Raw genomic sequence first — 120479 nt, forward strand, 5'->3', positions numbered from 1 at the left:
ATATTGTCATAGTCCAGTAACCAATCTTTCGTAAATACACAAATACCAATACCATTAGCTACTTCCAAACAAAACAGCTGTTACAACACCACTTGCGACGTTGCCACTTCGAAGGCCGCGGCCTGGAGTTAAAGGTGGCCGTGGCCAGACTGTAAAATGTTAAAGTTTGAGTATTCTACCCATATATTGCGACAAATATTTCTTTTACTGTAACTTGTGTAACTACGTCAAATAGCCCACCTACCACCACCTACCTACCTGTTGTTAGTGTATAGTGTTATTCGCTTAAAAAAGTCTGATACAGGAGGTCAGTCTGTGGCACCAGTTCAGAATAAAGTATTAAAGTACAAATTGCCCTATAGGGAAGTAGCTATTACAGTTGGTGGTACGGTACCCTGAACATGGGACCGATATGTTTTTTTTTTTTATTTTGATGTCCCTAGCGGAAAACCTAAGTAATTTTTGCCCGATTTTGATGAAATTGGGCTTTAAGACGTAAGGTGGGATAGACTTGAATGACTTCGCGAACCAGCATGATCGGACCACAGGAACGGGGTTTTATTGGGTAAAAATTGGATTTTATAATTTTTGTCCCCCAAACACGAAATTTCCCAAATTCTCTTCCAACCATTTTAAAGAGCTAAAAAACAAATAATTTAGTATATTTAATATTTTTGTGCGGCTCTCGCTTACGTACATGTATGGTAGAAGCTTCCACCATGGGTTAAGTAGAAAATTATAAAAATTATCAATTAAACAAATCTTGAAATTCCCATGTTATTCTTATGGAGAATAAATAAAACAACTATTGTAGTTTGCTTATTTATGGACATATGTTGATCAAACATGACCAATTTTTGTATTATTTATACTTAGCAATTAATATTTTACTACAAACAAATTGGATTAACCCCCCCCATGGTGGAAGGAAAAAACATAGGTGTGCTATTCCCACATATTCTGACGTCACTCGGATTGCAAACATAAGATCACCTGATTGTAACTGTCAAATTAGTATGTATTTGTTTTGATTTGATTGTTATTGTTTTTATAATATTAAAAACAATAACAACCAAATCAAAACAAATACATATACTAATTTGACAGTTACAACATGTGATCTTTTGTTTGCAATCCGAGTGACGTCAGAATATGTGGGAATAGCACACCTATGTTTTTTCCTTCCACCATGAACCCCCCCCCCCCCCAATCAACGTTAGCAGCAAACCTGCAAACCTAGTTACTCGTTAAACCCAATGCTATTTAAAGTAAGTAATAAGTAAGCATCAAATCAAGCAAATAAAATTCGTTTAGTCTGCAGGTTTTCTGTGTGCTAAGGTAATTACTTAGCATTGTACAATTGAATGTTTTTAAATACTTTCCAAATGTAATACAGCACACAGTTCCCCAGTTACCTACCCTTAAAGCATTAGAGCAAGAGCACAGACTAATAATTAATTGTTAGTGATTGATAAGAGCCTAGAGCTACCAATGTAGATGTTGTTGCCGTTGATGGTTTTATTTTTAATTTCCACCTTTGTTCATCAATACGACCATTGACTATATAACGCAACATGATTATAGTTCGGCCGCTTAGAAAGCGGCCTCCTCCAGCATTGGTTTAGCATTAGCGCCCAGGCACGGCCACCTTTAACTACAGGCCGCGGCCTGGTAGAATTGGCAACATCGCAAGTGGTGTTGTTCAATGACAGACGTCCCATAAGATAACATGGCAGACAGGTGACATCAGCTCATTAATTCACACTTTATTGATTTAATTTTTAATTTACGAACATAAACTTATTAAAATATTGAAAATAAAACATACAGAATTGAAAATTGAAACAATAAGAATTAAAATCTATATCTGTACATTTTTAAGTGGAGTCAATATTGTCATAGTCCAGTAATCAATCTTTCGTAAATACACAAATACCATTAGTTGCTTCCAAAAAATCAGCTGTTACAACACCACTTGCGACGTTGCCAGTTCGAAGGCCGCGGCCTGGTGTTAAAGGCGGCCGTGGCCCAGGTCGTTTTCTAAGCGGCCGAACTATAGTAATTCTATTGGCACACGAATACGTCATCTTCGTGTTTTATGTTTTCGACATATTTAATTATATAAGTAACTAGCTGTAACCCACGGGCTTTGTCCCGTTTAACTTCTTAATTTTCAAGATTATCTCGTTCGCATGGCTCAATCACGTCCTGGTTGAAGTTTGTTCGTTACGCTCACTCACCTTTAGGTTGGAGCTCGTTCGCTGCGCTCACTTGCCTTCAGGTTAGCTCGTTCGCTACGCTAACTCGCCTCCAGGTTGAAGTTCGTTCGCTACGCTCACTCACCTTTTGGTTGCAAATTAGCTGTTGTCATAAATGTAAAAGAAATAATAGTGCTGCACCCTGTTGGTAATCCTTGTAACTTTAATATATAAGTAATAAGTAATGGTAGGAACGTCAGGCTGGGAGAGAATCTTGAATTTTGTTATTGGTCTATCTTTTGTGTCAGCTGTTTTTTACTTCTCCATAGTAACCAGTCAACCAACCAGTGTAATCAATGGCTACTAATCAACATGTATTATAGCAGAACAGATTAGAAGAAACAGAAAGTGAAGTAATAAAGACAACTCAACCTTATTGATTTAACAACAAATTGAACGTTCATACATTAATTATTTGTGCCTACATTACCGGTTGGTTTTAGCTAGACACACAGACCGGTACCAATTTCAGTCAGCTCAGCAGTACCTTCTTAAATATGGTGAGAAATTGTAGTTTATATTTGTAATGGTGAGACCTAATACTAAGTTGTACTTCCAAGTAAATTCATTGTGTCCTAGGCCCTATTCAATTCGTAGATGAAACGGGTTTCACAAAAACATTTTTCCAATTCATTCAATACGTAATTTTTACTGTTTTTTACTTTGGGGAACTGTCATGTCAAACAAAGGAGTTGAACCCTTAATCTCGAAGTTCACTTCACTAGCTCAGAAAGTTATTTATTTAGGCTATTATCACAGTATGAAATATTTGTGAAACACTTATAGGCTAGATCGCTTTCCTGACCAAGCAGAGTCTGTATTAATGGAGCTTAAATAACTAAGATAAAAAAAAACGGCTGCAGTTTACTTGACGTCCTACACTCATTCAAATGAAAATATTGATCGATATATCGATTAATCGATTGCTTCATTCGATATATCGTTTGGTTAGTTAGGTAAGGTTAACCTAACCTAACTAACCAAACGATATATCGAATGAAAATATCGAATCGAAAAAAACAATCAAATGAGTGTAGGACGTCAAGTAAAGTGCAGCCAAAAAAACTTATTTAGTTTGTACGTAAAATAAGATAAATTGGGCTTTCCATTTGTTACACTTCTCAATTTTAAGGATTTTTTTATGTTAGGTCTACGCTTCCACGATCAAAGTAGAGATTGTTGATTCATATTCTACGGAAAATTGCCACATCGTTGAAATAGCAATGCCAGTGGAAGACGTTTTACATGCATTGTAGAAATCCATATTCAGAGCAAAGGTTCGGCAGAGAACCTGTGATATATCATCGGATGAATAACAGTATATAAGTAGGCTACGGTATATCAATCAGAGAGCACAGAATTGAAATAGAGAGGGAATCGAGTGAGAGAGGTGAAGCCACCCGAAAATCGGCGTTTCCCGTATGAGTGGTGGGGAGAGCAATGAGTAATCCTGTAGTTCCGTGCGTCTCAGTCGTTGTACTATGCAAAATGCATTTGACAGATGCATGTAAGTTAACTGGAGTCAGGAACTGTACAAAACAACATTTTTAGAATAGGCTAGTAAAAGTGTTTATTTATTTATTTATTCTCTCAACGGTAACACCATTTTTACATTTGAATATACATTAAATAGGATTAAATCACTTTATAAACATAGCATAATTAGACGTAATAAATATGAGCAATAATAAGAATAAATTAGAAAGCAGACATGACATGCAAAAGACATAACCAGTATAAAAGACAAACAAAAATACATTCATAGGTTCATTTCAAGTGTAAGGCATACAAAAACATAGCAAAATTAGGTACAGGCTACTAAAATAGTGCAAATAAATAAGAATGAAAATGAGAAGCAGGCATAAGATGCAAAAGACATAATAGGATGTCTTATAGGATGACTATAAGTGTTGGAAACCAAGCATTTTATTTTTGAAATTATTTATGTGAATGTGTTTATGTTGTAAAATTACTTGTAAAATATATAATTTGCCGTGGTTAATAGATTTTCTTAATGTGTAGGCCTAATTGTTTCATTGCCATCTTAACACAATTTTTAATTTGATTGAGTAGGCCTACAACAAAAAAAACATTCAAAAGTAGGCCTATTCCGTTTATTTATATTCTCATACATGTTTTATATTTTAAATATAGCCTAACAAAAATATTTAAAAAAAAATCATTTATGTACCGGTAGGTGATTATTTTATGAACTAATAAGTTTACTATCTGGGACCGATAGAATTACTCGTAGAAATTGTTAGGCCTATCATAGAAAGTTCATTAATGGTTATATTTTAAAACATATAGAACTAAGGTCATATTGCTACGCACCAATCGTGATTTAGTTAAATTTCTGGATTGGATTTTGTTGTTTATAGTGATTAAATACACGTAACAATAATAACACGGATAAAATAGCTATAGCATGAAATAAAAATATTACTTATATAAAAAATTTATAAATTAGAGTGAATATAGAACGCATACAAACAAATATATGGTCATAAAAGTGTGTAGGCATACAGTGAGCGACATGTAGTATAGTAAGGCAGCGCCCGAGTGTCGGCCATACGCAAATTTTGCTTTTTCTTTCACCTGACTTATTTCCAAAACCACTCATCATAACATTTCGATCAATTTTAAACTATGATTCAACTCAAGCTCTCAAACTTTGAGTGGTGGGGGATTGGCTTCGGCTTCACTGCCCGCAATGCTTGCTGGATATACGTAGAACTCAAGCTCTCAAACTTTGCCGCTGACGAAACTTTCCTGACCAAAAAATACAAAACTGTCTAGATCACTTACTTTTTCATGTTCTAATAGGTACTTACTCAATTCAATTGTTTCTTTAAGTTTTAAAATATATTTATTTATTGCAATCTTACTGTCAGTGAAGAGCACTAGTTTAAAGCAGGTGTGCCAAATTTGGTATTTTAAGTCTACTCTAAGTGTGTCTAATCATCCTATATCCGAAAAATTTGTTCTACCGCTATATGCAGCAGTCACCACTTGCCTGTATGAGTGGTGGGGGATTGGCTTCGGCTTCACCCCGCAATGCCCGCAATGCTTGCTGGATATACGTAGCCCCTCTATTTATATTCTGTGCTCGCTGATATCAATACCTATGTGATTCTATATTAATATTGCATCGATCAATTTAAACCATATTGATAAATAAATCAATACCGGTAACTAAAACATAAAAGAAGCTTTTTGTGTTTATTTTATCCATAATTAATTATATCCTAAGTAATTACGATTAAAAATTAGAGGAAACAATTAATCTTATAATCCTATGTAGTTGGTTTTATAAAAGAACAATGTTTGATCCCGTTAAAAGCAAAATCATATGCTTTAGTTGGTTCATGTTTTGTGGTTTTAGTTGTCGTTGTCATTAAATACTAGCTGGCCCGACAGACGTCGTCCTGTCCTAATGTGGTTTAATGTCAATTGCTCGTTCATTTTCAAGATGAGCTTGTTCGCAGCGCTCAATTACGTCCTGGTTGAAGTTTATTTGCTACGCTTACTCACCTTCAGGTTTAGCTCATTCGCTACGCTAACTCGCCTCCAGGTTGAAGTTTGTTCGCTACGCTCACTCACCTTTTGGTTGCAAATTAGCTGTTGTCATAAATAAAAAAAAATAATATTGCTGCACCCTGTTGGTAAACATATTAACTTTTTTAATACTTTTGAACATCACAGAATCAAATTGTTTAGTTGAACCAGCTGTTAAGATTCTTTAATTCCATTTAAATATAAGTACTGATAAGTTTAACATGGGAAACTCCAGAGCCACTGGGGCGAAGCCCTTTTGACGGATCTGCACCAAACTTCACACAAACCATCTCTGAATAATGCTTAATAATACCTGAGAGTTTCATTACAATCTGTCGAGCGGTTTCGGAGTCCATAACGTTCAAATATATATATATATATATATATACGGTATATATAAACTTCCTCTTTTATAAATATAGATTATTTGTTTTTTGTAACAAATTATTATTTTTAATTTTTATTGATTAATCAACTCAATTTGATGCAAACAGATACATGCATAATTTGATTTGTTTTGCATACAGTAGCCTAGTAAAAAAAAAAACATAGGAACGATATATTGAATCAGATTTATCAATATATAACGTTATTCATCCGATAATATATCACACGTTCTCTGCGTAACTATACCCAGTGCAAAATACAATTCGACCCAGACGATATATTGGCCACTAGCTTGCAAATTCAAAGACGTGGTCATCTCCTGAAGATTTAAGAATTAATAATTGAAGGCATTTTGTTACGTAAGGAATTTGAGACCCTACCTCAAAGTTCACCTTCTTAATTCAGGAAGACAATTATTATAACTTTTTAACAAATAGCCTATAGGTATTAGGTAGGGCCTACATTATTGTGGTGAAAAACTACTTCATCAAGTTGTTCGTAATAGGCTATAGGCTGTATGATGTTGTACTTCAGCTGTTACTTCCTGGGCTGATTCAGTCCTTTTTTTTAAATTTAGGACCTTATTTTGATGTTTGTCATTATGGACTGCCCTTATCAAAGTGGGCTAGTTTTTATTCCTGGGCCAATTTTAAGTTTAAGAATGAGGTACATAACACACATTTTAGAATATTAAGAATAGTAATTGAGTAGAGTTAGTCTCTCAGGTTTCTCAAATTTTTGAAAATTACTTAGGATATTAGATGTAGGTTAGCCAGTCAAAACTGTCAATATTTATTCAGATTGATTGGTAAAAGGAAAAATGCATACGTGGCGTTGAGGGTTAGTTAAATTAACTACCAATGAACTTCTTTTTTTATTCAAGGCAACATCATTGCGAAAACCCACAGCAACCGGAGCAAGAAAGAAGTCTTCAGGGCCAAAATACGAGTTATCAGAGGAACAGAAGGCAGATATCAAGGAAGCGTTTGATCTTTTTGATAAAGAAGGAAACGGAAAAATTGAAACCAAAGAGCTTAAGGTATGAGTTAATAAATTTTTGTTACCTTGAGGGGGGAGTGTGTTTTGCTATGTTAGGCCTAATAGCTTTTTTTAGCTTAAAAAATAGAAATTATTGTAAAGCAAAACATTTCAACTCAGTTACCTTGAGTTAGTTAATGGTGATTGACAGATACTTGGATAGTGTTCGCTTTTATTTCAAAGGTGTCCAGTTTCTGACAACATAAAACAAAACACGACTATAATGAGACCAATAACAGTTATGACAATTGGTACAGTAATTTTCTTTTTTAGAAAAAAAATTGATTAAGTTATATATAAAAATTTGTATTTCAGATTGCGATACGTGCCCTTGGATTTGAACCCAAGAAGGAAGAAATTAAGAAAATGCTCAGTGAAATAGACAAAGAAGAATCAGGTACAGTTTGGGAAATACAGTAGACTCCCTCTTATCCGGACTCCTCGGGACCGAGGCCAGTTTGGATAGTGGTTTTTCCGGTTAAACCGACGTCCCCAAAAACTAGTTAAAACGGACCGTTTAAGAGCATACTGTAGACAGTATTTGACTTAAATTTAGGAGAGCGTTTACATTATCACTGGTCTCAAATCTTTCCTATGAGAACAGTCGTTTTAGTACCGCCCACTTCCTTCCAATCTTGTCCGGTTAAACCGATGTGCTGATAAAAATTTTCTGGTTAAAGAGATGTAATTTCCGCCGAGTGTAGTCCGGTTAAACAGATGTCCGGTTAAAAGGTGTCCGGATAAGAGGGAGTCTACTGTAGCAGAATGTGTTAGCCGAAATAATTTACATATCCCTAGATGCAGTGCTAGATTTGTAAAAAATGAGGTACTGGAACTGTAACCTATTTACAGTAATGTGAATAGTATCTTTTTATGTACGGTACCTATTTATGCCAATATTTGATCTTTGCGAAAAAGAAGTACCGGATAGCCGTTCTGCCGGAAATTGAGCACTGCCTAGATGGAAATCTGCAAGTTTATTACTTTTCTGTTTCATTTACTATTATATCAATTTATGTCAGGGAATTAAATCAACAGCGCTGTGTCACTAGTCATATATATAATAGGTATATATATAAAATTGCTGCTGATCTTTTGATGGAATTAATTTTTACTACAATCTTTAACAAATTGAGGTTTTTTATGTTTGTAAAGTTTCTAAACCAGACAATCTTCTACTGCACATTTGCTTACCTACTTAAGTGTTAAATTTTACTATTTTTTTCTACAGTTCTTCATCTTATATCACATACATTCTTTAACAAATACTATTTTGGCTGTAATATAGTGTTTGTAAATAAAAAACACTTTTCATAACACCAATATTTTGAATTGTTCCAAAGGTATGATATCTTACGAGGAGTTTCTATATTTGATGACACAAAAAATGACCGAAAAGGATTCCAAAGAAGAAATTATGAAAGCATTTAGACTGTTTGATGATGATGAGACTGGGAAGATTTCATTTAAAAATCTGAAACGAGTGGCAAAAGAACTGGGTGAAAACCTAACTGATGAAGAATTGAGAGTGAGTACAGTAATTAGACGATCAATACAAAAGCACCATTATGAACAAAACATACAATTCATATTTGACTTTCTAAGGTTGACTGAAACTAGACAAAACAGAGATAGGTAGCCCTAGTTTATGCATTACACACCTCATGTTGAGAATAACTTAAACATTTGTTCATTAACTGTAATCCAATAAAAATGTTTAACGTTATGAACAACTTGGCGTCTTAAGGCTGAGTTAGTGATACTGTAATTGCTTGAATAATTGCATGTTTAAGCCAAAAAAGACCTCTATAAATTGTTCTTTGATGTTCTCATATACAGTAATTATGTTGTTATGTAGTTAGTCTATAATATTATTAAAGTGATACAATCAAATTTTATATAAACGGTTAAGGCCATTTACCAAATAAATATATAGGCATATGTGACATCAAAATGTAGCTTAGAGTGTGCAGATTTGCCGAAAAGTATTGATATGGACGAATTTCCTAAGGGCTCTGCCCCACAGGCTGATTTCCAATGGGCTACCCCTGGCATGCTTCCAAAGTTTACATGATTTATTTAATTTAGTTAATGAAACAGCTGGTCAGTACAATGAACTGGTGTTTGTTTATTTACTCGAAAAAGATGTTTGTGGCGCTTTATGTAGATTTAGGAGGGTTATGTTTGGTTTAAAAGAAAGGTTGTATACGTTTTGTAAAGTATTGCTCAAAGTTTCATTTTATAATTAATATAGTAAGCTACATGAAAAAAGGCTTTACTAAAGTTGAAGAATTATGGTAAAACATGTCATTCGTGAAGCATCAAATTGAAGCAATTGATGCTGTTGCTACACTAAGGTATGGTTGTCGTTGTCATATACTTTTGGATCTATTAACATAAAAAGTAGGAGTTTGAAAGTAAGTAGGTTTACACTTTTAAATCAGTTTATATTTTCAAACTAAACCATAAACTTGCCGTATTAAAACACACATCAGAATTACTTTAATAGCTCTCTAGGTCACATTTTACCCCGTTGCAAAGCACGGGTGTAGCAGCTTGTATTTTATCATAATAACAATATACATGTTATTATTTCTACCTCCTTGGGATGGAACTTTATTATTATTCCATTTAAGGATTATAATTGTATTAACCTTAGAATCTGGGGTTATGCTGCTTTAAATTGCAAATAAAAATATGAAATCCAATTTATTCCCGTTGACTAAAAATTTATTACCGGAAAGTAAACATTCTACAATCTTCATCCTTATGGCTATGTGTTCAATATATAACAAAATCAAGTCATATAACAATGCTTTCAACTGTTTGGGCTTGTTCAAAAACTCGTTTCCTGGCTAACAGACCTTAACATAAATGTATTATAAATATAAATTGCTCCCAAAAATATAAGTTCAGATTCATCTGGTACCTCTACACTCTACTAAGAATAAGACAATGAGAAGGTGACTTTCAGGAGGAGAGCAACCTCCACTTGACTTTTCAAGGAATAAAATAAAATAAAATAATCTTCCTGGACTCTTTTTTCAAAAACTTTGCTTAATACAAGACACATCTATTTAATTCTTCATGATTTACCGTGGACATTTTATCCGTATCTGTATTGTAGGTTCATATAACCTAGTATCATTTCTCAATCTTGTATTGTTAACAGGAAATGATCGAAGAGGCAGACCGAGACGGTGACGGAGAAATCAGCCAAGATGAATTCCTCAGGATCATGAAGAAAACCAGTCTTTATTAATCTAAGAGAACCATTTAACTACGGATTTGTTTAGCACCCTCTGAGTGATTTGTACGCACTTGTGTTCATTAAGTTTTATTTATTTGTATTTATTGTTATACATAAGCTAATTTATTCTTTTGTTTAATGATATGTATATATTGTGTTCAGTCCTGTAAATTTTATGGAATGTTAATTGAAGTTTTCTTGAAAAAGTGTTTTTCTTTCAAATTTAAGGTGGTTTTATAATTGAATAATCTCGTAATGAAAAAAAGGAATGCTTTTTATAGACTGTTAGAGTATCCCTTGTCTAATGAAACATATTATACTGTATTGCTAGCTCGGTAGTTAGGGCCTCAAACTTCAGATATGACGAGTTCGATGGTCGGTAAACCCCCACAAATTTGTGTTGTTTGGACTGCATTATGTTTAAAGCCTTTGATGTTTTCCAATTAAATTTTAATTCTTAAAAAGATTGAATAATGCATTCGGCATTCAAACATGCATACATTAGACGTTGTATAACATTTTTGTTAAGAGTCGTCAGCTATTTTTGGCTGACAGTAACCATTGCAACGGCCTTACTTCATTGGTTGCGCTTAGACACTCAGTAACGATCACATCATGCACACTAAAATAATTGACAGCAACACATTCATAACTTAACTGCATACAATTTTTATAAGACGCTTGTAAGTTGCTGTCCAGATTAGGCAGAGTCTATATTAATGAGGGTTTACTGTAGTGGGTTTGTGTAAAAGGAAATAGGCCTTCCATTTGTTACGAAACTCGTTATATCTTTTGATCCAAATAAAAGCCAATAATTGAAACCAGACTTAAAACCACCCTGCAGCGTAACTTCAAACTATGAAGGTCTGAATACCATTTAGTTATCTAGCTACTACATTAGTTACTGTTCAGTATTAAAATCCCTACCCAGCTTTTGACTGATCTTATCTGTCTATTGACATTGCTCCTGGTAGTAAGTAGCTAGTTGTTCTAGATAACTGTTTAGATAACAGTGTTGCGACTTGTCCTGTATTACATAGATACATTCCCAATCTACCTCTTCCAAAATATCTGCACTCGCACCATCAAGTCTGTACCTGAAAATATAAATTAGTTTTCTACCATTGATACATGTGGTGTTGGTCAAATTGTTGGTTTTAATTTTATCGTAAAGTACTTGTATGTTGGCTCTATTTTAATGAGAATATTTGTATTACTTGAATATATCTATGTCGTTGGTAGTTTTTAAACATTTTAATTATTACATTACAGTAGAACCTCTTTAATCCGAACTAATTGGGACCAGGGGTAGTCCGGACTATTGAATAGTTCGGATTACAGAACATATTGTTGTTTTTACATAACAATAGCTAAAACATGGCTAAAATTCAGGAACATTATTTTGGGAAAAGTGAAAAAATGTTTTATAAAGTACTAGCTGAACCTGGCAGACGTTGTCTTGCCTTTGACTATTTATAATTTAAGTACCGTAACGTTTAATTGTCTTATTGTATATGAAGTGCTTATAACTAAATTAAAATACGTACGACATCTAATGAAACACATATAGTACAAAGGATAACCGATTCTTTATTATTGCTCTTATATTAATGCTAGGTTATGCTAGCTTAATTTTTAATGGTTATTTTCATTCATGGTTATTAATGACAGTATTTTCAAGATGATCTCATTCGCATGGCTCAATCACGTCCTGGTTGAAATTAAATATTAAATTAAATTAAATACAGTATTCAATAAAGAACTGCTGTATTGTGAGTAGAGTACAGCAATCAGGGGTTCGGATTAAAGAGGTTCTACTGTATTTGTTTGGTTCTTTTAAATAATTTTGATTTTGAGAAATATCAGTTATAAAAATTAAAATGTATCTTTGGCTTTAGTTTCTAAAATTTATGAGCACTTTTAAGTAAAAATTTTAAATTACCTATTTTTCAACACCACAAAAAAGCAAAACACGGTGTTTCAGTGTATGCATGATAAAGTACTGTATGGAATCAGAAAACTCAATAGTTAGGTACTGATAAAATATCTTATCTGAAGATTTTTACAGGAAGTAGCATTTATTTGTGAATATTATAATACTACCCTTGTCTTTGTCAATTACCAGAATATACTTTCTTGATAAGACTGTATGTACCGTAATGTAAAAATGCATTGCTAACATCATAAGTATGTTCTATATTCTAAACTATTTTATATGTTGTGTATTTAGAGCACAATTAATTTGTATCTTAACTTTTACTTTTATAAAAATGTTGTTATTATTCTTCAATCACTAAATTACAATTTGGATTGTAAAGCTTTGGTTTTACATTTAGGTAATTAGGTAATATATGTAACAATAAGTTTTCAACTCAACACAACATTATTGTGCAGAGTAATATTTAGTGTTGTCTCTGAAGATTATTGAACTTTATAATTTTAATTACTATTTTTTTAGAAAAAAACTTTACCACTAACAATCTATGTCCCTCACTGCCAAAACATGTTCCAGAGTGGGGAAACTTTGTTATAGTCTGTGTTATAATATAAATCAACTATTTTTACTAAAGTCATTCAAGTTATTGATCACTGAAGTATTTTGTTAAATACTAATAGCCAGGCTTTGATGATAGCTTGGCATAGTCTCAAATGATATGTTGGATTATTTGTCACACAAATATCACATATATGCTTAGCTGATGAAAATCAGCATAGTATTTTAAAGTTAAATCAATTAATTTTGATTCAACTAGGCCTAAAATATATTTTCACCACACTATGCTGTTTTGGCTGTATTACATACGTTAATTGGTGGCTGAAAGTTACGTTTTGCTGGCCATGCCAGCTGTCATCGTAATTTGGGGACCGAGCAGGTTTTTACAGCCCGGGGCCACAAAATCAGCTGTCCGCTTACTTACTTAAAACATGAATGCATTTTAAATACACAATCAAAATCCATAGCATTGCAATAGAATTGTGTTATTGTCACCGTTGCCTAGCAACTATTTATTTTTATTTTTGCTGATTCCTCAAATTATTTCTTCACATAACCTTAAAGTTGTAGTTGTGTTGACTATCAGTGTGCATTATTATAGTGGTGAATAGTGGTAATAGGGTATAGTGTGGTGAAAAATAGCGTTCGTACCACGGACCGAAATGGTTTTGCAGCTCTCGATCGATTTAAGTTCTCGACTTCGTCTCGAACTTAAAAACTATCTCGAGCCGGCAATACCTCATTTTCGGCCCTAGGTACGAAATATACTATTAAAACATATTTCACAGAATATTTTTGTGGAAACATTACCTAATCTTTGACTATTAATAGTTAATGCTATTATTTAATTACCATAATGGTTCTTAACTCCTCTGAAAATGTGAAGAAAATTATAACTTAAAACTCGCCTTGAAAACCTCTTTTAGTCAAACATTTCAATTAGGGATGCTCATTAGTCAAGATTTAGGTTATTAGCATTAGTTAGTTCTTTTAGAAATACAGTATTGATTATCTGACACATGATTAGGCCTACTGTGGTAATTATAACTGTATTTGTCTCAATACAAAACAGTGCCGTATTTCAATTCACCAGAAGAAAATCATTTTGTACAATACATTTGCTTATTCTTCACAAGTGTCCCTGTCATAGGTACAACTATTTTTTGAACATATTGAAGGTTACAGAGGAAAAAGAAATAGGCTAATAAAATGAATTTAATGTTAACAAAATTACATAGGTCAAGGCAAATCAATAAATTAAATTTAAAAATTATAAATATGATAGAAGAGATTGTAAAATTATTTTATGGTCATCTTAAGAGTAAGTTTTTTTAACTACATTGCTCAAAGAGAAAACTCAGTATTTTTGTTGTACATGTACTGTAATTTTATTTGTATTAATAAACTATCTAATATTTACGGTACTGAATTAAAGCGCTATTAACACCCACATCCACTATTTATTGTGAGTACAATTTTCTTCAATTGATATTGAATTGATTGATTACCATATGAACAAGACATATTAATTTTTTTAATAACATTAAATAATAAATGTAACATAATAAAACCCTACAACTTAAAGTCTAATTACTTTAGTGCTTAGGTTTGCTAAAACTGGGAAGGTAAATACCCCTTCCCAATGCCTTTTAAGCAAATTTCCATTTTGCCTGAATTGATTTTCAATTAAATATATTTAATTAACATTAGGTTTTATGAGTACCTAGGCTTGCTGCTACAGGGAAACGAATAATATGTGTTTTTATATTAAAATATTAATAGCTTACTATAAAATACCCCCGCCGCAGCAAACCTGCAGACTTAGCGAATTTCCATTTGTCTGATTGGATTTACATTAAAATGCCTCCTTAAAAATATCACATTTATTCCCTATAAACAGAATTAGTTTAATGAGTAGGCCTACTTCGGTTTGCTGCATCAGGGAGGGTGAAAAATTTGTTTAATGTAAAATGTTAAAAGGTACTGTAGTTTAGTAAGAAATAAATGTATTTTCCAAATTTGATCAAAATATGTTCATAAACAAGCAAACTAGAACAGTTGACTTATTCTCCATAAGAATAACATGGGAATATTTTCTCCGTAACAATTAGGCGCATAATAACGCTTCAATATACAGTACTAAATTATTTGTTTTTTTTTAAGCTCTACAAAATGGTTTAGAAAGAAATTGTTAAATTTTGCGTTTTTAGGGTCAAAAATGGGAAAAACCCATTTTTACCCCATAAAACCCCGTTAACATAGTCCGATCATGCTGGTTCGCGAACTCATTCAAGTTTTTCCCGGCTTTACACCTTCAAACCAAATTTTTCAAAATTGGTCAAAAATTACTCAAGTTATCGTGCGGATGGACACACACACACATATATATATATATATATATATAGATATATAAAAATTTTAACGAATGGTGTTTTTGGCCTCTGGGGACATCAAAATGAAAAAGTGAATCGGTCCTAAGCCTAGGTCTTACCATGAGACCTACGGTAATAGCTACTTCCCTATAGGGAAATTCGCTAATAAATAAATTCACCAAGTTTGATAAAAAATATATCTATAAACAAGCAAACTACAACGTTTTACAATATTCTCTATTAACATGGACATTTTTAATTATACATTTTTTAAATTTTCTCCGGTGTACAAAAACACATTGATATACTAAACTCTTTGTTTTTTAAGCTCTTTAAAAAAAGGCCTAGAGAAAACCCCCGTTAAACCCTGTTCCCATGGTCTGATCTGGTTCATGAACTCATTCAAGTTCATCCCGCCTTACCTACACCTTTAAACCAAATTTAATCAAAATCGGATGAAAATTACTCGATTTTTGGCGTCTGGGGATATGAAAATGTAAAAGTAAATCGGCCCCGGGCCGATGTCTTACCGTGCCACCTACGGTTATATACTTCCCTATGTAGGGAAACTCGCTAAATAAAAGGGGTTTACAAATAAAAAGGTTAAATACTGATAATAGGTTGATAAGTCTGCGACTAAGACCAAGGTCTTTAAGGATTTTTTTCTATACCCTTGGTCCAGGACTGAAAAAATGTTTAATCACGTCATTGGGGGAGCGAGCTGGTCTAGTGGTTATAGCACGGGACTTCGGTGCCTGAGGTCCTGGGTTCAACTCCCGCCAGAACACTAATGGATTTTATCTAAGTGATAATGCCTCAATCCCTAGATCTAGCCTGAAGCCCTGAAGTAATAATCCCGGGCTCGTGCCTAGCCTTCTAGGACAAAAAGATCAAAAACGGGAAAACCTATTTTTACCCCGTAAACCCCCGTTCCCAAGGTCCGATCATGCTGGTTCGCGAAATCGTCAAATAAATGTAGGTTTACACGTTTATACCAAATTTAATAAAAAATTGGATAATTTTTGCTCGATTTATCGTGCTAACGGACATATATATTATAATGAATCTGAATATGAACGGACGGTGTTTTTTTGCCTCTAGTGACTTCAAAACTAAAAAGTAAATCAGTTCCGGGGCCAGGAACTAGGTTCTAGTAATCGTGGTAATAGCTAATGTAATAGCTAATTCCCTACATGGGAAATTTGCCAACAGAAACATAATATAATTTAACGAACACCACTTCATAAGACAGCAAATTAATATAAATTTATCTTTGTTTAAATGAGGGGATACGGGCATTGACCATATACGGGTCAGGGACCTAGATATTCAACTTCGAGGTTGCATAGAAAAAAAGCCTGCCAACTATTAAGGTAAGAAAAACTGTTCACAGAAAGAAGTCAAAACCATTGACTATATTAAAAAATATATATATATATATACTGTATATACAGGGTGGCTGAAATGTAACTTGCACCCCCCCTTAACTTTTCAACCATTTGAGATATTTTAAATCGGTTTGCGGCAACCTTCTTAGATATGAGGGGCTACAATAATTATGGTCAATTTTTAAACTTTTGACCTTAGGGGTAGCGGGGGTAGGGGGTAGCTCAAAATTTTTAAATGACAAGTATAGTCGAGTTTGGTATCATTTTACAGGTCTTGACGAAACATAAACATTGACATAAAGAAAACCAAAATCGGTCCACTAATAACAAAATGGCGCCCAAAAACGTTTCAAATCGAAATAACCATGAGGGTGGCAAAAAATTAACTTGCACCCTCTTTCACTTTTTGACTATTTGAGATATTTGAAATCGGTTTGCGGCAACTTGTTTGGATATAAAGGGCTACAATAATTATGGTCAGTTTTGAAAATTTTGCCCTTAGGGGTATCGGAGGTAGGGGGTAGCTCAAAATGTTCAAATAGCAAGTATAGTCGAGTTTGGTATCATTTTGTAGGTCTTGACGAAACATAACAATTAACATAAAGAAAATAGAAATCGGACAATTAATAACAAAATGGCAGTTAAAAATTACTTTAAAAAACCATTGTCTCAATCATTTTTAGCTGCCATTTTGTTATTAATGCTCCGATTTTTATTTTCTTTATGTTAATTGTTATGTTTCGTCAAGACCTACAAAATGATACCAAACTCGACTATACTTGCAATTTGAACATTTTGAACTACCCCCTACCACCGATACCCCTAAGGGAAAAATTTTCAAAATTGACCATAATTATTGTAGCCCTTCATATCCAAACAAGTTGCCGCAAACCGATTTCAAATATCTAAAATAGTTTAAAAAGTTAAAGAGGGTGCAAGTTAATTTTTTTCCACCCTCATGGTTATTTGGATTTGAAACGTTTTAGGGCGCCATTTTGTTATTAGTGGACCGATTTTGGTTTTCTTTATGTCAATGTTTATGTTTCGTCAAGACCTGTAAAATGATACCAAACTCGACTATACTTGTCATTTAAAAATTTTGAGCTACCGCCTACCCCCGCTACCCCTAAGGGCAAAATTTTCAAAATTGACCATAATTATTGTAGCCCCTCATATCTAAGAAGGTTGCCGCAAACCGATTTAAAATATCTCAAATGGTTGAAAAGTTAAGGGGGGGGGGGGTGCAAGTTACTTTTCAGCCACCCTGTAAATATATTCATTTATTCAATGGTCTGGTCAAAAACGCTTGCCTAGCCCTAGCCTGCACGCAACCAGCAGACAGCTTTGCCTAAAGTCATTTTCATCTTTTATGAAAAATGTAACCTAACTAACCAAATAACTTAATACAACATCAACCAACAAGTTATTTACCAAAAAGCGTGTTGCCAAAAAGCGGGTAATTACCCGAAAAGCGGGTAATTTAGTTACCTGGGGGTAATGCTGCGGGTAATGGCAAATAGGCGGGTAAAAAGCGGGTAAATGACAACTGATCAAATATTATTTTTGTTTTTCGTATTATTACTTATATTTCACTAGAAGAAAAATATTTCCCTGTGTTTTTTTCCATTAAAGTTATTTACTTATTTCACAGACTTTTTATTGTTTTACACTACTTCTCTTAATCTTCATCAGTTTGGTTCAGTTCTCACTCAGTCACTACATAGTAGTGTAGATATAAAGTCAATGCGAGTAGGCTACAGCGTTCAGTCGGTTCGGTTCAGTTTCAGTCAGTACGGTTGTTTGTAGTCTTTTCTTTTGGATTGGAGTGGAAAAACTTTTGGTTGCCTGGCCTTAAATGCCTGATCCGTGATCCTGATCTCACTCTCACTTCACTTCTCACTATACTACAGTCAACGCTGATACCATGGTGGAAGGAAAATACCGTACTAGTCTACTTCTAAAGAAGATGAATAACATAAAACAGGGGAATAATAATGTTGATCGGTTATAATAACTATTTTCTTCCTAAAACTAATAAAAAATAAAATTTTTAACAGTACTTACTCATTATTAAACAAGTATATGACATAGGCTATCATAAAAAAAACCAAATCATTGTAAGACTAATGAAATTATTTTTGTAAGGTCAGTAAGATTGAAAATTTCATTATGAAGGTTAATTACAAGTCTCAAGTCCTATATTTAGTTCTTTACTACATCTTAATTTGTGGGATTACTCAAAACTAATTTATCAGGGTTTTTATTCGTTACTTTTAGAGACAGGCAAGAGTGTTTAAAGGGAATTTTTGGTTTGTTGAGGGTAATTTTTAGAAAAAGCGGGTAATTCTTTGCTTTGGAGGGGGTAATTGGGCCATAGTGGATTGGCAACACTGTTTACCACAGTGCACAGTGGCACAGTAATACAACTGAAACAAGGGTTGAAGGGTTTATTAAGACACTAATTTTCTCAATAAGTTTTGTTAGCGATTTATTGTTTTAAAATGGCAGCAAAACAATTACCAGAGGTGGTAAGTAAGCCCTTATCTACCCTAAATTAACCCTTAACTTATTCAAAAAAGCTAACGTGAGACTAAAATTTAACGTAAGCAGTTTATTCTTTCATAAATATCATAGTCCTATCTAGTGTTAAGTGCTTTCCCTTGCCATAGGGTAAGTTAAACAGTAACTTGGATGGGTTAGGTTTAAGGCTAATCAAACGGCATCCTGCAAAGTTTAACCTATACAATCGGAGCCTTAGTCCACAAAGTGTTACAATTCAAATTCCTTCTATGGCAAATATGTTTTTAGCGAATTTCCTATTTAGGGAATAAGCTTTTACCGTATTACTCATGGTAAGAACTGGACCCGGGACCAATTTACTTTTTCGTTTTGTGGTCCCTAGATGGCAAAAACACCATCCGTTCAAATTCATATATTTGTGTCCGTTAGCACGATAACTCGAGCAAAAATTATCTGATTGTGATGAAATTTAGTATAAACGTGTAAGTTAAACCTACATTTATTCTTACGAGTTCGCGAACCAGCATGACGATTCCCAATCCAACTATGGGAACGGGGGTTTATGGGGGGTTTTATGGGGTTAAAATAGGTTTTACCCATTTTTTTACCCTAAAAACACAAAATTTCACAATTTCTTTCCAAACCATTATGTAGAGCTTAAAAACAAATAATTTAGTATATTGAACCGTTATTGTGTGTTTTTAATGGTTAGGAAGAAAATTCCAAAATTTGTAAATTTAAAATTCTCATGTTACTGTATTCTTATGGGGAATAAGTCAACTGTTGTAGTTTGCTTGTTTATGAACATTGTATGATAGAATATGTAAAGTACATTAATTTTTTTACTAAACTAGGCTATTAACATTGTACAACAAAAAATACCTTTTTACCCTCCCTGTTGCAGTTAACCTAAGTAAGTTACTCGTTAAACTAATTCTATTTAAATAGGGAATAAATGTGATATTTTTCAGGAGGCATTTTAAGTGTAAATCTAATCAGGCAAATGGAAATTCGCTTAGTCTGCAGGTTTGCTGCGGGGTGGGTATTTTACAGTTAGGTAGTAACACTTGGTTAACTTAGGCCTACATAACTTATATCAGTCAGATAAATAATTTTTGGGTTTTCAGGCTTTGAAACTATACAGTATGCCTAAACCAAACATATTTAGCAGAGGGGTTCCAGCTCGCCTGCCTGAAGTTTACAAGAAGTTTTACGAAGAATGGAATACACCTTCAACCGTCCCAGTACACTACATACCCGAAGAGGGGAAGTGGAAGAGAAACCCCGTAACTGGTGAAGTGTAAGTTTAACACTTATATATATAGTTTAAGTTTAAACCTATAACTGATTCTAAAAATAGGCTAGGTACTGGTAGTAAAAATACAAAATGTTACAAACTTATGTCTAGGCCTAATTTACTATCAATTTATTTATGTGGTTAACCCTTAATTGCGCATGTAGAGGTAGGCTATGACATATCCCCACATACAATTTTGTCATAATTTTACAATATGGTGGCAAACCTGGTGAGCATACCAGTAGCTACCTAAAATGAATGCCTATTAGATGCGCCAGTGGCTCAGTCGGTAGCGTCTCGGACTTCGAGCCCAAGGCAGCGATGTCGTGGGTTTGGATCCTGGTCACTGCTGCAAACATTTTATCAGTACAGATCACTTTCGTACTGTACCGGCTCACCCCTTGCTTTGCTGGATACAATCTACGCACGGGCAGTTAGTCTATGTGGACGGGCAAATGCAAAGTTAAAAGAGGCCGCCAACTTCTTGAAAAAAAATAGCATATGCCATCATCTGGCCGCAGGGTGGTTAGTCTTGCAAGTCATTGACCTGTTAAGACCACCATGGGTTTGGCATGCTTCCACCCACATGCTTGTATTACCGGTAAGTTTACTGTGTTCATTTGGGGGTCTAGTGTACCCCCGTGCGCGTAGTAGTGCCTCAGTTTTATCATAATAGTTAGTATTAATAACTTAACTTTATTATTTTAAATTTTAATACATATAGTATTGAAAGTTTGCAAAAAAAAAAAAAAAACTTAATTTGCCTATATCTGTAAACCAATTGTATAAAAATGTCCGACTTTAGAATCCACTGATCCAGCTTTACAGTGCAAAGGCGTGGTGCACCGTCTGCCCACGACAAAAAGACACCAAGACTAAATTTAAGTGTAAAAAACCTTAAAAAAACCTAAGTGCCAGGGACAAATGACAAATGTAATATATTTGTGAAGTGTGTTTAAAAGGACTTCTAAACCAACCACAGGACGTGGATGTTTAAAGAAAAACATACATTATCAAAGAAAGTTATTCTATTCTTTTTTTGTATTTCTTGTACAGTATTTTCTATAAACCGGGAAATGTATTAATTCATGGCATATTTACTGCTTCCATGGTTTTTTACAAATATTATACTTTTGTAAAGCTGAAAATACTTGTTTGCAATAAAAACTTGTTTAACTAAGATTTCCCCCTCTTTAACGTCATTATTACATTTCATAATGAAAAGTGTGTTTAAAGCTATTATTTTCAAATTAATAAAAGGACATGGTAGGATCTTTAAATGTACATAACAATATGAAAATTTGAATATAGATATTACATCTAAAGTTTAAAGAGTTAAAAATATCAAAAACCTTTTTTTATACCTTTTTTTATTTGTATTGTGTGCGCTTGAGGGTTAAGATTTAAGTTAGTTTCTTTTACTTTCTGTTTTTATTTACTGTACCCTCTTAACCAACTCAAAATTCAAAAGGTCGTTTAAACCGGACAATCCCTAAACACTTTATAAAATTAAGTGCTATTGGATTGATATAATTACCATTCCTATGTCGTGCATGCGTTATTTAAAAAATAAACTGTTAGATTAGAAAAGAAAAGTTTAGGTTATCAAGGAAGTCGGTAATTTTTAATAGCTCCAGACTGTTTTTGTACAACGGTAACTTAATGAAACTGTGGGTTAAACACTACAAGTAACAGTTAAAAAAATGCTTGCAAGCAAACAGGCACACATGAATTACTAATTGAATTTTAGAATGTTTTCTAAGATGTGGTTGATTGGAATTTGAAAGATCAAATATGTATTGAATTTTTACATCTCATACCATTTTTACTTTTTCAGAACCCCAATACAGAATGTTCCCATCCCTTTGAAGTATCCGGCAGAGTGTAATCAGGGCCTATGGGGAGGGGAGGCTGTTATTTGTGGATACAAAAAACAAAGACAGTTTGTCCAAAAATCAACCCGATGGTTTGTGCCAGTTTTACATAGATCTATTGTCGTCAGCGAAATATTAGACGTAAAGCTGTCTACAATTGTCACAAAACGAACCATCAGTTTAATAGTCGACCACAAGGGTTTGGACAACTATCTACTTCAGGTTAGTTAGAAATTATATTTGACTATTAGGCCTAACATTTTTCATAACAATAAAATATCAATCTTAAAATATTTTGGGTTATTGAAAACACTGTATACTTGACTTGTTAAAAAAATTGTATTTGAGAGAATTAAGGATCATACTTTTAATTGTCTTTCAAATAACATCATTATGTCAGGTGAAGATACATTGCACAAAACTGGAAGCTTTGCCATTAGATATCTGTTTATTTTTTCCTATGTCCCTATTTGGTTAGACATCGATGTTATGAGCAAAATCACTATTTAGCCTTCTGCAGTATTCAGCAACTAAAAAAAACCAGGAACAAAGTTAGTTGCACTCAGAACTTGAGGGTCGGCTACCATGAAGATCTAAAATATTCCAAGATCATCTACCATATCTATATATTAATAGGCAAGCACGTTTCTTTAAAACCTTTTTTCTCAGCTCGTGTGCATCGCAGGGAAAATCTACGCATACTGTTAGAAAGCTATTTTCCTGTAGGTGTGCAGAATCCCTTTAAAAATTAAAATAGGCTCAAAAATAAGCACAAGAAATGAATTAGAAATTAAAAAAAAATTAACATGGGTCTTATGGGTTGCCATGCTGGTGACGAAATGACAACGGAATATAAACATAAAATCAAAATAAAAGGAAGCAATTCCAATCACATGTTTTATTTACAGCTTTGGGTGAAAATAGAGAAACCTGTACCATTCCATCCCCATGTTAAAGTTGTCACCAGTTTTTAAATTAAATTTGTCGTAGTTTATGTAAGCCACCAACAGATTGCGCTGATCAAAATTACTAATTTCTGTTGAATAAACAATGTTTTTTTACCAAGTTAACTTTTGAAATGACTTATTATGAGCTATAGCAACTGTTAAGACCCATCAACTGTGTCAGCAACAAAAAAAATGTAGAAAATAGAATATAGAATTTTACACATGCATTCTGTATGGCTCGCACAATTACAGTAGACTCTCTGTAATGAAATGAAATGAAATGAAATGAAATGTGTTTATTGTCTTGTGAATTTATACAAATTATTGACAATGTCCGAAAAACTGCTAAAACTAGCATAGTCAATATACTAACTAAACTATAAACTAGCATGAATACAATATACAATATTTACAAGAATACTACACACAAGGAGACATGTTACAATACATACTTTAATATTACAACCAAATAATCTTATTGTTCAGAAAAATGCAAGGCATTTAGAATAATGAAAGTTATTAAACCCCATAACCAACTAAATCCAACAGTAATTTGATAAATTTGCTAGCTCCTACTTAAAAATTAATAAAAGGCATTTCAAAAAAATCTTTTAGAGAATAAAAAGGGTTGTTCAAAAGCCATTTGTAGAATTTAGATTTAAAAGTTTTATTAGGATATTTTGTTATTAAATGTATTAGCTTGTTGTATATTTTTAGTGAGATTACAATATGACTTTTAAGAGTTTTAGACAGTCTAAAAAAATCTATGGTAGCAACGTTTTTATTCCTTGTATTATGAACATGAGAATTTTGTTTGATAAGGTTGGGATTTTTTAGAATATATGATACAGAGTCAAATATATAAATGTTAATTACTGTTGGAATTTGTAGCTGAATGAACAGGGGTTTACAGTGTTCCTGTTGGGGTTCACAAGATATGATTCTAACTAACTTCTTTTGTAAGACTAAAATTTCCTCTATCCTACTGCAATTTCCGTAAAAGATAATATTGTATCTGAAAATGGATTGGAAATAAGCAAAGTAGGCTGTTTTAATATAATTTTGATCTATACAATGTATTAGTTTAGTTATAAGACAAATTACCCTTGAAAGCTTAGAACTTATGTAATCTATATGATCTCCCCAAGAAAGGGTCTTATCCAGATAAATACCAAGAAATTTAACATTGTCTACATAACCATCCAACATATTTGATTCACAGGGTCTAAGGCTAAAAACAATTTTTTGAGTTTTATCTTTGTTTAAGAGGAAGCCGTTTGATTCAAACCAAATAGAAGCTTCATTGATTGAGTTTTGAGCTAACTCTTGAAGTTGTTTAAGATCGGGATTAATATTTAAAAATGTTGTATCATCTGCATACAAATAAGTTTTACTGGTTATACATTCTGGGAGGTCGTTAATACAAATTAAAAATAATAGAGGACCTAGAACAGATCCCTGAGGCACGCCATATTTCATTTTTAATTCTTGGGACCATTCTCCATCAATATTGACTTTTTGTATTCTATTGTTTAAGTATGATTTGAAAAAAGAAAGTGGAGATCCGTTGATACCATAAAAACTTAATTTCATTATTAGGTCATCATGGTCAACACAATCGAAAGCCCTACTCAGGTCGCAAAAAGTGGCCTGAGCAAGTGACTTCCTCTCAAAGACCATTAGTACCTCATTAATCAATTTATCTATTGCGTCTGATGTACACTTGCCCTTTCTAAATCCAAATTGTGATACACTTAAAAAGTTGTTTCTTTCAAAAAAAGAATTCAGCTGGTCAAAAACCATGATTTCAAACAATTTTGATACTACAGGAATGATTGATATTGGGCGATAACTTTCTGGAATATCTTTTTTACCTTTTTTAAAAATGGGACAGACTCTGGTGACCTTTAATTCATCTGGAAAGACACCCTCAAGGAGACAGAGATTAAAGCAGTAAGATAGAGGTTCAGCTAGATTACCAATAATCTGTTTAAGCAAACTATTAGACATGAGATAAACATCATTACTGCTAGAGTTTTTTAGTTTTTTTGTGGCTTTTATTAGATCATTAGGTGTGATAAAATTCCAGAAAAAAGGTACAGGAGTAATGGAAGAATTATTAACTAAATCTTTTGAACTGTAAGCATTACTAACAATTTTCATTTTTATGTTTTCAATTGATTCAATGAAAAATGTATTGAAAACATCAGGAGATATTTTGGGTTTTTTTGTATTGAATAAAGAATTGCTACTGGTTTTAATGATTTGCCAGGCAGTTTTACATTTGTTATTACTTTTTTCTATGAGATTTGTGTTATATTCTATTTTGGCCTTCTTAATTGAATGCTTATATTGATTTTTTAACCCATAATATGCTTGTTTTGTTTCATTTGAAACGCTTTGACTATTTTTTACTATTTTATCTAGAAAAATTAATCTTTCTTTCATAACTCTTAACTCACTATTATACCAAGCATTACAATTATTTTTTTTCGAATTTTCAGTTTGAATTTTTATTACTTTAGAAAAATAAGAAATGTTATCTTTTAAAACTTTGAAAAAAACTCTGAACGTATCTTCTGCTGTTGAATTTATACAATTAAACACTTGTATCCAATCATAAGTGCCAAGCTTTTCTACTAATAAACCAACCGAATCTTTTGGCAAAATTACTTTAGAAAAAGAGTTTAAAGCAGCATATTGATTAACACAATCCTTATCCAAATTCAAAGTCAAATTAATTAGAAGACCATTATGGTCAGAGAAGGGGAAATCAAATACTTTACAGCTTATATTTGCGTTTTTACTACAATTTGTTAATACATTGTCCAGGCAATTGTTGCCTCGAGTGGGGGAGTGATTTAAGAAGTGAAAATTGTGCTGGCGTAGTATATTAAGAAATTGTTTAGAGAGGTAGTTGTTCTGAGTCAAGTCAAAACTTTTATTAAAGTCTCCTCCGATGATTGAAACATAATTAGTCCAACGAGAGAGATGAGTTAATAATTTATCAAAATTTTCAAGAAAAACCACAGGGTTGCCCGAAGGTGAGTGGTAGACAGAGACGAAAATTAATTTAAAATCCTCGATAAAGACCGCTGCTGCTTCTAAACTCATTTCAGAACAAAACTGATCCAAATCACACATTTTAACCTGCAAAGAATTTTTAGTGAAAACTAAAGAGCCCCCCCTTATATGATCAGTTCTGCAGTAAGCACTACCACAACAAAAACCATCAGGATAAGCTAAAGCAACCTCTTCTGTTTTTAACCAATGTTCAGTTAGACCAATAGCGGAGATATTATTCCTAAGTACAAATGACTCTAAAATCGATGTTTTATTTTTTAAGCCTTGGATATTTAGAAACAAGAGTGAAGGATTTACATTTAAAATTGATGGTTCTTTTTGTGGTTCTTGCTTGGCAGTCTTATTAAGGCTAAACATTATTCTTAGGCCTATTTGGATCCACGGGAGCAAATGACACACTGGCAGCGCGGTCAACACTACACTTCTGGGGAATAACTTCACTCTCACTTAGATTGGACACTTCAATGGCTGACTGGTTTAGAGATTCATTAGAGGAGTTGTCAACATCAACCTCTCGTAGGGTAGGGTTGCTGACCTCAACCTCAGGTGGTGTGGTGGGCGTGGTGACCTCAACCTCGGGTGGTGTGGTGGGCGTGGGGACCTCAACCTCAGGTGGTGTGGTGGGCGTGTTGACCTCAACCTCGGGTGGTGTAGTGGGCGTGTTGACCTCAACCTCGGGCGGTGTGGTGGGCGTGTTGACGTCAACCTCGTGAGTCCCACAAGGAGTGTAGATGTTAGCATCAGTTCCCGATTGTGGAGTGGGGGTGATGGTAACTGTATCATCAGCTGAGTTCTTCAAACTGTATTCCTTTATCAGAACATCTAGTTTCAATTGGAATTCGCCATGTGATAGTCCCCGTCTTAGCTCTCTTTGTGATCTTTGATTGTAGCTCACGATGAACACTGCAGCCCCTGTTTCTTGACGAAAATCCATAATTTTTTTGATAAAGTGTTCTGGTGCAATAAGATCCCTCACACAACCCATGGGGGAGCAGATTAATGTTTTTAGTCCTTTTGCTTTAAAATCCCGTGTGAGTTGAGAAAAGGCTTCATTGTAGTCGTCTTTTTTTGGTTTCCCACTATACATCGGTTTGGTAACCATGCTGTAAACAAAAGCGCCTTGATTTACATTCTGACAGGTGAGTTTGTCTGCAATAAAATCGCAGGGACGTGGTCTACCAAACTTGTTTTTGAAGACAACAGCAACACCAGCTGTCATATTTCTGGCATGGTCAAGGTCGCTCGATATAGTGTGAGCAAAACCTACAGAAGAGTCATGTTTGTAGCGGTCTATAACTTGGCTCATGTGTTCTTCAACTAACTCGATACCTTGATCTACCACCACTGCTTTAGAGTTAAAAGAGTGCTTTGAGGGTTCATTTTGCTTCTTCCTAATTAGCAGTTTTGCAACCATGTCTGCAACTTTAGCTTTACCTTTCCTATTGAAGTGCATCCCATGAGTGGTGTATAAATGTCGGGGAAGTAAGTGGAGGGGAAGAATTTGTATTTTGTTTTCATTGGCTGTGTTTTCTATTTCAGAGTTAAAATGTGAAATTTTCAAGTCCAACTGCGGCTGGTCATGTCTCATAGGCAGTGTTGCAAGAATCAAATTGGTGTGGGTAGAGTTGTGGATTAATCTATTTACATCCTCCATAAGTTGCATTTCTCCAGCACTGTCAACATTATTTGTACCAGCTATTACCAGTAGATAGTCATCTTTAGACAAGTCTCCAGAAAGTTGTTTGACCTCTTCAGTAACTCTGTCAAACTTTGCCCCAGATCTGACATATGAACAAACATTAGCAGTTGTCCGTTGGTGTACTAAATTACTTAAATTCTTTCCATGACTGTCAGCAAGTATGACAAGTTTTAATGGATGAATTACAACAGACGGTAATTTTACTGAGGTGTATCTATTTGAACTAGGCCTAGGCTTCTGTTTCTTATTGGTGATGTTACTTGTGTAATTTTTTTTCTTACTAGGTAGAAGATCCCCATTGGATTGTTCATCATTGAAAGTGTCAGAAGATAAAATTTCAAAAGAATTTTCACAAGGTATAATAAAATTGTGAGCTGGTGATGATATTAAGTTATTACCGTTGACAAAAATACTCTCTTGAGGCTCAGACGGATTGTTGGTTAGTAAGTTTTTTGTTGATCTAGTTGGAGTTACTCGCTGTCGTGTTTTAGCAGAAGGTGATGTTTCTAGGAACGTAGGAGTGCCAAGAGGTGGAAAACAACGTAAACATGGAGATTTTTGTGATTCTATTTGACTTAACTTATCAGTTTTAGCTTTATTTTCTTTTTCAAGACATTTAATTATAGTTTCTAATGTCCTCATGGATTCCAGCATATAGGAATCGTTAGCCTAATCCGGCAGATATAGGACCGTGATACTGACGGATTAGTGAAAATGCCGGATTACTGGAACGTTATCAATAAAAACACTTCAAGGCAAATAAAACACGTCTCCGAAGATCACGCGATCGGGCATGACGACGATGACGTTTCCGTGTTCGCGGGAGTAGACAATGATGTTTACACGGCCGCCGGAGATGATAAAATCTATGCCACGACCGCGGAAGACAACGATAATGTCTACATGACCGCGGAAGATGTTCATGATTTTGCCACAATCACGCAAGACGATGATGACGTTTCCGTAATCGCGGGAGTCGATGATAACGTCGATACGTCCGCAGGGGATCCGGGGGGTTCATGATTTTGCCGCGATCGCGCATGGCGACGATGAATTTTCCGTGACCGCCTGAGTTGCTCATTATATTGCCGCTTTTGCGCATGACGACGATGAATTTTCTGTGACCACCGGAGATGCTCATGATTTTGCCATGATCGCGCAAGACTACGATGACGCTTTCATGACCGCGGAAGAGAATGATGATTTCTACACGGCCGCGGGAGATAATCAGAGTTTTGCCGCGACTGCGGAAGACCTCCCGCCGGATTACTGGAGTGCCGAAGTGGTACAGTGCCGATTATATAGGCTCTTCTGTACAATGTTTTATAATAAAAAAATGACGGCAGCTGGTAGTACATATAGATGGGCTAAAATTTCAGTATCCAATAGTCAATGCGTGTACTTGGTTGAGTTTTCGACCACTGGACGACCACTAGTTTAAAATATTAGTCATGCAAACCAATACAAAGAATATTAATAATATTATTAATAATAATAATAATCATGTATATATTTCTAATCTACTTGATGAATAAAGATAATTTGAATTGAATTAATAATATTATATTCTTTAATAACTAGGGTTGCTTTCAGAGAGGTGAAAGCCAGTTGAGCGGAACAAACGTGATTTGATATTTTTGTATAAGTAACTAAATGTAAAAAAGTCAATATAGATGTACTAATGCTGGTTTTATTGATTAAAATTATAATAATTCAGATTTGTTTTTACTACATCTTGTTATTCAGATACCTCTTCCAAAAGTGCATTATGGTAGTTTTGACCAGGAAAATATTACAGTAGTTAGAATCTGGTATTAACATCCAAAAAGGGCATTAAAGTATAAAAAAGAGAAAGGAAATTTAACATTCAAATTCAACTGTAGCCTACAACAAAAACATTGGACTTCATTTTTCACCCTTACAATCGGTTAAAGTAGGCTATATTAAAGTATAAAAAAAAACAGTAACTATTAAAAAAACGAGTATTAAAGTATTACAGCAGGAGGGGAAATTTGATATTTAAATTCAACTGTGCAACATAAACATTGGTCTTCATTTCAACCCCTGCAATTGGTTAAACTCAGCTTTCTTTGCTAGAGATAATTTATTATTGTTAATACCAAGTATTCTTGATGGAGGATGTGATTGTAATGTAACTGGAATTTAGGTCTTCTACCATTATTTAGGACGATTTAGAGACGGCATTTTAATACTGTCCTTAATAATACCATTGGCCATTGGATACAGAAGATTTTGATGAAAAAGCTGGTTACAAATTTAACATGGGGATGGAATGTCTGTTTATTGTTTAACATGCTTTCTTATTATTTACTTAGAAACATTTTTGATGATATCATCGTGTTGGCAACACACTTGTATTGATCAGTTGTATTGATAGTCAAAGATAAAACATAGGCCTACGAAAAATGTAGGGCTATTTTAATGTAAGACTCAAATGTAAAACACCTAGAATAAATGTAAAGACTAAAATGAACTGAATTATCAATCATGTATTTCAATGTGTAAAAACTGCAAAAAGACTTACTTATTGAACAATAAAATAAGATGGCTGAAATGTAGGTCTAAACATAAGTAATAAGTAAACATCGCATATTCAGCTGATTTAAGTGAAAACAGAATTAAGAAGGGAAGTCATGCCTTAAAAATAAAATGTAGATAATATAATTAGAAATTAGAAGCCTACTTCTGGACCGGCCTAGACGATTATCCATACCTTGGTTAAAAGTGTACTTCTATAAGTATAGGTAATTAATTGTTTACTTATTACGGTTGTAACTGGACGTATGTATAGTCCGTGGCTTGGCAATCAAATAACAGTACTTATATAGGATAGGCTACTGTTGTCAACATTTGAAATTACTGAATTGTTACCAAATTACTGTTTCACAAAACGCAGATTTCATTTTCAGCCGAGCCATTAAAATGAGGATTTGCCGAACAATTATTAATATTACAGAATAGTATTTAATGATATACAACTTTTCACATTTCATAAATTATATGTTAGTTTTGCTATGGTCAAAGGTCCAAATCCAAATGTTCTTTTCATTTGGTTTTTATGTAGTAATTTGCTAGAATTATTTACTTTATATAAAGTCAATGCTAGAATACAGTAGATGGTTTGTTAAGACCATATGCAAACATTTTTGAAATCGTTTCCCCGTTTAACACACTATTCCAAAAGATAAAAATTATATGGTGCAACACAAATAAACAACTCGATCACCTACCTATAACTACCTCCCTAATCTAACCTTACTTCAAAACACTTAATGTAGTTACGAATACTCATAAACCCCGACCTACCTTCCCCACATGCCTAAATTAGATCAGTGTTCAATCTGCGTTTTATTAATAAGTGTAATAACTTACTGCACCGTCGATGTAATTCAACATAATATAACCTGTGATGTATTATCGGATTAGATATCGATTTCGATGCGGTTCGATATATCGCTTATTAAATCCTGATTTCTAACATTGGCTGTTTCTAATCAGCTGGCAACACAAATAGGTTTTCAAGAAAGTAGTCACTGGTCCGTATCCCTCCGCTCCTTGTTTATGCTCCGTGCATTGAGAAAGTAGTTCCGTATATTTTCTCGATTTTAAGTGAATCCTGCGCCTTAAAAAAATGTTTTAACGGCATTTTCTTGTTTATTAAAATCATATGAATGGTTTAAAAACGTTTAAAAGAAAAGTCTAGAAAGTTCAGAAATACCTTATGATTCTCTTGTTTACATTTTTCTTGTAAACAAAAAACCGTCATATGGCTACTTTAGTCCCATAAGCCTAATGTTAAAATTTGGAAATTTTAAGTTGGTTTTAAATTGCATTAGCATTATCTAATTGAAATTTGTTTGTTTATTAACCATCTCACTATTAGTCTAAGTAATCTTGTTAAGTTTAGCTGAAATGTATTCTGCCGTTATTGAGTGATGTTGCTTTATTTGTTGCATTGAAGTTGATCCCAAAGAGCTACGCTCGCTTCGCTCGCTCCGCTCAATAAAGAATATTAACAATATTAAGAAAGGGACCTTTTCTCTATATTCATATTCATTTAAGTAGCTTTGAATATTCACTCTCCTCTGCATTCTCGAAGCTCTGGTAAAGATACAACAGTATATGCACTCGTGTGTAACCCATTAAAAAGTCAATAGGGGGTCTTCAGACTTTTTAACCTGTATATAAATACAACAAACATAAAACCATGTATAATCAATATAATTTTATATTAAATCAATATAAACCTCACTTGATATACTTATTAAAATATACAATACAAACAAAAAACAACACAGTGTTTTTTAACAACGTCCAACGGTGACACATGGAAGCGGGCTCTGTGCTACATGACTCTCTGGGCTTCAACTCTTTAATAGGGGTGTATATGGGAGAGAGAGGAGGGCGAACTGATCGTTCATTGGTTCCTAGAAAGAGGTTTGTAAAGTATGATTCCTCTTGAAACTGCCGGCCATTAATAAAGCATATTTTTGTATAAAAATAAATGCCTGGAGAAAGGTTCTGTTGTGAGACCTATAAAAGGTTTAAAGCAAAATATTAGCCAGAGTAGCAAATCATTGATGTTTTTTTTTATTGTAACTTGTAACATTTTTCTTATTTTCATACTGACTATTATCAATTTGAAATGTAGGCCTATCTTCATCATTTTACGAGAAATATTTTTGAATATCTACTCGTAATTGTTCTAAGTGATATTTAAACAGGATTGGTTTTTTTTTTTACTGTGGCACTAAATGCATTTTCTGTTAGATTTGATTAAACAAATACTTTTCTACTGACTTACAGACTCCCGACCGGGACTTGAAAAGTTTGTTGGGGATGAAATTAAAGAAGAAGATGCTGTATGCTTTGTTTGACAAGACTTTGTACCCGGACAACCCTGAGAAAAGAGAACTGGTCTACGATAAATACAAACATCATTTGGAGAAGGTAAACAATAACATTGTACTGTATGACTATTCCGAGTATATTTCTATCCAAAAGTACAATTTTAGAAATAGCATACTTAGCAATGTTAAGACCTAGATTATCCTATATAATAAAAAATATTGGTCATTTAGTTCACGCAGATTGCGAGACAACCACTTGACGGATTTGGATTTTTTTTGTTTGAAGGTCATTTTGTGTAGAAGGATTAAAAATATTGGTAATTTAATTCACGCAGATTGCAAAACACCCGCTTGACGGATTTTGATGATTCTTTTTTTTATTTGTAGGTCATTTTGTGTAGAAGGTCGTGACGGAGCCAGAATTTTAATTTAGACCTCAGAGCTCTGACCACGGGACTTCCAAGTTCCCATGTTATTCGTATGAAGAAGATTTTTATTTTTTATTTATGGTTTATCAATAGCATATACCACCTGTTAGAACATTTTATTTCAAACATCTGTCTCAAATCAAAATCTTTGTTTTTGTCTATTATTTTTATTAAGATTAAAATATTTCTAGGTTAAGCTGTTTTGGAAAACCATTAACTTCTAAGGGTTGTGTGCTTGGCTACTATGGTTATTACTATTTCTATTTGACACCACACAGCTTATTTGTGTGTGTAATTTTCTATTTTCTTTCTTTTAGAAATATGTATCTTATCTTGGATTTTAATTTATTAATTTACAATGTTATTAATTTAATTTTTTTGTAGTACTATATAACTATTTTTCCTGTATTATAGTTAGCTTTGAATAGTCACCTCCTACTACCTACTATTAATTCTACACTCTAGTATCTCTATTGGTAAAGATACTACAGTATCCAACCTCAATAACAAGAATCAACTTGCATGGGGATTGTTAAATAAAACTTGTTATCGAGGTTCCACTGTACTTAGTCACTAAACCTCTGTGGCCACTGAAATCTTAACTTAGGTTTTTCTAGTCTTGGATTTGTCTATACATTTTTCAACATACGCTATTCTTAAACACAATTATTAACACTTTGGATTCTATAGTTTGTACTTAGGTTTCTGAACCATAAAGTAAGACTCGAATAATTATTGAGTGGTACCTATAAATTTACTTAAGATTCTCTAGTTACGATTGTAATTTATTAATTTATTTAAATTTTTAAAGAGACCAATCTGCTCTCGATGCCAGGACTAATCACAGAGAATACAAGCTAATGGGACAACTGTGTGTGTAGCTGTGTTTTAGCTCTGGTATGGTGGGGCTGAAATGTACTTGTACCAAACAAGGAAGGGCCCGAACGGCGATAACCACATAGTTTTTTTGTACAGCAGTTGTAGCGCACAGGGTCTTCCTACTGTGTGGTGAGCGCTGTAGTACGTAACGGCGAGGGGGGAAAGAAGAGCGGAAAGGGACCAATAGAATTTTCTTTACACACCACTTAAGTGTACTATTGAATTTATCATCTGTATCTTACTTCTCTGTGGACTAATAAATTGTTGATTTCACTTTCACGTTCTCTATTGTCTCTAGAAGTAAACTCATTTGAAATCAATTCTATTTTTTTCTTCGTAAACTTAGAGACTATAGTATTTTCTCCTTAAGCAAACTTCTATAAAGATGCTAGTATTTGTACTTAAGTGGCCACTCGTACCCTAATCGCCTAATCGGTACTTGGCCTCATCAACGCAACCGCAAGTACCTGGTGGGTCTTCAGTAGGTTTTGGTCTGCACTGCAGCAACCTCCTCATATCCCTCTCAACCTGGTCTCACCATCTTGGGTAAGGCCTTCTGCATTCAGGAAACATAGTATGTTTTTCAATATTCAGTTTTTTCTTCTTCCATCAATGTGTCCAGTCCAATGTAGACATTAAAAATACTAAACTCACACAAATTTTGATTGGTGTATCTGATTGCAGTACAACAGGGAAGACTTGGAGTGGTATGCTCTAAGTCTCGGGGAGGCTGTGAAGAAGCTGATGGACGAAGAAGATGCTGTGGAGCCAGTGCCTCTCAAGCACCAGTTCCGAGCGCAACTCATAGAGGAACTCCATAGCTTGGCCATGAATGATCAGTTGGATCAGGTTGTTAGGAATGAAAGGTAGGATACTTTTTGTGTTTCTAATCTTTAGTTTAGGTTACTAAAGTTTATCACAATCACCGTTGGCTGTCACATGAGTCACCTGTTAGGGGACGTTTTAAAAACACCTTACTTCCTGAAATGTACTATTCTGTTCCAGTTATTCTCTGGTCAGTGTTAATTAGTAGGTCTCTACATTGATCTCTTATCCCTTCACCATCTACTCACTCCTCTCCACATCCCTATCACCTCATCTATCAACCTTCCTCTCAATCTCCGTCTCCTTATCACCATAAACTCCATCCTCGTATGAATTCATTCTCACATTCTTCACTTGCACAAGCCATTCGCATTCCGTCTTGTGATGTCTCCTGTCTCTCACAAAGAGTAAACCTATGAATTTTGTTATGGTAAATTATTAGGCTATATCCTAGTCCTTAATCATTTTGCAGTTTTTGTAAAGGGTAGTATACTTCAAAATGGAAAAAAAACCTTTAAGAATTTGTGGGAATTTTAAAACTTTACTCTCAAGATAACAGATAAGACATCTCTGCAGAAATTCGAGCTTCTTTATCAGGCTTAGCTTGTTGATGACTGTAAATTTAACCATACCTATTCAACACATCAGAACAAATTGAAATTTCATTGGCAAATGCTTTTAATTCAATTCTGAAATACATAGCAGTAAAAGTTGTTAATAAATTATACCGCATTTCACTAATAGATAACTCCAGTAACTTAGCCCTCAAATCTTTTCACAAACTTCTTTTGCAAAAGCCATACTACAGTATAGAAGAGTCATTTAAAGATACTTTTTTTATAGTAATACGCTGAATCATAAGCAAGGTCTTTTCTGGTTATTTTATAAGGTATTTTACTTCTTTTAACTTTATTAGTTTCAGTTTTTATTGTGACGACACTCCAGTCTTTGTACTTGTGCATTATATGATGTGATGAGTGAATAATGAATTTGAATTTAAAATTAGAATTCATGGGCCTATTACAAATAACAGTGCTACAAACGTTTGTCTGTTTTCAAAATAGTTAGTATTGTTAGTTTTTTTAGATAAAAACTTTGTCAGTTTATGATACTTTATTGCTTATTTCTTATTTCAGTGATGAGTCTAAGTCATGGCTAACCAAGATCAATCCCTGGTCAAAGAAGAGTTAGGCTATCTTGTCTGTTTGTTGTAAATATTAGATAGTAAAATGTTAAAAGTGATTTTACAGCACAGATTTTCTACAAACCTTCTCTTTAGCAATTATAAATAATGTAATTTAGTTATGTATAAATGTTTTAACAACTCATGTGGCATCGTAAATCAACAGTAGGCCTACTGTAAGATGCGTGTTTGCATTGGGCAAATACATTAGCATAAAAGGATATTAATTAAGAATATACTAATATGTAAACTCTATATTTATTTGGTAAAATGAGTATACAAACTTTTTTTAATAATCACAGGTACAGCTATTATTTAAACTTTGTGTTCATTAAACAAGCATTGGTAAAACTCTCTTCAACTTCTAACATGTAAAATTTAAAAACATCCGTGATGTAATAGTATATTTCATGACAAGAGTAGAAAGTGAGTCATTACATATTTGAGATCATGTTTGAAGTGCAAGATTTACCGAGCACTTTAAAAGGTCGAGAATATGTATAGACCCACTTTCACTCGTGTTTTGAACATTAATTTTTGCTACACTACAAAGAATAATTATTTTCTTCATTACAAAACTCATAGCATTTTTTAGGTTATGCCTTCAATTTAAAGTTAATACTTCAAACTCAAGTTGTAAAAAATTAAAAAAGTTGATAAAACAATAAAAAATATTTGTTTGTTTACGTCGGCAAAATTAAAAAATGATAGTAAACATTACTTTTGCATGGTAAACATTCTTTTGCCGTAGTTAACAATGTAATGATAGATTTTTGCAGGTGATAACATGCAACGAAAACAGGTCATTTCACAGTAGTATGGCGAAAAAATACATCGACTCTATCATCATATGGCACTTTGTGAATAGGGTAAACTACTACGGTACTTTGAACAGTACTTACCTTATTTTATCTACAGTAAAGTAAAATTAGCTTATTCCAAATAGGAAATTCGCTAAAAAAGAAATGAAAACAAGAAATTAGTTGCATTCCTGCCAGCTTACTAGTGACCAATCCTTTTTGCAAAGCACAGATTAGTGACAGTGAACATCTAAACATAGTGTAAGAGCTAATGTCATCTAGTTAGGGCACTTGACATTGTTAACGCTTGTAAAATCAACTCAAATCAAAGCTATCAATTCCTGACTAATAGCAGTGATATTAAAGGAAGCCAAATTTACTATATACTTGATATCTTATTCAAATTGTTGGATAGTTTGAAATATTTTACTGGTCCCTTGGTGTTCGAATTATCCAAGTTGCACTGTATTGTTTGGTATTTTAACATTGAGGTAAAAATTTAAAATCTTACAGACTAAATTGTATAGTATACTTGGGAAACAATTAAGATTGTTGAAAGTGGTGTGGCAGTTTAAACATAACATCGCTCACAGTATGCAATTTAGTACCTAGTTTGCCCTTCATTTCCTAGACCCCTAACGTCACTACCGGCTAGAAAGCTTCACGAGACATTGCATTCTATCTCGCCTTCTTTGGGCAGACAGTCTAGAATGGTGGCAGCTGCTCTCATGATGTAAGTCATAGTTCCAAAGCTGCCACTAGGAGCGCTGTCATAGAAGTGTTGACAGATGTAGGCTGCGCCTCCACACAGCAGGCCTCCCGTTGACGTCGTCTCCCGAGCTTCTTTTGGTTTTGCGCAGCACAGCGTGGCATCACCATCAACCTCCATCTGACAAAAAAGTGATATGACCGAGTCTAGTAGTAACTGACGTTGGAGACGTTTCTCATAACAATCTCAAGTGATGCTAAATCAAAATTAACATTTTTCAATTCTGCCAAAATAATTGCAAAAGTGTAGTGTATTAATTTGAAATCCAACCAAAACTTTAAATTCATATCTGTGTGCATATTATTTTGTTCTTTGCCTTGTTAATCTATGTATACTTGACGAACTAAAAAAAGCTAACAAAAGAAAGAAACTTTTTTTTCTTTTAATTACTGGTAATGGCACATGAACCTTTGGCTGAAACATTATTGATAACTGACCTTGAGAATCAAGTTTGGTAAACTGAATAAGTGAAGCTGTAGATGATATATGTTAAAACAAACCATTTGACATCAAAACGGGTGACATAAATGTTATTTTCAAAAGAATCAGTCATCAGTTGGACGAATGACATCCTGTACGTACACTTTACAGTTTTGTGAGAAAACTTTCTCTAGGATACAAAAATATGAGAGAAGTACTGAAAAACTATAGAACATTAGTAAATCTAGCTCCCCAAGCATTACACAAGTAATAGCAGTCGAGACAAGAGCTGACCTGATCCTGCAGGAAGATCTGGTTGGCCTTGTGGACCAGGTTCTCTACTGCGATGACTCCTCCCAGGTGCTTGACTACGTTGTGTTCAGTGACTAAGGTGAGAACCATGAGAGCTTCCACGACCAGCTGACGATACTCCGGCTGAGGGATGGTGTTCAGCACTGTCTCTACAGCCAGAGCAAACTTGAGCTCTCCTGACGTCATCTGTTGACAAAAAGTAATGATGTCTGAAATCATATATAATATTATAATGTTTGGCAAGGTTAAGTAACCAAACTAATTAGGATGTAATCGATTGTACTTTAAATTATTTACATAAAATGCAATAGCCATAATAAGCTTTTATCTTGAATGCAGAATACAAGTTAGAGTAGCCAATGAATGGGTAAATACCCAAAAGTGTGAGTATTCCTCACAAGCACAGTATTTTGCATAGTTGATTGGATTTGTCATGTCAAAAATGAGTTAAAAATATTATGGTCATTGGTTGGTTGGAGGGTATAATTGGTGACATATGGTGAATTAAAAATTAATGAAGCTCACAAAAAATACCAGTAAGCTAAAAAGTGGGTGTTTATGATTTTACAGTTGTAGGTTACTATCAGTTCCAATGGATTCTGTGGAGAACCAATAATATAGCAAACAACAATAATGTTTAGTGCAAAAGTTATAGTCTTTATAGAAAACGTTTTAAATGTTAACAAAAGATTGCATAATCTATAATTATATATCCAATGTTCCTCGATACAATATTCTAAATTATTTAACTAACTTATTCACATGTAAACTATTTTTGTGGTAAGTGAATTTACTTGGATTATATAATAAGGAATATAAAAAAGTCAAAACAAAGAAACATAATCTAGGCAACACTTGGAAGACCTAATACAGATATATTTTCTTTAAAGCCTAAACCATGTGTGAACAATGTTACTGTCAACAGATTTACTAAAGGCAACTTACAGGTTCGTACTCGAGATTGAAATTAAATTAATACATGGAAAATATCATCATTTATTTCAATAATAGTTATTTGTGCAACTAGTAGGCAAAGTAAGCAATTAAGTCACTCGAGAGAAATCCTTACTTAGGAATGGTTTCTCGAGTGAGGCAATTGTACTTTGCACTCGAGTTGCACATTATATTTTTCCTACAGTTACCATAAAACAAATACATTGGTGAAGAAACGTAACATATTTTTACACAGAAGTGACTTTTAATACAACATTTAATGTGAAGTGACAAATACAAAGCTGACCAGCTGATTTACAGCTAGTGCTGCCAACGTATTTCGCGCACATACAACCTTGTCTGCATGTTACGCGCTCACTATTTCGTGCGTTCACGTTGCAAATCTGGAGTGAGACAATGTTAACATTGTCTCACTGATGAGCGAATTGGCCACCTTGCTTTCTCAAATCAGTGAGAGAACATGTACATTGTTAGGTAACTGCAGGAAAAATAAATATCCTAGTATTTTACATATCTAGATAAGATAGTTAAATAAACTGTAAGAGGGGACCAGTACACAAATTGCACAGTTTAATTAAGGTCCAAAGGTTGTTTCTGAGGTAAAATTAATCGAGTTGATCCTCATTTACATTTTCAAGAATATCTTTGTTTAGAATAGTCATTAGGTGAATAAAACTACTAATTTACAATGCATTTGTTGATTTTAGATCCATAAAGAGTGATTTACCTACCTTAATCAGGGCAAAGTAGTTGTCAAAAAAGTTGTCTATTCAAAATATATTTTTGTGAACTGTTTGCAATCTGAATATGGTTAAACATTAAACTGAAGGAACAACTGTTGAATTGCACTTCACATTTAAGCTGTAAAGATAGTTGGCCAGCATAACTGGATCTTTGAAAATGGACTCTAGAAATACATTGAATGTGACAGGGGCGAAGCCCTAAAGGAAATTATGTTTCAATTACCATTCACAGTTGCGCTAGATCATAAGCTTTAAAATGACACCTCAATCGTAAAAATCAGTTAGAGGACGGCTGGGAAAGGGATGAAACAGAAAAAGTCCTTACTGTTAAGTACAGTATAGATTATCTTTCTAAAACACTTACCTCCTGAGTAAGATTCTGTGGTAAAAGACGCCCTTCAATAGCCAAGCCTTCACACTACAACAACAACAACTTGTATTATTCTACGATCTTTAAATATTCCCAAAAGTGTACTGCTCTGGTTCAGAAGAAAACTCTAACAAAGAAAAGATTAACAATGTATACTAGGCTACATGAGAAAAACATAAACTCTCACGTTATAGTTGTTTTTAGTCGGGTTGGGTAGCAGGAAAATATTTCAGTTCTGGCCGAGAGGCTGCAACTTTAGGTAGTTATAGTATACAAGTTTCTGAACCTAAAACCGCCCAGACCCCAATTTTTAAGGACCTCGGTCGTCCGTAATGACGTCATCAAAATGGCGGCCGTAAGAGGATGCTGGGTCCCCATGAATTGGCTATAACGACCGAATGCCTGAACCGATTTTTATGAAATTTGGCACAAAAGTGCTTGAATACATTATGTCGGCCTGGGTTGAAAATGGTCAAGTTTCATCAAGTCATTTCAAAATGGCGGCCATTCAAAACTAAAAAAATTATGAGGAAAATAATTGTGAATTGTTTTATACAGGATGAGTTTTAAATGTGTTCCCCCCTACTTTTTTATACATTTCTTAAGATATCAACTCCGAACCACGTCAGATAATTGTAGAGTAGCGATTACTTCATTTCGACTAGTTTTTATTTTATCCGTTTTTTGTTATCAAGCTTTCTTGATAAAATATAACAATTATTTTGATTTAAAATGTCAATATTTCAAAAACCAAACATGACAATGAACAACGGAATGCGGCATTGAATTCAACATAAAAAAGTAGTTCAAAATGATGGGTCACAACACCACCTTCATATTTAAAATAATTTATCACATTTCAAAATAGCGGATCCAAGATGGCGGCTGAAAAAAATACATCCGTCATAACCGAGTGAAAATAGGTCAACAATGAATGGTGGTGTCCACTTATCTTTATCTAGCACTATTTTGAGATTATGGCCTTAGTTTGTAAATACACAATGTTATAATGGACTAAAAATAAAGTTATAAAAAGTTCTCATAACTTTAGAATGGATCAACATTTTTTTAAACGGATTGCAGCATCGTATTCAGCGTAAAGGTTTTGTTTGAAACGGTGGGTCACAACCCTATCTTTACATTTGAAAAAATAACTTTGTAGCCTACGGTATCCAAAATGGCGGATCCAAGATGGCGGCCAAAAATGTAAACCCAGTCAAAATGAAGTACTTGCTACTCTACAATGATCTGACATGGTTCAAAGTTGATATCTTAAGAAATGTATAAAAAAGTAGGGGGGGAACTCTTTTAAAACTCACCCTGTATAAAACAATCCACAATTGTTTTCCTCATAATTTTTTTTAGTTTTGAACAGCCGCCATTTTGAAATGACTTGATGAAACTTGACCATTTTCAACCCAGGCCGAGATAATGTATTCAAGCACTTGTGTGCCAAATTTCATGAAAATCGGTTCAGGCATTCGGTCGTTATAGCCAATTCATGGGGACCCAGCATCCTCTTACGGCCGCCATTTTGATGACGTCATTACGGACGACCGAGGTCCTTAAAAATTGGGGTCTGGGCGGTTTTAGGTTCAGAAACTTGTATACTATAACCACCTAAAATTGCAGCCTCTCTGCCAGAACTGAAATATTCTGCCACTATATGCAGCTATACGACCCCACTATTTCGTAAAATATTACGAATAAACTAAAAACATCCAAGTGAGTGTTTTTACTTTGGTTGTTTGTTGAACTACATTTTATATTATCTGTCCTTAAAATCATATTTATAAGGATTTCCCTTATCAAATTTGATTTATAATTTAGTTCCAGTTTACTTTACTGTAGGCCTACTTTCTTTCCTTAAACTCTTAAAATATACTTTAAGGTTTGTATGTACGGCTTTTTTAACATGATGATTTCATAAGTGATGTTCTCATTAATTAAGTTAGGTTACAGTTTTCTAACCTCAAAAAAGTAAAAACAAAAAGTTGTAAGCGTTTTTTTTATTGTTTAGGTTTACAAAATTTACTGGGTATTTTGTTTTTTCCTTACGTAAGAAGAAACTGGAGATATTAATCTCACAATCACACACCTTTTCAAGTATACTCCAGACCCGAGGGTAGAAGTCTCGGGGAACTCTGTTGAGAGCTCCGTCCAATCTCCGTCTCCGTAGCCACTGACCTTGTCTGTCCCCCTCCACCTCTTCCCCTCCGTCGCCACAGTCCAGACCCAGCATGCCTCCTATCTGACTCTTCTACGGAACACAAGACATACAGGAAACGTCAGAAGAGATATATTGAGTTAAGAAAAGTAAAAGTAAGAACTCCCTGATGTTAGTTGGCAGGCAGGTTACTTGCTTCAGGTAAATACATAATGGCATGTAACCTGCCTGCTCTACTAGGCTCGTGTAAACGTGCCTTTAAAGAAATATAGTTTCCATCACTAAGTAAGTAATAAAGATAAGTAAAACAGAAGATTCAGAAATTTTTTTGGATCTGAATTCTGACATAGTCTTGAGGTGGGAACAAACCTCAACAGTTGATCAGAGTTCAACAAACACAGACATTAGGGAAAATACTTGAGAAAGAATGTTGCAAGACAAACACAAAATTTCCCTAAGATATTGAGTATCTAGCCAGACTTCCGAGGTCTATCTTAGGTTGGACCACAGGTTTACATAACAATAATTGTAACTTTAACTTATATTCATTCCTTATTAATTATTATTAGCATTATGTAGCCTTCTTTAACCTTACAAAAGAAGATAATGAAGCCAATGAAGACTTAATGTTAAGAGTCACACATACAAAAATAACCCCGACCCAGCAAACCTGCAGACAAAGAAAATTTCTGTTTGCCTGACTGTTTTTTTATTCCCCATTTAAAAACACTATGTTTAGTGAGTACTTAGGGTTTGCTGCTACAATTAAGGTCATTATAAAATAAATAAATTTACAAAATTTACCAAATTTAATCACAATATAATATATCATCAATAAACAAGTAGACTACAATCAATTAAATATTTTTCATAAGATTAAAATGGAAATTCTAAATTGATAGTTTTCTGGGATTTTTCCACAACCAATTAGATGTACAATGGCGCTTCAATATACTAAATTATTTGTGTGTTTTTTTTTTAGCTCAACAAAATGATCTGGAAGTTAACTTTGAAATCTTATATTTTGAAGTGAAAAAATTGGGAGAACCAATTTTCACCCAACCACCCAATAGGTTTACACGTTTTTACTTAATTTTATCAAAATCAGATTGTTTTAACCCGAGTCATCGTGCTGACGGACGCATGCATATATAAATATATTTTAGAAAGGTTACATTTTTGGCATCTGGGGGATATCAAAACGAAAAGTAAATTGGTCCCAGGTCTAGGTCTTAACATGAGACCAATAGTAAAAGCTTATTCCCTATTTGGGAAATTCACTAAAACCAAGGGTAAATTGTATCATGAGGATTCTATACAAAAATACCCCCGCCGCAGCAAACCTGCCGACTAAGCGAATTTCCATTTGTCTGAATTGATTTTCAGTTAAATATATTTTAATAACATTAGGTTTAACGAGTACCTAGGTTTGCTGCTACAAGGAAACTAATAAAGTGTGTTTTTGAGTAAAATATTGATAGCTTAGTACAAAATAAATAAATTTGCCAAGTTTGATCAAAATATATTCATAAACAAGCAAACTACAACATTTGACAATTTTCTCCATAAGAATAACATGGGAATTTTAAATTTACAATTTTTTTAATATTCTCCGTTACTAATATTCGAACAAAAATACTTTTATATACTAAATTATTTGTTTTTTTAAGCTCTTTAAAAAGGTCTAAAGAGAAATTGGGAAAATTTGTGTTTTGAGGGTCAAAAGTGAGAAAAACCAATTTTTACCCCATAAAACCCCCCGTAAAGCCCCGTTCCCATGGTCCGATCGTGCTGGTTCGCGAACTCATTCAAGTTTATCCCGCTTTACACCTTTAAACCAAATTTCATCAAAATCGGACAAAAATTACTCAAGTTATCGCGTTCACGGACGTATATATATATATATATATATATATATATATGTCTATATATATATATATACATATATAAAAATTTGAACGAATAGTGTTTTTGGCCTCTGGGGACATCAAAATGAAAAAGTAAATCGGTCCCGGGTCTAGGTCTTACCGTGCCACCTACGGTAATAGCTACTTCCCTATAGGGAAATTCGCTAAAACTGATAAAATAACAGAAATGTAGGGATGAGTCAGTCCCACCTTGCTCACTTTTCCAGACTTGCAACTGATTACAGAAAAGTTTCCTCCTCCAACTGAAACAGAGAAGTAGACATGTTTAGGCTGAGTTTTTAAAGTGCAGACTGAAGGCCTTAATATCACTCATTGGGCATAACGCCTTTGGCTCATTATTCCCATGGACATAAACTGCACTTTGTCCAATAAATTTGCTCACCTGTCTCCTCTATCTGGCTATTCCCATAGGCAAAACTCTTCAGTCTCCTTCTTCCCATGGGCATTACACCACCGGCTCTCTGCTCCAATGGGCATAATATCTAGGTCCTAAGTTTTTACGTTTATTTTGTTCATATTCAGGAATCAAAGAAAACAAAATAGCAAAAAATGACTTTTACACCAAAATAAATCACAGAAAACTCTGTTATTTTAGTTTATATAGAAATTTCTAAGCCCTCAGAAATCCAATTCTAGAACTGAAATTGGCGTACCCAGTACAGTAGACTCCCTATTATCCGGACTACACTCGGCAGAAATGACATCTCTTTAACCGGACAATTTTTATCAGCACAACAGTTTAACCGTACTAGATCAGCAGGAAGTGAGCGATACTGAAACAATGTTCTCGTGAGAATGATTTGAGACCAGCGATCATGTGTCTAAATACAATGCTCTCCTTAATTTAAGTCAAGGTATGCATTTAAACGGTCCGTTTTAATAACGAGTTTTTGGGGACATCAGTTTGACCGGAACAACCGTTATCTGGACTGGCCTCGGTCCCGAGGAGTCGGAATAAGAGGGAGTCTACTGTAAATAAATATTGTACACCAGAAGAAACTAACTACATTTACATTTTCAAAATATTCAAATAACTTTTTTACTTTATGATTACAAATGGAAAACTGACCACTGCTAATGGCAAACTCTTTCCCACTCATGATGTGGTGCAGCAAATTCTTCATCTCAAACGGAGAAAGATTGAGAAGGTGTTCTGAGGCTTCCTCGCCAGAACAGATGAGTGTACGAGATAGCTCTGTGGCCATTACCTGCATCATACGTTAGTTGTAATGAATGGAGTTATCAAACATTAGAGTTATCAAACATAAATTAAATATGTAAAAAACTTACACACTCCCAACTTTTTTAATTAAAATAAAAATATACTTAGGATAGGAGTTTGGTAATCTCAAATTCTTTTTGCTCATTGGGCTTTAAATGGCGCTGTGGTTCTCTTTGATGAGGTGTAGTAATCTATACTTTGAGTAATATGTAGTTCACCCTTTTTCTGGCATGACGAAGAGATGTACCTGGATTGTACGTGCATTATGTCAATAATCTGAAGAAGCACTCTAGCTATATGAAGGCTAGATTGCAATACTTATTGGGAGGAGGATTAATCATCCAAAGTGTGTAAACAGATTTCTAGGTCCTCCAATAAATAAATAAACTGGTGTAACTATTCAATTCAACAAACAATAATAATGTTTATGTAAAGCTACTTTAGGACGACTTACCTGAATGATAAGACCAACTCTAAGTCGTAACATTTCCAGGAATAACTGAGGTTCTGTGCGAATAAACATGGCAAGATATACAAGAAGTTCCTGAAATTATAAAAACACACATAAGTATAGACCAAATACATATTTGAGTGTAAAGTTTACATATTAGAGTGTTGTCACCATATGGATCTGTATAAAACCAGTTACGATAACAACAACTGAAATAAACTAAATAAATAAGTTATGAGATACTTTGTAAAACGAGTTTCCAGAAACATCTATACCTACTGAGGACAGTTGTTCAATAATAAAACAAAAGATGATCTCATCACACCTGACGACAAAACACCAGGAGGCACTATAAGTAGCCTAGCGTATCTGTGAGTACAACAGGGTAAATTTGATGTCATATCATATCTAGCTTGAAATGGATAGTGGGTATGTGCACTATAAGTGGCTTAAAAACAGAAAACGAAAAGGGTTAAGCCTGTGTAATAAACCTAGGCCTTAGACCAATGCTATATTATCAAACGTGCCTTGTTATCAGATGTTGATTTAGATTAAGAGGCGTTACTGTGTGTATAAACTTTTAATGTATAATTTAATTCTTGTTAGAAACCTACATTTCTTAAATAATGATTAGGAATTCCTGATATCTTATAAAGTAGTAATCATAATCTCTTCAAACACTTTTGCCAAGTAGTTTGTGCTCTTTTAATTTGAGAACAGCACAACAAACAGTTTAATATGGAAGGAGAGAAAACACAAGATCAACACACACCTACCCCCCTACCTGGGTCAACATAGCTGTGCTCTCATCGTCCCCGTATGCCTGATGTATCAACTGTCGTAACTCATTCTCAGGCAGAGGAGCAGTGATGGTGTGTTCATTGTTTGGTGGCATTCCAACTGTAACCTGAAAACACACAGTTGTGGTGTGGTTACATCACTTGTATAAACTAATCACTAATCATCAGTGTGTTCATTGTTTGGTGGCATTCCAACTGTAACCTGAAAACACACAGTTGTGGTGTGGTTACATCACTTGTTTAAACTAATCATGTTATTGTGATGTTAGCAGTTTCACCAAGTTGTGGATACAATCCAGAAGCCACATAAGAATTATGGCAGAGCTGTACAACACATTATTTTACTAATCACAATAAATTACTAATTAAAATGGGACACTGTTGAGCATATTTTACCAAAAAATTAATGAAAGGTGAGTGTAGATTAGAGTGATATTGCTATGTTGTATAGCTGTGTTATTGACTATGAACAGATGTTTCTTCAGCCAGGACCAACTAACATCTATATAAATAAAATTACAGTTTTGTCTGCTCAGAACTATATATTTTAGGTTATCTTTATGTTTTATACATAAAAGAAGCAGAAACGAGTCTTATCTCTATTTCTGTCAGTCTGTAACACTCAAGATGGCATTTTGGCTAAGCTCTAGGATAATTAGGGAATTAAACTAAGGCAAGGAGGCAACAAATTAATTTCTAAATAGGCCTATTCTAGGCCATAGCAATAGCATATAATGTTTTTAAGATGAGTGGCCTCGTTTTAACCGATTTTAAGTAGGCTAAGTTGAGTTAGGGTTAAACCCCCAAATTTTTACAAACAAAATTTGAAACAATTGATTAACAAACACATTACCATAAGGTTTTAAATCACAGGAGTTTCATGAGATAACAAAACACTTTTTACAATAATTTTTTAAATCCACAAAACAGCTTCATTTATGCTAATGGTTTTTTTTATATTTATTTTCAACAATAACTGTAGGCTACTACCTACAAATATTATTTGGCTTATCTTACTGAAACTGACTATCTTGTATCTGGGTAGTCTAATTCAATGTCTTTTAAGTTTTTACCTGTTTCTGCCTGACGAGCAGATCAGTGACAGCTTTGGCCAGATCCTCGACCCGTTTGCCCAACATGCCTGCTGTGTGACGCACCAGTCCCCACAACTTCTGCTGACAAGCCTTCTCATACAACACCTTCAGTAGATCCTTCACTGTCACTGCCTTGCCTTCCTCCATCATACCTACAAGTTAACATAGCATCGGTATTTTTAATTTTTTCAGTTGGCGGCCTTTTGTTAACTTTGTGTTTGCCTGGCCACATTGACACTGAGCCTGTGTGAAACGTATCCAGCAAAGAAATGGGAAGCAGGTACAGTACAGAATTAATTATATTGATAAATTAAAAGCTTGCAAGACAAAAGGTACGTCAGTACTTATGATAAGCAAATGTACTTACCTTTGTCTTGCAAGCCGCAAACTTTAAGTGACAGCACAAGCATGGGAACTGATTGATTTACTACAGTGCTGACACCTTAGTTGAAAGAAAATATGAATATTGAATTTAATGATAGCTTATTCAGCTATATAGCTTATTATTGTTTTTAATGATATTCTTTAGTCAGGACCATACTCCAAAGTGTGATCTCCTATCTTCGAGACTGATGTTGATTAAATTAAATGTATCATGTACATACTAAAGATAATTGTCTGAGTCAGTGAATAGTTATAATTATTCTTCCCTTCAAATCTGAAGCTGTGCTGCTTCAATCCCGAGCAGACTTGTTTCTGGACCTAGATTCTATTTTACCATTGCGCTAAAAAAGATTGTCTTTACATTGATTTTGAAAAACTAGAATTTATACTGCTTCCTTACAACAATGTCAATTATTAATCATTGAGATGGGGAAACCATCTAGGCGAGTATTTTAACCCAAATATGAGTGAAGGATGAGTGTAGAATGGTGTGTGATGACCTGTGTAGCTTTGTTATTGACAAAGATCAGCGGTTTCATTAGCCAGGATCATTTATTTTAAGCCCAATGATCAGGAACAGCTGGGTCCAGTTTCGAACCATCAAAAAGCTACTGACTTTTCTCAGGAACGAACCGGCGACCTTTTGATTGATTACTCATGGTAATAGCAATTTAAACACAAAAAAAGTACCATCACCGCACTCCATAAAGTTGACAGATTGCCAAATTAATCGACTGGAGGGGCTAGATTTCTCTCAACATTTTATATAGCAATTAATTAATACAATACATAAACTACGAGTACTTATAATACACTCTTAGAAATACCTCGCTGATAACTGAAATTTAAATTCATTGTTAAGCCCCTGAGCTGTAGATATTATTGTAAGAATAGATTACTTACATCAATAGCTCATTGAATTAGGGATGGACGGGATTGAATTTTTAGTTCGGGACGGGACGGGACGGGATTTTTATTTCCTTCCCGATTTTCGGGACGGGACGGGATTTTTTTCTGTTCATAAAAAGAAAGTAGAGTTCGTGCGTTTCCTGATGAAGCCTGGGGGTAGGGTTGAAGCCCATACAAAACCGGTTTAGAGCCACTCTAACCACCCACCCTCCAGGCTTCACCAAGAAACGCACGAACTGTACTGTATTGCAGTTACCAAAAAAGACATACGAAATCAATTTTTACCATTTGTGGCACTGATCTATAAAAACCAAAAAATGGGTAACAATTTACAGGTACCTATAGAAACTTGTGACTCGCGGGTCACGGGGTGATCGTCTGTATGACTCACGGTCACGGCGCGATCGTCGTCATGACTCGCGGTCACGGCGCGATCGTCGGTAGGACTCCGCGGTCAAGGCGCGATCGTCGGTAGGACTCCACGGTCACGGCGCGATCGTCGGTATGACTCGCGGTCAAGGCGCGATCGTCGGTAGGACTCTGCGGCAACGGCGCGATCGTCGGTTGGACTCCGCGGTCACGGCGCGGTCGTCGGTATGACTCGCGGTCAAGGCGCCATCGTCGGTAGGACTCCGCGGTCACGGCGCGATCGTCGGTAGGACTCCGCGGTCAAGGCGCGATCGTCGGTAGGACTCCACGGTCACGGCGCGATCGTCGGTATGACTCGGGGTCACGGCGTGATCGTCGGTATGACTCGTGGTCACAGCGCGATCGTCGGTATGACTCGCGGTCAAGGCGCGATCGTCGGTAGGACTCCACGGTCACGGCGCGATCGTCGGTATGACTCGGGGTCACGGCGTGATCGTCGGTATGACTCGTGGTCACAGCGCGATCGTCGGTATGACTCGCGGTCACGGCGCGATCGTCGGTATGACTCGCGGTCACGGCGTGATCGTCGGTATGACTCGTGGTCACAGCGCGATCGTCGGTAGGACTTCGCGGTCACGGCGCGATCGTCGTTATGACTCCGTGGTCACGGCGTGACTGTCGGTATGACTCCGCGGTCACAGCCCGATCGTCGTTATGACTCGCGGTCACGGTGCGATCGTCGGTCCAATAATCGCGGTCACGGCGTTATCGTCGAAACGACTTCGTCTCTTGCGTTCGCGGACCTATCGCTCGCAATAACGGCGTTATCGGCACTCGCGAAGCGGAAAAATCGCCGACGATCGGACCAAATCCCGTCCCGAAAAATTCCCGAGTCAAATGTAATCCCGTCCCGATAATCGGGAATATTTTTTTCCCGAAAAATTCCCGAAATTTCGGGACCCGTCCATCCCTACATTGAATCGTGAGTTTCACTTCAGTACATGTTTCGACACATTGTCATCATCAGCTGAGTACTTGTGAATAAAAACTTCACAAGTACTCAGCTCATGATGACAATGTGTCGAAACATGTACTGAAGTAAAACTCACGATTCAATGAGCTATTCACGTAAGTAATCTATTCTTACAATTAAATTTAAAAATACAAATATTGTAGCGTTTCTGTGCCCATGAGGATCGATTTGAGGCTCAATTATATTCTAAGACTACTTGTGCATGCTACATTTCAAGTTTGAAGATATTATTAATTTAATTAACTACTTAGCCAATCCACATCTATATCACAGCCATTTTGATGATCTAATTTATTAACAAATGCTATAAATTTAGATATGAAATAAAAATGAAGTGATAACCTTCCACTCAAGCCTTAAGGGCAAGAATATTGCTATTATATCAGTTTACATATTAAAATATTAATGAAGTGAATGATCCCGTCCTTAGAGCACTAAACTACGGCGGATTGAACCAGTTGATAGCAGGATATTACACAGGCAAATGCCACATTTTGCCTCACCTGTGTCGTAGTTTAGCCCCTGAGTGTCCACCAGATACTGCAGAATGTCTCCCTGCTCCTCCAGATGTTCAGACTCTCGCAACATCGTCAACAACTCCTCCACCTCCGTGTCAGCATACTGCGTCTCCGAGTTCAGCCTGCAACCAACCACAAACTAATCACTACCTCGCAAACAAGTTTGATGCCTACAGATGGTTCCATGAATGTAAACCAAACACTTCAACCATAGGATTAGTGATAATACAGGTTTCAGAAACCACATCATATATTGGTAATCCAGAGACTACCTACCTTAAATTATCTCTCTGTTACAGGCCTACAAGTTAAAAAAATATTTAGTAAGATTTATGATTCTCCTTTGCATGATTTAGGGTTGGCTAAGCAGTGCTTGCTATCCAAGAAAAGTGTAATAGATGCTTACAATACAATAAATAAACAAGTTTAATGATTTTTCAACTCATGGGAAATAGTCAGCTAACGTAAACAAGATACTAATATAAATAATAAAGAACCTTAACAATAAAATGAAACCGTTATAAACGTGCACCTAGTCGCTGCAAAATAGAAAACATCATTTAAACTAAACAACCGTATAACTTAAAATTGTATAATTTTAATACTTAAAACTTTGTATATTTACCTAGAATAACATAACTGTAACTATGATCAATGATTTAAAATATTTTTACGGCTAAATTCATAATTTGAAGAGACTTACTTTCTTCTGCCGCCTTTTCTGTTGAGATAGGCATAAAGAAAACAAAGCAATGCGTAAGTTATAACCGACAAAACACCCACCCTTATGGGGTCTATTTCATATAAGAGTTAGTGAATAATCACCCCTTCTGTATTTTTACAAAAATGTACATTTATTAATTTTATTCGAATGTGTGTTTTCAAAGTAAAAAATGTAAATAACAAAACACAAAAATGAAATGATTAAAATCAAACATAAAAATACAATAAATAAAAAAGTTATAAAATGGTACTATTTGTTAGACATAGTTATGTTGTAGTTTGCTACATTATGTGTGTATTATTCCTATTCTAGTGAGTTTAAAAAACTTATTAAAATAGATGAAGAATATACATGAAAAAGGTCATTTTGTTAGATGTGTTGTAATGTACTATCTACAGTATGTTAAGTGTTGCCAAAGACTTTTTAAAATTTTGAAGCCAAATTACTATTCTAACAATTCCAGACGAAATAAACGTTTAACAAAAAACTCTATTTGTGCACATTGAATATTTCAAAGCTCACAAAACCAACCTTGGCACAGGCTTCACAAGCAGGATTGTTGGGATCCTACAACAAATTTGCTGTTCAAACATTAAAACGATTACAAGCATGTATTTTTATCCTACTACAAACCAAACCACTGACATTTAAACTTCTTAAATGCTTTGAGCTCCATGATTATTGAATCCAAGAATTACAAAACAGAAATTTCAACTACAAATAAAAAAAAAACTGATGTGAAAATAATTTAACACCTGGCTTTAAGCTACACCTGGCACATGCTGCAACCTAGGAGTCAAGATCAGAACTATGTTTGGGGCTTTGGGTTGATCAGAATCGGTAGTGCGGTAGATCGTTAGGCCAGATCAGCGGCCGAGCAATCTTCAGCATTGTCATTCTGGCTGGAAGGCAACAAGGTAAATTTAGGGTTTGAATTCCATCTTGGTTGGATGTTGGATCAGATGTGCAACTCAAGATGCTCTGTCTATGGCAGAGCTTAATGAAATAAACAGTGGACAGCACAGGTGTAAGTTGGGATGGGTTGATTCCTTATTGGTTACTCTTTAACACTAATACCGAAACCCTATCTAGGCTGACGTTAACCGAAACCCCCGGTCTGTGAGACCCCATTTGAAAAATAATGGACCCCGCTTAGAAACACACAAACCGAAACCTTCGACCTGTGAGACCGCGCTTTAAAATACACTAAAGCTGGGCTTCTGAGACTGCCATGTTATGAACAGACAACCTGCCAGGGTCACGGCACCCATGCAAAATGAACAAACGATATATCAATTGGTAGGGGAGGAAAAGGGGGGAAGGAATTGGGGGAATGGAATCTCCCAAGTGAACAGTGTTGAAAACATGCGTTTGTGAAAATTCCCGTGTGCCTGTCAGACTGGGGTTTCGGTATTAGTGTTAATTTATTAATTTTGCTAATTTTTAACTGTCCACACTAAGTGTGTGCCTGTCTAACAAAATGTTGTTTTAAAGAATCAAATATTTGGACAGTATAAATTGAGGGTAAAACCAATTTTTTTCTCTTAGGACGCTAAGCACGTACCCGGTTTAGTTTTTTTCACATTACTTCAGGCTAGACCTAGGGGTTGCGGCATTATCACTTGAATAAAATCAATTGTTGATTTGAAGGTATATAAAACCAGGACCTTATGTACTGAAGTTCTGCGCTCTGCCACTATACCAGCTCGCTCTCTACGGGTAAAACATTATAAAACTAGGCATAATTAAATCATTGAGAAATAAATAGTTGTAGTTCAAAAGGTTAAGTAATACAGTACAGTTCATAAATACTTAGACGGTATAATTACATTTTCATCATACTGCAGAAAAACCGGGAAGAGACAACTTTTAGTTTTAGCGCCAAAAAGAATCATATATAACACACATAAGATATAACATCGCTATGTAAATACAGGAAAATTTGGCTTACAAATTAATGACAGTAAAACAAAATTCATGAAGTGCGGAAGATGGGATGGTAGAGAAGAAAATGATGAAGATGATGATGATATCTTACAGATAGAGAGCCACTCTTTTCAGAAAGTAAATAGTTTTCAGTATCTAGGAGTCCTATTATCAGACAACAATAATGAAGAATTGGAAGTAATAAATAGGTTAAATTCGACTAACAGGTCCCTCCATGCATGCAATAGATTGTTAAGCTCAAAATTATTATCCCACAACACCAAATTACGTATTTATAAAACAATAATAAGACCAGTTTTACTGTATGGCTCAGAAACATGGGCAATGAGCAAAAAAACAGAAAAGAAAATTATAACATTTGAAAACAAGGTTCTCAGGAAAATATATGGCCCGACGCTCGAAGATGGAATATGGAGAATGAGACACAACATCGAGATTAGAGAGCGCTATAAAGACCCTGACATCATAGCGGAAGTCAAGAGCAGAAGATTGAGATGGTTTGGTCATATTTCGAGAAGAGAGGAAGACTCCACTACGAGAAATGTACTTGATAGAAACCCCGAAGGCAGGAGACCACGAGGCCGTCCCAAACTTAGATGGAAGGAGCAAGTACAAAAAGATGTAAGAAGACTGGGAAGGAGTGAAAATGACACCAAAGACAGAGACATCAATCTGGAGGCAGTGTGTGGGCGAGGCCAAGTACCTCTTAAGGTACCAGTGGCCACTCCAGTAAGTAAGTAAGTAAGTAAGTAAGTAAGTATGTAAATATATCTTTGGTCTTTAATAAAATAAATGGTAAAATTCTTAATATTTTTCTACCCAGACATAATAAATAAAAAAGGACAAAAAATAAAGGAAAGATGTTTTGGTCAAAGTAACTAACAGTTGAGCTGATGACCAATATTGGCCTACCTCATTCGTGGTGTCTGGTTGACCTTCCATAGTGGAGTGATGTCCTCAGGAGAAGGACTACGAGGTACATGGGGCCAGTGAGGACTAGGGGGTGGCTCCACCATTAGAGGGACGCACCCAACAACAGACGGGCGACGTTCGTCCATACCATAGTCCGCTACACAAATTTGACTTTTTATCTCTAGTTAGCCTGTGAATAGCTTAAATTATAGGTGTTTCAAGTTTGGTTTTAAATTGTAAAAAAGAATATGTATTTACTTTTTTTGTTCAGGGTATTTTCATAAAAACCAGAGTCACTTTTTTAGAGAAAAAACCAGAGATAATATACCGCAATAGTAACAACACCTGTAATGATTTCAACCCCTTTGAAAATTTTTTGCAATCGCAGCCAAATCTGATATCATCTTGCAATCACAGCAAAATTCATGATGATTTCCTGCGACTGCGGCAAATTCTGCGATGATTTCCTGTTAACTCCGCAACACCCGTGATAATTCTTGCAATTGCAGCAACGTCTATTATTTGTGATAGTTTCCTGCAATCACAATTTTTAACTACGAAAAAAGGAAAAAAAATGATTTCAGGCGGATTTTTTGGCGATTATTAAATCATTTAAATTTCCTGGTTCTTTACTAAATTCACGCACCAATCACAGTTTTTTCTGGTCCTCAAAGTTCATGTACAATTATTCCCGATTTTTTCTGCTTTCCAGGTCGGCTATAGTACCGGTATGGAATTTTAAAATGTATTATGACTTAAAGCATTACTTACGCTCAACATTGATGATGGACCTGGTTTTCTTGATTGCTCCTTTGACAGACATACGGCGTCGTAGGTTTCTCGGCCGAGACACTGGACGTTTGAGTAGCGAAGTCTTCTGAGTCAGAGTCCTCATCATGTGTTGTTCTAGATATTGCTCTACTTGCGGATTAAGTCCTGTCAAACACTAGATATCTTACTTAATTAATTTTAGGTGAGATTATATAAAGATATAAAATATTGCTGTTTAATTTATGACTAATTTTTTTATTAGTAAAAAAACGTGAGTAGCCTATACAGTTACAAGTGCAACATTTTTTCAGCTTATCAGTTTGGACCAAATAAATTTATTGCTCACCACCATATCTGTTAAATGTAGTGATGGACAGGATTGAATTTTTAGTTCGGAACGGGACGGGATTTTTCCCTGTGCATAAAAAGAAAGTCTTGAGTATTGCAGTTACCAAAAAAGACAAAAAAATGAACTTTTACCATAAGTGGCAATGATCTATAAAAAAAATGGGTAAAAATTTTCAGATATAGAAACTTGTACTCGCGGTCACAGTGCGATCGTCAAAATGACTCCGGTCACGGCGTGATCGTCGGTATGACTCCGCCTTTTGCGTTCACGGAACTATCGTGAACATCTCTCGCGATAGCTGCATCATCGTCACTCGCAAAGCGGCAAAATCGCCGACAACCGGATGAAATCCCGTCCCGAAAAATTCCCGAATCAAATGTAATCCTGTCCCGAAAATCAGAAATATTTTTTTCCCGAAAATTTCACATATGAACAAATGGAAATTCACTTAGTCTGCAGGTTTGCTGCGGCAGTGGTATTTTACTGTTAAATTTTATTTATTTGATTTGATTTCTTATTAAATTTAAAACTATCTTAACCGAATGGAACTATTTGTTGTAAACTATTGATTGGCCTGAGGTATCATATACAATGTGTAAAACACACACTTTCAAATTCATCCTACTAATATTATAAATGAGAAAGTTTGGATGTATGTTTGTGACAAGTGAACGCGAAAAATACTGGTCGGATTGGGCTGAAATTTGGCATGATGATAGCTCACATTCCCGATTAACATATAGACATATTCTTATTTCAAAAATCCTTTCGGGCTCCGCCCCAGTGGCTCTAGAGTTTCCCATGTTAACCTTATGAGAAATGGAATTATTGAATCTTAACAGCTGTTTCAATTAAACAAGTTGGTTCTGTTCTATGATGTTCAATAGCATTAAAGTTACAAGGATTACCAACAGGGTGCAGCACTATTATTTCTTTTACATTTATGACAACAGCTAATTTGCAACCAAAAGGTGAGTGAGCGTAGCGAACGAACTTCAACCTGGAGGCGAGTTAGCGTAGCGAACGAGCTAACCTGAAGGCAAGTGAGCGTAGCGAACGAGCTCCAACCTAAAGGTGAGTGAGCGTAGCGAACGAGCTCCAACCTAAAGGTGAGTGAGCGTAGCGAACGAGCTCCAGCCTAAAGGTGAGTGAGCGTAGCGAACAAACTTCAACCAGGACGTGATTGAGCCATGCGAACGAGATAATCTTGAAAATTAAGAAGTTAAACGGGGCAAACCCCGCGGGTTACAACTAGTTCTAAATAAGTAGAGAAAAAGTTAGTGGACATCTGAACTTTAACATGACTACATTTGAAACAAACATCAAAACAAGATTCAAGTTTTACAGAAGGATTGACAGTCTACCAAAGCCAATGGTTAGAGACACTTACTGTCAGGCATTCCATCTTCTTGGCTTCCCAAAAAGCTTAAGTTGGTGATGCAGGAGGTGCTGAGGAACTCATTCAGATTACCTAAGGTGACTCTGCAAATGAAAACCAATGATTGATTATGTTTTCGAGACAAAAGTTGATGCATACTTATACATTTTTCATCGACAGTTTAGTTATTAGTTGGTAACAGGTTTACTTTAAATTGTTTAATATACATGAGGTAGGGCCTACACAATTGATTATACACAATTATACACAATTGAATCAGGTCATCTGGACTGAAAAAATATGATAATTAGCTTCATTTCAAACAAATAGTGCAAAAAATCCATGTGGCACAGTTTTCAATGCTGTAAAAAAGCTTTATGCTATAAAAAAATAACTAACCGAGTCCCATTGATGTATCCAGATTTTAACTTTTTCATTGTTGTCACCATTGCCAACGGGATTTTTCCTTGATCTGTAACAAATTACAATTGCTATTAAAAATGAAGGGTTGGTTAATACCTTACTAAATGTGTCGTAATGAGTGTAAAACTAAATGAATTGATGAAATTCAAAATAGGTTTGATTGATTTATTATGGTTATTAAAATATGTAGTAAAATATGTTCCTATATATTAAAGTAGTATTAAAATATGTTCGTTAAAAAAATTTGCTCTTAACCAAATTAACTTTTAACTTATAAAACTAAAAGTTATAACAATTTAAAGAGAAGTATTACTATTCAATTTTTCATCATTTCAGTTTTCAACTAATTTGTTAAAACGATGACAAAAAATATATATATAAAACCAATTTTACTTGGTAAAACTACTAGTTGTAACAGTTTATTAGTAGAAGATAAATTATTGTTCCATATTCCATCCGTAAAAGTATACTGATATTGTTATGATATGTAATATCATTTCAGAAGCATTTTAATCCATGCATAAAATTTCCACAGAGTTAATCTATTGGACATCAACATTAGTGACTAGATCTAAATATTAAGTTATTAAGTTAATCTTTCAAGCCATATTTAATATATTATAATAATGAGCATATTATGAATTGTGTAAGATTCTTTTCCAAACACATCGTATGGCTTTATACAATCATTGGCCATGTTAAACAAAAAAATTGTATGCAACAGTGTTAGGTACAGAGTACCTGGGTGAGTTTAAAATGAAAATGTAAACAGGGTTTTTTTTTAAGGGCTGTTTTTGTTTATAGCTCTGAAGTTTGTGTGTACGCCGCAACGAGGCGGCTCGCCGCTTACTGACACATTGGTGGACAAAATGGCACCATTTGCAGATCTGCAGCTGACAACACGCTTTGCTGTGTGCTTAAACAATTTTTTTAAACAATTGAATCTCCCCCCGCATGCAAGATAAGGTCAGTCTGATCTGATGAGCTGCATATTGCACCGCTCTGTTCACAAATGTGCCAGCAAGCGATGAGGAGCCTCGTTGGGACGTACACGTGAACTAAGAAGCTACACGAACAAACAGCGCTTACTTAAAAAATTACCTTTGTATTAAAAATGTAATCTGCAAAGCCCTTTTCTTTACATTCAACTACTTTTAAATGAAAATTTTATATCCAAACTCAAAGATACATTTCAAAACTGATATCTAAACAGCAACTGTTTTTTTTCCAAAACTAAGACATTTTAAAAGTAGGCCTATCTCAAACAAAGCTGACAGCAAAACACTAATTTTTCTCGAACATTGATATTTCCTAAAGTAAGATAAGGTTAATATTCCTCAAGCCAACATGATAATTTACCATCGATTGCGGAAGTTTCGGTGGCCACCAAGATGTATGTTGGGCGGCCCAGCATATGCTTCCAATTCATCGCCAAGAAAGCAATGTCCATCATTATATTGTTGGCTAGGAAATCTATGTCCGTTGTCATGTAGTACTGTTCTAAGTCCATAGTCTGACACACACAAACATGCCACTAAGCTTCTATCCAAAATAAACTTCGGAGGAGCAACACATGCAGAATTGTTAGCATGGTAAACATAATTATCGTTAGGTTATGTTTTGTGTGTTCCTAAATAAAATAGCATACTATGTGCATTTGCTACTACATAGCGTACGACCAATATGACTGACTCTAAGAGGAACGGATATTTTGAAAATCTAATCAATTATCTGCAACTAGTCTAGATTTTTGAGTCAGCTCTGAAATTGTTCACCTTTTGTACTGGTACAATTAATCAAACTCCTTCCTACACTAGACTACCTAATCTATTTTAATATTCTAATACTAATTAGTTAATTCTTTCATTACACAAAACTGGTTGAAATATATAACTTACATTCACACACTGAGTTAAAACAAATTTTTTCTAAGTTAAAAAATGTTTTTTATTTAAGAAAAATATTGTTTTAAGCCAAAAAAATGTCAAAACAGACTTTGTCAGTTTTATTGAATCTATATTTGGTAAGACTGGGGAGCGAGCTGGTTTAGTGGTAGAGCATGGGACTTCGGTTCCCTTATTCCGGGGTCCAAACCCTGCATTCAAAAATCACCTATAGATTTTATTTAAGTTATACTGTCGCAACCTCTAGCTTAGCCTGAAGTAACGTGAAATACAATCCCAAGCTAGAGCCTGGTGAAAAATCCGGTAACACTATTTCTCATATGGAGTAGTTAGGATTTTGGATTGTTTGGACGGCCCCTAGCATGTCTCATAACCCATTCCTTTTCCACAGCTGAAATGGGTCATAATCTGGTTTGTCTAGCCTGTGTTGTACATTCAGTATATATGTTATTACTTATTGCTGCATTTATTTATTGTTGGGAAGTGGTATTGTAATTTACTAATTTTGTACGCGTTATGTGTGATTAATTTTTGTCACTTAAATTCTGATCATTCAATTTATAAAGTTTGCACAAGGGTCCAAACAAGAGGTACTTAAATTTAAAAAAACCTAAAGAGTAACTTGTTCATCGAATAAAAATGTTTTCATAGGAATTTCAAAGCTAACACAACACACATCTAGGTTATGCTTTCACAAGGAAAAACTAAAACACACTAGAGCCTAAAACATGTTAGTACTCGGTAAATCACGTGGACTATCACAACATTTAGGTGATTGTTACTGAAAGCGAAGGACTACAAAAACCGCAACAACATTCCATTGTCCGCATTTGAAAGAAGAATCGTTACCTAGATAAGCGCTGTTTAAGGTCATAATGACTAGCGGACGACCAAGCATGTTCTGCCAGCTGGACTTTAGAAAGTTAATCTCGCTCTTGAAAATGTCAATCATCAGTTCATTATCAGACGCAATGTAGTATCGGGTCTGATCTGTCAGCTATAAGACAATGCAAAACCATTTCAGAGATCTGTTTTTGTTTGTAGCTGATCATCTGTCAACAAGTGACACTGACTTTACAAACAGAACTAAGACTTTGATAGGACCAGTTCTTGAACTATTCAGGTTGTGGTTACCAGTTTATAGACATCAAGCAATGCCTATACCTGATGCATTAGTGATCAAAATAATTTCCACCTTCTCTACTTGCCTTTGGCTTATCTATAACAATTATAAATCTCTAAGGGTGTTTTTTCTATGCTAGTAAACTTAAAAGTTGTGACAATGCTTGGCCTGAGTTGCCAAACACAAATTTTAGGTGCATAATACTCTGAATCCCTCACTTTGTGTCTTTGATGGATTGGAAAAGACCAAGAATCTAATAAAGATTCCACCTCTTACAGTTAAACTACAATGGCATTTAACCTCACATCACAACTCCTTTACAAATAAATACTTGTTAATACACTAGAATACGGCTTAATAGTAACTCTGGTAGTAAACAACAGGTTTAATTTAAGTAACTAGTTGCTACCAAGGGTAAAGATTGCCAGATTCCATCATAGACCAATACAAGGGATAGCAACAAAAAAGGTTAGAAAACTTACAGAACCAACAGCTTACAGAACTTAATTAAATTCTTAAAAAATTAAATATGTTGAGAGATCTGCTATAAAGATTTTAATGAGCGAGAAACAACACTTTGTGTAAGTTCATGTAATTTTTGGCAAAAATAACTACTTATCATTGGAAAAGGAATTGAAGGCTCTTACTACATCTAACCAAAAATAATATCAACACATAACAATTTATATTATAAGAACCAACCTGTGGAGTGAAGGCAAAGATGCGATCTTGCAAAGAGTAAAGTTTACTAGTGCTCAGGATTCCCACATCCCGTGACTTACGTCCTGTCAGCCCCAGCTTTTTGTTGCGTCCTAAAAATACAAATTTGTTAAAAGTGTAATCATTGATCAATATTACATCAACCTAGAGTTTTTGTATCAGCCGCAGCTGTTAGTACCATGCAGCATCCCTGTAAGAAGTTGGTTTTGTTAAGACGGTTTAGTAGTGAATCAGAATCAAAAATCTTTATACATATTGTATGTACATACAGGAATAATGTCAAATGTCAATCTTGTTATGGGTAGAAATTACTCTTCTAAATTCAAATGGGGAGAGGTCCACGTTACACTGATATATGAACAGACATTGAGATGTTTATTTACAATACATATCATACCGATGTGTCACAATACTAATATGGTGTTCCACATCAAACAAAAGGCTATCAGTAACTTTCCAAGAATTACTATTTAACTACTACCACAACACAACCAGTTGTAGTGCTCCGTTTCTACTCTGAAGATGGCACACCATGGCCTCAACATACTCTGTTCACAAAATTTAGGCTGTTTTAGAGGAATAAATCTATCATCTCCACTTGATCCTACCTTTAAAAATATAGCTCAACAGCTGAGGTTTGCCAAAACGCCAATCAGCTGTAACATGTACATTAACCAAAAAAGGAAGTGGGGGAACTTCCACTCAAAACATCCAAATTTTGTGAACGGGCTATAGTCATGTGGTATAGTTCTCACTTGATCTAACCTGAAGATCTCAATAGTGTTAACAGAATATTTACGTGGAGAAAGCATCAGGTTATTGTGAATAGTAAGATCCGTTCCCTTAGATAAAAAATGTAAATTGTGTAAATGCACACAAAAAATAAAAAAAGATAAGGTAAGGTTGGATTAGGTTCAGTGAGGTCATTTTAGGAAAGATTAGGTTAGGTGTGAGGTCATGTTAGGAAAGGTAAAGTTCTATTAGGTTATGGAAGATAAGGTTAGGTTTGTTCCTTAAGGTTGGGTTAGGTAAGGTTTGACCACACTAGTCGCACTTACCCAGGTAGGTGTACAGGTGACTGAGCACTCGCGCAGGCTGCACTTCAATAGGAGCGACTTCTGCGATGGTCTGCACATGAATGTCATGCTGCAACAACTTGTCTCTAATGTCGTTGTCTTCAGCCAAGATCACGACTTGCACCACCACATCTGGCTTTTTCTCCGAGCACAGTCTGCGGTTGAGTGGGTCCAACTCTCCCACTGCCAGGAATCCCTGAGGTGCAAAGGTGTTAGAGCCAAAATAGTATTTATAAATAGTAAAATCCTGTGAGTAGTAATTTTAAGTAGTATTTCATAACCAGGAATAATGACGAATATTGTGTAATAATAATCAAAGTACCACCTTGGGTACCAAGAGCCACGGCAGTAAGTAAGTAAGTATTGTATAATAATGTTGCTTACATCTTGCAGGAGTTTGCTGAGGATGTAGAGGGACTGAGCCCACAAGAAGGGACAACGGCCGATCGCTTGACGTTCCTGAGAGCCGTGGTCCTTGTACTCTTGGTCTACCTTGTCTGCTGGCACTGTGTACAACTCAGGCACCAACTTGATGCCGTCATCTCCCTTCACCAGCACCTACACACAACACAATGCATAGTTAACTGCAGAGTGTCTAGTTTATTTAGTTTAGTTTCATTTTGAAATTTAAGACTAATTCCAGACTTTTCAAGACTAGTTCCAGATTTTTCAAGATTAGTTTTTTCAACAATTAGCGATGTGTAGAAACCAAAATGAATCGATTCTCGATTCTTGAAACCGATACCAATTTTTATAGTTTAACCAAATTTTCTAAATAATTTGGTTGTACTACATTAACTCCTGTCTTTATGCTATAAAAGTATTAGGCCTATTAAAATATGGTGTTTTCAAGTAAAGAAAAAATGCAGCAATAAACAATTCTAACTAGCCAATTTGGGTATTTTTTTTCGATGATGAAAATCTTCTGCGGCTGTGTAGACATCATCATTGACTGCCACGAACACGGAAACGTCATTGTCGTTAACCACGATCACAGAAACATCATCATCGTCCTCCTCGTTGGCGGCTAAATCGTGAACATTTTCCACGGCGGTGTAGACATCATCATCATCCTCTTCCGTGGTCACACAAACGGGATCGTTGTCTTTCGTGATCTCGGCAAAATCATGAACATTTCCTGGGGCCATGTAGACATTACCGTCGTCTCCCGCGGTCATGGAAACATCATCCTCGTCGTCAACTCCCGCGGTTTCTGAAATGTCATCATCGTCTTCCGCGGTCCCGCAAAGGTGATCGTCGTCTTCCACGATCGCGGCAAAATCATGAAAATTCCCGACTTTGATATAAAAATGAAGACTAAATCCCAACTTTTCAAGACCATTTTGAAATTCAATACTAATTCCAAACTTTCCCGTTTTTTAAAACTAGACACCCTGTAACTGACTACCTTTGAATATTATACAATACATTTCATTCCTATGATATAGTTGTAGCCAGTTTTATAATATTTAATAATGAATGTAATCTTTAGGTATAGTTTCAGGGGATAACATTGAAGGCGATGGATTGTGTGATGGTGCACCACTATGAAGGAAATGCAGCAGGTTAAAGGAAACAGCTGATCACTTGCTCTTAGAACTGTGAGGAGCGCTCTGCGGTAATAGCGTCAACTTTTGGCATGTGTTGAGAAGTAGTCGCTTCCTGAGGAGGAACTAAATGGTGAATGTTTTTCGAGAGGGGAAAAAATCTGTAAGCTGATGCCTCAGGAGGCCATACATGTGGAGATACCTTCCCTCCCCCCTTATCGGTAGACTGCAGGCATATCAGGTGCTTGGATACTTAATGTCCCTTAATAAAACCACTCATTGGGGTGCGAAATAATTAGATGAATGCAGATGAAGTGCTTTGATACTTCGGTCTGCCCTTTTATGATAAGATAAAAGAGATAATATAGGCTTACACCGGCATATTATGTAAATTCTGGTAACAAACGTGTTCGAGTATTTTGGCCTTAATGTAGAATGCCACCTTCAAGTTGGCTTGACTTCTGCTCAGTTAACGTATGTGAACATAGGTGAACTAATTAAGTGTTTCATAGTTTTTAACACAAATCCGAAATCCCACTCAGAGACCTTTCTTCCTTCTTTTTTTTTTTGAGTGAGCATTTTTCAATAATCATCAAATTTCTAAAACCCTAGGAATTAAACGGTTTTAATGTCTGGATAGAGAGACAAAGGTATTTTAAAATGAATATCCGTAGAAGGTTAATGTTATAAGCTTGCTAACAAATAAGTTTTCAACTTAATAAACAAGGTAATCACTGACCTGTTCTAGAGCTCTGTCGTACTCCTCCACTCCTTCTTTGTTGTTTTGAAAACAGTAGTCAAGTTTGAGATAGCAAAAGAACAAAGGCCATTCACATTCTATCCTTTCAAACATCCTGAGTTCCCAAGGATCGTAGTAGAGCCTGTTGGGGTCCTGGAAAGAAAACATTTGACTTAGGCCTAAATTAGAATTAGTTTTGAACATATATAAAACATGTAAACAACTACAAATCAGAAAATGGTTCATGTTCACAGCCAGTTCATTCCTATTTCTTTAGAAAGTACCTATAGCTGAATTTTGGCTCGCTTATAGCATTTTTAGCCCTTTACTTAATTACTTTTATTGGCAACTTACACTAAAACAAATTTTGAAAAACAACTTTAGATAGCTTATACATTCCATAACTTTCTCTCATCCTTGGGTATCTTTATTCTTATTTCTTCAATGATTTTTTTCAATGAAAACTTTAACCTATTAATTGTTTAAAAAAAAGCAAACTCTACTCCTAATGCAAATTTTATCAGCTTTACTTGTAACTTGTACTACCGTCATGAGTAGTAAATTTGGAAAATCAAAACATTGGTCTGTTGTTGTACTACAGTATGATCTGTTGTTAATTAAAGTACCTAATATCTATGAAGTTAAACATAGCCATGGCAAGACATAGGCCAATAGTTACTTATGTAGTGCAGTAATGGAATGTACAGACAAAGAATTGATCAAAATACAAGCTAGAGAAATTAAATTTAAAGTAAAACAAAGTAGTGTATGTTAGAGTTAGATTTACAGTGATTAGAAGAAGGATTCTTGAGGACAGTTTAATAGGGAGAGTAGAAGGCTACACTATTATGGCTTGACAAAAAAAAGTGATACGAGAAGCTAATAAAATGGATTGAAGGTGATGGGGAAAAGGAGACCGATGTGTAAATCTAGAAGGTGGATGGATAATGAAAAGCGAAACCTGTAGAAGAGAGGAAAGATATATCAAATTTCAGTGGAAGGATAGGAAAAGATGAATGGCCTAAGCCCAGGAATGACTAAAATAGATGAGAATTAGTGTGTAACATTTGATCTTGTTACATGTATTAATAAAACTTCAAAAATTCTAATTTTGTTAAGTGTTTCTAACATCTTACCTCTTTAGCAGTTTTATAGCCATCCCTCAAGAAACGCTTACAGCCATATTTCCCTTGTAGTTTTGCAATTATGGCATTCCTCGTCAGATGTATCAAAGCAGGGTCATCAACAGCAAAGGCGGGGAAGCTAATCACCGACAACAAACCACTGTCGAGCTCCTTGGAACTGGACTCTCGTGGGAGCATAGACTTGAAAAGAATAAAATGAACTAGTAAAAGCAACAGCATAAGTGGGGAACTGGGGAATCAAATTTTCTTTGTATGTTTTCATGGAATGTAATATTTACCTGAACCAGCATTCAAAATAATTTATGCTTTATTTAAATATATCCCTTGGCTATTAACTTACCAATCAGGTCAACGTTAGAAGATGGAAAGCAACTTGTACCTTTTTCTTGAAAAAGACTTTTAAATGTTTGTGGCTCAGAAAAACACAAAAACTATGTGACAGATTGTTTTACAATATTCTGTAGCTCAATTTTGGTAACTGTCCAGTGTCCAATTGGGTGGTGTGGAAAATAATTATGTACACACTGATTAGGTTAAGCTAGACACACAAAACAAACACAAAAATTAAAAATAAGTTTGTAACACTGTTTTTAACAGAAGATTTTACAAACAATATTATTCTATTCTGCCCCCTCATCCTGTTGCAAACGACGGCTAAGCAACTATGATAAAGTCTTCATCATACTAGTTGTATTACAAATAACTTTGCAGCTCACCTGCAGAACGGCCTGACACTTCTGAGCCTCATCAGCCAATACGTGAATGATGGAGGATGGGCCGCCTCGAGCTCCGAACAGATCTAACTCATTCATGGCCTCCAGCGCAGCCTTGGCCATCCCGATGGAGCTTGCGTTGAGTTCGGGCAAACCATGGTTGGCTTTGTCTCCCCTCTCCCAGATACCATAGTCCTGCACAGCAAGGTGCATGTTTGTGTCAGCATTAGGAGGGTAGTGGGGTTAGGGTAGCATTAGCAAATTACTACCAAGGAAAATTAACACGGCATTTCTAAATTACTTTTTTATCAAGATATTATCAGAGTAGCCTGTTTAAATATGTTTAATTTTGATAAATCTATGAAAATTTTACAGGTAGGTTAATAGTGATTTAAATTACAAATTACTTACAGGAATACAATAAGCAGATTCAATGTAGAACACCAAGTTCTGAATGAAAGCTACTTCGTCAAGACTAAAAACTATTTGGAGACCTGAAACAAAACAAACACATTTCTTTGAAATTAAACATACTTTTAATATCTGCAGCTCAAAACGTGAATTGTTTTAAGATTTTATTCAATTTAATAGAATTAACAAATTCATAAGCCTATAATGACGATGATGCTTTTACAAACTCATTGCATTTAACTCATACTTTTAAGCACAACACACACACATAAAACCCTATACCGTATTTAATGTTTGAATAGCTACTAATTCCTTAGCAGTATAAAGTCATTTAGGTGAGTTCCAGGGGCAGCTTTTTACATTTTACGCTCTTTTATCATTAATTCAGACACCTCATTAAGTAAAACTCTTTCAACCTCACCTAACCTATCCTATAATGTGCTCGAAGCTTACCAGAGGCAGTCATTTGGGCCAGGACTAGCAGGTATAAGGAGACTGCGTCCATCTGTAGATGCCCCCACTCGTTGTCTCCGACCACTGACTGTCCCGTAGATGAGCTGTACTTGGCGTGCAACGCATCCACGGGATTCTGTGACATCTTAAACTTCTCCACCTTATCTTTCTGCTGCATCATCGCCATCAGCAAGCCTCGCATCAGTTTGACACAGCACTTCAAGACAAAAATCAATTACCTATTTAGTTTAAATTTATTTATTACAACCTTGATGTAGCCTTATATTTGTTAATAGGAAACACGCCCGGCTCAATGAGCCGCAAAGTAAGAACAACGTCGAGGAAAACCTGGTGCTTGAATTTGAGTAATTAATTGTAACAAAATTCTTAAAAGTTATTAAATAATTTGATGGACATTCATTATGGATATCTATAATTCGCCTAAATTTATGCTTTCAGTGTTCATTGCTAAAAATTATCTTTTAATTCCAGTGAAAATGTCTGTAATATATTGCAACAAACCATGAGAACTGAAGATAATTGTTGCCTTACTGATAATGTTTGTGAACCAAATTGAAGTTGTGTCACTTTAGTTATTTCTGTGCAACAAGAAAGTTTCCGTATAACAAAACTTTTTGTTAGGGGGGCTGGTCAAGAAATTGGTGGTCGATTTATAAAATTGTATAGAGACTATCTTAAAAAATAATAAACAAACAAGGATACCTGCTCTAACTCGTATGTTTTCGCTCTGTCTTCATCCATATCAGCAATTTTCTTGTAAGCCATAGACAGACCCCAAACAGCCAGAATGCAGTAAACATTGTCTCGTATCCATGCGTGTTCGTTGTCTTTGCTAGCAGGAAATAGTCCAGTTACAGGGTGCTAAAAAACACGCAAATATATTAAAATACAGTTTCATATCACAGAAATTTGGTTTGACAAGCTGATTGGATCACCATTTCAAAATCTCTCACTTTCAGAGAGATAAGGAGTTAAGGAAAGGCCAATTGGCTGATTAGGATTATTATGTATGTTATTATTATTTTTCAGAGAGATAAGTTTACCTATGAGTAGATTATTTCAATAAGTAGTAGTGTAGACATGCAGTAAAACAGATAGTATTCTCAGGACTTCACAGCATAAAATTTTCCATACGGTAACTTAAAGCAGTATTATTAATATGGTATTTTCAACATATTGACGGTGGAGGACAGAGTAGGGTACTCAAACTAAAAATATTAGATCACGATCATTAATAATTTTGATTTTCTCAAAAGTCAGTTTTAAAATAAAGTGCACACTTTTAATAAACGTTTAATCCAATTAAGATAATGTAAATAAGCAAGTTAAGGTAGGGGGTAGGATACCCTACATGCTAGATCATAGTAGGCCTAGGCTTGCATTGTAATGTATATAAACTTAGCCTATATATGAATATTTTACAAAACTTTGGTAGGCCTATCCGGCTCTATAGTTGGCCTAGGCGTATAAGTTAATCGAACACAAAATTATTGATTCAATAGATAGGTACCTAACCAAACTTTGCCTAAGTTAACTAAAACTAAAACTTCTGGTACCATGGTTGTAAATTGTAACAATTGATAACTATGATGTAACTTAATTGGATGTCAAAGTTTTGCCAAATATTTTTGCAGCATTCCTGATTACTGCAATGTTTCAGGTACAGTTCTGCAGAGAAGCTGCGATACATTATCGGTTTTAATATCAATAAGCATGATATAGCAATTACAATTCGGTTATCGCTTCTATATTTTTCCCGATGTAAACATTGAATTGAGTTAATGGTCTGTTGTTTATGATTTTATTGATGATTAATAATGAAACTAACTCATCAATAAGTTGTTATTCAATCAAAAACGAAATAGGCCTATATAAGTTGGTTTAAGAACGTTAACAAAACAAACTAACTTAACTTAAATGTTTTAACCAAAACCTAAGTTATTGATATGATTATGGTTCGAAAATATATACTTAGCTCCTTCCATTTTAGTTGTATGAATTTATGGAAAAACAACATTTGAAGCTTATAACTTAACTTATCTACCAATGCATATTAGGTACCTAATTCTTAACTTAACTTATGAACAGATAATAAAAAAAAATAGTCTAACCAAGTATTATGTCATAGAATAGTTTAAAAATGATTCTGATGAACGTTTAAGGTGAGGTCTGGGTCCTAAATAAGAACCTCAAATGATAGTGTTGATAAAAAAACCTGTCTTAGGACTAGGCCAACACCTATAGCTGCTAACCAGTGTTGCCAGATTGACCGGCGTAAATTATCGTACAAGCAGTCCAAAATTATCGTACACACAATTTTGTATATATTATGATGTAAAACAAGCAAGTTGATGATAAAATAACCGAAATTTAACTCTTTTTGTCTCTGCCCCACTGCTTTTAGCGAATTTCCCATATATTAGCGAATTTCCCATATAGGGAATTTAAGCTATTACCGTAGTACTCATGGTAAGACCTGGACGCGGGACCGATTTTTTTTTTCGTTTTGAGGTCCCTAGAGGCCAAAAACACCATCCGTTCAAATTCATATATATATATATATATATATATATATTATTATTTTCTTGCATTTTTAGGGCTACTAATATAATAAAATTAAAACATATATAACAAAGTACCCTTTTAGTAATTATTTTATTTTTCATGACGACATGTTTCGGAACTAAGTCCATTGTCAAGTCATTTTTACCATAACCTCATTCTTTAAACTAACAAAATTAAAAATATAATCATATGTAAAAATAACAAAATATGTTAACTAAATCTTAATACATTTTGGTATAAATTTTTTTCATTATACTATATGAATGTTTTTCTTTCTTTCCTTAGTTTTTCAATTTTATCGTAGATAGGTTGGTTTAATTTTGGAATCATTGTGTTGAGTATGTTGTTGGGGTCATTTTTGTTGTGTATATAAATATTTAGCTCTTCTTTTACATTAAGTTTCTCACGTTCTTTTTCAAATTCTAAAATTGTTAGATTTTCTTTCATGTTTTTATAACTGTGGTCTGTGTTCATTATATGGTCGGCGAAGTTCGACTTCATTGATGTTTGATTTTTTGATTTCAATGCTTGTAGATGTTCCTTGAATCTTGTTTTAAAACTTCGAGATGTTTGACCTATATAATAATTGCTACAGTCACTACAGTTTATCTTATAGATTCCTGATTTGTTGTACTTTTCGTCTTATCTTCTGTGTGTTTGATTTTTTTATTGATTAATTGGAAAATATTGTTCTTAGTTCTGTAACTTACCCTTATATCCGAATTTTTAAATGTATTTCTTACTGCTTTAGTCATATATTTGTTATAAGGTATACATATATATTTCTTTTTCTCTTCATTTTCCGTTGTTTTATTTTGCTTTTGTATTTTGTTTTTCAATTTCTTTTTTATCATATTGTCTATCATTTTTGCCCTGTAGCCATTTTTCTCTGCTAAGTATTTAATGGTATTTTTCTCTTTTTTGAAATTTTCTTTATTCAAGGGAATATTAATAAGTCTGTGGATAAGTGAATGGAAAGTAGCGATTTTATGACTCCAAGGATGATTGGAATAGTATGGAATAATGATGTCTGTGGTCGTAGGTTTTCTAAATATGTTAAATGTATGTCTGTTGTTATTTTTTGAGATTGTAATATCTAGAAAATTTATTTGTTCTTTTTGAATCTCTCCTGTAAATTGTATTTTTGGAGATAGGCTATTAATATATTTTAGTAGATTATTAGCTTCATTTTCATTTCCTTTGAATAAACAAATTATATCGTCTACGTATCTGTACCAGTATTGGATTTTATCTTTATATGGGTTACAATCATTCATTATTTTGGTAGTTTCCATTTCTTTCATGAATATATCTGCCATTATTCCAGATAGAGGGGAACCCATTGGTACACCATCTTCTTGCAAATAGAAAGAGGAATTGTAGCTGAAATAGTTTAGTTTCAGTGTCAATTGTGTAAGCTGAATAATATCTTCAATTTCTTTTTTGTTTAATACATTTTTCCCAATTAGTTCTTTTCTTAGAATATTTAATGTTTCCTTTGTTGGGATATTTGTGTACATGTTACAAACATCAAATGAGATCAGTAAAGAGTTCTCTGGAATGTCTATATCTTTTATTCTTTCTATGAAATCGTAAGTATTTTTAATATTATACCCATTATCCATATTGATACTATTTTTTATTTTGTTGTCCAAAAATTTTGATAGTTTATAGGAAGGAGCATTTTGAAAATTTACTACAGGTCGGATAGGTATATTAGTTTTGTGTGTTTTGTTAAAATTTATACCAAAATGTATTAAGATTTAGTTAACATATTTTGTTATTTTTACATATGATTATATTTTTAATTTTGTTAGTTTAAAGAATGAGGTTATGGTAAAAATGACTTGACAATGGACTTAGTTCCGAAACATGTCGTCATGAAAAATAAAATAATTACTAAAAGGGTACTTTGTTATATATGTTTTAATTTTAATATATATATATATATATATATATATATATATATATATATATGTGTGTGTGTCCGTCAGCACGATAACTCGAGCAAAAATGATCCGATTTTGCTGAAATTTGGTACAAACGTGCAAACGTACGTTTAATCGAACGAGTTCGCGATCCAGCATGATCGGACCATGGGAACGGGGGTTTACGGGGGGTTTTATGGGGTAAAAATAGGTTTTTCCCATTTTTGACCAAAAAAACATAAAATTTAGCAATTTCTTTCCAAACCATTTTGTAGAGCTTAAAAAAACAAATAATTTAGTATATTGAAGCGTTATTATGCGCCTAATGGTTACGGAGGAAATTCCAAAAAAATTGTAAATTTAAAATTCCCATGTTATTCTTATGGAGAATAAGTAAACTGTTGTAGTTTGCTTGTTTGTGAACATATTTTGATCAAATTTGGAAAATGTTTTTATTTCTTACTAACTATTCACATTTTACAAAAAAAAACAGTTTTACCCTCCCTGATGCAGCAAACCTAAGTACTTTTTAAACTAATTCTATTTAAATCAAGAATAAATGTTATATTTTTAAGTAGACATTTCAGTGTAAATCCAACCAGTCAAATGGAAATTCGCTTAGTCTGCAGGTTTGCTGCGGCGGGGGTATTTGCTCTACCAGTAGGCCCTACCACTGAGCTAGAAAATATAAATTCTACCAGAGGCAGCAATATCACACACACGGAATCTGCATCTCTGCTAGAAAAAAAGTTGAAACGCTGTAAAGTTTTGGTTCTCAACTAGAAAAATCAACCGGCTCATTGCTTTTGCATTCCCCTACTGCCAATGTACTGAGTACAATAATTAATTGAAGGTAGCCTACAATGTACTCTACCCCTAGTAGTACTTATGGTGGCCAACTTCTCTCAAAAATTCTCTTATAAGCACTTAAGTTGGTAGCCAATGGGTCATCTCTAACACAGCTGATGCCTTTGCGAGGTTGCCAGATCGAACAGCAACGAAGTGATGTCACCGTTTTACCATACAAATGGGAAACAAGTTTAAATGTATATCAATCAATATGAAATTTTTATTTTCTTGCCACCGATAAATAATTGTACTTTATGACAAAAAATCTTTCACAACGTCAAAATTATCGTACAATTTTGCAAAATTATTTTTTATGGGGAAGGAGCAAAAGTATCGTAAAACGATAATTATCGTACACCTGGCAACACTGCTGCTAAATCCTGTCTGACTTACTTGGTGACACATTATGAGCTTTTGTACAACACGTTGGTAGTAGTCCAAACGAACACCAGAATTACTTCTACTCCTCATGACTGAGTGAAGATTTTTTTGAGGGATCAGGCTGGGAACCTATAAATGTCCAAGATTATTGCTGAAGGTTACATAATATTGGGCTTGATCTGGCAATTATAGTGTTCTAAGCATTGTTAACTTAGACAAGATCTCAAAAAGGGTACTGTACCGGTACCTAGACTTCCGTATCTGATTGCACAAACAACCGAATGAAAATATAGATTGTTCGATTGTTTCATTTGTTATATCGTTTGGTTGGTTAGGTTAGGTTAACCTTACCTAACTAACCAAACGATATATCGATCGATATTTTCATTTGGTTGTTTGTGCCAACAGATACCGAAGTCTACCCCTCAAAAATTAAACAGTAAACTACAAATACACAGTCATTCTATATAGGTTAATGTTTTATCTTGTGTGCAATGCTATGTTTCTGAAATTAAAATAACTAGGCTAAGTTAGGTTGGTTGCTGATTTTTGTAACTGTTAAAAATTAATCTTCTCTCTTAAGTTAGCGTTGGCTAGAAAGATTACATGTATAAGTTAGTCACTAGCTTATTTATGTTTCAATAAATTACAACTGCAAAAACGAAAAAGTAAACTTAATTTGATATCAGTAAACTAGTATGTACATGGACTACACTACTTCAACAATGCGAATGCACTCCTTTTCCTTTGAGAATTATGAGGTTATGTTATCAAAACAACAAGGTGATGATGAAAAAGAAGAACCACAGCGACAGCAGACAGCACTAGCACAGGAGGCACCGTGAAGCGTGAGTGAAGGCACTCCCAGTCCCAAGGCAGCTGTGTCAAGTCAACTCTAAGCTGAGACATATGGGAACAGATTGAAACTGAAACCAATCTACAATACTTTTTGCCACTTTGAAACCGTAAACGGTATGAGAGTATCTCAGTGCGGTCCTAAATGCTTCGATTGAGTCTGTTTATAAACGATGTGAGCATTTATCACTCCACTTTTTTCCCAACAGCTGTTTTATTTCAGGTGTGATGTATTTGGGATGTAAAACACGAGAAACGTCATTTTGATTTTGATTACTACTGTAGTTTATCGTCCGCTAAGCAAATTTTATGTGCTGCCGTTTAGGGGTGTTTATTTTATTTCCAAAGTGTTTGTTTGATTAGAGTTCAGTCAAAAGTTTTTTGTGTGTGAATATTCTTTATAGGCATACAGTAAGTTACTGGTGTTCTCAGCAGTAGTCCTATATCAAATCGATGGTGCTCTTGGAATAGCACTGTGTTTGTATTGAATACCTTACATTTTCCTGATTGCTGTTTTGTGAAGAGTTTATCATGTTAACGAAATTTAACTTGTTAAATTTATTCTTGTTTGCGTCCTGGTTTTATCTACTGTGTGTTTTAACTTTGGCCAGTTCTACTGACTCAATAGCAGGGAAGGAAGTCCACAAGGAAGAACCCATTCAAACTCAGACTGTTCCAAGCTCAGGCTCTATTGATACTTTAAAGGTTAGCAAGAAAACAGGTAAAATAATAGAAATACCATTTGATAAGCCTGCTGTTGGTATGACTCCTCTTAAAACTAATGGCAATCCTCCGCTCACTACATTAAATAGTGGGACATCTCAGTTGATAGTGGAAGGTGGTGGTATTGTTGACTTGACTACTGCTCAACCTAATGATAGTCTCTTGAACATTGAAGCTGCTGATAGTAGTGCTACGCATTCCAAAGGCTCTAAACCTAGGAAAGGCGTTCAGGATCCAGGCTCATCAGTTGTTCCTCGAAAAGGGGTTGACCCACTTGGAGCAATCAATGCTAATCAGTCAAGTGAAGGGACTTCAAGTCCTATTAAAGAATTAACCAATGTCAATGTAGATACAAAAACACCTTTGAACAAAAGTGATTCGCCAATTAAAACTAATGATCAAGAACACAGTGAACACACTACTCATAGGATAACACATCCTAGAAAACCTGTAGTTGTTACAGACCTCGAAGATGTAGACGATTTTGAAAAATATCCTATTATTCAAACATCAACCACAGGTGAGGATTACATCATAATTGGCATAGTGATTGTTCTTGGGATTTGGTGTTCAATCTTTGGGGCACTTATATTTTATAGAAGAGCAGGAGAATATTGGGACAGAAGACATTACAGGAGAATGGATTTTCTTGTTGAAGGCATGTATAACGACTAATGGTCTTCTTAACTTATCTATTTGAAGCCAAATGAGGAGGTTGGTGATGTTGGTCCGGTAGAAAATTTACCTACAGACCAAACAAGTTTTTAATTGCTGTGATAAGTTTAATTTTGGTGAAATAGTTCCCCTATCATAAAAATAAATTTCTCCCACTCTTAAATCCAATACTTATTAAGTTAGTTTTATATTAAGTCTACCAAGGGGTTTTCACCTTTTTTTACCAAATAGCTATTCCCTGGATTTTATTTTTGTGTAATAGGCCTACTCACAAGTAATTTTGAAGCATTTCTTATAATAATGTCAAGCAAATTGAGTCTAGCAAACCTTACTTCTCATCTAGTAGGCCTTTATTTTAAACAAACTTTGCCGTCAATAAAAAAAATTATTAGCCTAACCTTTGAGTTTCAGTTTGATTTTTTATATTTCGGTAGGTTAGGTACCTTTAAGGACGGTAGTCTAAAATAACCATTAAGTTTTGTTTATACAAAACATTGAGAACTTAACACATCATAAACGGACAATTTATTAGTGACGAAATGATATATGTTATTGACATAGGTATCTAGTAATCTGTGCAACAGGCCTACTCCTGTATCTTTGGCGGGAGTGAAAATTCAGAAACCTTAGCTTTAATTAACTTATTTTACTTTTTTTGCTGTTTTTTTTACTTTTTTTTAAATCTTAGGTTAAAAGGCCAAAGGTTTACCTCAGTGTAGGTCAATCCATGTTTTGTATGCACAGATTGAATGGGTTAAGTTGAAATTTTCTAATTAATTTTTCAATTATTAAATAGGCCTAGCCGCAATAGGCCTGCTATTTAATGGTAATTTTAAGTTGAATTGTTCAAGACTATTCAAACTATTCAATGTAGGCCTACTTGTTATTATTAACATTTCAAATTTTATGAATTAAAATTGTTTAATCCAAACCATTATGATGGCATGTTGTAAACCACTTAATTAATTAATTACCTTAATTACCACTGCGTCGCCGATGACCAGATGATCTGGATAGGCTGTGTCAATTCATGTTTAGGCTATCTTGGATTGCGGATGGCTCTAATTGTGTTATTTATGTATGTGATTTATTTAGCCCAATGTGTCTTTTATTGTTAATTGGAATCCCCATTTTCTGTACAATTAGGCTAACTGTAAATATAGGATAACATTTAAAAGATTGAAAGTTATTTTTGTAGTTCAATAGAGATTTTAAGAATCAAACGATAAAATGGAAGTTTTATTTAAAGTTTACATATGTCTAAAAGAGTTGATTAAGTAATTAGAAAGAGTATTTGAAGACAATACGATGTTGATGTTAAAAGTAGGTACTATGATTAGTACGGTACTATTTGTTTTACTATTTAAGGAGTATTCGTTTAGTATGAATATATAGGCTATCACAGTAGTTTTGAATAAAGTAAATTAGTCTAGTTCTAATGAATAATTATTTGCCTGCACACATTGTACACAGCATCTACAACATTTGCGGCATTTTTGCAGCATTGTTAACAGCTTAGTTCAAATTTAATGTTTTAATATTATACTGGAACGCCCAGGCCAAACTCAATTAGAGGCTAGACTAGAGGAAATTTTATTGAGATCGATGAAGAAAGAAAATTCTTAGGAGTTTAATGTGTAAGATAAATGGAAACTATTCATCTTCTTATGTAGAAATACAGTAGCCTACCATAAAAAATTCTTCTAAGTTACATCTTAACATGATTGTTTACACTCATTGTCTGGCTACTGTTATCAAAATCCTCCTGTACCATTTCTGATGATAGACAAGTGATAAGTGTAAGACAATAATTAATTTTGATCCTAGGTAACTAATGGCAATACCAACAACCAGTAGGCCTAGTAAACATTTCATCCCATAATTTGTTTAGATAAACATATTTTACTCTTCAGTCAATGAAATATATTGGTTCATCATTTTAATGATTTAAAACCACAAAAATATTTTTCCTACAGTCACCCGACAAAGTGGCCTTCTTTGCACTGATTATAGCACAGAAAGTTGCTAATTACTGCATTTACTTAATTTTGCCGCACAGTTCTTTTTTGCCACACACCAGTATTCCAACCAAACAACACAAAACGGCGTGCTTTTATTAGACACATAATAGCCTACTTGTACGCTTAAAAATAAGTTGGCAATACTTAAAGATATTACGACTACGATCAGCTGGTGCAGCGTTTCCCATTTTGTTCAATGTTTGGATTCAACCTAACCTAAAAATGTGTTGTACAGTGTTTCAAAGACTAATTATTTATATGCTTTTAAGTAACTGTAGGAAAAATTTAATGTGTAACGCGAGTGTAAACTGCCTTTGCTGCACTCGAGAAACTTTCCACACTCGCCTACGGCTCGTGAGTAAAAATTTCTCTATTGTGCAGCAAAGTGCCACTTCGCCCACTAGTTACACAGATAACTATTGTTGTTAAGCGTATAACCTAAATATTTGATCAAATTTAGATGTGCTATTTTGTGTACAATACCGTAACCAAAGATTACATATGCTACGCAAAATTTTGCGTAGCATATGTAATCTTTGCCGTAACTAAGTTTGCCTTTGAAGTTGAGTCATATATTCGTTCTACCTATGTATTTTACATCTCATCAAGAACAAAATCTATATAAATAAAATTAGAGTTTTGTCTGTACATTGCTTAGAATAATGAACTTTTTGGTTATTTTTACATTTCATAGGTCAGAGAAACCGAATCAAACCTTATCTCAATTTCTGTCTGTCTGTCTGTCTGTCTGTCTGTCTGTCTATCTGTCATTCTCTTGGTAACGCTAAAATACGCACTTTATTACAACTACTCCTCAATAACTATAGCACTGTCCCGCCTGAAACTTATTTTCCAAATACTATACATATATGAGATGGTTTTAGACGTATTTCATCGAATATGAGACAGTTAGATATTTAACAGTAAACCCTTGAAAATCAAGTTTTTGTCGATTTTTGACGTGGAATTTCTGGAAGCCCATGTTAACCTTATGAGAAATGAAATTATTGAATCTTAACAGCTGTTTCAATTAAACAAGTTGGTTCTGTTCTGTGATGTTCAATAGCATTAAAGTTACAAGGATTACCAACAGGGTGCAGCACTAGCACTATTATTTCTTTTACATTTATGACAACAGCTAATTTGCAACCTGGAGGCGAGTGAGCGTAGCGAACGAGCTAACCTGAAGGCAAGTGAGCGTAGCGAACGAGCTAACCTGAAGGAAAGTGAGCGCAGCGAACGAGCTCCAACATACAGGTGAGTGAGCGTAGCGAACGAACTTCAACCAGGACGTGATTGAGCCATGCAAACGAGATCAGATAGTAAAAATAAAAGTAAGCCTACCGTTATAGGATCGACCGGCAGACACAGAGGTAATTTAACCTTTTATTGATTGTCATACCGATCCGGAACAACAAAAAACAACATAAAATGAAGCTATGTATAATAGTTTGGCCAGCATATCTTAAAATATGCAAACCAACTGCTGTTCGTTATATAAGAAGGTTTCAACTGAATATTATAAGATCCCCGTGCGTAGAACGGGTACACAGCTAGTATTATCTATAAACAAAATTATACATATCATTTTTATTCTAGTTCTGGAATTTGTCAATATAAGACCTTTTCTGCCTGTCACCAAGCTTTTTTGTGTTCTGTGATTGTTGATAACTGTGTTAGCAAGTACACAAATATCTGGTACCACTAAGTTATGTTATCAATCTTGTGCCTTCTAGATTATTAATTGATGTATATAGATTTTGTCTTTGGTTTGTTATATTTTGAGGATATTATTTACGGCTTTTGTGTAAGCGTTGCAAGTTGGGTCTCTTAATTGAAAATAAAGTGTTTTCTACAAAACTGAAATTGTTTTTTCTTTGTAGTTTTCCCGAAAGCGACGCTCAAGTGGTTGCATATACAATACCATTGCAAGTAAATTTACTGATAGTAAAATAACAATTAAGCTGCTAAAATAGTATGACCAATCCACATTTTATAAATTTTCTTTTTTTTATTCATGTGCAGTATTTGTCTAATTTGGAAATCGTGTTATCCTAAGAAGATTTGAAAGGTCTAAATGAAGGATTTATTATTAATTATCAATATAGATCAAACAGAAGTGTTCAACAGAAAACTAATTTTTAACAATTTGACTTAACCTTCCTGTTAATTTTACTTCAAAAACTCAGGTTGAAAAAAGCTAGAGGTAGGTTTCATGTGTTTACAAGTTGTTAGGATATTTAGTGTGTTGTGCATTTATAAGACATTCACTCTAATTATAATCCAATCGTGGCACTAATGTGATTACCTCTAAGAATCACCGTGTCGTTGTAGTCAGCTCCTCTGTGTTCATGGTCTCATTATGATAATCTAAACGTCGTACAGATTCTATTTAAAACGAATGGGTTAGGTAGGCCCTTTGCCTATTGCGGCAATATTGTAAATTTTTAGCCGCAAAAACTTAAAAAGCATTTTTTAATAACTTTTTAAGAAAACCATGTTTAATGTTTGATCTCTTCCCGTTGTTGGGTCACAACTAATAGTTTGGAAACCGCTAAGTTATTTTATGCTATAAGGACATGACAAGGGGAAAAAAAGGAATATTTAATATTCTAAAAGTATATTTGTTAGATTATAAAAATACAACAACAAACTCTTTTACTTGTCCACAATAAATAATGAATACCAATTCATTTTTATATTGAATAATATTTAATACGTTTATATATAGACAATAACAAGTCACCAGGTAGTAGGTACTATATAATGGAAAGATTTGATCTTCCAAAGAAAACATCACATAGCATGAGGGTATGCGTTTGTTTTTTGCTTAAAGTAACAAAAGCAAATTATAATAAATGCTTAATAGAATAATACTTATTAACATATTTATTTTACTTGAATGCCCATAATATTCAATACATGCATATTATAAACTATTATAGAGAGTTAGGAAGATCTATCAGGAAGGGTGAGTTTTAATTTACAAAATGTATTGAGGATCAACCAACGTAGCTTGTTGATAAAACGCTTTGTACTGTATCAAAGTGATATTTTAAAACAGCCAGGTCTGTACATCAAAAGATTACAGGATAGTAAAACCAAGAATTATGTTTGGCAAAGAAAAAAATAGTAGGTATTGTTAGTTAAATATTTAGAATATACATCAAACCAGTTACACCTTTAAAGAATATACATTTTATTTGTAACAATCCAGAAAATTTTTTTTCATCAACCACCAAAGCCTAAAAAATATCACCAAGACATTACGATTACATTCAATAATGTTATATCGAAGAAATGTTATAAAAGAAGATATAACATGGATTAAAGACAGTGAAAGAGTATTACTCATTGTCTTAAATTGTCTAATAAAGCTTCATTATTTCAAAAAGAAACCGATTAGTAATATATAGTCTCTCCGAAATTTAAAATTGTTTCTCAAACAGTCAATAAAACACAGAGATGAAAGGATCAGATCACAGATTTTGGTTAATAACGTAATCACTTGTTGGTTCAACCCGTTGAGTTGGCAAAATCTCCAGCTCTTCGGCCACAAATTAAACACACTCCCTTTAAATTAGACAAATAGATATGGCTCCTTATGGTTCAGGTTAAAATAAAAAAGGTAAGTTTTTTCTGGTATTTGTAGAGGGTGTTTTGATATTTATGATTCTATTTCTTGATATTTAACTTGAAACAATTTAAACCACACAAAAAAAGTCACCACCTATAAAGGGTGTTCAAAAAAGGTGGGGACATACATATTTTACCTAGTGATTCCTTGGGTCAAAATAAAGAGAAAATCAGGAATGACATTGTTTCAAAAATCGCTTAGTTGACCAGATATCCGCCATTTTGTATTTTTTTAACAAACATTTTTATCTTATGAAAATTTTCAACTGGTCTTTATGATACTTGGTATGTATTTTAAGGTAGAAAAGACCTGTGTTATAAAAAAAAATTATCTTGATTCAACAACAAATTTCAAAATTTTAATTTTTCAAACTTAAATAACAAACAAATGGCTGATGTTATGAAAAAATGTCAAGAACACTTTTATTTAGTATTTTTAATTCCCTATCAAACGATACCAAGTTCAAAAAGATTGAATAAGAAATAGCTAAAATATTGTAAGTTTTTATTGTAAAACTAGCTGTGTGTTCTACGCACGGGGATCTTTTACTATTCAGTTGAAACCTTCATATAAAAAAAACAGCAGTTGGTTTGCATATTTTCAGATATGCTGGCCAAACTATTATTCATAACTTCATTTTATGTTGTTTCTTGTTGTTCCGGATAGGTATGACAATCAATAAAAGGTTAAATTACCTGTGTCCGCCGGTAAATCCTAATGTATCCTATTACAGGAGATGCATTTTGGCAAAATTAAATCGCCATAATCAGTCCTAATATAAGGGCTTGAGCTTCCCCATTAGGTGCGTCTTGGAGTTTTTGAAACACATACACGAACTGTACACTATTATACACATGACGAATAAAACATAAATACACGGTAGGCCTACTTTTATTTTTACTATGGACATGTAGATGCGCGTTGGTCGTGTGCCGAGTCTCGACTGAAAACGCTCATTTAAAAAATGTAAGTTTCCCAGCCATATACAACACTGATTCAAGGTCTTTTTATGGGTTATCAAAACTCAAGAACAATTTTATACACAAAGAATCTCTATTTTCATTTACGGATACCCTACAAATTATTGCACTTGCGATTAATTAAATCCGTTATGTAAATAAAAACGTTTTTACTTGGTTTGGATTTGCTTTCAAAACGTGATCGGAAATGGTTGCGGTATTGGTAAACAACATTCAATGTAAACATACCAGTGACAGCTAGAAGAAATAATCTTGATTCAAACAGCTGTTCGTTACTTCATAGATGAATATTTGATAAACATTGGGAAAACTTTCGGTTTCTTTGTATAAAACGTAAAAATACCCTAAAAGATTATGATTCTGAGCAATGTACAGACAAAACTCTAATTTTATTTATATAGATGGGCAAACCTGACTAGCTTTACCTTATTCCACCCAATTTTACAGTACAACGAAAAATCGTGATATTTCTGCTATTAGATCTTTTTGAACTTAGTATCGTTTAATAGTGAATTAAATTATTTCATTTTACAGTGACAATGACAATGAAATCTTCTAATTTTGTATAAACTTTCTTATGCCGGAGTGGACTCTGTCTCATTCACGTAAGCCTGCTATTCTAACAAAATGTCTTCTACGCAATTGTTTAAAACACATGGAATTAACCACATGATTTTACTGCATCATAAAACATCTTGTACAAAAGTATCTTTCATCCTTTCTTCTCTGAGATAAACAACAAAATTTTATAACAGAAATCAGAAACACATAGATAATTTATTAACAAAAATATAAACACACCGGTATGATAATCGTAATTCTACTCCTATACACAGCCACTGATTGCTACAAACAGCAGTGCGTTAATCAATCACATCAGTTTAACTACCATAAAGTCTTTATTCATTGTTTTCTTCGCCTTTGAAACAAGAAATAAAAATAAGACTTTAATATCAGACTTCATTAATGCAAATTAAGCATTTCTGTTTTAAAAAAACAATTTTTAGGAACTTCAAATCACTTATAATTATTAAAACAACTGTAACAAAGATAAATATTGTAGCTTTTTGGGTTAACCTTTGCTGTGGATTAAGTGTTCCCTAGTCGAAACAAGATTGAAAACAATTAATAGTGATATACCTATTTAAAACTACTTACTTGCATTCTTTGAGAACTACAAAAAAAGTCTCTGTACATGATTTGTATAATGAAGAGAGATACAGTAACCATTGATAAATGCAAATTATATAAAATGTCTACTAGTATTTACATGAAACACACTAATTCAATTGAGGAGACTAAAAAGTTCGAAACTTCATTGTCAGTGGTATATTTGAGCTGTCCTGTAATTGATGACTGCTCAAGATTTGTACTCAAACAAAACAGTAATTTTATTCAAATGACTATGATGATTATTATATTGCACAGTTATAATACAAACAGATAAAAACACTGTGTACACATAGCTCGATCACCTTTCAATAATGAAATAATAACTCTAATTTTATTGTTAAATTTATAAGTATAGATTAACAATGTTTGTTTACAAAACAAACATTAAAATTATCTTCAATAATTAATTAGCATTATAATAATCTTCGGTGCTGAGCTAAATTTAGTTGTCAAAGCGTAAACATTTAGGTCCTTTTAAAGACATTGTCAATAATCACTTGTTTTTTTTAAAACTTTGTCTAATGAATTTAAAAAAAAAACATTTAAAACTAAAAGATCAAACACATACTAAAACCACTCTTTGAATTTTAGCTATGAAAATGCACTAACGATATAAAGTATTTTACACGCTTTGATACATGATACTATTTCATCCAAGCAGTATAATGCCATTGGTATTTTATAGCTATTGAATATACCCAAGTGCAAACAATGAAAGCTGTGTGAACAAACGTTTCCTGACTGCGGAGTTACGTTCACCGTAACACAACGTTCACTACCTGCAAATATAAAAGATGTTTTATGGATAAATACACTCTTCATTCAATAAGTATTGGGACTGTTTCACTGTAGCCTCAAAAGAGCAGTGGAGAGGGGTCTTTTACCACACAGGAGCACTTTGGTTTAGTCGTCTACAGGCATTAGTAGAGACAGTAGGTTTATATTTGCTTGTAGTGTTTTTTTTTTCATTGTGCTGTTATGCAAACATGTAGCGTACCGATGAGCAACGCTGTGAAGTTTTGCTTTAAACTCGGAAAATCCACGTCAGAGACCCTTGCCATCATTAAACAGGCTTATGGTGATGATGCTTAAAGCCGCACAAGAGTTTTTGAGTTAAGCCAAATGTTTAAGCCCAACGAACACTCAAACCGAGGCTCACGTGGTCGAAGTGAAAGAAGTTTCAGATTCTGACAGGTGTCCAACCATGGCCCACGCCAGTGAGAAGACCGCTCTTTCACTGGGAACCGTCCACACTATCATGATGGAGATTTTGGCGATGAGAAGATGGTGCCTAAAGTCCTGAGTGATAAACAAAACGGTCAAGGATGGAAATTTAGCAAGAAATCATGGGACTGCATCCAGGAAGATCAAAATTTTCTGGACAACGTTATTACCTGGGTGTTCCAGTATGACTCAGAAACAAAATGTTTGAATTAAGAGCAAGGGTCTTAAACACAGATTTTCCGAGTGACTTCACAGCGTTGCTCGACGGTATGCTCCCTATTTAGGCATGACAACACAATGAAAAAAACACTCGGCGCAAAAATCAACCTCCTGTCTCAATGAATGCCCATAGATGACTAAATCAAATTGCTCCTGAACAGTGAATGACCACTCTATCGAATCCAACTGGTCAGACCCCTCTCCACTACTCTTTTGAGGCTACAGTGAACCAGTCCCGATACTTATTGAATGATGAACCCTATATATGACACACAAAATATCATCTTTCCATGAGCACTAAAGTTAAACTGTATAAATAACATATCATGATTAACCATTTGGATGCTATGAGTTAGTATACTCCTCACCTAGTGCCATTACAATTTTACTTGCAAAATCACTTTTCGTATTTGCTTGCTGTTGTTATTAGTTATTGAAATCAATGCTAGATGGCATTGGTAAGTTATATGGAATGCTGACAAAAGATTAGGAACTTCTAATCAGGAATTTTCCGTAGAGGCCCATAATTTTCTCAAATGCAGTTTAAAATAATTTTATTTTTAATAAACATTGTAAGATTATTGAATTTTCTGTCTTTTTGATAAAATTTGTTATACAAAGAATATATATCTATGTTAAGCCTAAGCATATTAAACGTTTCATAATGTATACAAGAAAGGTATTGAGATATGTATATATAGGTTGATTCAGTTGTTTAAGAGGTAAACAAAAAAACCTTTGTATTGTAAACGGTAATTTGAGAAAATAAATTTAATTTCGCTTTGAATTTGAATATTCATGTCTTAATGTTGGTGAACTATGTAACTGTGTAGCAGTAATGGTTTTCTTCCGTCTGCTCTGCTTACTTTGTGATGTGCCGATATTGAGTATAATCACACTAACCCCTACGCTAGTAGTTGAGCATTGTTTTTAAGTTTATGTTCACATTTTTAAAGCAGTCTTCACAAGAGGTAGATCAATTACCGATCAAATATTCATACTGAAGGAGGCAATTGCCAAATACTATGAATTCAATAAAACCTTTCTCTGCCTTTTCATCGATTTCTCCAAAGCATATGACTCGATTAGTAGAAGACGACTCTGGAAGATTATGGAAAAGTATGGAATAGCCTTATTAAAATCAAGCATATCAGAATCTAGGTGTAAAGTTAAGATAAATGGCGAAATCTCAGAAAAGTTTGATGTAAGCACAGGCGTAAGACAGGGGGATGGTTTGTCCCCATTGCTATTTAATTTAGCTTTAGAGGAAGCACTACAAGAAGTAAGACAAACAGAAGCTGGAATTACAATAGGGACCAAAATAAACGTCCTTGCATTTACAGATGATGTTGCAATTATAGCGGAGAGTAAAGAAAAGTTGAAAGTGCTGGTCACAGAACTTCTAAACCATACACAGAAAGTTGGTTCAAGAATAAATGAAGGGAAAACCAAAATAATGGAGTGTGGGAGAGCAACCCAAATAAACAATGACAACAATATAGAAATAGAAGGGTACAACTTTAAAAAAGTAAACAACTTCACTTATTTGGGAGTAATGCTGACGAATAATAATGAAGAAGATATGGAAATACAACAAAGAATAAATGCAGCACACAGAAGCTTATCAGCATCCCACAAACTATTAAGCTCTCGAATACTATCACACAAAACAAAACTCCGTATATATAAAACCATTATAAGACCAGTTCTGTTATACGGCTCAGAAAATTGGGTGTTAAGTAAAAAAACAGAAAAACATTTTATAGTATTTGAGAACAAAATATTGAGAAAAATATATGGTCCAACCTTTGAAGATGGAGAGTGGAGGATGATAAAACACAATGCGGAGTTGAGGCAATTATATATGGAACCAGACATAGTGGCCGAGGTGAGAGGTAGGAGAATGAGATGGGCTGGCCATTTACTAAGGAAAGAGGACGACTCCTTAGTCAAGAACGTCCTTTTGAACAATCCGGAGGGCAGAAGACCACCAGGAAGGCCCAAGTTGAGATGGCGAGACGAGGTTAGAAAAGACCTAAGAAGACTGGGAAGAAGGGAAGAGGAGGCAATGGATAGAAAAATCTGGAGGCAGTGTGTTGGCGAGGCAAAGTACCACCTTGGGTACCAAGAGCCACGGCAGTAAGTAAGTATGTTCACATTTTTATTTTAAAACAAAAATAGTAGACAGATGAATTTAAAAATTCGTATTTATGCTTTATGTCACAAGTCAAATTAAATTTATGCAACATTCAAAACAATTCAGCGTCTTTTGATCTGGAACTAAACCCAAGCAATTCAAGGCTCTGAAACATCAAACCATGTGACACTGATACAGTTCAATTTTAGTTGGCCAACTAGTTACCTAAATGCTAAAACTGATATAACCTCGCCGTACCTATTGTCAAAAGTAAAACTAACAGTTTGCCAAAATCCTCTCCAACTAAGTCATGTATAGTTTTAGAGAAATTTATATTAGGCAAAGTCTTGGTTAGGTAATTAAAGTTGGATGGATCATAAACCTGGCGTCCCCATCTTAAATAATTGATAATTGACCTTACATGTATTGGAATATAATTTGCTTTAAATCTATTTTCATAATTTTGTAAACTATAGAAATCCAGCAAAGGCAAGTGATTTGTAAATTTATGCATTATTTGTAATTATTTGTTTACAACAGAGTTTTCAGAGACTAATGCTCCAGAAGAACAAAATGTACCTGACACTTAACAAATTCTAAGGGAGTAGGCTAGTTACATCTGTTTCTCCATCATTCCAAAGAACTGAAGGAAACAATGCCAAATTTTAGTGTTTTGAATGTTTTGGTCGCTATAAACTCTGCTTATGACTTACTTATTGTTTCCACTTAGGTTCGTCAGGGTAGACTTCTCTGGCAGGCACTAGTGTCAGCATGGTGGTGTGTCGGGCGTATGACCGGGAGCTACGGAATGCTGTGTCAGTCCCGTGCAAGCGATCCAACACGCCTAGCACTCCGAAACATTGATTAAACCTGTTGAGATTAACAGAACGTGAATGGAAAAGGAAACAAAAATAATATGTTAATTCAGTAGACCCTCACACATTCAGCAAGTTTGGAACATAAGCAGTGCCACATTACTGAGTGCCATCTAAAAAGAATGAATGGTAATTCTAAGCCAAGTATGAGTCAACTTTAATTTTTCTCATATTAGGCTACCGTTGATTGTCCTGTTGGTAAGTAGTAAATGGAAAATGCAAGAATTTTTTGCCAGAAAGCAAGTATTCTCAAATGGGAGAAGACGATTACTTGAAGGTCAAAGGGGGGTCCGCGTTGTCATTTATTATCAGCCGCTTCAAATCGGTTAGGTTAGGTTTGGTTAGGTTAGTTTAGTCAGTTATTTTAGGTTTCCGGCAAAAATATTTGGGTTTTAAATACTGTTACATGTGCCTAACCTAACCTAGTAGTAACAGGAAAATGCAAGATTGTTTTGCCGGAAAGCAAGTATTCGGAGGTTAGGTTAGTTTAGTCAGTCATTTTATGTTTCCGGCAAAAAGATTTGGGTTTTGAATAGTAACCTAACCTAACCAAACCAAACCTAATCCAACCAATCCTAACCGATTTTTAGCGGATGATAATGATGACAACGTGGAACCCTTTGACCTTCAAAGAAAATTTTCAAAAATCGGGTACAAACCCTGAAATGTGTATTAAAATGTTATTAAATGCAAGTAGTTTCTTTCTTAAGTTAATTAAAATGTTAATTATGGACAACTAAAACACAAGAGTCACCACTTTTGGAGTCCAGCCATTGAAAAACATGGTAACATACTACCGAGGCCCTCCAGCAACAAAGTCCTGTCCGGTCTGCCCTCTACACCGCACCATGACGGACCACCACAAACGAAACGGTCAGCTAGGGATGTTTTACCCAGTGATTTGAGTACCTGAACTTTGTGAAGTTATGAACTATTTTTAAATGCCCAGAGCTGATTTATATTTGTTTAGTTTTGAGTTTGCTTAGCTATTTCCCATTAGGGAAGCCTTTTTACTGCAGACCCTGGGTTTAAATTAAATTGGCCTACACTTTCTAGATTATGGCACTCAAAATCATTTACTAGTAAAAAAGAAATATTAAGTTAGGTGGCCTCCCACTGTTGGAGATAACTTGTTTACTACAAAAGCTTACCTAGTAAATTTTGTTGAATTCTTTTTTATACTAGGCTATTGGCTTTAGATTTTCTTTTCTTGCTATCTTAGGTGGTAGTTTTATTATGTTTGAATTGATTTAACATTTTGGGGAACCTGTTGTTGGATAAACTTTGTTTAGTACATGCCATGTTTGTTATTCAACTCTACAGATAACTAAATGTAAGCTGGACACCCGAAACGGATTTTTTAAAACTTAATTTGATAATAAAATATAATTATTATAACATGTCCTTAACTGTCGCACAGGTAGGTTGATAATAAGAAGGCATAATGAGGTAAGGGGTACTTTTGGAAGTTTGATGGAGCTAGCATGGGGAAACTGTGTTCGAGAACCAATGATCTCTGAGCAAGGGTCATTGGATACTGCAGCACTGAAAGCAGACTTGGCTTGTAGGGGTGTACGGGAGGTTCAAATGGAAGCATCATTCGATGTACATGTTGTTGACACTGATGCTCCATTTTACTTGAACTAAACTTAAACTAAACAACTGAAGTTACTAAAGCATTTTACATTACGTATTAGGCCTAGCCTACTTATATTTTTTAGCTTTAGCCCTGTATTATTTTACGGAACCGTTTCGGTTAACCCGAATTCGGTTAACAGAATATATATTGCAGTAAGCCCTGTTAGCGCCCATAGTCTAGTATTATCCTTTTATTTACAGTGTATACATGCCAATATAGATACCGTTATTTTTTCAACTGCGCTGTGACAGAAACTTCTGTGAATATAGGGTATTACGCATTTTTGATGGGATATACAACATCAACGGATAAATATTCTAATATTTCATTCTAATATTCTTTTACAACTCACTTAAGATGGTGGAAATCGTGTGCCTCGGGCGACGGGAAGAAGGGCCAGTGATAGCCGGAGTGGGCGTTGAGTGTGTTGATGATGGCCAGGGCAAACCAGAGGTTGGCAGTGGCTACGTGTGCTCCTGCGATGAACACGCCCAAGAAGGGAGGCAGCAGGTTGCTAAACACATGCTCCACCGGGTGACAGTAGATGGCAGTGACAGCCACTGGTGCGGTCCACTCGTGGTGGCGCTTGTGTATGTGCTTGTAGAGGTGGCGCCAGTGAAGCAACCTGCCCGATGATAGTTATATATCTTAAAATAATGTGTCCACAAAGTAAATAAAAGTTTAACAAAAAACATTTACCACTCTTTTTCATGAATATCCACTAAACGGAAAAAACTTATACTGTAGAGTTAATGTTAAGCCCTATGCCCGGTACATCTGTAACTTTCTTTCATCCCCAAAATAATATGTTATGGCATTATTGTAAAATGTACAACAAAACACTGTTTGTTCAAATTGGTGTATTTATTTGTGTATTTTCTACTATATTTGACAGTTAGGTAAGTCTGCTCCTGCTGTTATACTTATACACCACAAAATACTGTTAATGAATGAGTTCTCAACACCTAGTATAGTAATAGATAGTAGATAGTGTTGACCACAAGCTATTGACACTTTCTTTGGCACCAGTGAAGCAAATTGTCCAATGATAGTTTTATTAAGTAAAAAAAAAAAAAAAAAAAAAAAAAACAATAACACATTTGTTTGTATATGTTTTACAATCCTAATTGAATCATTTTCATCACAGCTTACAATCACCCCTCAAAAAAAGATGATATAGAACAAGGGTAGCAATATTAATGTGAAACATTTTTAGTAGGTACTGTACAATAAAATCTATCAAACAATAAAAGGGAAACAATGTTCTTGATTTAAAAAATGAATCCAAAGTAACAAATGTACCTGTGAGAATAGTAAAAGCTGATCTCTTCAATGATAATGAACAGAGCCAGTTCAGCCAACACCCAATGGAAGGTAGGTAACTCTCTGAGAGGGGGACCACCTCGCCACATCATCAGGTAGTAGCTCAGATATGCTACAGGTAACCCCACCACCAACTGGTTAAACAACACCTGGCATATCACCTACAACAAACACAGGATAATGTTAGTCTTCTGGCTACCTTGCAGGGGTTGGCCACTCTCTGAGAGGAGGACCACCTCGCCACATCATCAGGTAATAGCTCAGATATGCTACAGGTAACCCCACCACCAACTGGTTAAACAACACCTGGCATATCACCTACAACAAACACAGGATAATGTTAGTCTTCTGGCTACCTTGCAGGGGTAGATAACTCTCTGAGAGGAGGACCACCTCGCCACATCATCAGGTAGTAGCTCAGGTATGCTACAGGTAACCCCACCACCAACTGGTTAAACAACACCTGGCATATCACCTACAACAAACACAGGATAATGTTAGTCTTCTGGCTACCTTGCAGGGGTTGGCGGCCTCTTTTGACCTGTGTCCTTGGCCTGTGCTTGCAACATATCCAGCAAAGCTATGGGTGAGGCAGTACAACAGAAGAATGCTTAGTAATGATACATTTTAACACGTTCAGTGTGGCAGGCGGCAAAGCCCAGGCGCGGCACCGTAACAGCGAACGCAATTGGCATTCAAGTATTTCAATAACAAAAGAGCAGCGGTGATTGAACTACGTTACCCCGAGATTGGATGTAGTTCCCTAAAACACCCAAAGGTAGCAGAACTGCCTGGATCAGTAGTCAGTGGCCTTGTAATATGGCAATATGGCTTGAAGAGAGAAAATCCCCGAAACCGAGACAAAAGCATTGTCAGACGGGATTTAACGTGAAATTTTAGTACCAACCTACACCAAAATAAAGCTCACATTCTAAGCTACAGGCTAGCAATGATTTTAACGTTCCTCGGCAATGGCTGAGCTCATACTGAACTAATGAAGTGGGGGTTGCACAACTACATCAATTGATGTAGGTCAATAGAAGGGCTCGTGGCGCGACTACATCAATTGATGTAGTCAGTACTGAACGTGTTAAATGACACTGGAACACAAACTCATGACATCCCACTAGCGTCTCATTTTCCTGGTCCAGAACCTATGAGAACCTTTTCTGCAAAGGAGTGGGGGATTGTGGGAGAACCCCTCTCACGTCAATTTAAGAAAATATTTTTATTAATTTTTATAATTTTGTTGTTAGGCCTATATCAAATTAACTTTAAAAAATTAATTTTATAATTTTTAATTGTAAAATTAAACTGTCATCACCTAACCCAACCAACTTGCTGATAATCTAAAAATATATAACATAAAAATCAAATAAAGGTTTACTAATAAAAAAATAGTTCTGCTCGTAAATAAAATTATAAATGCCTCTAATTCTAACAAAAGATGTACAGTTAAGAAGCTTGTTTGATGATTATTTCCCTTAAACAAAGCAACAGTAACATATACAACCAATACACATCAGCCAATAAATAATCTCAATTTGAGTGATGCAAAAATGGCTCTACGCCCCTTTATTTGAAGATATTCAATAGTGCTCAAGCATACAAAGTAACAATAAATTTTAATAAATTACAAGGAACAACAAATTCCGAATTTGACCTACTACAACTACACCTGCATGCACACTGAGTGTAGAAACACTTAAAATTTGAAAGACTATACGGTAGTTCCATGGACACTGAACTAGAACAAATCAATCGTTTGATTGATACGCTTACACAACGCCCCTTCATATTGTTTTATTAGGCTACAATAAATAAGCCTTGTTGAAACTACTGAGCCCACCTTGATGAGTTTCTTGGTCTCCACGGGTTCGTTGGTTCCCGGCTGTATCTTGTATCTCCGCAAAGCCGCTGGTTTGTTGATGACATCTAGCACAGTGTAGATGGCGCCCAGGGACCAGTAAACGGACACAGTCCAGATGAGTGTACCTACGGGGAAACATCAAACTGTTCAACAATGCCATACACAGTAGCCAGTAGCCTAGGGCTGTTCTTATGTTTAGACATTGATCGTTAGTGACCAGCCTTCAACAGTCACAACTGGCTCGCTCAAATAGAATATTTGTTTACCTATCTTCTCCTTTCAAATTTGATACATAGTACTGGTTATGCACTATAAGGTTATGTGAAAGTATTTGTCATTTTTCTAGTAATATCCCATCAACATGGACTTCAGAGATTTGCATGGAATGGTTTTGAACATCAAAAGGTGGGCCTCTGTAATGAGAGTAAGAATGAATGAAAAGAACTTTTATTACCTTTAGAAAGGTTTTTAATAACTTGAACAATACTAATACTACATTGAATTATAATGGACTTGTTTACAAACACAACAAAACAATAATAAAGAATTGAAGACACATGTTTTTTACTACAGCCTCTTTATAAAAACAAACAAACAAATAAGACAAAAGAAAACAATAAGATAAAAGGTAGTAGCATATTAGGATACAAACCAATGCCATTGATGTTGTTGTTCAAACTTCACTTTAACCTAATCCTAAGAACCAATCCAAAATTTTGAATTTCTGAAAAATTAAGTAGATTAAATTACGTATTTAAAACAGTCAAAAGTTACTTACCATAAACCCAGAAAGTCACAGGATTCTCGCCTACCGTGTCCAATATCCGATCCCATCCAGCCTGCCAAAAATCTCCAGAAGCACCCCAAAAACGCTGCAAATGCCTGGAATCACAAGTATTCTGATTTAAACTCACCAAACTGTTGTTCTAAGACAATTTGACCTCAAGCCCTCAAAAATAGGACATTACAAAATATAAGGTAACCATCTATCTTTACAAGTTTGTATATAATATTTTGATAGTATTTTTTTACTAACTGTGAAAAGGTTATTACAATGGCCATCATTAAAAACACATACAAACCACATTTATCAATGGTGATGGTGATAAGGAAATTTACATAATGAACAGAAAGTTATCACTATTATCAAGACCTATAAATAAGTCTTAGATAACAAAGCTAAAAAATATCAATTAAGTACAAACATTTGTTTACCAAACAGAAAAAAATCTCTCAAATTTCACTTTTATTTAAAATAACAAAAAAGTATGAAAAAAATTGATATTCCAGTAAATAGAAACTTTCTATTTTGACAATAAACAGATTAAATGAAACACACATTGACACATCTTTCACACTTGTTAATTAATTATCCAACTAAAGCCTATTTCACAAAAAGTAATTAGGCCTACAATGGATATGATAATTATTCAAAAGCCTATAGAATACAGTACCTAAATGAAACAAAAGGATCCAAAAATTAAGTACAATAAGTTTGGTAATAGGAGGAATAAAAATGGGAAACTTGAATACACAACTGTATTAGAAACACAGTATTTTAGTAAAATTCAGGGGTTTTATGTCCCTACAATTTGTTCAAAATCCTTCAAAGATTTGTAGGTTTTGGTTTGGCTTTGATGACAGCACCATTGCTTGCTTTTACAAGCAAAATGTCTTATCTTGCACAATAAACTCAAAAATGAAAAAATACAAAACTAAATATGACTATTATGTTTATATTTTACATATGCTAGGAAAAAATGTTATATTTCATCTTTCATCACTAAGTTAGTTAAAGTGACTTTTTTTTTACCCAAACTCAAGTTTTACTTGAGAGACTTCAATCTCTGAGGTCCGGGTTCAAATCCCACCAAATCACGTATGAGTTTTATCTCCGTGATAGCATAGACAAAAAGAATTAAATATAGACTGTCAGCCGTGCTGCGGTTACCATGGTTACCATAGGTTCCGGCGCACACCGCTGTAGTTTACGTAGCGCGTACGCCGTAAATACATGGCGCTCCAAGCGGTGTGCGCCAGAAGCTATGGTAACCGCAGCACAGCTGACGGTCTATAATTAATTCTTTTTGCCTATGGTGATAGTGCCGCAACCACTAGGTCTAGCCTGAAGTAATGTGCAAAACAATCCCGGGCTCGTGCCTAGCGTCCTAGGGAAAAAACTATCAATATGTCAAACTATTTATATTAAGATACAATCAATTAAACAATAGATACATACTTTCGATACACACCTTTGTTTACAATAAAAATTACAACTGATTTGACAACAGCTGAACTTTGGTGAAGGGGCCACAAACACTTTTAACCATCTAAAGAGTAAAATGCTACCTTTACCAAAGGCCCCACTAGAAAAAAGCAGGCCATGCTGCAGGATCCATGACGTCACACTAGTGGATAGATTTCATTGATAAATTCATTGCCATCACCATTCCCATATGTTTTTGGTAAATAAACAAGCTGGCTGTTTGTAAGATTGTAATGGTAAGAGTTTAATCAACCATAGATAAAACATACTCCCCCAAAGTAGATTTCTCATCCTTATGGAACAGCTGAAGACAATTTTATTGTTAGTTCTGTACGGTTTATGTAGAGGTCGTGTTTTTTTTACAATTTGTTTCCCGTTATTACAGTCATTTAAAACCTCGTTTAACCAAATAATACGATCTAATCATAAACAATAACTTTTCTCCTAGTTATATAACCAAACAGTAAAGCACAAATCAAAAAATTAACCCTAAAATAATAGAAACAAAATTTTTTTGACACTAGCGTCCAGTGTCACCGTACATGAACTGGACACGAAAAACGTGCATCAAAATTTACAATGGGATGACAAGTCTACTTGTGTTGTTTAGTCTATGGTACAACTATCCACCACTGTGACGTAGTGTTGCACTGCTCGCGCTGCAGCATGGCCTGTTTTTTCTAGTGGGGCCTTGCCTTTACCCACAAGTCAAGCATTAAAACAGCTGTTTTTGCTGCAGTATGACGAAAATATATTACCAGGTAAGGGTGTTTCTGAAAGCAGCAAAAACGATGAGTGCGGAGCTGATCAGGAATAACACACTCGTGATCAGTGACAAGACAGTGTAAGGTTGTTGTGATTGTTCCGGGCGTGATGGTGTGTTTTTCCTTGGCATCTCATTTGCAGTTGTTTCATTTTCACCCTCGACTGGCTCCTTTGAATACATTCTTGAGCCTACAAAAGCAATTAAGTTTAGGGTAATTTCATTTAATAACTGGGGATGAAAAAAGGAAAAGTATTAATATATTATTAGTGCTGGGTGGTTGGATTGTTGAAGCCATACTTCAATGAACATAAAATTAAATAAATTGAATTCCTTCAGCAATGTGTTGTTAATTACAGTTTTGTAGAACTGCACTTTACTTTACGCCCTACACTCATTTGAATGAAAATATTGATTATTCAATTGTTTCATTCGATATATCGTTTGGTTAGTTAGGTTAGGTTAACCTTACCTAACTAGCCAAATAATAAAACTTTACTTTACGCCCTACACTCATTTGAATGAAAATATTGATTATTCAATTGTTTCATTCGATATATCGTTTGGTTAGTTAGGTTAGGTTAACCTTACCTAACTAGCCAAATAATAAAACTTATCAAACAATCGATATATTGATCGATATTTTCATTCGAGTGAGTGTAGGACAAAAAAGTAAAGTGCATCCGTAAAACGCAAGGGAAGGAATAGGTGCAAATTGTAATTTGAATAGGTCAAATTTACTTGATTTTTCTATTTAGCTTTTTAATTATGACTACAGAACTATGAAGTAGTTAACTGGGACCCAATACCATTCTTTCCATGTTAATTTACCCACCACCTAAAGAATAATGGTCTGCGTTACCTCCAGTTCTCTTGAAGAGCTGTTTAAACCTTGATTTTAACATTAGGTAGGCCTAAAAAAGTACTGGTCACTAACCTGCTAAATAGATCTGAAAATAACAAAATATTTCAGTTGGATTCAGTATTCAAACAAAGAGCCTAAAATAAACAATCAATGTGCAAGGTTTGAGATTGCACAAGGACAATTTCAAGGTCATAATTGCTTAGAATTGCATTTTACTTTGTCTACCAATTCGTTTTGAGCTACTGCGCCATTTCTAATGGCTTCATCACTCCATCAGCTGTTTTTGTGTCAAAAGGTCATTGACATTGACATTTACAATAATCTCACAATATATTGTAGAGTCTGATCTAAATCAAGAAATGTTCAGTAAAACAATGTTGTCCCGATATAATTTTGATTCAAACTATGCTACATAAATACGATCATAACAGGGAAAATGATTATCTTTGTAATACAAACACAAAGAAAATCGTTCTAGCAACCTAATTACCTACTTAACTAAGGGAACTTGAAGAAGGTACTTATAATAACTGATTCACCTTAATTATAATATGTTTCAAAAGTATGTTAACCGTTAAGATAGTGTGTGACTCTTATACAATCCACAGTTTGGAAACATTAACACATTGAACACAAAAATCGAAACCACAATTTTCACGTCAAAGTGACAGAAGCAGACAACAAACACTGACTGATTCTGATTCACTTCACAACAAGAGCAGCAGACGACTTTATTCTGTATGTCACAGCCTTATCAATTTCTTCTCTTTATTTTGTTGGCTACTATACACAATGTTCAAATAGTCTGAAAATTGTAATGTACAATAGTTTATGGTACAATTAACTATTTTCTTCTGATCTGTTGTAGTTAAAAACTCAAAGACATAGATGGTTATTCGCACATTATCCCTGAAATTTACCTTATGCATTTTGATATTGGTTCTATACTGTTATTCCTTTCACCATGGAATAACATCATGCTCTTTGTTTGCATGTTTGTTTATTATTTTTATCGTTGATTTACACAATGTAGATTAACCAACACAAGTATACAGACTTCTCATTCCATTGTAAATTTTTAAGCTCGTTTTCGTGTCTATAGTTTATGTCCGGTACACTGATTTGATTGAAAACACAAGAAACAAATTGTAAACAAAACGTGACCTCTGCCCTGCAATGCACAGGACAGAACTAACAATAAAATTTACTTCAGCTAAGGATGAAAAATTTACTATATTAATGGAGTATTCTTTATCATGGGAGTATAATATATTACTTACTTTCGGGTGTCTTTCTTTTCACCACTATCGTTCGATCGGAGAGTCATCAGTTTTCTTCCATTTTCTGGTTTGTCTATATCATAGATAAAGCATATGTTTTATCTATGTCTATATGTTTTGCATTTTGAATTTTTAGCTATAATCGGTTTAGGCACGGCCACCTCTTATTTAACTCCAGGCCGCGGCCTGGTAGAATTGGAAACGTTGTACCGGTAAGTGGTGTTGTCTAGCGCTAGACGTCCCATAACATAACATGGCACACAAGTGACACCAGCTCATTAATTCGCGTACTATTCATTTAAATTTAAATTTATATATTTATATATTTATTAAAAGATTGAAAATAAAATATAGAATTGAAAACCAAAACAATGTTTGAATTAAAAATCTACTTTTGTATATTAAATTGGAGTCAATATTTTCATAGCCCAGTAAACAAGCTTTTGTATTCTTAAAAAATACACAAATTACTATTAGCCACCTCCAAACAAAAAAGGCTGTTACAACCCTACTTGCAGTGTGGCCACTTCGAAGGCCGCGGTCTGGAGTTAAAGGTGGTCGTGGTTTAGGTGTGGTGGAATATCTTTGAAAATGAACCTTTTTGGCGGTGTTCACACCATTTTTGTTTTTTTTTTGTTTTTTTACAATTTATTAACCGATCACCATTACATTGCTATACAGGTTAGGTATAATATAAGAAACAAAATAGCATTATTAATTACATTAACATAGTTAGAGGTCAGCTGAACTATGGCTAGCCCCTCAGGCACTTATCGTCACTATTTTAGCGGGTAAGACTGTAAAGGCGCTGTCCGCCAATGAAACACAAATGAAAAAAGGTTATAATAAAATATCTTGAGGCAATCTGGGTTTTAGCCGGAGTCTCTGAATTTCTGAAGATTGACTGTGTTATAAAATCTAATGCTGCTGGTTAATGGAAGTTTCGTAAAGAATTAATAATTCGTAAAGAAGTAACGATGAGATGGTAAACGAGACTTTGAATGGACAATTTTTATCAGCTGAACTAACAATAAAGTTTGCGTTCCAATCTGAGATTGCCCTCAAGTCGCTTCCATTAATCTGCAAGCTGCCTTGACTGAGCTCCAATATTGGCTTAAAAAGTGGAGGATAAAAGTCAACAAAACAAGTCCAAACATATTGTTTTTGCTCTGAGAACAGTGAGAACAGAGTAAACTCCTCTAGTAACCATTAATAATGTAGCTTTAACGGGGGCAGACAGTGTAAAATATTTAGGTCTAACTCTTGACAAAAAATTAAATTGGAAATCTCATATCTGGTGCAAGAGACAGCAAATGGAATTAAAAATTCGTAAACTATATTGGCTACTAGGTGTGAACTCAAAATTATCATTGGCTAACAACATTTTACTTTATAAAGTTATGATCAAACCAATTTGGACATACGGAATTTAAATTTGGGAGACCTCGAGCAAATCCAACATCGAAATTCTTGAACGATTTCAGGCTAAGACGCTGAGAAGAATTATTGGCGCACCCTGGTTCGTATCCAACACTACAATTAGGAATGACTTCAAAATTAAATCAGTGAAAGATAAATTACAGACCTTAGCAAAAAGTATAAAGATAAATTAGAATATCATCCGAACAGTCTTGCTGAGAATCTGCTGGACAATAGTCAGTGCATTACCAGATTATAAAAAGTGTCGTACATGTGCTGGACCTAAGCTACAGATTGTAAATATTTAAATGATTGATCAAATTTTGGGAAGACTTGTTGATGAACAGGTGCTTGCTTCCTGCCATTTTTTATGTAACCCATTTTACTTATATTGTTCTCATATTTGTTTGAACAGATTGTAAAATAAATTCTGATTTAAAAAAAAAATCTGAAAGCAGTATCTGGCAGTAATTTAAAAACTTTCACTCCGTCAATCACCTGGCCATGACCTTATTCCTAATAGCTTATTATTTTGCGAAATCTCACAAAGGGCTTTTCATATTTCACATAAATTATTAATGCATATGTTTGTCTAAATCTTATTTCCCTTTTATAGAAAGCCTGTAGAAATATCATTTATTCATAAACCCAATCAACCAAAGTCTTTTCCATCAAGTTACCGTCCAATCAGCTTACTGTCTACACTTTCTAAAGTCTTTGAAAAAATCATCTTGAAATCATCTGTTTCATAGATGCTGCAAATATAATTCCTGCTCATCAATTTGTATTTTGGCCGAAACATTCGCCTATAAAAAATCTTACGTATACAGTAAATGAAAAATCAAAGGGTTTGAGAGGGAACAGCACAAAGTAGTGACATTTCTCGACATATCTCAGGCATTCGATAAGTATGGCATGACGGTCTTGTGTTTAAATTTATTCATTGTGGATTTCCAAAGTATTTAACCGATATTGTAAAATCGTTTCTTTGTCACAGGACCTTCTCTGTTAAAATATGTTCTTCTAAATCATCTATTCGATGAGTCAATGCAGGTGTTCCACAAGGGTCAAGTGTTCACTTCGGTTCAGTTATGGGCCGAAGTCTTGCCATAACTGATTACATTAAGTTATGAAATTCAATTTCACTTTAACACAATCTTTTGTTTTTTTAGCTCCATTACATAATAATTATATATCAATGATCTTAGATACTGACCCAAAAATAGGTGGTTTTTAAACATTATTTAGGTAATTGAGATCAATATAAATCTCATATTCTTAACTTTACTCTTATCTAAAAAGCTGTCAAACCCAAGTGCTCTTTGAGTGCTGATATTAAGAGAATAATGAAACTAAACAGTCAATGTCAACTTTAGTCCTTTGTGTATTTCATTGGTGATTTACAATGCTCAAGCTAACTTTTGTACTATGTTTTATTGCTGCCTCTTTGGTAAGAAAAGTTTATACTCTTTTATAAAATTAATTTACACTCATTTCACTAATGAGATAAGACAAGTCGAAACTGTACAATAATTAATTGTATTACAAATCCGTTGACCAGTATACAAAGTACAATATAAAGTTTAAATTACCAATACGTCAATATATTTATCATAGATTGTCCATTTCCCAAAAGGTTTATCAATTGGTTTAACTAACCACCATATTTTTAATTGATTTGTTCTATTCTGTTTATTATTATTTTTGCTGATTCGTCAAATTATTTCTTCACATAACCTTAAAGTTGTAGTTGTGTTGACTATCAGTGTACATTATTATTGTGGTGAATAGTCGTAATAGGGTATAGTGTGGTGAAAAATAGCGTTCGTACCACGGACCGAAATGGTTTTGCAGCTCTCGATCTTTTTAAGTTCTCGACTTCGTCTTGAACTTAAAAACTGTCCCGAGCCAGCAAAACCTCATTTTCGGCCCTAAGTACGAAATATACTATTATTTAGTTTGTTTGGATCAGCTGTCTGAAATTGTCAACTAAGCATTCAACAGTTCTGATTGTTTACATTAAAATGTCAACACAAAGGTAAACAAAGGTTGTGAATTTTCTTATGCTACCATGGAGACCAATTAATATTTTTTGAAAACCTCACCTCAAAAGTTTGGAAATCCAAGGGGCATAGCCCGAGAGGAATTCAGGGAAGTGAATAGGCCTATGACATTCCTTTTTTACAGCATTTATTTCTGGTTCAATGAGGACATTATTTATAGAAGTGTTAACATAATAAGAACAAGAAATTAACAATAATAACATCGTGGGTTTACCCAGACCTAAGACACCCTGTAACATAATCAATTTAGATAAACATATTCAATCTTCTTTAGGCTTCATTCATCCAAAAGATCTTGAGGAACCCTTCGACGTAGCCTCCTGTTCTCAGTTGCTTCACAAAGATTAAAAGCTAGTGCACCACTAACATTGTAAAGACTTCAGAAAGTTGGAGGTGGTTTTTTCAATAAAGGCCGAGATAGACTCCACTCCTAGCTCTTGATGTATATGCCTGTTTCTAACAAACCAGGGAGCATTCACCACTATTCTTAGAATTTTGTTTTGGATCACTTGAATGTTGAAGAGTTTGTTTTTTTATATAGGTAATTCCCAGATAAGAGATGCATTTGTAGTCAAAGGCCGAATAATTATTGATTTGTAGATTAGAACTGTAGGCCTACAAGCTGGCTTTAGAGTAGATTTCTTATTGATCAAAGGGAAAATCTTTGCAAGGCGTGCATAACCTTGGGACAGTATTTGTTATTGACGTGGTAGTTCCAATTAAGTTACATATTAAGTTACATATGGCCTGGTTACTATACAGGGTGTCCATAAAAAACGTTTCAGGACTTTGGGAAATGAATCCCCATACTAAAGGAAGAAAAAAGTTTATGGGAAGGTATGACCGGAAATGCATATTAACCCAGATATCCGCCATTTTGTTTTTTATACAAAAATATTATTATCTGTGAATTTTTTATTCAATGATTATTAAATTTGGTAAAAATGTTAACATACACAAGACCTATAATAGAAACAATAATAAAGTTGTTCCGATTGTAAATTTCAAAATGGCGGCCGTTTGAATTTTTCTAGCTTAAATAACTCAAAAACGGCTAATTCTATAAAAAAAATGTCAGGAATACTTTTCTTTAGCATTTTTAATTTCATATCAAACGATACCAAGATCAAAAAGATCGGACTAAAGATAACTGAAATATAACATTTTTAGTGTAAAAATAAGGCAAAGTTAGTCGGGGAACCCTTAATTTTTGCCTTATTATTACACAAAAAACGTTAAGCTGCAAAACCCTTTCGGCCCATATGGATATAAAGTCAATGGCCATGGCAACCGCACAGACAAACAGACACCACCTCAATTTTATAATGGTACTAGCTGGCCCGACAGACGTCGTCCTGTCCTAATGTGGTTTTATGTCAAATGCTCGTTTATTTTCAAGATGAGCTCTTTCGCATGGCTCAATCACGTCCTGGTTGAAGTTCGATCGCTACGCTCACTCACCTTTAGGTTGGAGCTCGTTCGCTGCGCTCACTTGCGTTCAGGTTAGCTCGTTTGCTACGCTAACTCGCCTCCAGGTTGAAGTTCGTTCGCTACGCTCACTCACCTTTTAGTTGCAAATGAGCTGTTGTCATAAATGTAAAAGAAATAATAGTGCTGCACCCTGTTGGTAAACTTATTAACTTTTTATTGTTATTGAACATCACAGAATCAAATTGTTTAGTTGAACCAGCTGTTAAGATTCTTTAATTCCATTCAAATATGAGTACTCATAAGGTTAACATGGGAAACTCCAGAGCCACTGGGGCGGAGCCCTTTTGACGGATCTGAACCAAACCTCACACAAACCATCCTTGAATAATGCTTAACAATGCCTGAAAGTTTCATTGCAGTCTGTCGAGCGGTTTCAGAGTCCATAAAGGACAAACAAACAAACAAACATACAAACATACATACATTGTATTTTATATATATATATATATATATTAAAATAATCAATAAGCATTTACTTTGTTACAGTGTAACAAGTTCTGTAAAAAAATGGAATCCTCTAATGAATTGTCTTATTTAATATTTGCAATAAAATCAAGAATTTGTTTACGCTTGAGCCTACATCATAAAATTAGAAAATCAAAGTATGCAGATATACCTTATGCCAACATAAGGCAAATACCAGGAGACGGGTTTGTGCCAATAACCAAAGTGCGATCGTTTAAACAGAAATGAGATCCTTGGTAAAATACTCATATTAGAGTATTACAATAAATTATGTGTGCATTTGAATGGGTTTTTATACATACTCGTACATTCCAACCAACCATGTATATGATTGACTATAATAAAGTTAGATTCATAGGCAGATCACTAGATCAGGCATATCAAATAGCATGTTTTCAGAAAATAATTACTTTAGAAATTTACTAGGGTTACTTATGGAAAAGGACAAGGAGCCAGCATACATACACAGCTACATTTTGTAGCAAAACTTATCTTATTTGAAAGTTATTATTCTTTTAAGATCATGCATTTTCTGACAACTACTTCAAATAACTAAAGTAAGTAATTTACCAATTTAACGAGGCAGTCAGCTGATCATTTTCTTGAACAACTATGATTCCATTTTCTCATATTTTTAGACAACGATTTTATTTAATCATATTCAATGACATCAAGTGTGACAAAATATTTCTTCTTTATCTCACCTATTTTACTCTGTAGTAAAAATCTTGAAAAAACAACCTTATTAAAAATGAATGTGTACCTCTTTATCATCTCATTCTGATATTATGGTTAATAGGCATCTGAGGAGATTGAAACTTTTCAACCGTCTTTCCTTGAACGTCTTCTGATCGCTTCGGCCAAGCAAGTGGGCGATACAGTGGAAGATGTGAAGGGAATGGCTTCTAGTTTGAAACAGCTGATCACAATGGCTACCCACCCTGATGTCCTGAGGTTGGCAACACTGTACAAACAAAACCACCATTTCATACACCACTGTGACTTGGGAGAAGAAGTAAAAGATGTCCCTTCTTGTTTCAACATCACAACAGACATTGCAAACATTACGTTTCTGGCATTCTATGGTTACGAACTCGCCGACGAAATGGCAGATTCCATCGTGGAGGTGCTTGACGAACTCAATGATTGTCCTGGACAAGCGATTTGGAAGCAATACACTTGCTATAAAAGAGCTTTTGAAGACATTCAATACGACATTAAGGAGTATTCTACGGACTTCAAAGAATACATGTACAATGCCACAATTGTATTAAAGGATATTTCTATTGACATAAGTAAGTGTTTTGCAGTCTCTCAAACAATTTCAATTGACTGGGTTGAATCAAAGGTGGCTATGTGTAAAGTGGGTTTGCAAGAGGAGTCTTTGTTGTAATATGACTAAGTTAAGATATATCAACTAGAAGAGTTATAGTTGTATATTGTTTTAAATAAAATCTAACCTCTACTTTTGTAGTTTCAATCAATTTCAGTATTTCCTTGCATGGAATCTTTCATCTGTGTCCTGATTTTTTGGAAATACATCCATGTTTTCCATTTGGAAGTATTCAAACAGGCAAGTTGGTTTCTAATTTCTAGTTGTTACGGTAATGAAATAAGATTGGATTTCAGCATTATTGCATAAAAGAACATCATTCAGAATAAACTCTTAGCTCTTACCTTTCATGAAAAATTTCCTTAACTAGAGCCATTGACAGTGATGAAACGAGGGAATAAAATAGGCCTACATAAACTGTGAACATATTAGAACAACAACATAATAATCACAAGCAGCTGATATTAAAAGATACATTAAAAAGATATTTGATTATATAGCACAAAACAATAGGCCTACCATATAAAATCCTCAACAGACAGCTTGGCCTTTTTTTTCTATTGTGGACTTGGATGGGGTAGCCATAGTGAGGGATGCGTGCACAATGGTGTGAGATGATCTGAGTAGCTTTCTTTTGGACTAAGATCAGCTGTTTCATTAGCCAGGATAAATTTATTTAAAGTTCAATGATCAGGGACATCTGGGTCCAGTTTTGAACTATCGACTTTTTCAGGTGACCTCTATACCCACTCAGCTACCGAGGCAGTGGACAAGATAATACGTTAAAAAAATAATCGTAAAACAATTATGCATGAAAAGTTAAACTATAGTTAGAAAAATAAGTTGGCATAGCAAAAATTATTCCCATACATATATTTTTCCATATACTATTTTGTGATCAAACACTTTCCTAAAAATTTCATGTAAGAGTTCACAGTGTAAGTTAGAGAATAATCAGCTGCTTAATTTTGTTCATTATTGCAGTTATAATAAATTATTGTAATCAATGACAACAACTATGTGTATCAGCATGTAATAAACAAAACATCCGATGTTTATTTATTCTATGGTATCAGTTAGTTAAGTGTATAGTATAGTTTGCAAGCCATCTTGAAGAATAAAAACTGCAGTCAACAGGTAAATTCCTGAGCAAAAATAATAATTAAAATAACCAAAGCTGAAATGATTTTTCAGAAAAAATTGTCCTTTCAAAGTTAAAGGTTCATATGGGTTTTGGAGACAAGTACATGCCGTCCTCAGGTACGGTTCTTAACGGACAATCATTTACTGTGTAGAGTTACATTGAAAAATTAATGCAGTATGTGACATTCTTTAGGGCCAAAAATAAGGTTTTACCGGCTCGAGATAATTTTTGAAAGTTTGAGACAAAGTCAAGAGAGCTGCAAAACCCTTTCGGCCCATATGGTACGAAATATTTTAAGTAAATATGTGAACAGCTGATTTTACGGCCCTAGGGCAGTAAAAATCTGCTCGGCCACCAAATGACGATGGCATTGGGGCATTCCGGCCCTGTTCAGCTTTCAGTCTCCAATTAATGTAAAACGGGTAAAAACATCGTAGTGTGGTGAAAAATAGAATTATGTAGCCTGATTATTTTGGAGGAACTGCACGTCTACTGCTGTTGTTGTGTTGCATGTTGTATCACTTGTTTCTGATGCCGATTAGTATCTATCTTTATTACATGTTGAGGAGCATTATCATCCATCTACTCTATTCTATCTATCTATATACTATTATAAAGAAGAGATGGTGTCTGTCTGTCTGGCTGTGTGTTTGTATGAGCTTATCGCAAAAGCTACTGAACCGACTGGGCTCAAATTGCACACAAATGAAGCTACAGCTCCGAGGATACAGATAGAACTATTCCCGCTTCGATATTGACCTAGGGCTCTGCCCCGTGGGCTTTAAAAAATCTGAGGTGAGAGATGTAAAAGTAAATATTGATTGATGGTATCCATGGTAACAAAGAACACGCCTACAAAGTTTAAAAATATAAACAAGCAGAACAAACTGTCATGAATTTCACAATTCCACACAGCTGGTTCAAACATATTAAATACTGTACGAATATTAGAACAGAGACTGTATGGACCATAAACATAAATAAATGATGTCACTCTCCCGAATGTAAATATAAATTAACATTACTTAAATGGAACTGACAAACCATGTGTTAATGTCCAGGATTAGTCCAGTCAAGGAATGAGGTGTAGAGTGCGTGAGCAGGTAACTAAGCGATTCCTTCAGAAACTTGTTCAGGGGGCTTAGGGTGTTAACATACCAAAAGTCCTGACTCCTAGGTGGTGAGCCAGGGGGTGGAGGGGGGAAAAAGGGGGGGGGAGAAAGGTACGCATTTTGGGGTTTTTGATTATATCTCGAAAACTATCATTTTTTTGTATACTATAGTAAATTATAAAATTGAAGAAGATTAAATTTTCTACAAGAAAAGTATATAATGTGTTTATTTTGGTTCAACAGATTACGAGTTATAACTTATTTAATTGATATCTTATTAAAATCTCCTTCCATAAGAAATACATGTAAATTAGTATGCGAAATGGGGCGAATCCTATCCGCCCAAAGGAAATATAAATGATATTCTGGAAATCTTGACAAAATTTCCAGTAATTTGACACTTTAATCATTAAAATTGATCCAAAATTAAGGCGAGGGCGAGGTAACAAAATGTCGAGTTTTGGTGTTTTTTTATTGGAAATATAAAAAAAACCTTAAATCATCCCATTTTTAAACGCTCACCCTCGTTTTAATTTTTGACAAAATTTTTATGATTAAAATGTCAAATTACTGGAAATTTTGTCAAGATTTCCAGAATATCAGTTATATTTCCTTTGGGCGGATAGGATTCGCCCCATTTCGCATACTAATTTACATGTATTTCTTATGGAAGGAGTATTTTAATAAGATATCAATTAAATAAGTTATAAATCGTAATCTGTTGAACCAAAATAAACACATTATATACTTTTCTTGTAGAAAATTTAATCTTCTTCAATTTTATAATTTACTATAGTATACAAAAAGTTGATAGTTTTCGAGATATAATCAAAAAACCTAAAATGCGTACCTTTTCCCCCCCCCTTTTTCCCCCCTCCACCCCCTGGCTCAGCACCTAGGAGTCAGGACTTTTGGTATGTTAACACCCTAAGCCCCCTGAACAAGTTTCTGAAGGAATCGCTTAGTTACCTACTCACGCACTCTACACCTACTTTTGGATCATTCATTGACTGGACTAGACTCTTTCAGTTAGGTAATTTGCTTATATTTATGATCTATACTGAATTTGTTCTGATTTTTGTGAAATGATGTAATAGTATTTTACCTGACCCGAAAATATACAGGAGGTTTCGAACAATATTTTTCATTATCCATTTTTTTTTTTTTTTAACAAGTATTTATTTACAATCTATTCTATAATAGAATAATAAGTAAATTTAATAACCATTTTAACATGGGTTAGTTACACTCCATCAAGTGCACTAACATACAAAAACTTTTAAAAAGTTTAACTAAAAACGATTTGGAAGGTCTATTGGATTAACTCTTTTGAGCCTATATGTAGCTTCACTATTGTCGAGGAGGTTGACTGCCAGGAAATTTGGATGGGTTTCTTTGGTATTTTTCACTTCGTTTCTTTATTTCTTCTTTAACATAGGGTAATTTTGTATCTTGATGAATTACTTTATTTGTGACAAACCAAGGTGCTTGTAAAATTTTTCTCAGTGTTTTCGATTGAAACCTTTGAACTATTTCTATGTTTGAGTTGGAAGTGGTTCCCCAGAGTTGGATGCCGTAGGTCCAAATAGGTTTCAATATAATTTTGTATAAAAGTAATTTATTTTCAACAGATAATTTTGAATTTCGACCAATGAGCCAATTTAGTTTGTTTGTTTTTAAATTTAAATGAAGTCGTTTGTTCCAAATGTGTGAATGCCATGTAAGCCGTCTGTCGAGATGCATACCAAGGTACTTAACTTCGTTGGATTGTGGAAGCATGACATTATTCAATGTTACTGGGGGACAAGTTCTTGTAGACATAGTAAATGTAACTTGAACGGATTTTGTTTCATTTACTTTAATTTTCCAATTCTGTAGCCACTGAGACAAATCGTCTAATGCAGCCTGAAGGTTTGATGATGCCAGAATAGGATCCTGATTTGATGATAAAAAAGCAGTGTCGTCTGCAAATGTTGCAACCGTAATACCCTGAGTACTTGGAAGGTCATAAGTGAACAAAATATACAAAATAGGTCCAAGAACACTGCCTTGTGGTACACCTGATTCAATTTCATGCACATCTGTAACTATATCTTGATATTTAATTTGAAAAAAGCGTTTGGACAAATACGATTTCAACACTCCATAGTATGTATGGGGCAGCAAAGTTTTAATTTTGAACAATAATCCTGTGTGCCAGACTTTATCAAACACCTGGGCTACGTCCAAAAAAGCAGATGAACAAAAACGTTTATTTTCAAGATCTTCCTTGATTACATTCACTATTCTATGCACTTGCTCAATGGTGGAATGCCTTCGGCGGATTATCCATTTCACCCAATCTTCTAACAGTAACGTTCATTTACAAACAAAAGCTAGGTTAGGAAAATTCTTCAAAACATAACAATAAAATTCAAGCGCACAGCTGATTTCTAGCGTTGAACGTCGTTGGCTCCATAGAGGTATATTTTTTAAGTTAAGCACTCAATGTTATTTAAATGGGTTTCATTACCTCACCGAGTGAGTTTTTTTCAAATTTACATCACTCGAGAAGTAAAGAAGTTGTATACGTCACTCTTGAGATAGGGAAGTTTAACATGGCGCGTTAGGTAAAATCGTGTACGTTACACGTTACGCAAGAGCGTGTTTACATCACTTAGGTAAATTATGCAACTCGCTTCCGCTCGTTGCACAACATTCACCTGCGTGATGTAAAAACGCTCTACACTTGTAAGGTAAATATCTATTACAGAGAATAAGTCAGACTCTTGTCCTGAGTTTTATGATAATTATTTTTGTAGATACATTTTTGTGTAAATAGTAATAAGATACCCCTGCCACAGCAAACCTGCAGACCAAGCGAATATTTCCATTTGCCTGTTTATAATTTCACAAAAATAAGTTAGAAAAATACACTGTTGACAGGTTTGGAACTATTGTGATAGCTTTTCGTTTATAGTACAAGTACATACCATTCAACATGTTATTTGATTATACCTTAAAATATATTATTGATTTTGTGTCCTAGGTAGCCTAACTTAAAATTTCACAGTCTGAGTTAACAAAAACGTACTATTATCAAGTTAAGTTATTCAGTTCAAATTAGTTTCAAAATCAAATGATAGCTGTGAAACCATTTTTAAGCCATTTACAAAGAACCAACATTGTCTCTTTTGCATACTGACCTCGTTTCAAGGCACGGGTATAGCTGTATAGGTGTTGATAGGTATAGTCCAGCTCAGAGTTATACTACAGCTGACTTTTGGAAAGGTCAGCTGTTGACAATAAGCCACTGTTACCCAGCAGAGTGCACCCATACTGTTAATTGTTACAGCTTTTAAACTGTAAGGAGAAATTATTGTTAAATTGTCATGTAAGGAGGCTTCTGGGATTTGTCAAACAATTTTTTGGCACTTTTGGAGATTTTATTAAAAATAAGAAAATCGTACAAAATATTTAAGTAAACAAAATTTAAACGAGATTCTGTTCTATATCTGTTTCTACCCCACTTGGAAATAATGTAGGGAGGTTTAAAAAGTACTGACATATTTTAACATACATTTTTATTTACAAAATTTTAACTAGGTACACGGAAACATTTACATATGTACATATAGAAAAAGTCAAAAGGGCTTTTGGTGATATTCAATAAATCTCAAATGGCCACCGTTTAAGGCTCTGCCGGAATTACCCATGCAATATTAATTCCATCGCCGATAAATGCTGCATAGGTGTGCGATTTGCTAAATTTTTATTTAACGCCTGCAGAGCCTTAAACGGTAACTATATTAAGATTTGTTGAATATTACCAAAAAGTTTAGTTTTTTAATATGTTCATATGTAAATGCTACTATGTAGTCAAAAGTTTGTAAATAAAAAATTATGTTAAAATGTGTCAGATCTTTTTGGACCACCCTGTCCCAAAAAGACAGGGATTTTGTTGGTTATTCATAACTATTGTACAAAATACTAATTCTAAATAAATTATATTACATTTTTTGCAGTAATATTGCAAATTTTAAGTTTCTAAAAGGAAAGTAAAGACAACATATCTTAATTTGTACATAAACAAACCACTCAACTGAAACGTCATCTTAGAATCAAGATAATCTGAAGTGAACATCACAAAACCAAGCAATCAGCCATTATTCCTCTTTTACTGAAGGACAGAACAAAAAGCATTGTCATGTTTCGTTTCATTATCTTTGAATTACAATTAAAAGCTGAGAAATGGAAAGCTTTTATAAATTTTGATTTTGAAGAGTCTCTCCAAAAGCTGACAGCTATTAGATTGAAATCATCAGACAATAAGCATCAGCAAGATGAAGACTGCATCTTCGTTGAGTCTTCTGTTTTTTATCTATCTGGGATCTCAGGTATTTTAGCTTGCAAATACAAATTACTGTAGGATAAACATGTACCATTTCTATTGTTTCTTATCATTCTAGAAAATAATAAGACTCTGATGGACTGTCGGTATTAAAATGTGGATTTGTTATTGTTATACTCTCTAACAAGACGTATTAAATATTTGCCATGTAAAAATATGACAATTAATTATTTTGAAATTTATAGTCTTTATGATAGGCTATCAAATATAAGATAGGGCAATTGTGGATGGTTTTAATGTAGAGAGTGTTTAAAATAAATCTTAAAATATTAAGTATATAGTATTTTGGGAGTTTAAATTACCAATAATATCCAAGGAGCCCCCTTATAATTATCTTCCAAACTCCCCGGTTATGCTCAATTTTCTGCATAGTGTTGTTTTCTGAATCAACCACTAAAAAGACTACGTATGCTACAAATATTTATTATCAAGTGCCTTCAAAACAATTTTTTGGCGACAGTTGAATTTACAATGAATATTAATCAATTTCTTTTAAAATGTTAGGTATTATATCATAGGTAATCAATATCAAAGAACTAATGCATAGTCCCTTTAACGCATTATTTCAAGATTCACAGTCAAAACAAAATTCATATTCAGCTATTATTTTGAAATTCTATGGGTTGAACATTTAAATAAGAACCAAAAAATCACTTTGCCCCCGAGTTAGTTTTATTACGCAAAATGTACCCAACAAGCAGATGTTTAATTGAATAAACGCAAAAATGGACTGATCTTTTTTGTACTTTATCCATTTAAAACTAAAGGTGCACTCTTCATATCAATCACAGCCAGTTAACTTCTCTATTAGTAAAATTTGAAAATTTTATCTGAGTAAGAATTCAACCCCTTATGCCAGTAACAATTATTGTTTTAAAAATAAGAATTTTATTTTTATATCCAGTGAATTCCATAAAACATACAAAATTAAACAATTTTTAACTCTAACATTTGTAACAGCATTAAAAAAGGTTATTTGGATTGATAGGCTTTTAAAACTTCTAAATAGGACATCTATTAAGTGCAGACATGATTAATCCATAGAATTGTCATGGTCAAAAATAAAATCAAGAAAAGGTGTATATACCATACAGCAAAGAGAGATACCATTCTAGTTACTCTTGGGTTAGTGCACTTTTATAAAAAAAACTAAAAAGAAAAACCCAAACTATTATTCTAATTAACATGTTTTTTCCTTGTGCAGGTGTCTTCAACAGAAACCAAAGACCCTTTCTTTGAGCTCTTACCTTCTTCCAAGGAGTTCCAGTCGAGCGCGGTACGCCGAGCTCTGGCCGTGATTAAGTTTGGACTACAGACTCTGCGAAGAGAGGAAACTAGTATCAAGCATGCAGTCAGACTTGATACCTTAGGGTTTGTCCGAAGCGACAAACAAAACTGCAATTTCACAGATGTTGAATCTAACTTTGCCGATTTGGTTGAGGCTACCGTAGACTTTGCGAATGACGCTGCAACCTCCCTTGAGTCTATTGCTGACCAAGTCAATACCTGTGCAATCACAGGTTTTCCAAAAAGTATCACTTGTTTCTTGAAACTGGCAAAGAACTGTCAACCAGATATACAGGCTATTCATGAAGCTCTGCAGGAGTATACTCCACAGGCACACATGCTGACAAAAAATATCTTGCGAGATATTGTTAATTGTTACCATTGGTAAATTGTAAATTTGTAAGACTATTGAACTTATTAAATATGTCTTCGCATCTATCCATCTGTTTAATTGTAATTAAGGCATGAATATGAATAACACAAACTATAAAACAATAGTATTTTCCCCTTTTATTAAACAATAATAATGGTGGCTAAGGCTAAACATGCTAATTTTTCTAATCATGTCTCTACGGGACAAGCTCTCAAAACACTGTAAAACCAATGTGTTTCCAATGATTGTGTTTTTTTTGTGCTCTTAACATATCAGATCTTGCAATGGATGGGGATTAATGTTAAAATATTATTTAAAACATAAAATTACACGTGAAAATACTAATTTACAGTGTTTCAAAATGATTTTGTAAATACTTAAAGAAACTATTATGAAGTTTCAGTTCAGCCAGTGCATAGTTTGGATCTTTGTAAATATTTTACAGTTCATTTCAACTCGATAAACACATTAATAATGCCAAGAGGTTCGTACACCGTAGGAGCATGTTTACGTGGTAACCAGCCGGTGAGTGGAACCATTTAGACTTCCCATCTATATGGACCAGCTGTGGCCAATTTTGTGTAAATAAAGAACGTAGTTGTGTGAGCCAGTCACAGAATGCGCTAGCGACTAAAACTCTATTTTCTACCTTATTTTTTGTTTCTGGCCAAGTTGAGGGTTCATAACAGTTTCTATAGTTCACAATAAGTCATTCCATTGGCTTGAATTGGTAAAAAAGATTGTGTATTCAACCGAAATCAGTAGTTTATATCAGCACAATCTATCGGTGGCTCACATCAACTACGACAATTTTGGTTTAAAAACTGGCTACAAATTTAACATGGGGATGGAATATCGTTGTATTAATAGTCAAAAGTGAAACCCTCTTAAAATAGTGTGCCTTCATCAAACAAATAAAACGTAAAGACTGCACACTATTTGTGCCAGCTGGGGGTTGGCTAGGTGCTTACTGTATGTTGGGAAGGTTGTCCAAGTCCAAGGAAACAAGAAGAGACAGAGCTACAAGAAAAACTGTATACATTCAAGAACCAAACGATTTACCATTATAGTGAGGTCATTAGAGAAATATATAGTGGAGGTTCAACAAAATTGTTTCGAAGGGTTTCTCAGCGGATTTCATTACTTTTTATAGCTCCACACAACAGCAAAAAAGTCTACCGAAATCTGACTTGGGAAATACCTGATATTAGGGTATTTAAATGGAGATAATAAGTGCTCCCAGAAAAAAATCAATTAAAACATTATTGCTATACGTACCGGTGTAGTAAATCGTTTTCAATGTTTACAAGGTTGGGGAAACTAAATATGGAACTTAAAACGTGATTTGACCACAAAATGGCCACCAAAATAAATTGCATGGAGGAAAAATAAAATAAAACTTACCTTTAGATATAGGGTGTTCTATGTCAAACTCAATGTTTACAAGGGTATGAAGCTTGAAATATGATTGTATTTAATTTAAAGTAATAAAGTGGAAGTCAACAAAATACGCTCCATGGAAGGAAAATAAAAAAACCTACATTTAGAAATAGGTTGCAGTACATCGATTTAAACTTTTACAAAGGCCAGTAAACTAAATATGTAACTTAAAATGAGATTTTACACCATGAGACGGTATGATATGGTACCGGGGCACATGTGGTATTTTTACATAGGATATAATAATGGTATTTTAAAGTAGTAAGTAATAAATCAATTGCAATAAACACACGTTTTAATCTTAATTACGACCCAGTCCCACTATGTCGCATGCATGCTCACAGCTTTGTTGGTGTTGGCGTCCAGTGGCTACCTTTTCTGTGAACTTCGAAGCACGATTACAATTCAAATCTGACCCATTCTTGCATAGATAGAGATAGGTGGTCTCATGATTGCTGACCAAGTGGCGTTGTAATAGACGTGTGCTCCCACTATCTCCGCGTTCCGCCATCTCCGAACCCAAATCTGTCCCGCCATCTCCGAACCAAAATCTGTCCCGCCATCTCCGAATTCTTGAGTGACCCTTATAATCCCGTCACTGCCTGCGTTGTTAGCTGTCATTGCATCCACGGCTGCGAAGCCCCGTGGATGGAAGATTTAATGAAAATTTAACCCTTGGGTTAGGTTAGGTTAGGTCAGGTTAGGTTAGGTTAGGTTAGATTAGACTAGGTTAGGTTAGGTTAGGTTAAGTTAAGTTAAGTTAGGTTAGGTTAGGTTTGGACGGAAAGTCTTAACGTATGAAGTAACCGAGGATTATAGGGGTCACTCTGAAATTCGGAGTTAGCGGTACACGGAGGTGGCGGGACGTGGAGATAGCGGGAGGTAACCCTATGTATCATCTCCTACAACTACTACAGGCTGTGACAAAGCAGTTGTGCAGGCAGCCATTGCTAAAAAATAAAAAAAAAATCATTTAAAAATTGCATATGTAGCGGATGGGTGGTGTACTTATTGGGGTAATTTGATGTTAATGGATGATTGCTTGTGTGACGGTAAGTAAGCGTGCTGAATCTGCTACCAAAATGATTTTACTATAATATATATATACTAGTGTCCCTGTTGCTCGAATTCGAGCAATTGCTAAGTATTACAGGCGTTATTTTAAAACGAATAACAGTCGTAATTTTTGATGACTTTCTATTTCTTCTCCTTAGTGGTGTTCTATGACTTTCCTATGTTTCCATGGTTTGCAAATCGGCTCTTTCAATGATTACTAAGAAATGCAGCACAATGTTGGTTCAGTTTTCTTCTTAGTATATCAATTTATCCAGGCTCTCTCGCTTTTTTCTATTGTAATATTTACACCAACCCAAATTCAAATGGTACATATTTCACATTTCATTTCAACTAAGTCAGTAAATGTTTGTAGCAAACTGTTAAATTAGTAAACATTGACTGTTTACAGTTAACATATGTTCTTCTTCTCATTTTTAATTTCTGACCACAGCTGGCGATTCTTAAAAATGTTTGTTTCCCATGTTAATCTTATGGAGGAATACGAAACTTTAAAGGGCCCCAGGGCCTCACTCGCTAATTATTTCCCTAAAAAGAAAGTTTCCTGCACAACTTCACGTTACGCTCTTTCCAATGACACCAAAAACATGTCAATCGGTTCAGTAGTTTCGGAGGAGTAATTGTCACAAAAAACCTGCTTGCGTATTAAATAAGTATATATAGATTATGTATATATATACATTTTTTAATTTTAAACGAATAGTGTTTTTGACCTCTTGGGATAGTTAATCAGTCCCAGGTATAGGTCTTACCACGAGACCTACTTTCATAGCCATACTTCCCTATAGAGAAATTTACTAAAAGTATCTAACTCAGATAGGTGCTTTGTGTAGGTACGTAAATATACAATTAAAGAAAAAAAAATCACATTTTCTCTCTAAAATATAAGTTTTTGTCATGGATATAAACTGTGCAGTGAATAAAGCACCCTGATAAACATGTGACTATATTTTGTAATTCAAGTTCACTCCTCAGTATGAGAACAATGAAAATGGCATTGGTTATCAAGATAATGTTCAAGAGGTTACTTGAAACTTGTTTCATAAATATCAAAAATGATGACAGCCTTTCAATCATTGAGATGATAACTCAGTGATTTCCCATGTGACTTAAATTACAAGCAAAATACCTTATAGTATACTTCAGTTACCATTTAGTTGGTTGAATAACTAGTAATTATTGAAGTGAATGCCGGAGTAAAGATGATACCAAAATTAGCGTTTTGTTTCTTGTTTACAGTGGTAAGTAATTTATATAAAAGTTACTTTACAGATGCCAAGTGGGATGAATTTTAACTTTAAATTTGTTGTGTTCAAAATGACAACAATTAATTAATTGTTCATACATAAGGCATATTAATAGGTATTATTTCAATATTATCATTAAAGAATCTATATTATTAAAGACTTTTGTTGGATTTTTGTGTGCAGCAAATAGACCCGTAAATAATTATTTTTGTAGGTATATTGGGTATGAATTTAAAGTTATTATTCTCTAGATGCCCCTTTTGCGGGATTGGATAATATCCCGTGAAAGCCCTTCGTCCTATAGGATTTAAAAATTTCAGAGTTTGTGCTAAATTCTTTTGTCAATCATCTGAAATTTTTCAAGTTTACATTTGTTTACATTAAAACAGATGGCCATGATACAAATTTCTTTACATCCCTACGAAATGGGGTTATCGTTGGTGATGTTTTAGTGAATTCAAGTAAAATATTGTAATGTTATTTGTTTAAAATGTAAAGAAAATAATGACTTGCGTAAGAGTTTGTGTTTTCTAGAAATAATGATTATCATGTAAAAAATATATAATTTTAATCTTAACTCAGAGCAGAGCAATAGAAAACTGTAAATTAATTTGAATATTATACCACAGATTTTGAAGTCACGATGTGACGCAGGCTGCTAGTAAGAATAATATGATAAAGTATTAAAAACTAGCTGTTGTACCCGTGCTTTGCAACGGGAAGAAAACACGAAATAGAAACATTTTTATCTTTACATTTGTTGATAAAATAGTTACACATAAGCCTTTGAAAAACATAATTTAACCTTTATGGCCTTTATAGGATAGATGTTGTCATAAATGTAAAAAAATAATAGTACTGCACCCTGTTGGTAAACCTTGTAACTTTTAATGCTATTCAATATCATAGAACCAACTTGTGTAGTTGAAACAGCTGACAAAATTCGTTTATTCCTTTTAAATATGATTACTCATAAACTCCAGATCCACTGGGGCGGAGCCCGATAGGACTTTTGAGATAAGAATGCGTCTATATGTTAATCGGGAATGTGAGCTATCATCATACCAAATTTCAGCCCAATCCGACCAGTATTTTTCGCGTTTACTTGTCACAAACATACATACATCCATACAACCATACATCCAAACTTTCTCATTTATAATATTAGTAGGATAAAAAAGTGTTAGTATAAAATTTGTAATGTGGATATTTATATCATATTGAGTGCATTTATTAAAAATAGTAACAGAAAAAATGTTTAATGGTGGATTTAATAATGAAAGCATAATTGTAAATAATGAATGGTTTTAAGGAGGAAATGCTTTAAGTGTTCTCAAATCTCTTACACCAGAATCAGCATTATTTTAGTTTTCAAAAAGTAAAATTTGTAACATCTATGTCCAACGGTATACTGTATTACAAGAAATTACAAATCTGTTGTATAGGATCCATAACTTTCATTATTATTTTTTCTATTTATTTTTACTAAAGTACTGTATTTTAGTTCTACGTTTATCATACCTGATCAAATTCAGATTTTATTTGTAGAAAGCACTTTGTTGATTATTAAGAACACAATACTATTGTTTTTTTTTTAATAATAAGTAATTTGAGACAGCTGTTTAGATTAGTGGCTACGGTACTCGGAAGTGGCAACAATCGGATGGTTTATTCTTAGAAAAGTCAGCAGCTTTTGGGACCTTCCTGTCCTTGCTGGCCAGTGCATTTTAAGTAAATATATCTGAATTAGTAAACAGCTGATCGAACAGCAAAGCTACACAAGCCAGTTAATCATCCCGATTAAATTAAAATATGCCATAAATTTGCACTTTCAAAAGTTGTTTTCATGAAATAAAACTAACATTTTTAATACATTTATCAACAACAATAACTATTGCCAACACAAGCTCGACACATTTTCCTGTAAACTCTACTGTAAACTGGGCTTTAAGAAGTCCTGTAAACATTTGTCTGACTATGTGGGAAAACAAAATTTGTATTGTAAGAACTGAAAAACCGTTGATAGAGTCTGTTTAAGCAGTTTCGCAAACTCCATTATAAATATGGCCTTAATGATTTTTGTTTACTGTTTACTGTTGACCGGATTTTTATTGTGCTTATGTATTTTTATTGAAGGGTAAATAATTATGTTGCCATAATAGCTTGGTCTCTCTCAAAAGAAGGAATAATTTATTACTATAAGGATGAGGACTGATAAGGTTAAAGATTATCGTATTCTTTTTGTACCTTTTACAGTCTCGATAGGGAAATTGAGCCATTTTTGTGGCTCTAAGACTCTTTAACTGTTTCGTGCTCATCTTATTTTCTTCTACAAATGATATAAATTGCCATCTAATCTGTAACATCCCATCACTGTTCCTACCAAATCCTAGTCCCAGCAGACAGGAAGATAGGAAGAATTATAACTAATATTTTACTCTTGCTTAACAACTTCATGGTTTCCAGATTGCTGCAAAACCATCTTTGGATTCCTCAGAAAATCCCAAACATAACAAAGCCATCCAGAGTTTGGAAGCTCTTGACAAAGTGCTTAAAGTGTTTGTTGACCATTCAACATCCATCCAGGAATTAGCAGCAGCTAAGTCAATGGAGTTGAAACAATCTTTAGAAACTTTTCCAGAAGAATGTTCCTTCAAACATTCCACAGATATCGAAATCAACGAGAGGCTTTTGTTAGCCAAATACTACAACTGCAGTGTCTCCACTCTTCTGAAGGATTTTGCCTCCCTTGGAATTGACTCGGCCACATACGTCTACGGCATTTACAAAGATACAACTGATATTGCTGCTGACATCTTAGCCTGTACTAGTGCTGGGTTCAATCCCTTCACTTTTATTGTCTGTATTGTTAGAGCAGCACGTGTTATCCCATCTGACATCAGTGACATTATTTACCAGACTGAAAACTACTCTAGTATACTACGTGATTTGCTGCCACAGATCGAGCATGGAATTAAAGCATGTTTTCATAAAACATCAAGTTTTCATAGTAAATATATTGAAGATGTGGTTGAGAGAGTAAGAGTGTGTAGTGGTGAAAATATATGATAGCATTGATAAAAATTCAATTTCATATTACTGAATTGGCTTTGATATCAATACACTGTATACAAAAGTAAGAAGTTAAATAGTTCTTCCTTTCTTTTCTCCAATCTCCAAAAATAAAAATACATGTTTCAGTAAAAATATGAGTGTTTCCATCTCTTGGTTTCCAGATGCATTTTAATCCGGTAACCGCCTGAAACACTCAAAATTCTTTGATTTCTAAAAATAACAAAATAAGTGCATAACGTGTTATTAGTACGTTTTCTAATCAAAACACCAAAGGTTAGCCCTGGTCAAGCCAGATAAAAAAAACTTAGTTAAAAACTCCTAGACTACATTCTCCCTTACACCTTTATCCTACTAACTAAATGAATGT

The 120479-nt window shown here is 34.4% G+C and overlaps 8 protein-coding genes across 15 annotated transcripts; 6 read left to right on the forward strand and 2 right to left on the reverse strand.

Annotated features, from left to right (window-relative positions):
• Positions 1–2582: 2582 nt before the first annotated feature.
• On the forward strand, positions 2583–10678 carry LOC128989876 (uncharacterized). The gene is made up of 5 exons (XM_054411973.1): positions 2583–2758; positions 7087–7242; positions 7557–7638; positions 8585–8769; positions 10414–10678. The coding sequence occupies exons 1-5, from the start codon at positions 2756–2758 to the stop codon at positions 10501–10503; spliced, it is 516 nt and encodes a 171-aa protein (XP_054267948.1). The 5' UTR covers positions 2583–2755; the 3' UTR covers positions 10504–10678.
• Positions 10679–18157: 7479 nt separating this feature from the next.
• On the forward strand, positions 18158–36411 carry LOC128990659 (39S ribosomal protein L28, mitochondrial). 2 transcript variants are annotated; one of them, XM_054413157.1, is made up of 7 exons: positions 18158–18176; positions 19159–19273; positions 20393–20565; positions 22400–22658; positions 32994–33137; positions 35029–35210; positions 36306–36411. In XM_054413157.1, the coding sequence occupies exons 2-7, from the start codon at positions 19247–19249 to the stop codon at positions 36358–36360; spliced, it is 840 nt and encodes a 279-aa protein (XP_054269132.1). In that variant the 5' UTR covers positions 18158–18176; positions 19159–19246; the 3' UTR covers positions 36361–36411. The 2 variants fall into 2 exon arrangements, with proteins under 2 accessions (XP_054269132.1, XP_054269131.1); XM_054413156.1 differs by lacking the exon at positions 18158–18176 and having other exon boundaries at positions 19139–19273.
• Positions 36412–36610: 199 nt separating this feature from the next.
• Positions 36611–74430, reverse strand: LOC128989641 (probable phosphorylase b kinase regulatory subunit alpha). Of its 4 annotated transcripts, none has more exons than XM_054411595.1 (27): positions 74393–74430; positions 73687–73803; positions 68654–68812; positions 67931–68147; positions 67478–67560; positions 67070–67261; positions 66345–66533; positions 65209–65361; positions 63307–63480; positions 62905–63118; positions 61829–61938; positions 59459–59612; positions 58076–58148; positions 57689–57780; positions 55950–56114; positions 55179–55335; positions 52299–52316; positions 51581–51717; positions 48362–48534; positions 47273–47395; positions 46492–46581; positions 45885–46023; positions 45005–45057; positions 42819–42980; positions 40715–40768; positions 38636–38839; positions 36611–38041 (listed from the first exon to the last, which is right to left on the reverse strand). In XM_054411595.1, exons 2-27 carry the CDS (start codon positions 73762–73764, stop codon positions 37814–37816), a joined length of 3591 nt encoding a protein of 1196 aa, XP_054267570.1. In that variant the 5' UTR covers positions 73765–73803; positions 74393–74430; the 3' UTR covers positions 36611–37813. The 4 variants fall into 4 exon arrangements, with proteins under 4 accessions (XP_054267570.1, XP_054267572.1, XP_054267571.1 ...); XM_054411597.1 differs by lacking the exon at positions 59459–59612 and adding an exon at positions 60853–61000; XM_054411596.1 differs by lacking the exon at positions 74393–74430 and adding an exon at positions 74325–74339.
• Positions 74431–74438: 8 nt separating this feature from the next.
• Positions 74439–75927, forward strand: LOC128989457 (uncharacterized). Its single transcript, XM_054411350.1, has 2 exons — positions 74439–74515; positions 75141–75927. The coding sequence occupies exons 1-2, from the start codon at positions 74439–74441 to the stop codon at positions 75925–75927; spliced, it is 864 nt and encodes a 287-aa protein (XP_054267325.1).
• Positions 75928–80551: 4624 nt separating this feature from the next.
• Positions 80552–97603, reverse strand: LOC128988873 (fatty acid hydroxylase domain-containing protein 2-like). Of its 4 annotated transcripts, XM_054410600.1 has the most exons (9): positions 97459–97603; positions 96917–97004; positions 96050–96245; positions 93804–93907; positions 93005–93150; positions 91135–91316; positions 90185–90457; positions 88032–88188; positions 80552–84517 (listed from the first exon to the last, which is right to left on the reverse strand). In XM_054410600.1, exons 2-8 carry the CDS (start codon positions 96957–96959, stop codon positions 88032–88034), a joined length of 1101 nt encoding a protein of 366 aa, XP_054266575.1. In that variant the 5' UTR covers positions 96960–97004; positions 97459–97603; the 3' UTR covers positions 80552–84517. The 4 variants fall into 4 exon arrangements, with proteins under 4 accessions (XP_054266575.1, XP_054266578.1, XP_054266576.1 ...); XM_054410603.1 differs by lacking the exon at positions 96917–97004; XM_054410601.1 differs by lacking the exon at positions 97459–97603 and having other exon boundaries at positions 96917–97133.
• A 3325-nt stretch (positions 97604–100928) lies between these two features.
• On the forward strand, positions 100929–105102 carry LOC128989645 (uncharacterized). Its single transcript, XM_054411604.1, has 2 exons — positions 100929–101068; positions 104437–105102. Exons 1-2 carry the CDS (start codon positions 101024–101026, stop codon positions 105028–105030), a joined length of 639 nt encoding a protein of 212 aa, XP_054267579.1. The 5' UTR covers positions 100929–101023; the 3' UTR covers positions 105031–105102.
• A 6279-nt stretch (positions 105103–111381) lies between these two features.
• Positions 111382–113343, forward strand: LOC128991114 (uncharacterized). Its single transcript, XM_054413858.1, has 2 exons — positions 111382–111602; positions 112821–113343. The coding sequence occupies exons 1-2, from the start codon at positions 111549–111551 to the stop codon at positions 113289–113291; spliced, it is 525 nt and encodes a 174-aa protein (XP_054269833.1). The 5' UTR covers positions 111382–111548; the 3' UTR covers positions 113292–113343.
• Positions 113344–116874: 3531 nt separating this feature from the next.
• Positions 116875–120180, forward strand: LOC128990427 (uncharacterized). The gene is made up of 2 exons (XM_054412788.1): positions 116875–117031; positions 119504–120180. The coding sequence occupies exons 1-2, from the start codon at positions 116993–116995 to the stop codon at positions 120104–120106; spliced, it is 642 nt and encodes a 213-aa protein (XP_054268763.1). The 5' UTR covers positions 116875–116992; the 3' UTR covers positions 120107–120180.
• The last annotated feature ends 299 nt before the right edge of the window (positions 120181–120479 follow it).

This window comes from Macrosteles quadrilineatus, unplaced genomic scaffold (assembly GCF_028750875.1).
Source record: "Macrosteles quadrilineatus isolate MER2022 unplaced genomic scaffold, UCM_ALF_1.0 Scaffold_3__2_contigs__length_128488019, whole genome shotgun sequence".
NCBI classification, from domain to species: domain Eukaryota; kingdom Metazoa; phylum Arthropoda; class Insecta; order Hemiptera; family Cicadellidae; genus Macrosteles; species Macrosteles quadrilineatus.

What these genes read in the sequence shown, in the direction of transcription:
- LOC128989876 (XM_054411973.1), top strand. An exon ending in TTGAAACCAAAGAGCTTAAG is followed by an intron (nt 7,243 to 7,556) that starts GTATGAGTTAAT and finishes TTTGTATTTCAG; the next exon opens with ATTGCGATACGTGCCCTTGG. An exon ending in TAACTGATGAAGAATTGAGA is followed by an intron (nt 8,770 to 10,413) that starts GTGAGTACAGTA and finishes TATTGTTAACAG; the next exon opens with GAAATGATCGAAGAGGCAGA.
- LOC128990659 (XM_054413157.1), top strand. Translation starts at nt 19,247, where the DNA reads ATGGCAGCAAAACAATTACCAGAGGTG. An exon ending in AACCCCGTAACTGGTGAAGT is followed by an intron (nt 20,566 to 22,399) that starts GTAAGTTTAACA and finishes TTACTTTTTCAG; the next exon opens with AACCCCAATACAGAATGTTC. An exon ending in TGGACAACTATCTACTTCAG is followed by an intron (nt 22,659 to 32,993) that starts GTTAGTTAGAAA and finishes ACTGACTTACAG; the next exon opens with ACTCCCGACCGGGACTTGAA.
- LOC128989641 (XM_054411595.1), bottom strand. Translation starts at nt 73,764, where the DNA reads ATGAGGAGTAGAAGTAATTCTGGTGTTCGTTTGGACTACTACCAACGT. An exon ending in TCTTTGCCTTCACTCCACAG is followed by an intron (nt 59,613 to 61,828) that starts GTTGGTTCTTAT and finishes TGTGTGTGTCAG; the next exon opens with ACTATGGACTTAGAACAGTA. An exon ending in AGATCTTCCTGCAGGATCAG is followed by an intron (nt 38,042 to 38,635) that starts GTCAGCTCTTGT and finishes CTTTTTTGTCAG; the next exon opens with ATGGAGGTTGATGGTGATGC.
- LOC128989457 (XM_054411350.1), top strand. Translation starts at nt 74,439, where the DNA reads ATGTTATCAAAACAACAAGGTGATGATGAAAAAGAAGAACCACAGCGA. An exon ending in GCACTAGCACAGGAGGCACC is followed by an intron (nt 74,516 to 75,140) that starts GTGAAGCGTGAG and finishes AACTTTGGCCAG; the next exon opens with TTCTACTGACTCAATAGCAG.
- LOC128988873 (XM_054410600.1), bottom strand. Translation starts at nt 96,959, where the DNA reads ATGTTAAAATCAAGGTTTAAACAGCTCTTCAAGAGAACTGGAG. An exon ending in TGTGACTTTCTGGGTTTATG is followed by an intron (nt 93,151 to 93,803) that starts GTAAGTAACTTT and finishes GTTTCCCCGTAG; the next exon opens with GTACACTCATCTGGACTGTG. An exon ending in AGACCAAGAAACTCATCAAG is followed by an intron (nt 91,317 to 93,004) that starts GTGGGCTCAGTA and finishes TGTTTGTTGTAG; the next exon opens with GTGATATGCCAGGTGTTGTT.
- LOC128989645 (XM_054411604.1), top strand. Translation starts at nt 101,024, where the DNA reads ATGCTCAAGCTAACTTTTGTACTATGTTTTATTGCTGCCTCTTTG. An exon ending in GTTTTATTGCTGCCTCTTTG is followed by an intron (nt 101,069 to 104,436) that starts GTAAGAAAAGTT and finishes TATGGTTAATAG; the next exon opens with GCATCTGAGGAGATTGAAAC.
- LOC128991114 (XM_054413858.1), top strand. Translation starts at nt 111,549, where the DNA reads ATGAAGACTGCATCTTCGTTGAGTCTTCTGTTTTTTATCTATCTGGGA. An exon ending in TTATCTATCTGGGATCTCAG is followed by an intron (nt 111,603 to 112,820) that starts GTATTTTAGCTT and finishes TTCCTTGTGCAG; the next exon opens with GTGTCTTCAACAGAAACCAA.
- LOC128990427 (XM_054412788.1), top strand. Translation starts at nt 116,993, where the DNA reads ATGATACCAAAATTAGCGTTTTGTTTCTTGTTTACAGTG. An exon ending in TTTGTTTCTTGTTTACAGTG is followed by an intron (nt 117,032 to 119,503) that starts GTAAGTAATTTA and finishes CATGGTTTCCAG; the next exon opens with ATTGCTGCAAAACCATCTTT.